General features: G+C 37.3%; 5 protein-coding genes, 2 long non-coding RNA genes, 2 other non-coding genes and 1 pseudogene across 12 annotated transcripts; 6 read left to right on the forward strand and 4 right to left on the reverse strand.

Annotated features, from left to right (window-relative positions):
* The first annotated feature begins 8,651 nt into the window (after positions 1 to 8,651).
* LOC145103627 (small nucleolar RNA R71) lies at positions 8,652 to 8,758 on the forward strand. Its single transcript, XR_013706708.1, has one exon. It is a non-coding gene; the product is annotated as a small nucleolar RNA R71 (small nucleolar RNA).
* A 3,290-nt stretch (positions 8,759 to 12,048) lies between these two features.
* Positions 12,049 to 19,499, forward strand: LOC145101754 (uncharacterized). 2 transcript variants are annotated; one of them, XR_013705803.1, is made up of 4 exons: positions 12,049 to 12,188; positions 12,677 to 12,738; positions 15,991 to 16,459; positions 16,595 to 19,499. It is a non-coding gene; the product is annotated as an uncharacterized LOC145101754 (long non-coding RNA). The 2 variants fall into 2 exon arrangements; XR_013705802.1 differs by having other exon boundaries at positions 12,049 to 12,738.
* On the reverse strand, positions 17,458 to 19,382 carry LOC145101753 (beta-hexosaminidase 2-like). The gene is made up of 2 exons (XM_079039031.1): positions 18,602 to 19,382; positions 17,458 to 18,502 (listed from the first exon to the last, which is right to left on the reverse strand). Exons 1-2 carry the CDS (start codon positions 19,380 to 19,382, stop codon positions 17,559 to 17,561), a joined length of 1,725 nt encoding a protein of 574 aa, XP_078895157.1. The 3' UTR covers positions 17,458 to 17,558.
* An 8,290-nt stretch (positions 19,500 to 27,789) lies between the features above and the next one.
* On the reverse strand, positions 27,790 to 29,859 carry LOC145101755 (beta-hexosaminidase 2-like). The gene is made up of 2 exons (XM_079039032.1): positions 29,011 to 29,859; positions 27,790 to 28,911 (listed from the first exon to the last, which is right to left on the reverse strand). The coding sequence occupies exons 1-2, from the start codon at positions 29,789 to 29,791 to the stop codon at positions 27,962 to 27,964; spliced, it is 1,731 nt and encodes a 576-aa protein (XP_078895158.1). The 5' UTR covers positions 29,792 to 29,859; the 3' UTR covers positions 27,790 to 27,961.
* Positions 29,860 to 35,273: 5,414 nt separating this feature from the next.
* On the forward strand, positions 35,274 to 37,595 carry LOC145101756 (hypothetical protein At1g04090-like). Its single transcript, XM_079039033.1, has 2 exons — positions 35,274 to 35,394; positions 35,600 to 37,595. Exons 1-2 carry the CDS (start codon positions 35,280 to 35,282, stop codon positions 37,153 to 37,155), a joined length of 1,671 nt encoding a protein of 556 aa, XP_078895159.1. The 5' UTR covers positions 35,274 to 35,279; the 3' UTR covers positions 37,156 to 37,595.
* Positions 37,315 to 37,386, reverse strand: TRNAD-GUC (transfer RNA aspartic acid (anticodon GUC)). The gene has a single exon. It is a non-coding gene; the product is annotated as a tRNA-Asp (tRNA).
* Positions 37,596 to 38,615: 1,020 nt separating the features above from the next.
* On the forward strand, positions 38,616 to 40,825 carry LOC145100171 (uncharacterized). 3 transcript variants are annotated; one of them, XR_013704857.1, is made up of 4 exons: positions 38,616 to 38,741; positions 38,850 to 39,898; positions 40,275 to 40,515; positions 40,630 to 40,825. It is a non-coding gene; the product is annotated as an uncharacterized LOC145100171 (long non-coding RNA). The 3 variants fall into 3 exon arrangements; XR_013704856.1 differs by having other exon boundaries at positions 38,850 to 40,515; XR_013704858.1 differs by having other exon boundaries at positions 38,620 to 38,741; positions 39,283 to 40,515.
* A 10,800-nt stretch (positions 40,826 to 51,625) lies between these two features.
* LOC145098459 (hypothetical protein At1g04090 pseudogene) lies at positions 51,626 to 53,655 on the forward strand (annotated as a pseudogene).
* A 44,639-nt stretch (positions 53,656 to 98,294) lies between these two features.
* LOC145101757 (hypothetical protein At1g04090-like) lies at positions 98,295 to 100,492 on the forward strand. Its single transcript, XM_079039034.1, has 2 exons — positions 98,295 to 98,687; positions 98,808 to 100,492. Exons 1-2 carry the CDS (start codon positions 98,504 to 98,506, stop codon positions 100,379 to 100,381), a joined length of 1,758 nt encoding a protein of 585 aa, XP_078895160.1. The 5' UTR covers positions 98,295 to 98,503; the 3' UTR covers positions 100,382 to 100,492.
* A 13,291-nt stretch (positions 100,493 to 113,783) lies between these two features.
* Positions 113,784 to 116,750, reverse strand: LOC145101758 (serine/threonine-protein phosphatase PP2A-2 catalytic subunit-like). Its single transcript, XM_079039035.1, has 11 exons — positions 116,525 to 116,750; positions 115,499 to 115,555; positions 115,316 to 115,399; positions 115,162 to 115,233; positions 115,001 to 115,072; positions 114,890 to 114,930; positions 114,747 to 114,813; positions 114,458 to 114,649; positions 114,297 to 114,386; positions 114,098 to 114,205; positions 113,784 to 114,009 (listed from the first exon to the last, which is right to left on the reverse strand). The coding sequence occupies exons 1-11, from the start codon at positions 116,612 to 116,614 to the stop codon at positions 113,944 to 113,946; spliced, it is 939 nt and encodes a 312-aa protein (XP_078895161.1). The 5' UTR covers positions 116,615 to 116,750; the 3' UTR covers positions 113,784 to 113,943.
* Between the last annotated feature and the right edge of the window lie 27,429 nt (positions 116,751 to 144,179).

Here is a 144,179-nt window from a genome sequence, read left to right on the forward strand (position 1 = left end):
TTTTATAGATGCGACCCGACTTGCCGAGTCCATGACTGACTCGCCGAGTCCATCCCTTGATTCCCGTACACAGTAAGTCACAGAGTCTTTATCTTCTCGAATCTTCGATCAGACTCACCGAGTAGTCGACCCTACTCGCCGAGTAGGTGTTGTTTTTGGTGTTTTTCTTCTTTGTTCAACTCTCGAGCTCCCAACGGCTTCTCCTGCTTCCTTTTGCTTCCGAGCTTCACTTTTGGACTGAAAACACAATTTAAACACTTTTAAGTATCTTTTATCCATGATATGCAATTAATTAGCTAACAAATAATAAAAATCTATACTTAAAATAAGGCTAAATATGCAAATATCAAAATAACTCACACTTGACTTTTGCTTGCCCCCAAGCAAAACTGAATTTTAGCACATTAGAATCACATAGGACAACTCCAATCTAACCCATCCATTACGCCAAAACCGCAACGCGTACATTTGTTTCTAAATTTTCCTAAAAATCCCCCAATGTTCCAAATACTTACAATCCTTATAAACATTCACCCACTTATCCCGAACACTGCTCATTTTATGCATCCCTCCGAATCCATCCGCAGAAAACCTCCTATCCTCAAGGTATTTTTGGTTGAGCAACCCAAGCATACATAATCTAGAATTACAAATTATGATACCACTATAAAGCTCTTCGGAATTCATCACTTCTTTGATATTTGATCTTTAATTTCTTTGAATTCACCACCTTGTTTGTTTGATCTTTGGTATCTTCAACTTTTTGAATCTTCGGAATTTTGATTTTTTGATCTTCACTTTGAAAGATCCAAAATTCTTCAAACTTTTCTTGTAACTATATCTTTTTTTAAACATGTATCTCACTTTTTTTCACTCAAAACCCTACATGCTTAAGCAAGTGCGCTCAACTTCAACCTTTATTGGCTAAAATAATAATTTTTCTGGATACATCTCTGGTACACGATGCTAAACATATTGCATCCCTCGGGCTGAGCAAGGTCGTGTTTTTGTCCCATGATTTCAGTGGAATAGGGAAGCCACAAATTCACTAGAACGTATATAGGTCCAACTAAATCTTTGGGTCTTCATACAGTCATCAACATAATTCCAACATGGAATCCTAGTTACTTTTACCAAAATTTTCTAAATTAAGTCCTAGCAATTTTATTTATGCAAATTTTTTTTCAAAATTAAGCGTAAAATTAGGATTCTAATTAACTAACATAACCAACCCCTACCCCACACTTAATTCATGCAATGTCCCCATTGCATGCTATGCATGAAAAAAAACATGAAATGTAAAGGGAATTGGAACAAACTCCCCTGGGGTAGCAGTCGCTAGGCTGATCCTCTTCCATTAAGCTCCTACTTCAATCAACTTTAGACATGGGAACATCTCATCCATGTCTTGGGCATCAAATCGCATGTAGGTAGCTCCAAATGTGCAGGAAAAATATTGTAAAACCCTCAGGAATTTATTGCAAAGATAAAGTAGTCAAGTGATATGTCCAACAGCATCGAATCAGCAGTCTTCACGGTGTAAAAATAAATGACTCGCCGAGTCATATAAACGACTCGTCGAGTATAGTCGCGGAAAGTCTCGAAAGTGTGAAAATATATTGCGACTCGTCGAGTTTGCTTAGTGCACTCGGCGAGTCTGTGCTGGGTGGAAAAAATAAAAATTCTGCACTTGTTCCAGCTTGTGACAAACCTTAAGAACTTCCCATAACTTCTAGAATTATTCACTCATGTCCCTTAGGACCGGACTCGACACCTTAACTCTAAACTTCGCCCTTTCTTGACTCTTTTCTACTCTTCTTTCTTTCTCTCAAACTCTAAACCCTTTATGCAAGCATTCCTAATCCAAAATCTGAAAGACACCATGGCAAATCACACATCAAGCATATAAATTAAAGTCTTAACTAAGAATTCAAAACACACCAAACAAAATAAAAACAAAAATAAATTGTTCAACAAAGCATAAATAAAAAGAAAAACTAATCATCATCCTCCTCCTCATCATTGCCATATGCAGCCTCGCTCCCACCAGCTCCACTCCGCCTTTCATTAATGATCTCGTCCCAAGATGGTATGTAGGGGAAGTTACCCCCATCAATGTGCGGAATATGAAAGTGGTCAAAAAGCCAAATGTGGGACTCGTTGCTAAAATTAATACCTCTCGCCATTTGGTCTTGTAGCCGTCTCATCTCGACATTGTACCAATCCATTGGTACTTCATCATTGTCCCCCAGAATCACCGGCGGTTCCTCTTCCACTTCCCGTGCACGTCTCGATCTAACCCTCCGTCCCGGTGCCTTGGGGCCGATCACCGGATCGTCATTGGGAATAGCATAATGTCCACCTCCATGGTCTTCAATAATTCTTGCCCTCCGAAAAAAGAATAGAATTAAAGGGAGGGACAGGAATCATTGTCATCAAGTTCCATGTACCGCGGGTCATCAACCCATAGGAGTTGGCTAACCGGGTCACGAACATTCTACCGTTAATCTTGGAGGTTTTTCGGTCCTTGACCGCGCCCTCCGCCAAGTAAGAGGCTAAACACCAAGGAAGGTTGTAGAAGGTGTCAGGCGTGATGATAATCCAAAGATAAAATACGTCAAGGTTGGAAACCTTGTCATCTTCCTTTCTTTGATTGATTGTAGTGGAGATAAGGCGGTGGATGAGGCGGTGTGTGGGCGACCTAATGCTCCCTTCTTGAGCCGATTTCGGAATATATAATTTGTTGGCGATTGTGTTCCACCACCCAGTACTTGTAACACCATCGGGGAACACCTTATGAGATTGTTCCAAGAAGGCGCGGAAGACAGCAGTAGTGACCAATGGTTGGTCATAAATCCCCAGTCGGCATGCAAGTTCAATGACAGAACATTGATGGTATTCACCCCCAAGACAAAAACTAAAGCTCCCAGGGTGGTAGCAATCATCTACTTCTCGGAAAGATACTGTGGAGAAAAATTCCCAGTAGAGTTCTCGAAACACCGGCTTGAATTCTGAAAACTCAGCTCCATTCATCACATGTAATTGACACCCCATCGTAAGTAAATTCCTTAAAAAGTGTAACACCCAAAGTTTTGGAGGCCAAGAAAGGAAAGAAAACCCTAATTTTTAGGGGCGACTCGGCGAGTCCAAGGAGGGACTCGGCGAGTCCGAGCGGGATCCGGGTCGAGGAGTAAGTGACCGACTCGGCGAGTCGGCCAAGGTGACTCGGCGAGTCTGGTCTGTGTGTGGAAAACCCTAAATTCTGGACTTGGAGCCTATATAAACGTCTTAATCTTCTTCCTGGGGTTCCTTACTGCCTCTTTAGCCCTGGATACCAAACCCTGTCATATCCTTTGATCGAGCCATTTGTTTCCTTGGAAGGTGCATTAAAGCTTGGAGAAGGAAGAAGGGACTTGGAGGAGCAAGAAGGGACTATAGATCTGGGATTGTGAGTTCATTCTGAACATTTGGAGGTAATAAACTAGTTCCTGGACCCTTTTTGCACCTAGATCTATGTGTGGTTGTTGGGGCTTTTTAGCCATAATGTTATTATTTTGAGTTAGAAGCCAGATCTGAAGTTGCTACTTCAGATGTAAGCATATTATGGTCTTGAGAAGCATAAAGTAGCAGCCCTTGAGTTGATTATGGAGCCTCCTTGCCTTAAACCCTAGTTTATGGTGTATTTTGCTTAGATCTCCTTCTCTACACGTAAAGTTTGCAACTTTACGTGAGGAATATGCTTGGGAAGGGTAGATCTACAGATTTGAGTCCCTGCATGACTCAAAAGTCCTCTGCATGTATGAAGGACCGGATGGACTCGGCGAGTCCTTTGAGTGGACTCGGCGAGTAGCTTGAAGATGAGGAGGAACTCGACGAGTGGGATGAACAGATCGTCGAGTCTGATGAAGTTGGGCATGAACTCGGCGAGTTGGAAGAACAACTCGGCGAGTTGGATGAAGATTGTCTTGGACTCGGCGAGTCAGGTCGCGGAACCCCAAACCCTTCGAGTTGAGACTCGAATCAGTGAGCCGAATGGAGACTCGGTGAGTTGGACAGGTCAAGACTCGGTAATCGGTAGACTCGGCGAGTCATGGACTGACTCGGCGAGTCGAGGCGCTAAGAGAAGGACTCTGAACATATGAACTCGGCGAGTCAATAGGGTGACTCGGTGAGTAGGGTTGACCTGGAAGGTTGACTTTGACCAGAACTTTGATTTTGACCAGAGTTGACTTGGTTGTCTTTCGGGGGTCAGTTAGACTCAGTGTTGCTTTGACATTGGTAGCTCGGGGAGCGAGTGGAGCAGGAGCTCAGAGAGTTGTCGGTCAGCAGCCAGAGGATTATCAACAGAGTTCAGCAGTGCGAGGTGAGTCTCCTCACTGTTTGTATGGGTCTAAGGCACCAATGCCGGCCCATTTAGAATATGCATGAAAGACCAGGGGGTGGCTCCTGGCACACTGTATGTTATTATGGATGATAGGAAGACCCGGGGGTTAGCCCTATGCAATATGCATGAAAGACCAGGGGGTGGCTCCTGGCACACAGTATGTTATTATGGATGACAGGAAGACCTGGGGGTTAGCCCTAGGCAATATGTATGAAAGACCAGGAGGTGGCTCTTGGCGCATTGTATGCTATTATATATGAAAGACCAGGAGGTGGCTTCTGGCACACTGTATGTTGTTTAACTAAGTAGAGTAGTATGTACGGTTGTCTTTGTGATACTTGCATAAAAGACCAGGGGGGTGCCCCTTGGCACATGTCTGTAAGACCAGGGGGTGGCCCTTGGCACTTGTTTGTAAGACCCAAGGAGTGGCCCAGGCTTGACCAGGAAGACCACGCACGGCCCGTGGCATAATGACAAGACTATGTTTGGCACATAACACCTTACTTGATTATGGATAAGTCGGTTACGTATGGTACTTGGCTATGAATGGTTTGTATGGTATGTGGTATCTGGGGAACTCACTAAGCTTCGTGCTTACGGTTTTCAGTTTTGGTTTCAGGTGCTTCCGGTAGCGGATGATGGAGCTCGGGATGATCGCATGGCACACACCATAGATTAGTCAGCCTGGGAATGTTTTACTCTGATAATGAACATGTGTTTTGAAAACTAATACTCTGTTTATGTTTTGAAATGATGATTTTACTTTAAGTAATATTTTATTAAAAGAAATTTTTAGTCTTGAATTTTGGGGCGTTACAAAAAGGTAAGGCGCCAACTATTCCTCATATTGGACATTCTTTAACCAATCCCAGTCAATCCTATTAGGTACATAAACCTCCTTCTTCCTGATCTCAGCCAACTTCTTCCTCCACCTTGTCATCGTGGAAGCAGATTCAATCTGAGGGAAATTCAACCAAGGAAAATCTCCTTGGTTTCTACTTGAGCTTTGACCTCTTGAAAACATATTTCTGCAAAACATAAAACACCAATAATCCAGTAACACAAGAATACAGTAAACAGATATATCTGGGTCCACGACTCGACTCGGCGAGTCCATGAACGACTCGGCGAGTCCGACGAACTACACGAGTCAGTCGACGGGTCAGTCCAATTTTACCCATAACACTTAAAATTTCCTACTGGGGTTTGTCTCGCGATGTTCATACAGTATAATAGTGCAAGAAATTTCATGTAAAACATCCTAATTGAGTGAAAATCGAAACCCTAAACATGCTAGATTTTCAAAAACGGGTTTTCCACAAAATTAACACTTTAAAACTCTAAAAATTGAAAGTTTAACAGTAAAATAGAAGAGATTACATACCTTGATTGCTAGATTTCAAAACTTGGAAGACAATTGGAGAAAATGGGAAGAAAAATAAAAATTTGAGTGAAAGAGAGATGCACCCGTCGAGTGTGTCGGCTGTGTGTGTTTGAAATTAGGGTTAAAACCCTATTTACCCAATGTAAAATATTTATTATATTTTTTTCAGTAAATAACGTCGACTCGTCGAGTCGGGGTCTGACTCGCCGAGTCGTGTCGCGATTTTAAATCTCTGAGTTTTGAATGGACTCGTCGAGTAAGTCACCCCACTCGCCGAGTCACTGATTTTTTCAAAAACTAATAATAAATTTTATAAAACTTTATTTCCTCTTAAAAATTAACTTCAGCCCACCCCACACTCAAACCATGCAGGCCCTCAAGCAATCATTTTGAACAATGAAGAAGATGAAGATTTAAAAATCCTAAAAACGAAAAAATAAACTAAAAAAAATAAAAGAAATCAAACTCTAATGACGGGTTGCCTCCCGCTAAGCGCTTCTTTTTAAGAAGTCGTTAGCTGGACTCCTTCCCGCTCTACGTTTCTTCTTTGTGCTGCATCGGGAACTCACGCATTATCTTTTGTGGTTTATACTTTGTCTTATAAGCGTGCACCTTCCTGTTGTATGCCCGTCACAATTCTTCTCTCTTTTTTCGTGTGGCATCTTCTTTAATTGTATGTTTGATCCGTTTTCCAGCCTTCTTTTTCTCCACCCCACTCTTCGGACCCATCCTTTGAACTTCCTTTTCTTCAAACTTAATGACCTCATATGTAGAAAACACTCGGGCTCGAGGTTTGGTTAGCTTGATCACTCTATTTGTGGATGAGTTATTAGTATTACCCTTCCACACCTTTGCATTCTCCTTTTCTCCCAAGCTTGCCTCCTCGTCAAGTTGAGTTCCCTCGTCTTCTTGCATAATTGAATTAAGGTAAGCTATTTGAACATTTTGGAAGTCATAATGTTTTTCAAAAACTTCGCCATCTGCTGTTGGACCTTCCAAAGTATTAGGACAGATCTTCATGTCAAGAACATGCAAGGAGCTGGTAACAAGCAAGTCAAGGCTGTCTTCTTTTCTGCACTTTTCGACGAGACTCGTCGAGTCTGTCAAATCGACTCGGCGAGTCGGAGCGTATTCCATAAAATCCTTTGTTTCTTCTGGATCAACTCCCCTAAGCAACCTCTCCATCTCTTCTAAGTCTTTATCAGCATCAAAGTTTTCTTCAGATGATAGCAAAAACTTACTTGGATCTTCTTCTTGCAAGAGTGCAAGTTCTTTTTGTAGTATTTCATCATCCAAATCAATAGAGGAAACTTCTTCCTTTCTTGTGTCTTCTTGCTTAGTCTGTGGTAGAGCTCTAAAGACTACTGACTCATCTCCTACCCTCAATGTTAGCATGGAATCGCATACATCTATCAATGCGCATGTGGTATTCAAAAATGGTCTCCCAAAAATAATTGGAATTTTGGGGTCTTCTTCCATGCCAAGCACTATGAAGTCCACAGGGAATACAAATTTGTCCACCTTAATGAGAAGATCTTCACAAACACTTCTTGGACGAATAATCGTGTTATCCGCCAAATGGATCTTCATATTAACAGGCCTTGGCTCCGGTAAATTCAGCTTCTTAAAGAAAGAAAAAGGCATTAGGTTAATACTTGCACCCGAATCGGTCAATGCTTGAGTAGCAAGTATATTTCCAAAATGACAAGGAACTGTGATGCTTCCCGGATTGCCCTTCTTTTCTGGTAGCTCACTCAATACTATCTTCGCGACTTCTGCCAAATCTTTTCTAGCAGCAAAGAGACCCTTTAGCAAGTTTAAATATTTGGGTGTTTGAAGCATCGTTTCACCAAATGGGATGTTGACTTGAAGGGATTCAACATGTTCCATGAAAGCTCTGTATGCTTTAACCTTTTCATCGGGTATGGATCTGATTGGGAATGACAAAGGAGGGTTGTAAGGCTTTAAGGAAACAACAGATTTGTCATAAGGGCATGGACTCGTCGAGTCCATTAGAGGGACTCGGCGAGTCTGGTCGGGTTTAGCTGAACTCGACTCTTCTGTCTTTTCTGCATGCACCTTAGTTGAGACCTTCTGTGCAGGGGTCATAGGAGTGAAAATTTTCCCATAACTAGATGTTATAGCATTCACATTCTCCATTCTCGGATTATTCTCGGTTTTACTTGGAAGTTCACCCGGCCTCCTCTCGTTCACTTGATGTGCAAGTTGTCCTAGCTGTTTCTCAATGTTAAGAATAGATGCTTGCTGATTCCTAAGTATATTTCTGGTCTCTTGTATTGCAACATCATGATCATTGTGCCTTTTCTCGGACGCGGCTATAAATCTCGTGAACATTTCTTCTAAATCGGCTCTTCTTTCCACAGTCGGTTCTTCCTTTTGATAGAAACCCCTCTGTTTTTGCTTGTATTTCTCTTCCTTTGCCTTTTTATATTCTTCGTACGGGAGCCATTCCTTCTTGGGTTTCCGCCAATTCTCGTCGTATTTGTCCCCGCTTGAGTAGAACACTTGCGCCTTCTTGTTTCCATTTTCATCCAAGTCACAATCCTTCGTGAGATGAGGTCCTCTACAGTTCTCGCATCCAACTCGAATAGCATGGATTGTTTGATCCATTTTTGTCATCCTTTTATCTAAACTATCGAGCTCAGCCATCATCGTCGCCATTCCATCATTGACCGAGTTCACTACCCCCGACTTACTTCATTTCTTGGGTTGTGGTATTCTCTAGAATGTTTAGAGAATTCTTCAATTAATTCCTTGATTACCGAGGGTGCCTTCTTTGTGAGCGGGCCTTGCGAGTCGAGCAATTGCCTTGTGGTAACATTGACTCCATCATAGAAGATGGAGACTTCTTGTTGGCTATTAAGGTCATGGTGTGGGCAATTTCTGAGAAGACCTTTGTACCTCTCCCACGCCTCATAAAGGGACTCTCCGGGTTGTTGCTCGAAGTTGGCGATAGCTTTCTTTAACTTGGCTATTTTAGAAGGCGGGCAAAAGTGGTCTATGAATTCCTCTTTCATCTTAGCCCATGTGGTGATGGATCCGGGCGGAAGTGACTTGAGCCAATCTTTTGCAGCACCCTTGAATGTCACTGGAAGCATACGAAATAGCTGGGTCTCGCGAGGCACATTCAGAACGTTAAAGTAATCAGCCACATCATTGACTTCATCCAAATGCTTATATGCATCTTCATGATCTTTTCCATGGAAATGGATTTCCTTTAGGTGAGCGAGTATGTGGCCCTTCAATTTGAAAGTAGCAGTAGCGGGAATTGCGGGTTGTACAAGTCTCGGGCCGGTGTCGTCACGCATCTTCTTCTTCCATTCCCCCATGGGGACTTCATCGATGTTCTCCATGGAAATTGCTAATTCATCTTCAAAGTCGGATTCGTGCCCAAAAGTGGGATCTTCGTCTTCTCCTTCGGATTCGTACTCGGTGTCCTTTTTAATCGGATCGTCGATGGCTAATGAGGCGTTGGATGCTCCTAGTTTGCTGCCTTTCTTCTTGCTGAAAACGGACTTTAAATTCTTCAATAGTGAGCTCTTCGAAGAAGCGGTTTCTCCAACAGCTTTTCCTTTGTTCTTCTTTAGTGCGGATTCCGGGTCTTCGAGTGGAGGGACCAAAGGTGTATCAGATCCTCGGGTCATGAAATAACTGCAAACAAAACAAAAACAAAACGCGTAAAAAGAACAAAAATAAAATAAAAATTAAAACTGTGAACGGCGATGGACTCGCCGAGTCGACACGAGTGCACTTGGCGAGTTCAAGGCAAAAACAGAAAAACTTCTAATTAACTTTTTTTTAAAACACAAAACTATCAAAAACTATACTAATTACTAAGTCAACTAAAAATTAACTTTGTGTAATATAAATCCCACACAAAGGATCGATAAAACTAGAAATTAGTGTTAATTTAGAACCGTTCCCCGGCAACGGCGCCAAAAACTTGATGTGTGTGAAACCAACTAGTTTTAATCCTACTTTAAATTATAATTTTTAACAGACAAATGCAGTGGACCTATCAATTGTGGTAAAGCTAAATAAGTAGGGTATCGAACACAGGGAACGGTAAATTAAAACTAAAAACTAATAATATCTAAAAATTAATTAATAAAGGGGGTTTTCTCTAGTTTTGCAAGACTAGAAACTTAAACAATTAATACTTGAACTAATTAACTAAAAACTAGAAAAACTAAGATTCAACTAAATTCAATAAAGAAAGAGACTTCTGTTTAGTTCAACGCAATTGATCCTATGGTTGATATTATGGTAATAGTGCAATGGATTAATTCTTCTACTGGCTACCGATTCAAGTGATTAGATTCACGTTCGCTGCACTAATCCTTAGAGAACAAACTACGTTAAACAGTGGCCAGTTGTCTAACTTAATTCAATTCACTAGGTTATTTATTCGGGGTTAATTTAGACTTGTAATAGTTAACTAATTTGGTCTTTTTAGTTAACCTCTTGTTGATGGTCATCACACAAGCTCACACATGAATTTACCTATTTTTCTTATTAATTCTAGTTTCATGTTCATTAATCCTAGACATATGATGAAGTGGTCACATAAACATATGAGGTTGACAATTAAAAGATGTTCATACTATATAATTATCTTCCTATTAACATAAAAATAGTTATCATTCACACACAAGGTTCTTTAACAAGCTAAAATCAACAAAATCACCAATATTGAATTAATCCTACCATAAATCAAACCATAGTTTCAATATTGTATCCCCAAACAGAAGTTTAAGAGTTTTAGCTCATGATTGAGGTAATTAACAACAATAAAACGAATTCTGATTGTCTAACCATAATTGAAAACAATAGATTAAGTAGAATGATGAGAATTTGCCTCAAATCTCCTTCGAAATTGGATTCTAGGTTGTATCTTCGATCTCTAGGGTTCTTCTGACTCTCCAATCGCAACTCTTCTCTCCAAAAAGGTTCCAGAAGTTCTTGTGTCGATCTGAGAAGTTATTTTTATAGATGCGACCCGACTCGCCGAGTCCATGACCGATTCGCCGAGTCCATCCCTTGATTCCCGTACACGGTAAGTCACAGAGTCTTTATCTTCTCGAATCTTCGATCAGACTCGCTGAGTAGTCGACCCTACTCGCCGAGTAGGTGTTGTTTTTGGTGTTTTTCTTCTTTGTTCAACTCCCGAGCTCCCAATCGCTTCTCCTGCTTCCTTTTGCTTTCGAGCTTCACTTTTGGACTAAAAACACAATTCAAACACTTTTAAGTATCTTTTGTCCATGATATGCAATTAATTAGCTAACAAATAATAAAAATCTATACTTAAAATAAGGCTAAATATGCAAATGTCACATCTCATACACAATCATATCCTTTTGAAGAGAGGTGTTGACAGCTAATCACAGTAAGCATAACATAGACCATGTTTTAACGAAATTACCCCTCTGAAACGCTCTTCATATACGTTATAGCCAAAGAAGGTTGCAGTCTTTGATAATTTTGCAACTTTAATTTCATTTAACTTTTCGGAGAAAATGACTCATGAGGGTAACCAACTGTTGAGTTTGTTCTCATTTGGTCCCTTTCCTTTTTTTTGTACTCAATATACCATCGAACTTGTTGTTTATGTTCACCATAACCCTTTGACCGACTATCACAGGTCAAAAGCCGGTCAAAAGGGTTATGGTGAACACAAATAACAAGTTCTATGGTATATTGAATACAAAAAAGGAAAGAGACCAAATGAGTACAACGCAAAAGTTAATCACCTTGAAAAGTCATTTTCCCTTCTTGATTTAATTGAAGTTTAGGCATTTACCAAATCTCTTGATTTCATTTATAAGGATGTCCAACCTACATATCATTTCATTATTATATACAAAAACCTTTTGTTTTAAGAAAATAACGTGTACTTCACGAATGCAGTTTCGTTTGGCGCGTGAAGACCTTTTATCCCACTCGCACCGTTTGTGTTGCCCAATGCATGCTTTCCACACAATAATACATGCAGCTTCTTCTCCCCTCTTGTCTTCTGGCTTCCACTTCCTCGTTTTCTTCAATGCGTCTCCCCCATGCCATCGCTCAAGACTCGCTCACAGGAACAAAAAGGGGTTGGCTAAAAAGACACCACATTTTACCATTTAGACAACCCTAATTAATTTTTGAAATTTTTTTATTGGTTGAAATTATATTGTTTTCCGAAAAAACTGATTACAAGCAGTTATAGGTTATTTTTTTATAAAAATTGACTACAGAGTGAGTAAAGGATGTAAGCCAACAAAAATTATTCCATCTTCAACCTCCGCTCCTCTATAATCGACACCACCATGCTTTTGTTATGATGTGTGTTTTTTCACTTTCTCCAACGCTAGTCACCCAGTTGGCTCCGCACATCTACTTCACGCCTCCTTTTGATAGGTATTTGCATACCGGATTACCGGGACACTTGCCCTCTATTATCCCTCCACCGTCTCCATTCCTAATACCTTTCCCACACCACCTACTTCTCTCTTTCTTCAATAGACACATCCAACTCTTATATATCGATTTACTATAACTGATTTGAGATTAAAGATGTTTTCTATTCGCTTTTCACATATTGATTTGAGATTGAATTTGTTTGGGTTCGTCAAAATTTCCAACAAAGCGATCATGGACTGTGAATAGATGGGCATCGACATGCATATGATTTGAGATCGAAGATGTTTAGTCTTCCCTTTTCACATATTGATTTGAGATTGAATTTTCTTGGGTTCCTCAAATATAATTTGAAGAATTTATAGGAAAACAATCATCACATGTGACTAGATGAGTATTGACAATGTGACTTAGGTTTCCGAAATCACCTATTTTTCTTGCTTTTTCGTCCTAAATGGAAGTCATATGCGGATTTACTCTTTCTACAGGAACTAAGTCGGATGTTCATTTTATAGATACAGCTCCACCGGTCCTCATATCTTCTCTCCAGGTGATAAAATCGATATTCGTTCATTAGATTTCTACAACTTTTTTGTTTTCGTAATTAAACGCAACCCCAACTTCTATTTGGTGGGTCGACGTCCATAAATTATAATCAATTGCAGACTCTTGATGCGTCTCAAATGTTTGTCTTGTGATATGAAAAAGTAATTTAAGCCCTGTGTGCACTACTGGTTTCTCACCACCTGATCCAAATAGGTAATAACCTTTCAAATCAATCTATATGCATCGCACCCTTTACCAAATGTAGTATTTGAAAATGTAAACTAAGATACCCCTTTCATTTTGATTAACATAAGGTTTATGGTTTTTACTTTTTACAAGTTTCAAGACTATTCATGGATGAGTGTAATATTTCAACCATGAGTATGACCTTCCTGAAAATACTAAAGAACGATGAATAAATTAAGGTTCAATCTTTTCTAAGAAATAGTGGGATCGAAACAGAAATAGGGTCTGAATCACATCATAGGGTAGAGCTGATTGATCTTCATCGTGCTAGAAGTTTACTTGATAGCTAAGTAACACATGTTCACTTATATGGTTAAATGAGCTGGATGTTAAAACGGTTCCAAAGCTTTAACATTGACATAATTATAGGTATCATGCTTCTAAAGAATTAGAAAAAGCTCTCAAGTTTCAGGCTGTAGCCTTGCCCATATTTAGTCAGATTTTATATCAAATTGCATCACATTCTTATGCTAATGGCATTAGATTTTGTTAATAGAGGTCATTGGCTGTAAGTTTGATTGAAGTCACTCCCCATTAGTTACATGTAGTGATTGTGGGAAGAAACTATGGATTTGAACTTTGTAAGCTTATCTCCATGAATTATATTGTTTGGAATCATCAACAACCTGCATTATTTTGAACTATCCTTCACTTCAATCAATTTACTTTTTATTATGATTTTAATACTTTAGATTGCAAAATCTATATCCAAACGGCCCCTGATATCACATTTCTTATGTTTAATTACCTTGAATAGGAGCTTGATCATACATTAATATGAAAATCTAAAATATTTAGGGGGTGGTTGGTTTTGTGCATTTGAGGTGATTATTGTTACCATAAGAATTAGAATTAAGATGTAGTTTGATATATATTAGGAAGAGTATGGTATTTTTGGATTTCCTATGACTACTTATCTCCCGTTTTGATTATTTTGACTTTAATAAAAGTAAGGAGGTGATAAGATATAACATAGGGAGGTGATATTTACACTTTTTAATTTGATGCTTCCACTTAAATTAAAATTGTTTTTACATTTTTACCCTTAATTAAAATTTGCAAAAATAAAATGAGATATAAATGAGGGTTTATACGTTTGCCTCTTATCCATACCAAATTTAAACTTTTCTTACAAAAATTAGTTTGTTTTTTAATTTCCCTTTCTTTTTCCCCCTTATTTACTTACAAATTAATTAATTTTTGTTTTTTCTCCTCGTTTATTCCTTGCAAAAAATAGTTTGTTTTCTTATTTATTTATCAAAGTAACCCGCTAAATGATAAGTGATACTTCATATTAGACCAATCCATTTAAAATTTTAATAATTTATCTCTTTGTTCATCCACTAAATGATATATATTATGTAATGGAAATTATTTTATTTCAAAGTTATGTATATCACAACAATAAAATGTTTAAATTAATACATATTAAATCATAGTAAATTGTTACCAAGGAAAATAGTCAAATCATTATAATGTTAAAAAAAAAGTATGACTATAAAAAAAAATTTCACCTTGCATCAATTATATATTATCATTTATACAGTTGGATATGCATTTAAATCAAATAAGTTGCTCTTAAACATTTTATTATTCTTTTGGAAAGACACGAGTAAATGAAAGATTATGTGTTTATGGTGATTCCACAAACTCAAATCTTGAAGGGTTTCGTACAATAAAATTTATTTTATTTTTCTTTTTTAATTCAGGAGATATATCCGTTGTCTAATGAATCATTGGTTCAAAGAACATATCAGATTTAGTCAAAAGTTTAGTAATATTTCGTTTACTCGTGTCTTCTAAATGAGCTATAAAGTATCTAAAAACAACTTATTTGATTTAAATGCATATTTATTTTTTATAAGTGGTAGTATGTAATTGGAGTACGGAATGTTTTTTTTATCATCAACTTTTTTTTTTTTTCTAAATTATTGTGATTTATAAATTTTGTTAGACGACATTTTAGTGAGTAATATAAATATTTTTATTTGATATGTATTAATTTAAATATTGTGTTGTGATATGCATTGATATGGAATGAATTATTTTTCGTTATATATTATTGTGATATGTATAGATAAATAATAAAGAAAAATTACTTTTTGTTAGATTTTATATTCAAATGGAAAAGTTTAATTGATCGAGTAAGATGGAATCCTTTGGTGGGTTTGTTTGATGAAAAAAATAAGAAAACAAACTAATTTGTTTTGTAAGAGAAAAACATAAATTAATTAATTTGTGTAAGTGATAAATAGGGGACGGGGACGGGTACGTTTAAATTTGTTATGGTAAGAGGCCAATCGTATAAACCCCTCTATATAATTTTGTAGATTTTAAATAAGGGTAAAAATGTAAATGCAAATTTATATTAAGTGGAAGAATCAAATTGATAAGTGGAAATATCATTACCCTATAACATATTGAGTTTGTTTTGTATTTTTTTTTATTTAATTATTAACCATATCATCGTAAACATTGTTTGGTTCATCATTAAACAACCGACGAGATACTTTACAGGTCACTAAAAATGCAGAGTTGTGGTTTTTTCTATATGGGCCATTTATATGGTAACTCATGTTTTAGGCAACATAATTACATTAGACATCCTATAATTCGGTGTAGTTGTAAGTGCACCACCATCTATTAGTTGTTTATTGGATTCAATAGCAGGAAGTACTGACATTTCTACAAGACCAAACCCATTTTGTTACTGGATTTTCTTTGTTGTTTCATGTCATACTTTTGTACGTTATTCATTTATTGTGCTGGTCTTTATAGGTGTAAGTGCAATTAATGTATTTCTGACTGACTTGTTCTATAGTTGGAAGAACACAACAATGTTTACCGACTTAATTGTTACTCAACACTTAAGGAGATACTAATTGATTGATTAGTTATGAGACTTGATATTTTATAACTAATTGTTTTGTAATTGTACTTTTATTAAATTACTCCTGCTATTATTTTTGGATTAATAATTGAATTTTCTAAAGTTTGTATATTGTGGCAGCTTGGCAGAAGGGTCCGGTGACAACTGACATGAGGGAAAAAAGAATTGCTCCTACAACTCAAAAGTTCGAGAAGAAAACATCAGTGGCTCAATATTTTACCATCTTTTTCCAAAATTTTGAATTTTTTGTATAATGAGCTTTCATAAGTTTATTCAAGTGTTGTGTTGAGTTCAAAACTTGTATAAATCCAAATTCAAGAAAAGAAGCTCATACAAACAGGATAAACATGATCTAATTGCTTTAAGATTGACCATAAGGGAATTCCTAACTAAAGAATGGTTTGTCTAGGAAAAACGAATGCTTAATGGAATTTAATCATCGTTCGTTCATTTTGTATGTATGCATGTTTTGAATACTCATGAATAGTTTTAAGAGATTTATAATTTTGCTTATTGCAGCAACAAAAGATTCTTTGAATCTACATGGACACGAGGCAAACATGATTTCGGCAAATGCTATTCCTGAATTGTATGTTGGCTTTTTTTTCTGTTCTTTCTTTAATGTGCTTTACCAGCAATGTTCCATGTGGTTTTGTTAATTTTTGTGTTGCATTTTTTTTTTGCTGTGGCTTTAAACTGGAAGAATTTTGATGAAAATGAACAGTATGTAGGGAAGGCTCAAAAGAAATCTGAAAGGCATGGAACTCGAGTCTTGAACAAGTTCCAAGGTGTTATTCAAGAATATCCATGAAACTATTGATGATGATAAGCTACTGGAGTGTTTGTTGAGTAAGGGTACAGTTACTTTCTGCATGGTTTGCCTCGAATTCAAAGTTGTAGATGCATTAATTGATCCATCAATTAAAGGGTATTTTGGGAATTATCGACATACCTTTTATTTTTTTTAGTTATCAACATATTTACTTTAAAAGGTACAAAAAAGTCTAATTACTCTAAATAGTTAATGCATGATTAAAGTCTGAAATGAATGGAAAACAGAATTCAACAATAATATCATCATGAAGTTCTTAGAGTTTATTTAAAGCTCCATTTACAAATCATGGGTTCTTTGTACTTTGATCTTGGAATGAAAGCTCTTGATTAAGTTACTGGTTCTATTTTCATACGGAAAAATTGCAGAATATAAATACTTCATTTCTTTATACCAATCGATAATTCACTTCATCTTTTACTGCACGTTTACCCATAATAGTAAGGCATCTACAATTTTTTTTTTACTAATTTCGTAGATGAAGATTTATAGAATACACAAAACACCTTTCGTGGTATGACCCTTTGACATTGCTAGTCTTGAAATATTTTATTGGTTGATGGAGTCACCTACAAAATCAAGGCCACTCTTATGGCTCAATGGTGAGTCTGGATGTTCTATATTTTATGGTGTTTGCTCAAGAGGTTGATATAATTATTATTACCATCTAGAAAGAGCGAGAAACTTAAGTAATTTCTATGTTTGGAGTAGGTTCAGGTTGATCTTGTAATTCATAATAAACTTACCTAGTAATGTTAATAAAAAGAGCTTAATCACTCATTTTTTGTTAGATTTTTTCAATCGTATGATACGAAAATACAACTTAAAAGAACATGTTTTTTGCAAAAATAAAAAATCAAGCAGTCATAGCGTTATTACACATGCCAGGATTTCTAATGCACCAAAGCGGTTGAATCGGTTCAGCCTTCACCCCTCTCTTCACCATTCTATTTATCCACTCATTCAACCTATCCGTCGCCTCCCCGGATCTCTTCATCCCCGCCTCATCACGGTTGCCGGACCACAACACCTCCGCCATTGCCGACGACCTTGGCCAAATCCTTGAATCAAGAACCGTCGCATCCGCCTGCTCCGACCACAAAGCCACCTCCCCACCCAAAACCAACTTCGCCTCCGCTTCCGTCAGCCCGTATGTTATATCATAGTTGTATATCAACTGCCATGTCTTGAAAGGCCCACACCAAGATCCGCCGTTTCCCTGTTCAGTACCTGGTGGTTGATCGTATATACTGTTATTCCCGGTGAAATCGCCATGCCCGCAGTCCAAGTAATAGTAATCCGCCGACGACACGATTGTCCGGTAACCCGCCGACACCAACCGTTTCGTGTTGTTGGGGCCGCCGTTCCATGTCTGCATAATGGTGGTTTCCGGTGGGAGAATCGAAGGATTTACCTTGATTTCGCCGTCGAGAATAACGTCCTCCCAGTAGACGGCAGTGCGATTGAGCGACAGAATGTAGGGGTAGGTAGAGTTGATGAAAATTTCGAGGACTTGACTGAGAGTGCCGTTGTTAGCAAGATACTTTTGGATTGTGGAGTCGGTTTTCCAACATCCGGGAACGACCTCATCGGCTCCGCCGTGGAAAAATGTATCTGGAAATAGAGTTGTGAGTTCTGTGAAGATGTTTTTCAGTACGTCGTACGTTTTGGGGATTAAAGGATTCAGGTGGCCGGTTCCTGGCTCTGCTGCCAGCCGGTCTTCCGCTGCCCCCGGCCACCAAAACATGTTAGCACAAGTTACGATCTCCGGATAAGCTTCCGCCCATGACCCTGTGTGCCCTGCCAAACGATAAGAAAAGAAGCCATTGTTTACATCGATCGGTTGTGGTTGTAGAACATGAAAGAACACTGACACATTTATCAAAAACGAGATTTTACCTGGCATATCGATCTCCGGAATCACTCGAACGCCGTGTTCCAACCCGAATTGTACAATCCGCTTTACATCTTCGGTCGAATACTGCATATCCGATCCATACGATCCATTTCCGGCGAGAGCCGGTTCCGATTTCAGAACCAATGGAAACGAATGCGAATCCGTTATGTGCCAATGGAACACGTTCAGTTTATTGGCACTCATACCTCCAATCAACCTCAAAAGATCCTCAACACCATAGTAATTCCTTGATGTATCCAGTAGAATCCCTCTATGTTCGAAGATTGGCCAGTCGGAGATCACCAATCCGGCCGCCACTCGGGCAGGGCTTCCCCACACTAGCTGCGAGAAACTCTCCAGTCCTCTCATAGCTCCCCAAGGCGTCACCGCTGTGAGAGTAGCGGAGGTGCTTTTGGACGGGATAGTGAGGGTGTAGGATTCATTGACGGCATGGGAGAGCGTTGCTTTGAGATCTGATATGGTGATCGTTAAAGTTTGTAACGGCAGGGAGGTGGTGAAGTTGATCGCCGGAGCAAGTAAGGGGTTGTAGTTAGCGGTTTGGATTTGGCTGAGGTAACGGTTAACCGCCGGTGTTAGGTAGGGGTGCGGCGGAGAAGTAATGGCGAAAGATGGGGAGAAAGGGATTGCCTGTGGGGTGGTCCAGATGAAGGATCTTGGTTTGGGCCATATGTTGATCGGGGATCCAACGGCTGAGGTTGAAGGAACCAAAGTGAGAAATAATAATAGTAAGTTTAAAATAGTGGAAAAATTATTGGTACCCATTTTTGGTTATGAAAAGTAAGGTGTGTGATGAGTGATGAATAGAAGAATGGAGAGGAAAAGTTTATATAGTTTTTGAATTATGATATAACAAGTCAATGGAACGACCGATATTTCATTTGTTTTAGCTTTTAAATGTATATATATTTTTTCTGATTGGTTTCTTCCATTTGGCATTTTGTGTTTAGTTCATATAAATAATTGTGTATTGTGTTTAAACGATGATTAATCGGCTATAAAGTGTTATGTATGGTGCATTATAAGGGTAAGTTGGTGTTTGAGATAACTTTTCAAAAAACTTAAAAAACTAGTAAGTTAAAAAAATATTTGTGTATTTAAAAAAAACGTTTTTTAAAATAGTTTATTGGATAGGAAAAAATAAAGCTTTTAAAAAACTAAAAAATCCTAACTTTTTAGCTTTTTAACCATTTTACTCCTGGAAAATCAGTTTTTCTTATCTAAATATTTTTTAAAATCAGTTTTTTTTTTTGAAAAAAAACCATAAGCTAATAAACATTTTTTTTTAATCACTTTTGAGATAAAAAACTAAACCAAACATTCCCTAATTTGTTTAAAAGTACTTGCAAATGTTTTATAATACATCACGTGATGCGTATGGATTGATAAGCCATATGAAATGATCATTACACGTGGAGTATGATTTCATGATGATTTGCTATGTGTTAAGCCATATGATATTTAAATTAATATTTTGCAGGAGATGTTTATTTAAATTAACATATTGTAATAAATGGAGTATGATTTCATGATGATTTAGTATGTGTTAAGCCATATGATATGATCATGATGTTTAAATTAACATTTTGTAATAAATGGAGATGTTTATTTAATGTTGATAGTACGGAATAGTAATAATGATGTTAATTTTTATTCATGTAGATGATAACGATACAAGCTAGCATAAACAAATTTTTTTTTTTTTCCAATCAACATACATTAAATTAATTTTTTAATTCACCTTAAAATTTAAATATCTAATAGTTGTTTAATTTTATTATATAAGAACATGTATTGTTAATCGGCCACTAGTGCCGGCGAGCAGTGGATTGCGTTGGTTTTCTTGAAGTGCTTTCGACTGCCGGATTTCTATTATTTTATTAACTTCTTGGGGGCATATTTTACTGTATTAAAAGATAAAGGAGCCGAATGTAAACTTTGAATATTCCTAGGACCCTTTCTAAACAAACTAAATAATTGATAATCTAATCTTTTGAGGATATAATTTTGTAAGATTCTTAGGAATATGTTTAATCTTGATCTTGGACCCCAGTTGTAATTTTTTATGAATCCGCTTGAAGACATGTTTCTAGTCAGTATATATATGTGAAGCTTTCGGTTGAGGCAGTTGTTGCGTGCATTACGTTGACGTTGACTCGTTGACCCTTTTGACTCAAGGGTGTAAAACTAGTATGCCTTTGTAGCAATCCTAAACTGGGAGCGTAACAATAGAGCTTTGAATATGATCCACGTAATTTCTATTTCTATTTGTATTTGTAAGGGATCACTAGAGTTTCATGTGATGATGGACTATAATTGTCGTAAGTATGCTCTTGGCATCGAGGAAATCATATTTATACTCACATAGTCATAGATATATATGTAAACTATTTATTTTCTCTTGGTATCTCATTATCATTATCAAAAAATATATAGGAAAATTACAATGCATACAGTGGGCCGAGCATGGGCGGATCCACCTTGGAGCCCGGGATCCCCTAAAAAAAAATTTAGTAGTATAAATTTTTTTAGAAAATTTCGTTTATGTTTATGTGGCTGTGACACCCTAGAAAATAATTTAGGCTACCATAATTTTTTTTTTTTAATTTCTATATGGTAAATTCAATTACAAACTAGTCTCATAAGTGCTACAAACTTGTTAAACCCAATTGGCCGGTTCCCAACACAAAATTAATTTAATGACACAAAATTTAGCTTAATACCAATTATGAAAAATCGAAAATTAACAATTCAACAAATCAATCGACTTCTTATGACTTCCCCCAACCCCCCCCCCCCCCCTCATGCGGCAATGCAACTAACGCACGCTGCAGTCGCTACTGTCGTTACTGTCTTCCTTCTTTTTGTCGACGATTTGCCTTTGGTGGTGGGTCATTATTGATCAAAGTGGACAATGAAGCAAGTAAGTACAAAAATTAGTGATTATTGTTAGGTTAACTGAAATTCAATTTTTTTGGCATTGTGTTGAAAAATTAGAAATTACCAATTAAGATTGTCAGATTAGGGACTTAGGGTTAATGAAAATATGCCATGGTTAGTAATTAGTGATTATTTATTGTTGAAACTTGAAATCAAGTTTATCGTTGGTATATTTTGATAATTTGATTGTAGGTTGTATTTGTTGTTGAAACTTGAAATCAAGTTTATAGTTGATATATTTTGATTGTAGGTTGCTATTAACAAAATTTTCAAATGACAACAACAATGGTGAAAAAACTTCAAAAAAATGCTAATAAAAATACACAAGTTCCACAACCTAATCAACCTATTCCAAAAGCTCAAGAACCACAATCTAATGAACATACTCCAAAACCACAAGAACCACAATCCAATTACTCGCTTTCGTAAAATAAAAAAATGAAGGTGTGAACTTTAAAACTTAACTTTGTTATGGAAGTTGAACTTTATCTGTAATGAAATTGTGGTTTTTATTTTTTTTCTTATTGTATATTACATCATTTTTTTGGGATACCCGTTTACTTTTACCCTGGCTCCGCCACTGGGCCAAGAATATAAACATAAATAATACATAAAATAGCATACACTGTCAACCTCATGTAGTCTTAAAAGGAGGATGATTCCAAATGTTGAGACTAAATTCGAAATCAAGAAATCCCGTCAAAAGAAGACCCTTAGTAAAATGCCAGCGTATTGAGACGTAGAGGGTACATGAAGAACTTGAACATGACCCTTGGCGACTTGATCACAAGTGGATATCAATCTTGATGTGCTTTACCTTCTGATGCTGAAGCATGTTGATAAAAAAACCACAACACTAGTGTTATCGTAATAAACAATATTGGTTTTGGTAAGCGGTCAATGCAATTTACATAAAAGATTTTTTAGCCAACATTGTTCAGCGAAAACATTCGCAACGCCATGGTATTCAACATCAGCACTAGATCTAAAAATCGTTCCTTGTCACTTTAAAGATCAAGTCAATAAACTTTGACCCAAAATACATAATAACCTATTGTGGAGTGTCTAGTATTAGGGAAGCCAACCTAATCAACATCATAATAAGTTATAAGGCCATGTGACGAAGAAGCATAAAGTCGTAAACCATAGTCTATAGTTCCCTAATAATAACGAAGAATTCTTTTGAGAATCGAGAAGTGTGACTCCTAAGAATCACACATAAATAAGTCAATATATCGGACAACATAAGTAAGCTCTATACGAGTAAAAGTAAGATATCGTAGTGGACGTACGAGACAGAGATATAGTTTCGGATCTATAACTAAAGGGTTGGTGTCATCGAGTTTCACATGTGTATATGGAGTACGAGCAAACTTATAATTAAGCATGTTAAATTTGTTCAAAATCTCCTAGGCATGCTTATGCTATTATAAAAAAAAACATATTGTCCCGAGACACAAAAATACAAAAAAATGAGATTTTTAAGGCATTTTTCTCTTCATTCGATCTTGCCCCTCTCATCTCTTATGTATTAAGCTGTTGAGTTGCTCTAACTTAAGGTAAATCATTAATATTTGATGTGGTTCTTCTAAAATCTTTGTGGTCGCTTCAGTTTCTTAGTTAGATGAATACCAAGGAAAAAAAATCAAAAGTCTTAAATGTTTATGGAAGGCTTTATAGACATCGTTAAGTAGTTTAGTTTAAATTTCTAATGTTAGAGACCCTTCATGTACACCTGATTACATTTGTGGATACTTTTTCTAGTGTGTCTTGGATGATTATTAAAACCAAGGTTGTCAAGATCATGATCTTGATTGTAAGATCCTATGATCTTACCTGTGAAAACTGTAACACCCGTTTCCCATAATGGATCAGTTAATGATGTAAATGATTACGTGTCTCGGATAGACTCCATAACGTGACATGAAGGGTGTCAAGGCGAGGAGGCTGTTTCAGTCCAAGCCCAGAATTTTTAGGGTTTTCTCTATATTTAACCCCCTAAACTCAAGGTTTAGGGCATCCTCTTCAGCCCCCAACCCTTTCAACGGAATCATATCCCCCATTGTTGATTTCTTGAGCTTTTAGTGGTGTTTTTGGAGTCTTGAAGGAGAAGGAAGTATCATTGGTTGAAAAATGTTTAATTGAGTGGGGGTTAAAAAATATCTTGACTATAAAAGTGGATAATGCTAGCTCTAATGATGTAGCTATTAACCATTTGAAAAGTGTTCTTAACCATTAGGAATATGGTGTTATGAAAGGGGCTTTTTTACATATGAGATGTATGGCTCACATCTTAAACTTGGTGGTCAGAGATGGGCTGTTGGATGTCAGTTTGTCTATTAAAAAAATTCGCACTCTTGTAAAATATGTAAGGTCATCTCCCGCTAAGCTTCAAAAGTTCAAAGCTGTTGTTGAAGAAGAAAAGATAGAAAGCAAGAGTCTTGTTTCTATGGATGTTGAAACACGTTGGAACTTAACATTTCTGATGCTCGAAAGTGTCATGAAGTTTAAAAAAGCTTTCTCGAACTTGCTTCTAAAAGATTCTAATTATGCGAAAGAGCTAAAAAGTGTGAGGGTGGTTTGATTAATGATGAAGATTGGGTTAATGTTAATAGTCTGTTGCCTTTTTTGAAGATCCTTTTTGATGTTGCTAAAAGGTCTTTTGGTTCTTGTTATGTGACTTCAAATGCTTATGTACATGAGATTTTGGGAATTGGTAATGTTATTGATGGGTTTACCATGCACGCTGATCAGTCCATTAAGTCCATGACACTTAAAATGCAAGCAAAATACAAGAAGTATTGGGGGGGGGGGGGACATAGCGAAACTTAATTAGTTTTTGATCATCAGGGTAGTTCTTGACCCAAGACGTAAATGGCAATATATTGCATGGCTTGTGGAAGAAAGCTTTGAAGAAAAGAAAGCACGTACTTTTCTTTTAAATCTATTCCAACATGCGGGTCTTGTTTGATCTCTATAATGCTTCCATGCCTCAAAAAGAAAAGGATGAGGAGGTGTCATCTTCTACTTCTAAAGCTAGTCCTAATTCTATGTGGGGGCATGAGGTAGTCATGGATATTGAGGAACTTATGACTAAACGTTTTGAAATGGCTATGGGGAGTTCTGAAACCATTTTGAAGAAAACAAAATTAGACAAATATCTAGGGGAAGACCATGAAGCTATGGATGCCAACTTTGACATATTAAAATGGTGGAAGATTAAAAAATGTAGATATCATGTTCTTGCAAAGATGGACCGAGATATGCTTGCTATTCTAGTTTCTACGGTTGCCTCTCAGTTGGATTTTAGCATAGGAGGACGGGTGTTTGATTGCTTTCGAACATCTTTAATTCCTAGAATGGTGGAAGCCTTAGTATGCACACAAGATTGGGTGCATGATTCTCATGATGCAATTAATGTTGATGCCATATTGCTTGAAATAGAGAAAATAGAGGATGAAAGTTGGTCTTAAATTCACAAAGTTTTTATTTTTATTTATATTTGTAATGTTTTCTTTTTTATTTTAATTCACAAGTTTGAATGACTTAACTGTGGAGCAACCTACCATCATAATTGATGAAACAGTTGATGAATTACCTGAAAACATTGGAGGTATTATTTTATTAAAGTTTCTATACATTAAAAACAATTTAAAAATGTATCTATTTTTCTACCCCGATTCTGTTGTCAAAAAAATTAAAGCTTAATCTGATTTTTTTTTACTTCCTGCCATTAGATTGGAGGTTTTCAGAATCTGATTAAACTCAATTTCTACCAGATTATACATGAATCAAGGTAATCTTAAGTAATAAGTAGGGGTTGAGGTGTATGATATTACATAATGCATGCGTAATACGTACAATGATACAATCTGTCAGTTTTGTCTTAATTTTAATGTTATTTATTTATTTATTTTTTTTTCTTTTTCAGAAAATGGTGTTGAAGTGCTAGTTGTTCGTTGCATTGCCGGAAGATGGAAATAGTGAATGGATATTTTGAAAAGTTAATTGTGTGTTTTAAACTTTGAATTGTTTTTTGGAATCTTGTTTGTGTGCTTTAAACTTTGGATGTTTTTTAGTTCATGAGGGTAACAAATAAACTAGAATGTTATATGTTGTCATTGTTAACATTTGAATTAGTAATATGTAATGTTATTTTTTTAATATTGCTGACATTTGAAAAAAAAACAAATATGGATGATTGCATTTTTGGATATCCAGATTAATATCCGAAATTTCGGATCTTCGAAATTTCGGATACGGAATCGAATATCAATATCTACTTTTCGAAATTTCCGGATATCCGGTTATAAACACCCCTAATGAAGATATCAAAAATCAAAGAATATGATTTCTCTGTGTGTATCCACGGTCAAGAATAAGACGCTTGAAATGCTAGTTCCTTATTGTATTTTTGAGTATCTTAAGCCTTTAAGTGCTTAACCCAAATAAACACCAAAAAAGACAACTCAAGAAAGCTTTAATTCATCAGTTTACTTCAAAAGTTCCGACTTATTAATTCATACCATATGAAATAATATTTAGTTGTACTCTCTTATAATTATTATTTTCACAAAACAATAATTATTCTTCAATTTAAATACAATAATTGATATTATTTATTAATAGTCATATTAATAATAAATATACAAAAATGTGTTAACTTGATAAATGTGTGACCCTATAAGATCATGTATTATTAGCAATATCAGTCAATTATGATTCTTGGGCATATAGATTCAACATATTCTTTGTACTCTATTAAGAAGTTTCACCGCATCCGACACGAGGAAATTAAACGTATCAAATACAAATGGTATGAACACGTGTTGATTTTCCATGCATGATTTCTCATGTTTGGTGATCTTGTATGTAGCAGTTTTTAAAGCAGTCTGTCTCGCCGTGAAACCCTAACCCATCCAAAAATCAAAACCCCAGTCGGTTTAAGGGTTAACATTCCTTTTACCGGGTCGGTCAAGAAATTCATAGGTGTCTCTTTCTTGGCGGAAACTCCGACACGTTTAAATATGTCAAACAAAACATCCATAACCAAAGAACAAAAGTCATAATTGGTGTAAAAGAGTCAAAATTGGTGTTCCAATAAATTCTGATCCAAAAAAGGAGTTGAAAGTCAAAGATGATATTTGTTGTTGGTTGAATTGTAAGATTTTGATGAACTGGTTTGTGTTTTGATAGCTTCCAATTAGATAAAAATTGGTGCCGATCAAACTTAAATTTGTTTTTCGTTTATTATACATTTGAATGTTAGTTTCGTTGGACTATGGATTAAGAATTGATAAATTACGTGATCAAATTCAGTGGTCAACAAAAAAGTCTAAATTTGACTTTTCGATATTTTAAAATGAATTAGAAGTTGAAATCAAAGATGTTGATACTATCTTTGTAGTGCTTTCGATGTTAATTAGTCGAAAATGCAATGAATGATTTTGTGTTATCGAAGGGCTGAGAAACTTCGATGATCGTTCGATAGTGGCTCTTCAATGACGATTCAAACGGAAAAATAGAATTTTTCGACATTGCATTTTTGAGGGTTAGAGGTCGAACTGGTATTGAAAATCAGTGTTATTTTGACATTGTAAGATTAGAATTATTAAAATTTCGGTATTAAAACCTATTTTAAGTTTATAAAACCGATTTATTTAAATTTCGGTGTATTGTAGCAGTCTACAGATGTTAGAAAACAAACAAAATTCTTATTACATGTTGCAAGCCGTTTGGTCTTAAAAAAAAAAAAAAACAGCTTCTTAATCTCAACCAGTACGACTCGTTGACTCATTTCGTTACAAATAAAACTACTTTAAACTTCAATTTCAACAATTTAAACGTTTGGACTAGACTACGTATCAAGAGATACTCCATAAGTACTCCACTGACTAAATTCCTAGTCTACTCAATTTAAAAACAATATCATCTCTCACCTCTAAAACCCTCTTTGTGAAATCACATGTGCTCATCTAGTAATTTTTATAGAACTTAGTAATCATCAACACACTTTTTAATAAGCGCTAGTGACAAATGTGTCGAGTATAATGATTTAAACCTAATCTTAATCCTCGAAAAAGCCTCCTTTTCCTAAATCGACTAAATAAAAAAACCCTAAAGTAACTAACTAATTAGAATATAGTTTTCTAACAACCTCCAAACTTTTAACTCAAATTAATGAAGTATATGGCTTATTAAAGGGTTTTCATGCATAAAACTTTGGTGGATGTTTAAACAAAACCAAATCTTTTTTCCATTAAATTCTTGATGCAGAACTAAAACGTGGTTACAAGGTAATGTTAATAAAAAGAACTTAATCACTCATTTTTTGTTAGACTTCTTTCAATCGTATGATACGAAAATACAACTTAAAAGAACATGTTTTTTGCAAAAATAAAAAATCAAGCAGTCATAGCGTTATTACACATGCCAGGATTTCTAATGCACCAAAGCGGTTGAATCGGTTCAGCCTTCACCCCTCTCTTCACCATTCTATTTATCCACTCATTCAACCTATCCGTCGCCTCCCCAGATCTCTTCATCCCCGCCTCATCACGGTTGCCGGACCACAACACCTCCGCCATTGCCGACGACCTTGGCCAAATCCTTGAATCAAGAACCGTCGCATCCGCCTGCTCCGACCACAAAGCCACCTCCCCACCCAAAACCAACTTCGCCTCCGCCTCCGTCAGCCCATATGTTATATCATAGTTGTATATCAACTGCCATGTCTTGAAAGGTCCACACCATGATCCACCTTTTCCCTGTTCAGTACCTGGTGGTTGATCGTATATACTGTTATTCCCAGTGAAATCACCATGGCCACAGTCCAAGTAATAGTAATCCGCCGACGACACGATTGTCCGGTAACCAGCCGACACCAACCGTTTCGTGTTGTTGGGGCCGCCGTTCCATGTCTGCATAATGGTGGTTTCCGGTGGGAGAATCGAAGGATTCACCTTTATTTCGCCGTCAAGAATAACGTCCTCCCAGTAGACAGCGGTGCGATTGAGCGACAAAATGTAAGGGTAGGTGGAGTTGATGAAGATTTCGAGGACTTGACTGAGTGTGCCGTTGTTAGCAAGATACTTTTGGATTGTAGGGTCGGCTTTCCAACATCCGGGAACGACCTCATCGGCTCCGCCGTGGAAAAATGTATCTGGAAATAGTGTAGTCAGTTCTGTGAAAACGTTTTTCACGACGTCGTAGGTTTTCGGAATTAAAGGATTTAAGTGGCCGGTTCCTGGCTCTGCTGCCAGCCGGTCTTCCCACGAGGCCCCCGCCGGCATCCAAAACATGTTGGCACAAGCTACAATCTCCGGATAAGCATCCGCCCATGACCCCGTGTGCCCTGCAGAACGATAAGAAAAGGAGCCATTGATAACATCAATCGATCGGGAATTACGAATCGCCGGAAAACGTGCACACAATGATAAAATTGAGAACTTACCAGGCATATCGATCTCCGGAATCACTCGAACGCCGTGTTCCAACCCGAATTGAACAATCCGCTTTACATCTTCGGTCGAATACTGCATATCCGATCCATACGATCCATTTCCGGCAAGCGCTGGTTCCGATTTCAGAACCAATGGAAACGAATGCGAATCTGTTATGTGCCAATGGAACACGTTCAGTTTATTGGCACTCATACCTCCAATCAACCTCAAAAGATCCTCAACACCATAGTAATTCCTTGAAGTATCCAATAGAATCCCTCTGTGTTCGAAGATAGGCCAATCCGAGATCACCAATCCGGCTGCCACTCGAGCAGGGCTTCCCCATACTAGTTGCGAGAAACTCTCCAGTCCTCTCATAGCTCCCCAAGGCGTCGCCGCCGTGAGAGTAGCGGAGGTGCTTTTGGACGGGATGGTGAGAGTGTAGGATTCATTGACGCCATGAGAGAGCGTTGCTTTGAGATCTGATATGATGATGGTTAAAGTTTGTAACGGCAGGGAGGTGGTGAAGTTGATCGCCGGAGCAAGTAAGGGGTTGTAGTTAGCGGTTTGGATTTGGCTGAGGTAACGGTTAACCGCCGGTGTTAAGTAGGGGTGCGGCGGAGAAGTAATGACGAATGATGGGGAGAAAGGGATTGCCTGTGGGGTGGTCCAGACGAAGGATCTTGGTTTGGGCCATATGTTAATCGGAGATCCAACGGCTAAGATTGAAGGAACCAAAGTGAGAAATAATAATAGTAAGTTAAAAATAGTGGAATAATTATTGATATTCATTTTTTGTAGTGGAAAGTAAAGTGTGTGATGAGTGATGAGTGATGAGTGATGAGTGATGAATAGAAGAATGGAGAGGATAAGTTTATATAGTTTTTTGAAAATATAAAAAGTCAATGGAACGAAGGATATTTCATTTGTTTGAACTTTTAGATATCTCTTTTCTCATTTTGTTTCTTCCATTTGGTGTTTTGTGTTTAGTTCATATAATGATATAAATAATCGTGTAATTTTTTAAACCATGATTAGTCGGTAGTAAAGTGCCATGTATGGTATATGATTTCATATGGATTGATAGTATTTTTAAAGTATATTTCTAAATATGGTATGATTTCATGAATGATCATGATGTTTTTTAATATGGTAGTAAAGTGTCGTGTAATTTTTTAAACCATGATTAGTCGGAGATTGTAGCTTGTGCCAACATGTTTAATGTGTTAAGCCGTATGAAATGATCATGATGTTCATGGGGTGTTGAGGGAGATAAAATGGGCTTATAGGGTCTAATTTTTTTTTATTATATATTTTTATTTAAAAATAACAATTTATAATAACGATAAAAACCTTTTTTTATTTGTCCTGGGCCTTTGAGGATATTTAATTCCTCAGGACCGGATGTTTAAATTAACATTTAACATTTTTTAATAATTGAAATAAATAATGTTATACAAATTTAAATCCAATTTAATTTATATTTTCACTATGTATGTTATAGAGTCTCTTGTTGGCTTTTATTTTGAAAATACAAATTAAATTCACTTGGAATATTATTTATATACAAGAAATGAGTCACTAATTTAATAGACAAAGAAATAAATTTGCTTTGGAATTTTCACTGTATCGGTTCATCCCAAAAATATAAAATATAGATGATAATGATAAAAGTTAAAATAAACATTGTTTTTTTCGATCAACAAACATACATTAAATTAACTGTTTACTTCACTTTGAATATGTAATAGCTGTTTAATTTAATTTTATTGAAGTAGAAATAAGTCAAATTTGCATAAAGAACATGTATTAATAGTTAATCGGCGACTAGTGCCGGCGAGCCGTGAATTGCGTCGGCCGGATTTCCATTATTTTATTAACTTTTTGGGGGCATATTTTACTGTATTAAAAGATAAACGAGCCGAATGTAAACTTTGAATATTCCTAGGACCCTTTCTAAACAAGCTAAATAAATAGTAATCTAATATTTTGAGGATATAAATATAATGGCTCCAAAATTCATGAGTGTTGGTGAGATTCTTAGTGACATATTTTACTTGATTGTGACCTTAACCCCAAATTTACATTAAAAAGAAAATAAGGAATATGTTTAATCTTTATCTTGGACCCCAGTAGTAATTTTTTATGAATCCGCTTGAAGACATGTTTCTAGTCCTTATATGTGTTAAGCTTTTTAGCCTTTAGGTCGAGGCATTTGGTGCATGCATCACGTTGAGCCTTTTGTCTCATTTCTCAAGTTATGGTGTGTATAAATCAGTCCAAAAACTAGATGCGTAGAATTTCATTTTAAAGTCATAAACCCAATTTTATAAGAGCTCCGAACAATTATATAGTTAAGTAAATGTACCGAAGCATATATCATAGTATAGCATTGGTGAGACTGAATGTCAAACTAAAGAGGGACAAAGTGAATTAATGTTAGAAAATCAGATAACTAGTTAAATTAAAGACATCAAAACAAAGAGGATGGATTCGTTTAAACTAAAGAATACTAAGAAATAAGCAACTTATCAAATACTAAAAAATAATTAGTAAGCAGGTAACTAAATGTACTTTTTACTTCGAGTCAATTACACCCCTCAAATATTGTTGATTACTAAAAGTGCAATGTATATTAGTTGTTATTTATCGATTCCTAAGTTGATTCGTTCCTTTGGTCTGTTCTCAAATCCTAATGATGATAACGGCAAATAACACAATATTTATGTTTTTAATTAATCCCTAAAATTAGTATTTAGTTCGTATTATGTAAGATTTGATCGATTAGTTGAAATTCAATAGTCATGCCAATCAATTAGGTTCATAGAATGATCATATAATGCAAGCACATACATTAAAGCTCATAACTTTATGAACCTAACCTTATGATTTGGTTCATCACTATGATTCAAGCAAACATAATAAGGTTGGTCCTCTAGACCGCATAAACTCAATAATAGGCAATAAAATCACAATCTTTAACTATATGGATCTTTGATTAAATAAACAAGATATATTAAATATCTTTATAGATCCAAATAACAATAAAAACACAAAATCAAGGTTCATTTACATCTAAGCACAAAGAAAAAGGGTTTTAAGCCCCAAATTAGAAGTAAAACATAAAGAAAACATAAATGAGTCGCTAATGATTCAACCCAAGATCCTTCAGATTCGTGTGTCATATTTTCTAGCCAAATCCATTCCGATTATTCCAATATTTTAGGACTTATTTGTTTGTCGTACAAAAAAACTTTTGAAATTCCCAGTGGAAAGAGATTTCCCTAATGACAAAGCTTTTGATTCGGACCAAATGTGGACTTCCACGGGAATAAAAAAATGGATTTACTTCCTTTTGGTATTTTGGCCAAAAGACTTTCAAACCTGTCCTCTTCGCTTCCCAAGAGATTGGATTTAGGTAAAAGGGCCTTGTCGGCCACTGCTTTTACCTTGGAATCTACGTTTAGACTCTAAAAATGACATCTCTAATATATATTTCATTCCAATATATGACTAGGACAAAGAGAATGACTCTAGATTAATTTTTGTGGAGTATTGAAGGCCATTTGTTGCATTGATTTTGTTAGATATGTTGGGGAATAATATGTAGTTGAGGTGTAAATATATTGTTTTCTTGTTGCGGATGGGAAGATAGGTGATGTAAAATTAGAAGATGGTTGGATGGACGTTTCCATTGTGTAGTTGGATATAGATACAACTTAGTGGACCATTGTTATGATTGAGCCAAGCCCAAGATAGAATTTGAGTTGAAAAAGGATGCATGTAGTGTTGGTTATTGTAGTTTCTACGGTTTTCACAGGTATAACCATTAATTACAGTGTTAAGGATGTTGTTTTCAGAAACCAATATGGCAGGGTTAGTAGCGGAAGGTTATTTGACGGTCATAGGGATAATGAATGTGGTTGTGGTATATAGTGTGGAGCTAGTTTAATTTGTGGTTTGTTTGAGATGACAGGTTTCTTCCAAAATAAGTTTGGAGCGAGCTTTATAAAATAATGACAATGGGTCGAATTGTTGGATAATTGTGGCAACAAAATCACATGCATCAGTAGTAAGGTAGTGATATGTTGGGGGGGGGGGGGGGACAAGGCAATGTTAATATATAATTATTTAAAACTGTTGGATGGATGTATTGGAAAATTGTTTGAGTTTTGTGCGCGATAATTATTGATCCCACGCTTGCTTGGCGATCAAGTCGAGTGAAAGTATAATCTGTAGGAGATTGTGAGAAATAGTACTGTACATGCACCGAAAAATGCTAACATCAAGTCTTACCCAAATTGTTTTTTTTTGGCAAAAATAGCGATGGAAGGTGGTGGTGTTGCCATGATATGATCAATTACTTGATATACACAAAATTAAATTTTAAAGTGCTTGGACAAAGAAGTATATTGGTTCTTTCCATCTTCAAAGTGATGGGAATTATGGATTTGATGTATTAAGTTGTGACGACCGGTGAAACTCTGCATTGTTTGCTATTGATTGTAGAAGAGGCAAAGAGGGTAAGAAAAAACAAGAAAGAAGTTAGGTTGGAGGGTGAGTATGTGTTTCATTGATTAAAAGTAGTGGAAGGGTTTTATTTTGTTCCACGACTAGAGAAAGAAAAAAAGAATTTAAGCTCTCATACTATATAAGTAATATTTAAAGAAAAGACGAATTAAAGCTCTCATACCATTATAAGTAATATTTCTTTGATTTATTTTCAATCTCAATATATAAGGTAACGTGGGGGAAAAGAAAGGAAAGTACACACACCAATAAGATAAATACATGATAATTACTATACGGTTTAGGTTCTTTGGAAGACAAAAAAACCCTAAAAATCATAAAAATCCATAAAAATACCTAGAGATCACAAATCTTTTTTTTTTTTTACTTTATATTCTTAAAAATCGCAACTTTTTTTTATAATTTATCTGAATTTTTTTTGAAAAAAAAACATAAAAAAATAAAACATAAAAAAATCGATTTTTAATTTTTTTTTTCCAGCGAATTTATAAAAAAAAAACTGCGATTTTTAAGAATATAAAGTAAAAAAAAATATTTGTGATCTTTAAGTATTTTTTATGTAATTTTTATGATTTTTTTTTACGGTTTTTTTTTTTTTTTTTTTTTTTTTTTTTTTTTTTTTTAAATTTTATTTTATTTTCCGTATAAACCTTCACTTATGACACCTAATTGAGACCTAATAATTATTTTTAGCAATACCAAATGAAAGGGCTTAGAGATGATGCAATCATTCAAGGCCTTCATTTATAATTTATAAACATCGATACTTTCATGGATCCATGCTATGCTCATTGTCATTGAAGAGAAAGTAGAAAGAGACTAGAGATAAAAGAAATCTACAACTTAAATATATTTTTAACATAATACTATTTTGTAGGAATAAGGTGAGGTCATAAAGTTATGAATAGTTTTACATTTATATACGTAAACTTAACCCAAAACCCAACTCATATTTCAAAGTCGAGTTTCGCTTTGGTTTTCAACATTTTAAGTCTCTCTAGATACCTACTTCTTACCTCAATACCTCCTCCCCCTCTCAAAACCGAATGAAACTCTAAAATTGTAATCTATCATCAAAATCTACCAAACATGAAACATTGCTCATTGTATTTTATTAAAATTACCACCTTAACTTATACGGCATAAATCCAAAAAGAGCAAAAAAGATACCAAGTCCAAGTGGGGTTGGTTAAAAGCCTTGGACGCCTAAATAACCATTTTTCATGGATACCTTGCACGCTATCCACTTCTTCCAACGATTCTTTTTGTCTTTCTTTTATCTTCTTTTATTATTTTCTTTCTGAAATATTATTCTCTATCAAACTTAGACTCATAAAACTTGGGTCAATATCAATATTTGACATCTTTACTAATTCTCATATGCTTATTGAAACCTAAGTTCTTATTCAAAAGATTTAGGTTATTCAATACAATCGAGTTGGACAAGATTAAATACACGATTTTTAATTGCATCTTTATAGAAAATACTGCATTATTTGTATTAAGTTGTCTTTAAAATGTAGTATTTCGTTGCTTATAAACTATCCAATATATTAAACATAAGATAAGATTTAAACTTATAAAATTTCAATTTATCATAACGAAAATACCAAGAAACCTATTTGCTGTTATATTCTCATTCTTATTTATAGAAAACACTTTTTTTGGCGTACGAAACTTACAATACCTTTTCCTATAAATAACACTTGTGTACATAGAGAAGTTGAAGTCTTGAAACGCCCAAATTAAAATGGGACTTCTAGTAAGTTTATTAGCAAATATCTTCATCAAGAAAAAGAAGCCGTTGCCAATTGAAACCATTTTCAAATTAACCTCCGAGCCTGAGCCACCCAATTTTCCTCAAGGTAATACTTTTATTCTTTTACTTTCTTTTAGGTGGTTATAATTATCATAATATAAAGTATCAATTCATACACAGAAGAGTTATGCTTCATACATATTCACATTAAGGATTAAGTTTCCATAGATCATGTCTTTCAAATGTAGTTTATTTGCATATTTAATTGTTTATGTTTTGAAGATAAGAATTTTCTCCTAAACTGATGATAGGAAATGGATTTGCAACCGGTACAATCGATTTAGGAGGATTAAAAGTGTGTCAGGTGACTTCATTCAACAAAATTTGGTCCACCCTCGAGGGTGGACCAGATAATCTGGGTTCAACATTCTATGAACCATCTGCAATACCTGACAGCTACCGTGTTCTTGGTCATTATAGCCAGTGCAACAACAAGCCACTATTTGGTTGGGTTCTAGCCGCCAAGGCCAGTGCAAATGACCCATCATCGCTAGCCATGCCCACCGATTACTCTCTCGTTTGGAGCAGTGAGTCCCAAAAGATAAAACAAGACAAAACTGGATGCATTTGGCTCCCTGTTCCTCCCAATGGCTACAAACCCGTTGGATATGTCGTCACAAACTCGCCAGAAAAGCCATCATTGGAAAAAATCCGATGTGTTCGATCTGATTTTACAGAAATTGTTGAATTTGATAGATGGATTTGGGGGCTAAAGAATGAGATTGATCCCAATGGTTTGAATGTATATGGGTCAAGACCAAAAGATAGAGGGGCCCAAGCCACGGGTGTTTCAATAGGTTCATTTCTAGTCCAAAACGGTTTGGCTGATTTGTCATTACCCTATTGTTTAAAAAATAATACAAATACCCTTTTGGCTATGCCTACTTTTGCTCAAATTGAGGCTTTGATTCAAGCTTATTCACCAATAATTTATTTTCACCCTGATGAAAAGTATCTTCCTTCTACGGTTAATTGGTACTTTGAAAATGGAGCATTGTTGTACCAAAAAGGGTTAGAAAGTAATCCTAGCCCGATTGAACCAAATGGTTCGAATCTTCCTCAAGGTGGTTCGGATGATGATTCATATTGGCTAGACCTTCCCATCGATGATTCGGCTAAAGATAGAGTCAAGAAAGGTGATCTTGACAATGCTAACGCATATTTCCACATAAAGCCCATGTTTGGTGCAACATTTACAGACATAGCCATATGGGTATTTTACCCATTCAACGGGCCCGCAAGGGTGAAATTGGAATTTGTCACGATTTCACTAGGCAAAATAGGGCAACACGTTGGTGATTGGGAGCATTTGACGTTAAGGATCAGTAATTTCGACGGCAGTTTAAAATATGTCTATTTTTCAGAACACAGTGGAGGTACACTGCTTGATGCTTCGCAAATCGAATTTGGAAATGGAAATAAACCGGTTGCATATGCGTCTTTAAACGGGCATGCGTTTTACTCCAAACCGGGGCTTGTTTTACAAGGGAAGGGTGGAAATGGGATACGAAATGATACTGGTAAAGGGAAGGCGGTGATGGATACCGGAGTTAGGGCGGCGGTGGTGGCGGCGGAGTATTTGGCCATGGTTGAGGAACCACCGTGGTTAAATTATAGTAGAAAATGGGGTCCAAAGGTAAGTTATGATATAGTAAAGGAGATAGAGAAAGTGAAGAAGGTTTTGCCGGGGAAACTAAAGGAAGTATTTGAGAAAGTTGTAAGTGGTGTTCCGAATGAGGTGTTAGGGGAAGAAGGTCCTTCTGGTCCTAAAATGAAAAATAATTGGAATGGAGATGAGAAATATTGAATGGCATTATCTACTTTTTATAGATTATTTTACGTTATACCGATTGTTTTTTGTAGATGGGTAAAATAGAGAAACTGGATAAAAAAAAAATAATAATAATAACAGCCAGGTCCACCTAAGTGTCCAATAAGCAAAAAAAATAGGCTTTGAAAAAGAAAACGCCGTTGCCGGGGATCGAACCCGGGTCACCCGCGTGACAGGCGGGAATACTTACCACTATACTACAACGACAACTTGACTCAATCGCTATTTTAAGCAATATAACTCGATATTACGTTTTGTTAAGCAAAGAATTATAAAAGAATCTTCGTAATTGTTAGTGCATTTGAAACGAAGAAAAGAATGTCAACGAGAATAACTTTTCGTTTCAAAATAAAATGTAATATATGAGTTTGTATATATTTTATAACGATTAATGAAGTAATTCAAGTGTCCCTTAATGAAAGCAAAACAAAATGTGTAAAAGTAGCAACTAATTAACAAGTAGTAATAGTTAATATTGATCGGTAGTTAGATAAACGTAAGTTTAAAGAATCTAAGAAAGCAGTCGTGGTGTATTTATCTAGTTGGAATCTGTTTACTAATAATAGTTCTTACAAATCATAGTATTTTAAGAACTAAATATTTCATAGATTTTGCTTGACTAAAATGCAACCTTGGTGATTTTTGCATTAAAGGTATATGTATAAAATATTATTTGAATAAGTGTTGGTAATCAAAGTTGCTATATGCTACCCCGACTGTCATGCATTTTAGATTTATTCCTGTTACGATACACAAAAAAAAAAAAAAAAAAAAATCATAAAAAAATAAACAATATAAATAGGGGTGTAAATAACTATGTTTGATTAAACATGTTGTTTAAAAATACATGGTCATCAACTAAATCTTCATTTATGCAACAAAGAAAGGAAAAAATCTATCTTCTCTAATAAGCGAAATCATTTTTGTCAGGTGTCTATTCTATTCTGCCACTTTGCCACTAGACTAGATTTTCAAAATTTAAAAAATTTTCTATTATTTACTTTGTTATATTTTCAAAACATTCCTTAACTACGTCTCATTTCCTTTTTAAATTGCAAAAAATTATAACGAATTCCAAAAAATCGGGAACAAAGTTAATTTAAATACCCATCTTCCTTTTGAGTTCTGTGTCACAATTTGCAATCAATTTTGTAGTTTTTTTGCTGCAAGCTTTCGTTCTGCTTGATCGTAACATCCTCCCAACCACATTATTTTGTTTACACAACTTTTAACAGCCACCAAATGTTTTCTTTGTATTCGATCACCAAATGTTTACTTCATTAAATCCTCTCCATCGTTTACCCCCGTTTACCCCGACAACCATCCAACCAGTCGTTGTTCGTGTGACGCTGCCAACCAACTACCGCACCATAATTAATGTAGGGGATTAAAGGAAAAAATGATGGTGTTGTTAAGACATGAGATCTGAATTCCGTATGACCTGATCGCAAATTGGTCATTTCTTCTTCTTCTTCTTCTTCTAACCCAACTACAACTCAATAAATAAGTTTACTGTGAAAATTCAATCCTTTCTCCATGGTAGCTGATTTGTTAAACCTCTGGTAAGCGTCCATACCACATGGTCTAATTCCATCATTCTCTTCTCTACTGCTTTACATATTATTTACTGAAATATTTTGACATGCTCAACGTTTTCTTTTAACTTACAGATCTCGGTCTATAAATATCCTTATAGAAATCAGGTTATATCTAATTTTTTTTGGCAGCCTATAAAATGATTGTAGTTTTTTTTTTGTAACTAATATAGTTACTATTTATATATTTTGGAATGCTTATATCGTTTCCATCTCGAATACTACGATAAGTTGGCAGACAATGTTGGATTCCCCACTTGGGAAAGGAAGAGAAAATATCTTTGTATTTTAGCTTTGGTAACTCAGATATACACTTGGAGACTTGTCAGGGTTCTATATGATTAAGCATATAGTGTTTTGGGAATTAAGTCATCTTATTCATGTGATGTTTTTATGTTATTTTTAGAATAGTTATATTTGGTTTCTTCGATTGTGTTCCTACATATCTTTTTTGTCCTTGGTTTACTTCTTTTGATCATATGCCTTTCAACTCCAATCTATTTTCTAGGCATCTGAGTTGCATCAGGAATTTCACAAACACGGTGGATTTGGTCAAACTCCTCTTAAAGTGCTAAGGTTATACATATTTCTTTTGTGTTTTTTCTCTTGATTTAAATGAAAACTCTTAATTTTCAAGAACTTCTAGCTGGCTATTGACTTGAGTTGTAATGGTCAAAGTATGGAACAACAAGATGATATAAGTGATTTTAGATAAAAGGGTTAATGTCATTATAGCCAAACCAATTTTTAAAGTTTATTTTATTTGGTCATTGAAGTTTTTTTTTGTGCATTCTAAGTCACCAAAGTTTCAAATTTAGTGTTTTCAAGGGGAATATCACCAAGATGAAGGGGTCACCCGGTCATATAGGTGAGTTGGTGGCTATGTGACATTTTGGTCAACTGAACTCTTCCATGTGACATTTTGGTCGACCACATTAATCATCTTTTTATAGAGAAATAAATCTCTCATTTATGAGTATGATTCAAAATCTATTATCTTTCGTTTGTTATCTATCGTCTTTCTCTCGTAAATATGGTTTGTATGTGTGTATCTTCGAGTTACAGGTTTTTGGGCTTCTCGTTGCTGCAAATAGACATGGATTTCTTATTGCTAGGAAGTTCAAGTAAGGTCTTTTAAACCGTAAAGCTTCAAAAAACATCAGAAACAAATCCTGGTTTGTAATAAATGTATAACATAAACAAATTTTTCACTAAAATATCTTATTCACACGTTTTTTTTCTCAATTCCATATAGGGATAATGACTTAAAAGGGGAATATATTTTTTGATCTGTACACATTTAGTCACTGTGTTTTTTTTCGTCCACATTTACCTATTCAACTTGTTAAACTGTACATATTTAGTACTTAGCCGGTAAAAATGACTTAATAGGGTAATATATTTCTCACTTTGTACACATTTAGTCCTTAATATTTTTTTGTTGCAAAATAAATCCTTTTTGTTTTTGTATTAATTCAGTACTTATGAATGATTTTTTAGGTTTTTTCTCACGACATCTTATGTGGAATGGTCATATGGTGATGAGATAGGTTAAGATGGTCCTGCTATATGTTTTAGGACAAGATACCTAGTGCGGGTCAGCTATAAGCTATAGGCACGGAGACTCGAGAAGAGCGATTGGGTTAAGGCGGCATGCCAACAAACCTTGGGTATTCCAGTCTGATGATTGATTAGACCTGTTGCATGTTGACATTCCAGTCTGATGACTGATTGGGCCAAGGTATTCCAATCTGATGAGTGTGGATCCATTATGCATGATAATACGTTTGTTGTATTGCGTATTTTGGGGGAAACTTACTAAACTTTGTGTTTACCTAGTTGTTTATGTTTTCAGGTTCTATCATTGGTCGTGGAAAGGAGAATGCATGACTGTACACACACATCAACAATATTGAGGACTCCACATTTCTTATATTACTTCAATTTTCGATAAATGTATTTTGGAATAGACATTTTTTCTTAATAATGACTTTATAATTAGAGAGTTTTGCCTTATTTAAAAAAGAAAATTTTTTGTTGTGAAAACGAGACATTACACATAAATATACACAGCCCCATACACTTCATCAATGATTGTCCCATGTAAGGTGTTGTGAGAAAAACCTAAAGAAAACATTTATAAGTACTGAATGTGTACAAAAATAAAAATGACTTATTTTGAAACAAAAAAAATATTAAGGACTAAATGTGTACAAAAATATTAAGGACTAAATGTGTACAAAATGATAAATATATTACCCTATTAAGTCATTTTCCCGACTAACCTGGAGTAACCAGTCATAAGGACTGAATGTGTACAGTTTAACAAGTTGAAGGGGTAAATGTGGACGAAAAAAACTCAGTGACCAAATGTATACAAATCGAATAATATATTACCCTTTTAAGTCATTATCCCTTCCATATATCAACAAAATCCCTAGTGCAACAACTAACACTGTTGATTTCAAGGATTTAATCATTTAAGACATAACTTCGAGTCTTCAAGAACATGCTCCCAGTCAAAACATACATTTATTCCACCACCATCACAATCGATTTCCCAATGAAAACTAAATCAATGCAACAAAAGTCAAACCTAGTGAAAACAAAATAAAACCCAACAAAAACTAGAGATTAAAATTGGACCTGGAACACAATTTTGGAACAAATCTAGAGCATATTTGGAGCTTGACTATAAAGAAAGGAATTTCTGGAAGGGAGAAAGAGTTCAACGATGGTGGTGGTGTCGATCACGAGTTCATCCATGTTTGAACCCACATCAACGATATTAAGAGTTCATCAATGTTTGAACTTTGAACCCAACAATGTTTGAACCCAAAAAATTGAAATTAAGTGTTGATCGTCTGAGACCTAATGACGACATGACGGTTAGTAGCGAAGTTCATTAGTGAGGAGGAGTTTTCACATCATAATTTTGCCGTTGGAGGATTCATTACGGTAGAGAGAAATCGACTGTGTGTGTATTTGTGTTTGTTGATTGAAGACTTGTCTCTCTTATCGGCAACGATTTAGTGGTGTGAAGTTGTATTCAAGAAAGGGATGAACACAGGAGATTTGGGGAAAGAGAGAAATAGATGATGTTAAAGAGGATTCTAATTTAGTTTCATTTTTATTTACTAAAAAACCCACATAAGATTGGCAACCGACTACTACAAGTGAAGGATACTTTTGACAGTTAAAAATAAAGTTTATGCGTCTAAAGTGCAAAAAAAAAAAACATTAAGGACTTTTTAAAACAAACTGTAAAAGTTTGTAGGGCTAAAATGACATTTACCCTAGATAAAAATGGTTAAAGAGGTAGTGGGTGCTGAGAATACATGGTGGGAGCTCATTTTAGTGTAAATCCAAACCAAAAGACATTTCTTACAATTGATACTCTTTCTTGTAGTCTAATTTGCTCTTAGTTTCATTATTTGTTTCATATTCATCAATCAACCATGATAACATATATATTGAAGATATAATGTTTTCATTTGTCATAGTTGCTTTTCTGTAGAATAGGATTTTCAAAAAAAAAAAAAAAACTAGGAATTGGTTATGGTGGGAAATAATCCCAATTTTGAGTATGGGATGGATAAAATGTTACAAAATGGAAGATGAATATTGTTTATAGTTTCTATGGGATACTATGTTTGACTAACACATTATTTTTTATGTTCTTAGGTTGCAAAGAACAAGTATAGAGGAGGAAAATGACTCAATTGATGTTTGAATTTTTAGATTGCCATGGGAGATTACTATATGCATATCTTAAACTTGAATATTTTAAACTCGGTTCTTTCGGTAGAACTCTTTTACATAGCTTCCTGAATAAGACAGTAAGTTTTTAGATAATTTTTTTTTACTGGCTTTAGACTTTTGGTTTTGATCTTCATGTGTTATTGTTGATAGTGCAAATCATAATTTCAAGTTTAAAATGTCAAATATAAGATTATGTACTTTAGTGTTAAGAATGTTGTTGTGTAAAGTAGTTCTCATTTTCTAAGTGAGTATTTAACTACTTATTAATTTATCTTTTTGTGTATAAAATATATAAATTAAGAGTTATCTCATGTAAGGCCAGATTGTTTTGAATTAGAAGCTTAATTAAAACCAAAGTACAATGCTTACTTAAACTAACTTATATAGAATGATGCTTTGAACCAATTTTATTAGCAAAATGTATTGATGTTATGGCGTACTTCATAAGTGCATAAGCAGAGGAATCTAAGGCTATCATTCTTAATGAAAACCATGCTAAATCATGTAAAGAATACGATATCTGTCCAAAATGGTTTGGAGCCAACTCAATCATTTCTATAGAAAAAAAAACAGTGACTGAAATATGAAAAAGGTGAATGGTGAGCCGTAATATGAAAAGGGTGGCAGTGGCAAAGACGTGAATGGTGAGGCACAATATGAAAATGGTGAGGTCCGGACTTATTAGAAAATCAAAGATTGAGAGTTTTTAAAATTTTGATAATTTGAAATTGAACGGTGAAAAACAAAGTAATAGTAATTTTCTGCAATATGTTGCAATGAGAGTGAAATTTTAGGAATGGTTAACTCAGCAATGGGTTGTCTTATCGTATCATTATTAATTAATCTTTATTATTAAACTAGGTTAAAACCCGTGGAAACCACGGGTAAAAAAGAAAAACACTGTTGATAATTTAAAACGATAACAAAGTCAAAAATTTATAAAAATTATTAAATTACAAAGAGAGAAGTTTTGTCTGTAATTTTATAATGATTAGTTAAAATTAATATATATATATATATATATATATATATATATATATATATATATATACAATGTTGTGAATACCGATATATGTTTTGTATGTATAGACATTTGATAAAATTATGATTTTATACAATACAATATAAATTTAAATAGAGTAAAAAAACACAATAAATAATGATAATGATATTGTTATATGGTAATTTTCTTTTTATCTAAATATAATTTCCTTAATTTTCTTATTTCTCTATTTTGAGCGTAGTAGGTGTTCTTATTTGTATTGACATAAACAGAAATATTGTATATTGTTTCAAATAGTATAAGAGTCCAGTTCTTATTTGTATCGGCATAAACAAAAATATTGTATATTGTTCCAAATAGTATAAGAGTCCATGTTCGTGGTGGATACAAATGTATAGCCCCCGATGACTAAATTTTTTACATATAAGGCCCTTTAAATTTTTGGAAAAAAAAATCAAAAATTCCCTTTATGTTTTTGAAAAAATTCAAACATGCCCGTTCAAATGAGAAAAATATTAGAATCGCCACTGCCCATGTTAATGTTTCAAACTGAAAAGTAAAAAGTACTTGGTTTATAAAAGCTTGTGAGTAGCATTTCAAACATTACGTAAATTTAAGGAAATTGAAATACTAAACTTGAAATGGATGCAAATATGAATAGAATTGAAATAAAAAATTGAAACATATGTCAATTTAAATAGAATTAGACAACATCATCGGATATATGAATAGTAAATTAAGTTGATAAATCTTATTAAATATGTTTTGAATATATAAACAAAGTTCGTTTTTGTTGATTAATGATAAAATTGTGATGTGGTAACTTAATAAAGTTCAAAACATATGGACGATCAATAATGGATACTTAAATGTATAATTTTTCTATTATCCAAATAAAGAAATCATGTGTATACAACTTAGGATGCAATAGTTCATTTAATAAAAATAAATAAATAATATATAATTAAGTAATTTGAAGTAATTGCAGGGGCAACACCATCAAAAGAGTGAATTTCAACAAAACTGCACTAAGGGCAAAATGGTAAAGACGTGGACCAAAAAAGTATAAGGTTTTCATACATCAATCCACTAATAGAATGTTAGAGGAATCTTTTAAAAACCAACAAAAACATCATAGAAACAACATCAACAACCAAATAACCCAAAAACTCATTGATAGGGTACCAGGACAAAAGGGTCAAGACTTGAAAAGTTGCAATAAATTTAAACTTCAATTTAACTAAAATGATAGGTACCAGCCATACACACATAGCCATCATTTATTTGCATACAAAGTTTGAGGTGTTGATCTTAACTTTATCATCATCATTTTAATTTGATATTGTATCATTGACATTTAATTTTATATTATCATGTCGTAGAATCAAATTGAATACTAAAAAAAGATTGAAAAAAAACCATATAATACAAATGTTGACTACTCAAAATATTAAAAGAAAATGTAAGTTACTTGGTATAAAGGAATAAACAAAAAAAAAACTCATATATATATTTTTTTATGAAATCAAAAAAATTTAGATTATAAACTAAAATTTTAATGAGAGACCCAACTCTCAGACATTGAAATGAAAGTAACATCATTTGTTCTAGACAAAACTTCAAAAATGGTCCCTATGGTTTTCAAAAATATCAAGTTTAGTCCCTAAGTTCAAAAAACCTCACAGATGGTCCCTGTGGTTTCAAAACTTTTAACAAATGGTCCTTCTGCCTAACTCCGTCAGCTTTCTACCGTTAAGTGAGGGGCATTTTCGTCATTTCAATACACAGGGACCATTTATGAGGTTTTTTATTACTTTTTTTTAAAATAAATAAATAAATAAATAGAATTTAATATGCAAGGGGTCCCACCTCTCTCTCTCTCTCTCTCTCTCTCTCTCGTTGGAGAAGGAAAATACCACAGATCTGCACAAACCCACACGTTAATGTCTTGTGACCTCCCAAAACCCAGAACCCCAAATTTAAGAACCCCAAGAAAAGTAGAAAAAGTCGATCGAAGTTTCACTCGTTGCAAAGAATCGAGTTCCCCTCATCTTCAAGCTCAAGTTTGTTATCGAAATGGAGGATTGTGGACTTGGTGTCGGTGATGCTCTTTGTTCTTCTAACTCCGATTAGGGTTTCGTCACTGCAACACCAACGAACAACAGATCTTGGGGGAAGGTTGTCTCGGTGATGATGGTGTGTCCGGATTGAACAGGTGGTGATGCAAAGGATGGAACAGAGGATGGTGGCGTATGTAGGTGGTGTAGCGGCGACGATGACACATAGATCGAAGCTAGGGTTGTTAGCGACGACTTTGTCAATCTCTTTTTCCGATGACGGCTTCGTTTCCAGTTAGTGATTTCGTCTTCCAGATCTAACGAGCATCAAGGGTGACGACGAGAAAACATGTGTTGATCAAATTTTGTGTGAGTGTGCTCATCTGATTTCGTTCTTCAGTTAGGGTTTTCATCAAATTCCGTATGTGTGTGTTCATTTGACTTTGTGTGTGTATATCTTATATGATTTTATGTGTGTATGAGTTTATGTTCATCGAATCTGATTTCGAGTGTGTGTGTATTCATTAGATAGGGGTGAACTCGAGAATAAACCCATATTTTGTGTATTGTTTTTGTTTATGGATGATTTTTTGGCCGATGGTGGAGGTGGCAGACCGTCATGGTTGCAGACTGTGGTGGTGGTAGAAGGTGTTCGAATGGTGGTGGTGGCGGAATATGTTCTTGACTGCTCTTGAATATATGAATATGTTCTTGCTGTTTATCAAACACAAACACACACACACACACAGGTGGGACCCCTTGCATATTAAAGTTTATTTATTTATTTTAAAAAAAAGTAATACAAAACCTCATAAATGGTCCCTGTGTATTGAAATGACGAAAATACCCCTCACTTAACGGTAGAAAGCTGACGGAGTTAGGCGGAAGGACCATTTGTTAAAAGTTTTGAAACCATAGGGACCATCTGTGAGGTTTTTTGAACTTAGGGACTAAACTTGATATTTTTGGAAACCACAGGGACCATTTTTGAAGTTTTGTCTTTGTTCTATAAAAATGAAAGGAACAATGTATAAAAGTAAAATAATTTATTAGACATCACGTTATTAAAATACTATTACTTAATGGTTTTTTGTTCTCCTACACAACCAATCTACTATTCTAATAGTAAAAATTGCTTTATTTAATTAAAAATCAAAGTAAGATGTTATATTAGATAACAAAATGAAAGTACATTGCTATTTTTTGCATTTAGCTCTAAGAAAAAACAATATTCTTTCATTTTGTTGTGTAATATAGCATCTTACTTTTATCCCGTACTCCTAATTTAATGATTTTTAATTTCAAATAATGTCTAATATAGCAATGTATTGTGCTAGAATTAGTTACGTTGCTATTAACTGACTGTACTTTGAAAGTAAAATGTTAGAATTAGCTAAACTTTGCAAAGTATAAAACATTATTTTCAACATTATGCATTTTATTTCACTATTAGTGATAATAAATATTGTATGTGCTTTAGATTTAGTCGAAAGGGAAATGGTACTTTTAAAAAGTTGACGACTAAGTAGTTAAATCTAATAAGTGAAATCCCATCAAGCATGCCACATAGAAGCTCTACTAACAAATATAATTAGTTTATTTGATATTAATGTAAGAAAAAGGCTAATGTCACTTTACACGCATACTCTTATTTAGATGGTTCTTCCTAATCATTTTCGTCAAGATAAGCTTCAAGTGGCTAACTTGTCAAGTTTTCCCTTCTATTGGCAATGCACCCAATAACATTAAACTTAATTTTTTTGTAACATAATCCCTTTCATTTTTTTCTTAACAGCCTCATCAATTCCACCGGTTATCATAAATCCAATTAACTACTACAACTTCAACTACCTAAAAAAGTTGAAAAAAGTTCATCAAAGCATTCAGCTCCCAAAAAACCATATTAAAACTCAATCATAACTATATGAGAATGTCGGAAACGACTACGTGGAATTCACTGCACCAGCAATAAACATGGGGTTGGATCATTAAAACTGTTCTTTATTATTTAGTCCAATACTTTACTACTTCAAAAAGAATCCGTATTTTTAAGTAGAATGCTATAAAACATCAATCAAATGAAAGTACGTTGTTATTGCAACAATAGAAACTTACTTTTATTTATTGGTGTTTTAACATATTTGCAAATTTATGCTATTTGTTTCTATTCCATCAGATGTAACAAAAATCATATTTACTTGAAATATATAAAATGTTACCTTGACTTTGTACATGGCCACATTTCTTCTTCCTATCATTCCCCACCAAGGCTTTCTATACCTATCAGATCCAAACCAACTGAAGTTGCAATCACATTGATTATTAGCTACAAAGTCTTAAAGTATAATTGTTTCCAAGGGTTACTTCAAAACCCCCTATTAACAAAACAATGGGCCTACTCATCTTTAGAAAATAAATCAAGTAAAGATCGTCTAAAAATCATTGTTAGTATTTATTTTAAAAAAAATACTTATAAAAGTTCAAATGAGATGATATCTATGTGTAAGACATATTGTTTCTTATCTTTTCTTTTACATTAAGTCCTGGATGGTAAACTCAAAACCATAAAAAAAACATTAATAGATGAAAAAAAGTATACATGTTCAGCCCTTAAAAGACATCCATTGAAAAAACATTACTATAATGTAAAAAATATGCATATCAAAATAGTTTACAGAAACAATTTCATTTACAAAAACATTACTATAATGTAAAAAATAATCGATGTAGTGGTTAGGTATATTTCTATAATTTTGAGGAGCAACGACACATTTAAAATAAACAAACAATTTGAAAGTATGTTTTTTATAAAATTACCGATTGGATTGAACTCTTTGATTGAACAGAAAATTTTCGACTGTGATGATTTGATCCTTGGAAACACGATGCTGTAAAGCATCACGTGGACTGTGATGATGCAAATCGTTGGAAAGACGATCTTGTAAAGGAACGATTCATATCATATAATTGAAGTGTATATTTAGCATAATATGATCAAATTGAGGTAATAAAGAAAATTAAATGCAATTGATATCATTCCTTAAATACGAATACGAAATCGGATACCACAATAAGATGGTATTAATCGGGTATGTAATGAATTTTGAGTTAATATGTACATCTCACCGAGTAAAAATTGAAACAAAAACAGAGCGTTCTTTTTATCATTATCAAAATAGATGTGTAGGTGAAAGAAAGAAGGGGTATTATTGGTATTTAACTTTTGGCATAATTCAGTCGTTTAGAATGGACACGTGGATTTTTGGTTTTGTTTATTAGATAGGTAAGATTAAATTATCTTTTATTTTTATGCCTACAATTATTATTTTAACTACTGAACAATAAAAATAATATCTTAAACCTTATAAAACAAACTTATGGTAGTGTCAATATCAAAAATTTAATAAATTTTGACTGTTACACATCCAATCAATTCTATGTTATTTTAATTTGCACCAAAAATTGAAGCTGTTAAAGAAATAAACGATCGTCTAATTTCAATGTTTCCTAGAGAAGGAAAAAAAATATCTTAGTTCAGATAGCATCTGTCAGACAGTTTATTCACAATTAGTTTGATGAGAGTTTATATTCACCTAATGTTCTAAATGGACTTAAAATCTCCGGTTTGGCGCCAAACCATAAGTTGATTTTAAAGGTTGGTGTTCCGGTTATGTTACTAAGAAATATCAACAATAAAAATGAGTTATGTAATGGAACTAGACTTCAGATGGTATCATTGGGTAATCGCATCATAGAAATAGTAGTCTTAACTGGAAGTAACATTGGATTTCGAGTTTTTATTTCAAGGTTGTCTTTAACACCTTCAGAAAACAAAATTTCATACAAGTTCAAAAGGAGACAATTTCCCCTAGTGGTTTGTTTTGCTATGACCATAAATAAAAGTCGTGGCCAATCGTTGAAAAAGGTTGGGTTGTTTTTGCGAGTCCCGGTTTTCTCACACGATCAGTTATATGTTGCTTTATTTAGAGTAAAGAGCAAAGAATGATTGAAGTTATTGATTTTAGATAAGAATGATAATTTGACTAATAAAACTTCCAATGTTGTGTTCAAAGAAGTATTTCAAAATTTATGTTAAACTCTTATGTTTATTTTACTTATCAAATAAAGTTGTACTTACTTACCATCCAAAATCAAATGTTTTTTACGGTTATTAATTTTTTGGTCTATAATTTTTTTTTAACTTACCTTCTGTAGTTTCCACGAGTTATAACCTACTAAATAAATAAATAAATAAATAAATAAATAAATAAAACACAATCATCCAACTATTTTTCTGTGCAGTTATTTAGTCAATTGTTTTTGGAGGCCCAAAGTTATTTGATTTCAAAATTGTACCATTATACTATGTGATCTGATTAGGCCTGACAATCGTGTCGTGTTCGGGTTGGCGTGTCGCGGGTTGGCGGGTCAAAATATGCCAACCCAAACACGACCAATTTAAATATACAAGTCACGGGTTGGCGAGTTTGGAACATAAACTCATATATGACCCATCAACCCATTTATTTATACGGGTTCACAAGTTGGCGGGGTTCGTGAGTCAGATTTGGGTTTATGGGTCCGAATTTTAGATATTTAAGTCTTAAACATCCAAATGAAAATTAAAAACATTCATAGAAACATGTTACAGACTTAGCCGTATAGGTTACGAATTATGACATTAGACCATCCACCACGAATCATAATGTCAAAACAGTCAAATGGTCTATGAATAAATGGTATATATTATGTAATATTTATTAAATATTAATACTTGATACAAAAATACATTTAAAAATAAAATATTTTTTTTATTAAGAATATAAACGGGTTGGTGGATCAACCCGTTTATTTTTTGAGAAACTCATATATGACCCGTTTAATAAACGGGTTGGCGGGTTAGCGGGTTGGTGAGTTGAAAAACTCAACCCAAACCCATTTATTTCATGTCGTGTCGCGGGTCGTGTCGAGAATTGTCAGCCCTAGATCTGATATCGGTGGTTATCTAAGTTCCCAAGTTCACTTAATTTATCATGAATTTGATCCCAAGTTTTTTACTTTATTTATTTATTTTAATATTTACTTTGTATTTTTTTTAATAAATTTGCCCTATTTTCTGAATAAAATTTTGTTCCGATTTACTATATATTACAATTTTCTTTTTACATTTTTTTAATTAGAATTTAACTGTATATATATACATGCTTTTTAATATGGGTATCATACCAGAATTATTAAATATTGTATATAATTTATATTTAAGCAGTGAGAGTAATATTTAATTTTTTAAAAATACAATTTACAAATCACATCCAACCAACTTATTACACGAAGAATCATACATATATACTTAAACCCAACAGGCTAACAATGTATTGTTCACTCTATAAAACGACAGTTTAGCATGTAGAGTAAATAAAACAGAACGTCAAAATCATAAACATTTACATCCGACGAAAACAATGTTCAAACTACTGTTGTTCACTTGTTTGTGGAGAAACGTGCCAACTCATTTGATAATAACAACTTTTCTGTTTTTAATTATAAATAAACCATTCCCATAAACAAAATATTATGATAACATGCCCATATATGTTATACGAAAAACACGTTGCATGCATAGTAGTTTAAAACCAAATAAATTAATATTAGAGATTGAAGGATAATAAATATCCATACTCCACTGATCCACTCCTGAAATTTTACCCAACAAAAATAAATTAACGTGTCATTCTACCAAAGTTAGGCAACTTCCCATCTATTTGTCTCTATGTTATCGGCAATTTCCCATTCACATACACAGCCATAACACCACACACAAATTAACCTTTGATGATACCCAGAATGACATATACACACATACAAACACAAAACCAACTAAGTTAGGAGCAACCCCTAGAATTATACATAGAAGAAAGCATCTTTTGTTGTTGTTATCCTAAGTTGGGTCCATCTCCTTCAAGATGCATTCTTTGGTCTGTGTATTCTTCACTGTTGTTATAACCTTCTTGTTCTTCAATGGTGCAACAATGGTGGAATCATCAAATCGATCATTAGTTTATGATCAGAAAGATGTTTCGCCTAGGAGAGAGCTTGTGGGGATCAAAACCAGCTTCAAACTTCCTTCTCCTTTGCCCAAATGGCCTCCTGGTTTGTATCTTTCTTTTCATTCCAATGCACACATGTTAGCCGAACTAAACCACAGTCATTAGAGTTAGTTATTACTAAATGGTAGTTTAGTTAATAGTTATTACCAAATCGTAGTATCTTTCTTCTTGTTGTACATGTACATATATGTATTTTGGTAGCTTGTTTATATTCAATACACAGAAAAAAGTCTTTTTCTTCCTATTGTTAATTATAGATTACAACAAGCCACATTTATATTTCTCTTCGTTAACACAAAAAACCACATAACAAAACTCGATGATATTGACTTGTAATCACAATGGTGATTTATATTTTTTTATATTTATTTTTAGGTGGAGGGTTTGGTGGTGGAACCATGGATTTAGGAGGATTACAAGTGAGTCAAGTATCAACATTGAACAAAATTTGGGCAGCCAACGATGGAGGACCTGGTAATGTTGGTGCAACATTTTATGAACCAGTTTCCATACCTCAAGGATTTGCAATTTTAGGGTTTTACAGCCAACCCAACAACATGCCTTTATTTGGGCATGTTCTTGTGGGAAAAGATGTTACAGATGACCCTTTAAACCCTACTCTCAAACCACCAACTGATTACACTCTTGTATGGAGTAGTGTCTCTGTAAATATCAAGAAAGATGGTGATGGCTACATATGGTACCCAAACCCACCAGATGGCTACATGGCTGTTGGCTATATCGTTACTACTTCATCAGAAAAACCCGCTCTTGAAAGAGTTCGATGTGTTAAGTTTGACTTGACGGATACTTTAGAGAGCGACGTATGGATATGGGGTTCAAGCAAGAGTTTAAATGTAAATGGGTTTAATGTCTATAGTTCTAGGCCGATGAATAGAGGTGTTGAAGCCATGAGTGCACCAATAGGAGGTTTTGTGGTTGAAAATGGGATAGGGGGCAACACATTGTCAATATCTTGTTTGAAGAATTTGAAGGGTAGTTTGGTAAATTCAATGCCAAATTTGGACCAAATTAAAACCCTAATTCAGACATATTCTCCTATGGTTTATTTTCATCCTAATGAACGCTACCTTCCTTGCTCAGTTGATTGGTTATTTCAGAATGGTGCATTGGTTTACCACAAAGGGGACGAGTCAAACCCTATCCTTGTTGACCAAAATGGTTCAAATCTCCCTCAAGGTGGTTCGAATGATGGTACCTATTGGTTGGACCTTCCAAAAGATGGTTCAAGTAAAGAAAGGATCAAGCAAGGTAACCTACAAAATGCAAGTTCTTATTTCCATATCAAACCAATGTACGGAGGGTTATTTACAGACATTGCCATTTGGCTTTTTTACCCTTTTAATGGGGCATCAAGAGCCAAAGTTGAGTTCATCAATATTTCATTAGAAAAAGTAGGAGAACATGTTAGTGATTGGGAACATATCACATTAAGAGTTAGTAATTTCAATGGTGGATTAAAAAGTGTATTCTTTGCACAACATAGTTCGGGGACATGGGTGAGTGCTTCGGTTCTTGAGTATGCAATTGGCAATAAACCAGTAGTATACTCATCACTAAACGGTCATGCATCCTACCCCAAACCTGGACTAGTCTTGCTTGGCCCCCATGGAGTCGATATTGGACTCAGAGATGATATGGAAAAAAGTGATAAGGTGATGGACACTGGAGACCGGGCAACCGTGGTTGCAGCGGAGTACCTAGGCTCAATAGTAGTTGAACCACCATGGTTAAACTATTTTAGAAAATGGGGTCCAAAAATTCAGTATGATCTTGACAAAGAACTTAACAAAGTGGAGAAAGTTATGATATGGAAGTTGAAAAAGGCTTTTTACAAGTTTAGGAAAAGTGTTCCTAGAGAGGTTTTAGGTGAGGACGGGCCACTTGGACCCAAAGCTAAACACGAGTGGAGTGGAGATGAGATGGGATGAACATTTGTTTTATAGATTTTCATTTATAATTTATAAAATGTTTTATTTATCACATTATTTGCTTATGAGATGATCAAAAAACTTATATATATATATATATATATATATATATATATATATATATATATATATATATATATATATATATATATATATATCAAACAGTATTACATAGCATGAAGTTGCATATTTTTCCGGTTTGTTTAATAAATTGTTATATTTAATGATCTACATCCACATGTCACCCCCACCTTTTATCAACATCATGTGCGAACAAAAGAGCTTATAATCAAACTAACTTCTACAAGTGAGTGTGTAGAAAATAATTAGCATAAACCATATATAACAATGACCTCACACATGACTCAAAAATATTCATTTCCTATGTTCTAAACTTTAATACTTTGGTGAAAGTTATGACAATTTGAAGTGGAGATAAAAGTATGTTGCTATTATGAGAAAGTCAAAAAAAGTCAAAGTCAAATGGTAAATGGCCATCTGACACAGCACGACCTTGTTCTCACAGTGGCATGGAGGCGAAGTAAGTCGACGGGACATGTGACGATCATACATGACACATGGCAACGACTACGACATGCGACGTGGATGCGGTGCGGCCACCTAATTACTTCGACACCATTTCAGTATAGTATATATATGAGTGTTTTGTGCCATTCGAAGAGTCATACTAGCATACGGGATACGAGGGTTGAGTTACGGGATTAGTTGATGTATCTTTTACCCTATTATTACATAATTACGCTTATGTAATACTTTGTGGTGGGTTGTTAGACCCGAGTATGTGTTACAGGAATCCGTGTTATTATGCTATTATGAATCCTATGGTAAGATTAAAAGATAAATCTTACAGTTAAATACATAGTCTAGATAGTAAGGGTTATAAACCCTAATTTATAGGAGTTACCAAATGTGTGAAATTTAGCTAACGCTTACAGGTTTAAGCCAATAGCAGTATTATTATGAGGTTTAATTAGTTTGGTGACAAATGGTCACCGAGTTTAGCTCATAGTAAGTGGTGACAAGTTTTTAGGAACTTGTTAAGTTATTGATCATGTGTTGGTATGTGACAAGTTAAAAGGTGGCGGAGGCCAGGGACCAACGCTTGTAACATCTCGATATTGAGGTATTTTCATTTTAAACCCTATTTATGAGAATTTATTTCATTTTAGACCTTGGATGTGAATTGATTGCAAAATTGGGTCGAAATGGCATTCTCATAATTTTGGGAGTTGGGTACGTACATCGGGCGTAGGTGGCCAGAGTGCAAACCTGATGTGGTTGATATATATATATATATATATATATATATATATATATATATATATATATATATATATATATATCATATCTTAATATTTTAGCCTTTATTATTCTTATTTAGGACTAAAATGTACTTATAATGCTTTGAATTATAATTTACAGCTACTAGTTGTTGATAGAGCGGAAAAGAAAGGATTGGAACGAAATTCGGGCTTAGAAGCAAAAAGAAAGAAAATTACTAAACGCAGCCATTACGCCCAACGTAATATCATTTAAGCCAAGTGTACTGCTGAGATGAAGAGTACGCCCCACGTAGTTAGTGAGTACGCCCAACGTACTGGGCTTGGGTCCGAAGAATGGATCGAGATGGTTTTCTTAGTACGCCCATCGTACGTAAGTCGGTTTCAATGTTTATAAATAGCAAATTTCGGCCAACCAGAAGGGAGATTTCGACTACCATCGATCCTTAGTCGACAAGTAACACATATATGGCGGTTTTGAGGGTATAGAAGGCGGCCGGAGCGCCGTTAAGCTGGCAGGAGTGAAGATCTGAAGGATTAGATAGCGGATTCGTGTCAGTAATCATGTGGTTTGTTAATATGACCATGTTTAGCATTCCATTGTGATGCCACTATGTTTTTACTTTCTGATTTTGGTAATAAAACCATTTGCTTTGTGTTTATGATTAGATGAAACCTTGAATTTGTGGATTAATTGCTATATTGGATTGTTTTATTCGTGTTTAATTTATCTTGCCGAGCTTGTTAAAGATCTTTATGTGTTGATGATAATTATTTTCTGTTAAATATCAAGTTATTGAGTTGCATGAACATCTTCTTAATTGCTTGAATCATATAGTTTTTTGAACATAAGATTATATGCCTAGGAATAGTGAATATGAAACTAGGGTTAACTAGAAAATAAGTAAATCAATGTATGAGCATGTGTGATGAACAACCACATAAAAGTTGATTGAATTGATATATTTAGTTAACTAATATTACAAGTCTTGCTTGATACGAACTGAACACTAGGAAACATGTTAGTTTAATCAACTGATCACTATTTGAATTGACTTGTTTGCTAAAGGATTAGTAATAGTGAACATTAACCTAATCATTTTAGAAATCGGTGAGCATGAATAAACAAATCTGTGTGTGCAATTATCTATGATTTTAAGATGTAATATGTTTAAACCAAGGTACCTGAAGAGATTTGTTTTCTGTCAGTTTATCGATATTTACTATTTAGTTGTTTGGTTGAGATTTAATTTAATAAAGCTTTTCTTATTACTTTTGTGTGTTTTTGTATAACCTGTAATCAAACGTTCTAATATTAATTCACTACCGTTCCTCTTATGTTCGACACCCTTGCTTATCAAAGCTATACTATACTCGATCGGGTTCACTGCCTATAAGGTAGGGTTTAGATGCGATAAATTAGGAATTATAAATAAAAAACTAGTGCATTATATATTCACATCAAGTTTTTGGCATCGTTTCCGGGGGACGACTTTCAATTAATTTAGTTTATTTGATTATTCGTTATTTGTTTTTATTTTATTTTTGTTGATATCATTTCACTTGTTGGGAAGGTTTTTGTTGTTATTTGCAGGAATTTGTGATCATACGCATTGTTTGGCTTTACCTTTTGCACGGGTTTCGAGATTGCAAGCGATTAGGGAATTCTTGACTTGTTTAGTCTACTATTTTGGTGATTTGTCCAACTCAATCCATGAGGCGTAATATAGAAAAGTGTATCATGGTGGTCAAGTAGAAGACCGAGCTCTTGCTATTCTTGACTATTTGGGTCAACTCTTGTTCTACTTTTAGTTAATGGTGCAAAGAAAACAAATGAAATAGCCTAACGGGTCCTGAAAGTTGTTGTTTCCACAAACCACTTCTTGCGTGCAAGGGATTTAATCAACAATTGTTGTTTGATTTCGACGAAGACGAGTGATCATGATATCCTATTTACTTTTAGTTATTTTATTTATTTTTATCATAACGTGTCACTTGTCGGAAAGTTGTGGCTGCTGTTTGCAGAAATTAAATATTTTGAAGTCCCCATGTAACACTCTAAAAATTCCAACCAATTTAAACGTTTCAAAAACATCCCAATTTCATAAAGTTATTACAAAAAGGTTTTCAATACATTTATTATCAGAGTATTTCCCAGAAACCACATCGTAAATACATAAAACCTGAGGAGCGGTACGATCATGCCTTTGCCTTGCTACGATCTCCTGAAGTACCTGAAACATTTAAACCACAACTGTAAGCCCGAAAGCATAGTGAGATACCCCCAAAATACCAACGCCATACAAACATAACCATAACATATAACCGATACAGAACAGCCATGCACTTCGGGTCTACTGGGTGACTGGTCCGCCGCACCGACCTACAGTCCACCTGGTCCACCCTCTGAGTCTAGCCATATACATCGAGTCTACAGTGTGATTGGTCCGCCCGCACCGGGCCTTCAATCCACCTGGTCCACTCTCTGAGTCTATAGTATGACTAGTCCGCCCGCACCGGGCCTTCAGTCGGCCTGTTCCACTCTCCGAGCCTCGGCACGTCTGGTCCGCCCTCGTGGGGCCTATAGCCTATCTAGACCGCTCGCTGGGCCTTTGGGATAACCGGTCCGCCCTGGGTATGTTGGCCTACAACACAAAGCAGGACCCGCCTCAACCCAACCCCAGTCTAACAACCATGTGCACATAAACATATAATCATATAACAATCCACATCCAATCAAACCGATCTAGCAGATCACATAACATAACCTCATCCCAACACGGATAACGACCTAACCGGTCACTAGCATAGCATCATCCTATATACCAGGATACCGACCTTAACCAGGTCTCTAACATATACCATCCTAACTACCAGGATGCAAACATAGCAAAGCAATAACATAACAACAATACTTGGATTACAATCCGATAAAGGGCTGGCCTTGGTGCCTTAGACCCTGTTGATATAGTGCAGATAACTCACCTCGCAATTGCTGACTGAAAGGATAAGATCACACTGCTCCAACCTCCGACACGAACTCCACCACTAATCAATACCAAAAGACCGAACTCAGTAAATACCCATAGTTACCAAAATACCCCTGGAAGTCAACTGGTCAACTCTTGGTCAAAGTCAAAGTCCTCAGTCAAATTCAACCCTCCTGACTGACTCTACTCGCCGAGTCAATCCGCTGACTCGTCGAGTCCCCCTGCTCTAAAACTCCCATAACACGACTCAACTCGCCGAGTCGCCTCGAGACTCATCGAGTCCCACATCTCTGAGTTTAACCAAACTCAACTCACTGAGTCATCCCTTGACTCACCGATTCACAGCTTAACCAGAAAAGGTTTGGACCTCACGACCAGACTCGCCGAGTCCAAGAACAGACTTGCCAAGTCCAAGGCTATCTTCAACCAACTCGCCGAGTTGTTCTTCCAACTCGTCGAGTTGCTGCCTATCTTCATGCAACTCGCTGAGTGCCACTAGCTCTTAACTCATACAGAGGCTTTCCAAGCCATGCATGGTCTTAAATCCATAGATCTACTCTTATACAAGCCATCCATTACGTAAAGTGGCAAACTTTACGTGAATCCAAGGAGATCTAAGCATAAAACACTCTTGGCTAAGGTTTGGGACTAAAAGGCTTCATCAATCAGCTCTTGAACAGGGACTTTATGCTCTTTTGGATCATCACTACTCTAGATCTGAGGTAGCAACCTTAGATCCAACCTCTAAACTCAAGATAGCACTAGATATACTCCCAAAAATCCCACAAATGATGGATCTAGCTGGATAACAGCCCAAGCAACGAATCCTTACCTCCAACAGAAGGCTCCAACAGAAGAATAAGCCAAAACCTTGCAAAGCCCCTTGCTCCAAGCCTCTTAATCTTCAAAGATTTCTTCAACCAACACTCCTTCAAGACCCAAATGCTCTCTAATTCTCTCTCACACGAAAATTAGGGTTTCTGGACTTCAAGGGGGAGCAAAGAGGCTGGGGAGAGGGTATTATGTTCTTTATATAGGGCTCAATCCCTGGGATTAGGGTTTTCTCCACACAGCACCAACTCGCCGAGTCCAGCCACCAACTCGCCGAGTTGGCCACTTAACACATGACCATAATCACGAACCTACTCGCCGAGTCCACCCATGGACTCGCCGAGTTGACCATTCACATTTTCACTTTGAACCCTGAACTTGCACTCCTGAACTCGGGATGTTACACCCCAATTGAATTTGTTGGAAAAAGAAAATTTAAATAGGCAAAAGGAATTAAATTCATTATATTTACGCCCAGTGTAAATCGAATTACGCCAAGCGTACGCAACAAATGATCGCGACTAAGTAATTCACGAAATTGTAAGTACGCCCTGCGTATTTTGAAGGTAGGCCTAGCGTAACTCAGCGATAGGTAATGTCTTTATCCCTTAGACTTTTTGTTCCTCTTTCATATCTTATTCCAACCTTACGCTGTGACGGTTGAGTTCTTCACAAAAATTTTGATTTTTCTTCTTTTCTTGTAGAAATCGACACAAAGGTATCATATTCGGTTACCCTTTGGCTTAAATTTATGTTTAATTTCTAAAAATTGGTTAGATTAAGCTTTATAAAAATCTAGGGTTTATTGCACTTCTTGAATTAGGGTCGATTCCATGTGAATTTATGTTTGATTACGCTCAAATAGATTGATTCAGGCCAATAGACTAAACCATTGGACTTAATTTAGCCTCTAACTCATGTACAAACCAACGATTTGGTCTTCGGATGTATGCCCATCGTTCGCTAGACGTACACCCAGTGTAGAACCCTCGATTTTTGACTGCCCTGCGTATTTCCCATGCATAATTTTATTGAATAATGATCATGGCTAAACCGAGGATGAACAGAGACCTGATTCGCGCTCCTGGAAGTACGCCCAGTGTAAAGGCCTTGCTCAACACATTTTTTCCATCTAATTTTATGTTGTGGGTATTTTTTGTTGGTTTTGTTTTGTTCTTATTGTTGCAGATTATGGCTCGAAGAATTCAAAGACGGAACCCACCCGAGGACGTAATCGATCACCGCTTCTTGCAATTCCCACGAAGCTTGAATGATGAAACTCGTGGCAAATATTTGAACAATTTAAGTTTACTGCTCACCAAAGAGATTGACATCGCACCTTCATTCAACTAGGGTTTGGCGTCCCAGAGTGGACTGGACGAATTGATCCGAAATTTTTTGCAATACACCTACTCGGACACGAGTGGTGTGTCATTGTTTGTATGTCAAGGTTGGGACAGACTGTTCAGGATTGTGGACCATGTTTATCGGGAATTTTTGTTAGAGTTCTATTCTACAGTTTCCTATGACCCTAGGAAGACACTCAATGACAGGACAACTTTTTCTTTTAGACTTGGTGGTGTGTGTCGGGAGTGCAGCGCGATTGAGCTTACCACCAAAGTTTAGGAATGGCAACGGGGCGGGTTCAGGGCGGGGCATGGTTTCTCAAACTCGCCCCGATATTTTTCGGGTATCTTATCGGAGCGCCCCATTGGGTTTCAGGTTTTCCCGTTGGGTTTTGAGTATCTTATCGTGTTTATAACAATTCATAACAAAATCTTTATTCCGTTTTAAGGTACCCCGATGTCTTATAAAAAAATACATGTTCTAGCCTCTCTTTTAAATTAAAAATATGATGCATCACTTTAATAAAATAAAATGGACATTATATTAAAAATTATTTGATTTAAGTTTAGTATAGTATGTCAAAACATAAATAATTGTTAATAACTAAAAGGATTATTTGATTTAAGTTTAGTGTAATATGTCAAAACATAAAAAATGATCATTCACACCATATTTTTAAAAACTAAAAAGATTGTCTACAGTAAATATTTTATCTTTGAATGCATGCAATTAACATCAAAAGGATTCGTATGTGTGTGTGTGTGTATATATATATATATATATATATATATATATATATATATATATATCATCGGGGCGGGACGGTTCGGGGCGAGGAGAACCCACTCCCTGCCCCGAACCTGATAAAAAACCCGATAATGACCCGTTACCTGACCCGAAATGATAGGGTTTCGGGTTTCCCCGTCGGGTTCGGACTTTTTTTCCATCCCTACCAGAGTTGGGATTTGACTGCAGACGAGACGAGGAGTGTCCACTTTCCGACATTCCTTGTTGATTGTGTTATGAAACGGTCGAATGATTACAACGAAAATACTTTTTGGGCTGAGATTACTAGGGGAGTTTACATACCATCCACTGCTCGGGAGAAGATGATTCGATCCACCACTTATAGATTATTGCATCGTTTGATTTCTATGTATCTCACACATCATAAGAATAATGAGAGAGTGCCTTCTATATATTTGTATTTCCTGTGGACTCTTGTTACTCCAAGGAGGCACCTGAACCTCCTGGTTGCTTTAGCTGCCAGGGGGATTCGTGAGGATAGTCCGATTTGTGGTGGGCACTTCATCACACGCTTAGCTCGATCATATCAGTTGTTGATGAGGGAGATCACTAGATCTATGGTGTTCTATGATACGAGGCCAATGAGTTTACAGTTGATGGATTCGATGCAAGTACTTCAGCCATGTGAGGATGGTATTATCTGGATATGACCAGATAACGTGGCCAACGAGGAGGGGGCAGATGAGCCAGTGCCTGAGAGACGGGGGAGGCGTAGACTAGCTCCTCGAGGAGCACAACAGGGACCTGATCCTGAAATAGATTTACATTACTTGGCTCAGCATATGGACGAGGGATTTCAGCGCATAGACGAGAGATTCCAACACCTAGATGTGCGTTGTGCGCACATGAAGAGTAGACAATAGTGGTATGGGGATGTGATGACCGCATTCTTTGCCCATCAGAGTTTTCATTACTCAATTCCTTTTCCTCCACCATACCAGTCGCGACATGATGGAGCAGGCACATCAGGGACACAACAACATGACGACAGGGATGATGAGCGACCTAGTTATCCTTTTATGTTATTTTATTTTATTTTGTTTGAAAAACCCCAAAATTCAAGACCAAAAATTTCATTTTTAATTAGGTTATTACATAAAATCAGAGTGTGAATAATAAAAATATAATATTATGAAACCATATCAGAGTATAATCCCAAGGATCTCGTGTGCAGAAAACATAGTGTGATGCGTTGCGACCAAGCCGACTCCTTTCCTTTGAAACAATGTACCTGAAACCAAAACTGTAAACCATAAGCACGAAGCTTAGTGAGTTCCCCCATCATAACACATACCACCTAATACCATCAGTATCTTTCAACCGGTAACTGTCATCGGTATCTTTCAACTAGTAATCGGGGACTATTTCACCCCTACCGCTATCACATAATAATATGTCATAAACATACTGATCACGTACTAACATCATAAACATGCTGATCACATACTAACATATCATAAACATACTGATCACATACTAACATATCATAAACATACAGATAAGCATTGCATGGGTTCTGTATACCCCTTCGGTATCTTTCAACCGGTAACTTCCATCGGTATCTTTCAACCGGTATCCGCCATCGGTATCTTTCAACCAGTAACCGGGGACTATTTCACCCCCTAACACTATCATATAATATCATGATATAATCATACAATCAGACATTTCTGGGGTACTGACCTACCCTTCGATCCTAACGACCGAGTCAGGGAAAATTTATTCCCTGCTACTACCACTACCACACATAGCATATCGCATAAGCATATCACATAAACATATCTCATAAGCACATCACATAAGCATATCTCAAGAGCATATCACATAAACATACCAAGATAATTATCACAAAGACAATTATCTACCAACTACCCCTGTTGGTGGGCCGACATTGTGGCCTTAGACCCACCCCTACTGGAAGGTAACTCACCTCACACTGCTGAAGTCCCGTAGACACAATCCCACACTGCTGAAGTCCCGCAGACTCAACCCCAGCTGCTGGATGACAGATTCCCAAACTGTCAATACCAAAATAACACCTAATTAATAATCGGGTTCCACTACATAACCATAACACATACTTGGATAATTACTACATTACCCCAAGCTTGGCGTATTCAAGCCCAAGGCCCAATCCATAGGTGCAAAGTCAACTAGGAATCAAAGCCCAACATATGGCCCAATTTTCCAAATTGGGCCCAGGCCTATACATGGTCTTATTCTAAGGCCCAATATCATATAATCATTAAGGCTCAACTATGGCCTAATTTTCCAAATTGGGCCCAACCCCTTACATGGGCCTTGCCCTAGGCCCATTAAATTATTTCAGTCCACATGATTATTCTTGGATGACCCATTAATAATCCAATCATCAAGGCCCAAAAGAAAGGCTCAACAATAAACCCAAGTGAAGTTAGGGTTTCTCATAAAATGCCGATTAGGGTTAAGTTTCCTACTTAACCCATTAGGGACTTAATTCACTAAGGACTTAATCCATTAAGTCCAATATTGCTTAGATTAGTTTTTGCCAATGGTTATTATTTAATATCTCCAGTTATTAAATAATTCTTGTGCGTGTCCCGATTAATTCTCAAAATTAAGGTTTTATCGTCATTAGGGTTTCCAACCCAAATACTAGTCCATTTATTAATTTGTTGGACTTTTAGGTTATTTAGGGCTTTATTGGGCCTATCAAGCCCACTAGAAAGTCATCAAGCCCATTAGGGTTTTATTGGGTCAATTAGAGTCCATTAGACTCATTAGGGCTTTCACTAAGCCCATTTGGCTTCATTGGGCCCATTAGGGTTTCAAGCATCCCCAATCGATTCAACTCACAAGATAAGCACACCGCCACCCGACACGGCGGCCGGTGGCGGCAGCCACCACCTCACGGTGGTGGTTTTCAGTTTTCCTTTCATTATTCAATTTGTAATTTACACTTTACAATGAAGATACCAAAATAAACACACACACTACGCTAAATAAACACACACATGCAACCACCCTTGCGGTGGTCGGCGGTGGCATATGGCGGCAGCCACCACCCTATGGTGGCGGTGATGCCTTTTCCGAGAATTACAGCCATACACACATCCACTCACCAATTGCAACACACCCACCTTCACGTTTTTTGCTCGGAAATGGAAGCCAACCACCCGCCTGGCAGCGTATGGTGGCGGCAGCAACAACTCTTGCGATAACAGCCACCACCTCACGGTGGTGGCGGCGGTTCTGTTGATTCTCAGCCAAGAAACACACGCCCATAGCACCAAAACTCGCACATCCATCTTTGAACACGCACTAGCACCCGCCACCCCTGCGGTGGCGTGAAGCAAACGAGCAGAAAACGACAGAATATTCATCGGGATCCCAAAGCATCGCAAAACCGGGCAGAAGCGGAGAATGAGAGGAATAATACAGCAGGGAGGTGGTCGTCCGACATCCAAACAGCAGCAACGACTAGGCTATCTTGGACCTCCACCGCTTGTAACTAGACATCGACTTCACAGCTTACCCTTCGCCGTTCACGGCGCAGAAACCTGGCCCCGGTGGTTACGGTCATTCACGGTGTCATTGCCAGCAGTGGTCTCGACGGTCTTTGGTTGATCGGAACAAGAAGAGACGAAGGGAGTGGCGGCTATGCACAAAACGTGGCAGCTGGAGGATTAGGGCGCTTAGGGTTAGGGTTATGAGATCAATAACACAGTTAAATACCCTGTGTTTGAAACTCACGACCATATTGACAGGAATGGTCCCTCTGTCTCCCCTTTCTTTCAAAACAAACCCACAAATTAGCATTTGGACCCTGCCTCTTTAATTCCTTTACAATTTAAGTCCAAATTTTACTAAACAACCCCTCTCTCAACAAATCCTTTTCAAAATCAATCCATAATTTATCTTTTTAACCCCTAATTCTCAGTTATGACATAATCAGCCCTTCCACCTCATTTCCTTTTAAATTAAATTCAAATAATTACCACAGAGCCCCTATCTTCATAAATAATTATAAACTGAGTCCGAAAATTATACTTTTAACCCTCGACTTCTAAAATGGTGACAATTAGCTCTTCGAGACTATCCTTTTATACATAATTATTTATTTTAGGGCTACGAGTCCTTTATTTCTTTATTTATTTAATAAATAAACGGGTGTTACAACTCTCCCCCACTTAAATTAGATTTCGTCCTCAAAATCATTCCTTACCATTCCTTGCTCGCCCAACCACTCTAGTAGCATGGTCACTAACCTGGCCACGCCCTAGCCTTCCCAGGGTAGCCATGACCAATCCTTGTAAAGCCCTAAAATCTGCAGGTGAACGAATTCCTCACAACAAGTTCACATCTACTTCGTCTGAATCTATTATCTCGAGGTGGTCTGATTCCCTGACAGACCACTAATATTGATTCATCATCGATGAATCCAGTCCGTTTATCCCTCGACCAACTACTCAACTTTCAATAACTCGAGGCTCCCACTATAAAACAGGTTCATAGACCTAATTACCCCTGCAAATCACTTATTCTTGGTTGAGGCTCAGCTAATCCCGCTGGGAGTGACTAGTCACTTCCCCGTCAACCGGCTATTTCGTCCGTACTTGCAACCTGAAACACAAATGCCAAGACTGCCCAAACACTGAAACTGCCCGAACACTGAACTGCCTGAAGCAGTATGTTCCCACATGGCTGCTTTCCAAAATCTAACGAGACCTGCCTGGTCTTAATTTATTCACCAACCATCTGAAATACCGGGTTTCGGCCCGACAGTGGAGCCAAGGGACTCCCACTTAGTCGCCTCACACGAATTTCGAACGAAATCCTTCTCCAGAACTAGTTGCCACTAGTTATCATGCCATTGAGGCTCTAACAACTTTCTGATCTAACCGATCGAGTCCATGCGTCGAATCCTATCATCATCAAATCCAAGGCTAACAGTGATTGCCAACTAACCGATGGTAGCCTTAAATCACAATGAATCTCATACAGTCCATTGCTTTCCTGATCCCATAACTGTAGCGACGCCCCTATAGTCTCATTACTGGCTTAACCAGATCTAATCCATTTGAGTAAATCCGAAATCCAATCTGTGGATTTCCATATCCTCACTGTTGCACCCGAACTGGTGGGTACTATTGCTCCTTCCGCATCCTAACAACACACTCATGCTCTCTACCAACCTAGAGAATGCCACAGCTACATCCGCAGACTTACAACACTCCCCAAACTAACTGACCACTAGTGAATGCTATGGCTACCCCCGTAGTCTTACAACACTTTCCATACTAACTGACCACTAGTGAATGCTACGGCTACCCCCGTATTCTTACATCACCTTCCAAACTATCTGACCACTAGTGAATGCTACGGCTACCCCGGTAGTCTTACGATACTTTCCGTACCCGGGTCGAGCACGCACTCGACCTAACCCTCAACTCGAGTCATAACCAGAAATCTAACCTGGTTCCCGAAACCTGCTATCACATGTGTTGGATAAGGTGTCTAAGTCTATAACTTATTTGGTATATACTTGACCCGACCGGCATGGTCCATTTGGGTTGCATCTCATCCAAACTATTTATGGATAATTTTATGAGAGTTATACACATATGTTTATTAATATATTATAAGTTATAATATATTAATATGAAGTTATGTTATTTAATTAGTATTAGTCTTAAATTAATTATGAATTAATTTAGAGATTAAAAGGAAGACTAATTAGATTATGGGCTATTGGTTTTATATGGTGTGGGCTAACACTCATTTGTTAATGGGCTAAGCTTTGATGGAAGTCCATGGATGATCCATGGAGCTTTTAACCCATGGATCCTTGGAAAAGGAAAGGTCATGGGTTATTAGGGTTTCACCCTAACCATGTACATTATATAAGCATGCTTATGGTGCATGAAATGGCAACTAGTGAACTAGTGTGTGTGTGTGCTTGTGTGTGGCCGAAAATATACAAATGTGTATACTCTCTCAAAGTTTTCCAAGAGTTTGTGGTGTTTTGTGATTCCATTTGAGGCAATCACACTATTGGTGCTTGGCCCTCAAACTCCTCAAGAACCAAACTCATCAAAAAGGTATGTAATCTCTTCTAACTTTTATGTTGAAATGTTCCCCATGCCATGTTAGATAGGTTATAAACCTTGGAAAATTATTATTTTGCATGTATTTAGACAAACATAGATCCAAGGTTTATTAGGGTTGCATGCACACTTAGGAAGTGTTAGATTGCTCAAAACCCAACAACATGACCCCACTGTTACAGTACCGCGCCCATGCCCATGATCATAGCGTCACAGTAACCCACGAAATCATCTACACCATCTGACATGGTGAGAATAAGTGTCTCGCAGAACCGTTGTCTGAGAGTCTCTAAGGCTGCCTGCTGCTCAGGCCCCCAACGAAAGGCCACCGACTTCTTGGTCAGTCGGGCCAAAGAAACCACAATCTCCGAGAAGACCCGCATAAATCTCCAGTAATAACCTGCTAGACCCAGGGAATTCCGAATCCCAGATGGAGTGTAACACCGTAAATTTCAAAACAATTTTTCACATTTTATAAAAACATAATTCATTTAATACTCATAAAAACATCAATGTTTGAAACTCAATCCATGACATATAAAAATCCCAAGATCTCATAACATAAAAATCCCGTGTGTGTACTGATCAAGTCGGCGCCTTCCCACGGTCATCACTAGTACCTGAAACAAATAACACCAAACACTGTAAGCACAAAGCTTAGTGAGTTCCCCAAAATACCACACATAGCAGATATTAGCCACTCAAGGCTATAACTCTGTGGGTCCGTGGACCCTACTCTGTGAACCCTCTGGTTCTAACTCTGTGAACCTTCCGGTTCCAACTCTATAAGCATGCACAACATAAGTCACATAGAAATAATGCAGTACAACACATAACATACATATAGCATACAAATACTCTGTCTCATAACTCTGATTACCTACTCAAGGTAAAGTATAGTGAGAAGACTCACCTCGCGTATTTCGATAACTCGCAAATCCCTGAAATCACTAGCACTCGATCTCCCGAGCTATAGTCCTCCTATAACACAATATATCTCTAATTAACACTTTCACAGCTAAGGTTGACTAACCCTATCAAGTCAACACTGGTCAAATCTGGTCAATGGTCAACGGTCAACTTTGACCGGACTCGGCGAGTGCACTAGAGCGACTCGGCGAGTCTATACGTGTTCACTGACTCCCTCGGATCCTCTCTTGACACGTCGAGTACTTCCCTAACTCGACGAGTTCCACCTGGCATGAATCGCGGGGCCACCACGACTCAACTCGCCGAGTCTCAAGAACAACTCGGCGAGTTCCGGCTTGACTCATCCCCCCTTTGACTCTCCCTGACTCACTGGGTCATCCCCCAACCCGGCGAGTCTACTCGCTGAACAATTTACGTGAAACCCAAACCCTACTCGTCGAGTCTCAAGAATAATTCGGCGAGTTCATGTCATGCACAAACTCTATTGACCTCCTGAGGTCAGATCTGTTTCCCCAAACCATAGATCTGGCCTTCCCAAGCATGAATGTCATGTAAAGTTCGAAACTTGATGCTTGTATAACCACAACAAGGCATCAAAAGGAGATTTGGTCCCAAAAATGACAACCTAAGTCCAATAACTCCATACTAACCCAAGAAGCTCCAAGGGTTAAGGTCTCTGGACCTCTTTGAGTCTAGATCCATGGCACAAACTCAAAGAGGGACCATTTGCTTCACATAATCACTCTCCAAAGGGGTTAGAAAACCCTAACTCTAAAGATCAACCCTAAAACTGAAGGAGGTTCGAACTATTACCTCAAAATGAAGCCTCTGGACTCTAGATCTGCTTGAATCTCACCTCCTCCTTGCTCTTGTCACCCTCTTCTTGCTAAAAAAAGGATACAAAGATCCAAAAGTGACTTCTTCTCTCTTAAAGCGATTTAGCTCTCTTAGGGTTCTCTCAAGGGACTAGTAGCCGCAATGGGAGGCTATAAGTGCCCTTAAATAGGCTCCAAACCCGGGGAATTAGGGTTTCATTAAACAGCGTGGACTCGCTGAGTCCACTTTTGGACTCGCCGAGTCCAAACGCGAACCCGCACCCATAACCGCGATCATACTCGGCGAGTTTGGGCTCCAACTCGCCGAGTCTCCTCACAAATCACCAAAAAATTCAATAATATATAATACCTGGGAATTCGGGATGTTACATGGAGATCTCGGAATCTCCCACTGCATCACGGCCTCTATCTTGGCCGAATCAACTAGAATACCCTTCTGGTTGATAAGGTGGCCAAGAGATTGCACCTTGCGCAACCAGAACTCACAGTTGGAGAACTTTATAAAAAAAATATCTCCCCCACTTAGATTTGACTAAGTCTTCACATTACATGAGAATTGAAGGATTCCAAGACCCGAGATTAGCATGAGGAGCACCTTCGGGAGTTATTGGGAGTTTTGAGACGGGAAAGACTTTATGCCATGTTCTCAAAGTGCAAGTTTTGGTTACACGAGGTTCAATTCCTTGGAAACCTCGTTAACCAGGAGGGGATTTTGGTCGATCCGGCCAAAATCGAGGCGATTATGTAGTGGGAGGTTCTGAAATCTCCTTTGGACATCTGGAGATTTCTTAGATTGGCAGGGTACTACCAGAGATTCATACATGATTTCTCCAAGATTACAGTACCCCTCACTCGTCTGAGGAGGAAGGGGGTGGATTTCTGGTGGGGCCCCGAGTAGCAGAGGACATTTGAGACCCTCCGACAGCGTTTATGCGAGGCTCTAGTATTAACTCTTCCGGAGGGAATCGAGGATTTTGTGGTGTTCTGTGATGCATCCATCACGGGACTGGGAGTGGTCCTCATGCAGAGAGGACGGGTGATAGCCTACGCATCTCGGCAGCTGAAGCCGCACGAGACGAGATACTTACTCATGATTTGGAGCTGGGAGCGGTGGTATTCTCTCTCAAGATTTGTAGACATTACCTCTATGGGGTCCATTGTACCATTTACATGGACCAAAAGAGCCTGAGACACATCATGGATCAGTCGAACCTAAACATGAGACAGCGCAGGTGGCTAGATGTAGTCAAGCACTACGACTGTGAGATCCTTTACCACCCAGGTAAAGCGAACGTGGTGGTGGACGCTATGAGCCGCAAGTCAGTTGGATCTTCCACTCGGGCAATATGTATGAGGATATCAGTGGATTCTCCGATTGTGGGTTTGATTAGAGAAGCTCAAGTTGAGGGTATGCGTCAGGAGAATTGGAAGCTTGAGAAGATGAGGGGTGAGAACAACCAGTTTGTGCAGGATAGCTGGGGGCTATTGACTCGCTACGGTTGGGTCTGGGTTCCGATGTCTGGTGGGGTCAGATAGACTGTATTGGAGGAAGCTCATAAGTCTCGCTTCTCTATTCACCCGGGGGCCACCAAGATGAACCGGGATTTGCGATTGAGTTACTGGTGGCCAGGTATGAAGAACGAGATTCCATGGTATGTCGAGAGGTGTTTGACCTGCCGGATGGTCAAGACCAAGCATTAGAGGCCGCACGGTCAGCTACAGCCCTTGGAGATTCCCATGTAGAAGTGGGAACATATCATGATGGATTTTATCACCAAGCTGCCGAGGACGGCGAAGGGCTTCGACGCTACTTGGGTCATCGTGCATCGATTAACCAAGAGCGCCCACTTTTTAGCGATATAGGAGAGTTCATCGGCCGAGAAGCTGGCCGACATATATATTTGCGAGATCATTTCCCGCCATGGGGTACCGGTCTCTATTGTTTCAGACCGTGATGTTCAGTTCACCTCCCGTTTCTGGCAGAAGTTCCACGAGGAACTGGGCACTCAACTGCACTTCAGTACTAGGGATGAAAGTGGGTCCAAACCCGGACCGGATGGACCCGAACCCAGAAAACCCGAAACCGGTTAATGGGATTTTGAAGAACCAGAAATTGGACTGCTATGTAGGAATCGGTTCCGGTTCGGTTCCGGGTACGGTACCGGGTAAAGTGGCTCTAGAACCGGAAACCCGGAAACATCAAAGTGGGTAGGTTGGAACTGGATAAAGTGGGTTTAGAACCGGAAAAATCGGAAAAACCGGAATTTTTTGGTATTACTTACTACTTAGTGGGTTGAACTTTGAAAATTTTCATATTGATATCCCGATTTTGGGGGACTGTAACTCACTGAATATGAAACCAAAATTAACAAAATTATAGTCTAAAATCATGTCCAAACTCTAAAATATACTTTAGAAAAAACCACATGTCAATCCGACTTTAAACGAATGAGATATGCATGTGTTAACATTTTCACAGAATACAAAGTACAAAAACAAATAGCTAAAAATTTGAAAATTTTTAGTTTTGATATCCCAGCTTCAGAGGACTGTAAATCATTAAATATCAAACCAAAAATGACAAAATTATAGTCTAAACTCATGTACAAACTATAAAATACAAGTTGGAAAAAACCACATGTCAATCCGACTTCAAACGAATTAGATATGCATGTTTTAAAACTTTCACCGAATACAAAAAACTAAAAAACTAAAAACTTCCAGCTTTGATATCTCGACTTTGGGGGACTGTAAGTCAATGAATATAAAACTCAAAAAGGCAAATTTATAGTCTAAAATCATGTACAAACTCTAAAATACATGTTGGAAAAAACCGCATGTCAATCGGAGTTGAAACGAATGACATATGCATCTTTTAAACGTTTCACAAAAACGGTTCCAGCCCTAAAAGTGGTTCCGATTCCAAACATCGGTTCCGTTTTTTAGACCCGGTTTATGTCACACCCCGAAACCAAAGGCGGAAATGTTTCTGGGGTGAACTCCATGTTGAGTATCAAATCCAATGTACATAGTAAGCATAGTAAACACAAAGCATTACATTACATAGAATTATTACATTTGTTTGAAATCAAAGTGTTACAAGTGTCATACATATATATCATATGAACAAAAGTACAGACGTGTCTTCTACGCACTCCGTCTTCGCCAAATGGATCGCTGGGTACCTGTCTAACGTGGACCTGAGAATACAAGCAGTTTGAAAATCAGCATAAAGCTGGTGAGTTCATAAGAGGTTTGTTTTTCTGAAAATGTACAAGTTTCCTTTGGTTTTTCCGAAAAGTTTGTTATCCAAGAAAATCCTATATTTTCTTATAAGTATAATTTAGTTATCTGATTATTATACCATCCGGTTATGTACAGTTTGTTGTCCCAGGAAAAACCCTTATTTTCCTAAAAGTAAAGTTTAGTTAAATACCACAGTGTATAGTTTAATACATAAAACTATATATTGAAAAACCACTAGGAATTACCATCCAGTATAACAGTAGATATTTTTAATACATAAAAATATTGATTGAAAACCATGGGAATACTATCCCGTACTAGATATAAATTCAAAACCATGAGATTAAGATCCTGCACTAGATATAGATTTCAAAACCATGGGATTAATATCCCGCGCTAGATATAAATTAAAAACCATGGGATTAACATCCTGCACTAGATATAGATTCAAAACCATGGGATTAATATCCCGCACTAGATATAACATTGTTACAATACACAAAAACTATAGATTAAAAGACATGGGACTACCATCCCGTAATAGATATAGATTGAAAACCATGGGACTAACATCCCGCACTAGATATAGATACTATAGATTGAAGATAGATATAAAATCAAATCAAATCCGTGAATAAACTTATATTAATACGTATTGTGATTCGGGTAACCATGCTGATGCGACACCGAGACCTCCTTGACGTTCGTCAGACGTCGGACGATATCCAGAATTTGTCACCCCAGGCGTGCCCGCCTAACTGTAGCTAGCAGTTTAGGTGTGGGGTTGTCAGTACCGAATAGATCTATTCACAAATTCCACGCTCTCCCTCCAGGAGACTCTGGTTACACTTCCGGGGAGGATTTACTGATAACCCAAAGGGTAATGACGAATCTCACAAGCTAGTATTTAATTATTCACGGTGTTCTCAGACGTTATCAAACATACTAATCGTTTAGAAACAATATACAGTGAAAACAGTTAAATACAATGGAATTATCTGGCAAAATACTCTAGATTATACAGAGATAAACTGAATCAGACATAGTTTATCTAAAAGCTTTACATAAATCTGTTGGATTAGTGTCTAAGTCCATAACTATTTTGGTATGTACTTGACCCGATGGTGCATGGTCCTTTTGGGTTGCCTTCACCAAAGCAACTTGATAGGATGAATTATGGAGAAAAAGGATTAAATATGATTTATTATTATATTATGGGAATAATATATTAAAGGAGAAATCATATTGTTTAATTAATATTAGTCAATAATTAATTGGTAATTAGTTTTGTGACTAAAAGAGATTAATTAAACTTAAGGGACTGGAATTGTAATTATAAGATAATTGCAATTTGGGCCATGGATTGCCTTTTATTATAAGGTGGACGAATTCTATGGGGGAAGCCCATATGAAATCGTCCAAGGCCTTAAGGAAAGGGCTCCATGGGTTGCTTAGGGCTTAAGCATCCAAATTAGGGTTTCCTTGTTAGATAACCGTAATTGCCTCCTATATAAAGAGATCCCTTATGACCAAAAACGTGGCTAAGACTTGTTCTAGGGTTTCACACGTTTTTTGGGCAGCCTCTAACCTATCTCCTCTTCACCTCTTGCTTATGGTGTTTGTGAACCATTAGAGGAGTGACACTTGTGACTCTAAGCCTTCCAAAGTCAATACAAGGAGATTTGGGATTGTTATTGCTACATAACAATCAAGGTAATATCTTAAACCCTAATTATATGTTATATTGATTGTCATATGCTAGATCTAGGGTTTATAGTCTTGGATAACTTGCATGTACAATAGAGAAACCTAGATCCAAGCATTAGGGTTTGTATGAGCACATAGGATGTCTTATGACCAAAACCCATCAGTGGTATCAGAGCCTAGATTGGTTTCTATTGTATTGATGATTTGTATATTAAAAAAATTCGATTGTTGTGTTTCTCGGGGCTGAACTCGCCGAGTTTTTTTAGAGGAACTCGCCGAGTTCATGATGAACTCGACGAGTCCATGCCTGACTCGACGATTCGGCTGGTCAGTGAGAGGGAAAACCGGGATTTCTTGTTGTTTTTGCTTAAGGGTAGTTGCCTTATCATATTAGATCAATATAAATCCGATTTTATGATATATTTGACTATATTCTTGATCCAATTGAAGATATTTATCAATTAATAAAATATTTGTTTCCTTATGTGATAATTGATTAATTATTTTGATTAAATTGGTAAATTGTTTTGCAAGAAATCATTAAATAAATCAAATATGGATAATTATGTGATTAAATGTTAATTTAGATTATTTGTTATTTGATCCTTGTGTTTTGAAAAGTTTCATATTTTCCCCTTTAGGTTTTATAGTTTAAATTTGAACCCAAAAGTTTTGTTGTTTTGAAATTTAAATAGTTGAAACCCTAATGTTTTGAAAAAGGTTTCAAAACTTGCCCTCAAGTTTTGGAATATAAATTTAGATTAATTGTTTGATTTTGATGTATATTTAAATTCTAAACCCTAATGTTTTGAAATGTTTCAAAACTTGCCCTCAAGTTTTGGAATTTAAAAATTGATTAAAAGTTTAATTAGGAATGTTAAATTCTAAAACCCTAGTATTGTTTTGAAAAGTTCAAATCACTCCCTTATGGTTTTATTAATTAATTAAGGTGTATAATTAAAAGAGGCTTAATAAATCCATAAAGTTTTGGCTTACAATTTAATTGAATTAAAGGTATAATTGTTAAATTTGACCACCTAATATTTTAAAAGTATAAAATACACCTTATACTATATATAACATTAAAAGTCTAACATTATATATATGTATGAGTAAAAGTCAGTCTTACCGTTAGTAGGCCTCATTCACGAAGCTGGTCTATAAGGGGTGTTTAAGGAAATTGCCTATAAAATGGCGATTGAATGGGTATCCACTCTTACCCACCACACTCTTGACTAGTGGAGGGTCGTTAGCCGAACGGGTAGGATAGGACGAAACCTTCCATTATAAGTATAACAAAGTATAAAAGTAACTAAATGTTTTCATAAAATTCCCAATCTTAGTTACTTAGGCAAAAGTGAATTGATGCAATTCCATGAAATTACACTTTGTGCCCTTGCGAAGACGTTAGTGGAGCGTGTGTGGTTTACCGGCACACTAAATGGTTCTAAGCAAAGGTAGCAAAGGGTAACTCAATGTTTGTCATAGTTCGGTGGAGCGTGTGTGGTTTACCGGCACATCGAATAGGTGACTGTAACATGTGAGGGCACCATGTAATATTATAATGTACAATGAAAACTTTTCAAATAAATTTGAGATATTCAACTATAAATACCCATTTGCATTTTAATATAGGCAACATATACTTCTAAAATCATGAGATTGGTTGCTCAACAATTTAAATATCACATAAAGAATTTCTTTGGTCAATTGTCAAACTTGGTTGAATTTGCAAACATGGTTAGGGTAGCGATCCACAAGCCAGAGCTGGACTTGATGAAGATTATGCTTTTGTTACTTGTGATGACACCTTTGATGTTATTTTGTATTTAAGTGTTTGCGTTGCAAATATTGGTGTCACTGATGATGATAACTGTCATTGTGATGTGGGTTGAAGACATTATGGTGCATCCACTAGTCTTACTTCTGTTGGTAATTGTTAGTGTGATCATGTGTCACATTTTGATGATGTCATCCAATACACAAAAAGTGGAAAAGATGACATATTTCAAAATTAAGATTAATTATACATGAATATAATTTTGAGTGCTTTGTTTCACTCATGATCCATCTATATCAAAGATTATTTCCCTTTTGGTAAAATATATAGAAAAAATCAAATCATTGAAAATATATCAATTCTCTATGTTTATGTCCTTTTGTGGTTGTTAATGTGGTTTACCCAAAGTTGATAGTTTTAATTAGGGTTAATTTTACATAATAGTAACAACTTTTGTTAAGGAAAACAAGTATTTTAAAATAGAATTGTTCTATTGATTTGAACCCTCAATCTCATGGAGGGAGGCGACTCATCGTACCGCTAAAACTATTATACTTTGTGTAAATTCATCGCCCTTGTATAATAATTCGGGTGTCACAAACTTTGTATAGGATAAATCTAGACTAATGACATTTTAAATTTATGCAAAAATGATAAATCCTTCGAACTAGAAATGTGTATGGGGAACTCAAAGTCTAAGAAGAACTAAAAATAGGTATATAATTATTATATATAACAACAATACCAAAAAAAAAGATAACGATATAATGGTTTCTGTAAGTTAAAAACAATTCTTAGTCATCTAAAATCAACAATGTAACTTCATTAAAGGGAACCTCAAGGATGAGCCTGACTTATTAGAAACTTGGTATGAAACATTGTTGGTTCTATTATTATATAATCTATGGATTTATTAAGGATATGTAAAGTATAATTATTTATGGATACTTTTTGATTAATGAGTTGTGTACGAATGTCAAGATTGATGAACATAGCGGATTTGACAGATAAGAAGTAATTTCTTGAAAAAAAATGTCGGTCTGGAAAACTGCTCATAGCCAGGATAGGGGTGTTCGTTTGGAAGTATTGGTTTGATACGATCTTATCAAATGAATCCAAATTGATTTCAGTTTTGAAAACATTGATCTGAATAGTATAAAAATAAATTCAAATCCGATCTGATCCACTTCAATTTTGATCAAAAAATTTGTTTAGGTTTCAAGGTGATGCCTCTTAACCATGTCACTTTTCATGTTTGGGATCAAACTCACCTTATACAAGGGTCAATTATGCACCACCTAACTTGCATTAGATTATAGTTTGAGTCCATTTCAGTACTTGTATAAGTAGTATTAAATCATAATTTGAGTCTCTATTGACAATGACATCCCAAATGTTTTAAAATGAATAAAATACGTTTCTTCGAAAATGTTTTAATAACGTATTTATCGTGTTTTTCTGGGAACAAATTCCGCAACATTTTTATGAAAAGAAGTACTCTGACTTTTATAAAGCATAAACAAAATCAGTATTTTTTGGCCGTGAAAATGGGGATGTCATAGGTAACGAAACAAAACTATTTATGTTAATATCGGAGAGTACTCGATACTCTGAAATTGAGAAATTTAGGATTTGGTACCATCGGCTCCGGTGCACATATCAAAAATGATACATACCAGGTTACCGGTAAAGGTAGTTTGGTTTGGTATTTAGTATCGTTTTTCACCTATTTTGGTACTCGATATTATTGGGTAAGTACTAGTTTTGTACCACGCTCATCCATACTTACAATACCACACTTATCCATACTTACAATACCACACTTATCCATACTTACAGTCAAAATATCTACTTAGGTAACGGGGTTCGTTAACTATGCAATGCATGTTGCCCATTGATCCTTACCATTCGACATGTTCGGAACAAGTTTACACACAGTACCGCATGACTTGTATCTTATTATAGGTCAGATTCCCTTTGAAACTTGTATAAATTTTGATAACGTAAAATGACCTGATGACATTAAAATCACTAACAACGAACATAGTGATATGGTTAACAAGGTGGATTACCTTTTTATATTTTAGGATTACCTTTTTATATTTTAGGATTACCATTTTCCCTAATTATATTATTATCTTTTTAAAAATGACGTGTTTGACTTGAGATACTATTTATTATGAGTATTTATTATCTAACGGTTTATGTGTATCTAATTCAACAACAATTTATTATAGACCGGTAACGGAAAGGATAACAAAGAAATAATGAGGGCCAGATTACAATTACTAATAATAAAAATAATAATAATTTGACATGGTTACTATTATTGATGGGTTTTCTAGGTTATAAAATAAAAATTTACGCAGCGGAATCATAAAACTATTTATAGGCACATGTAACCTAGAGATCTATGACATTTCTCATTATAGTAGCATACTATGAAACTAAAGATCTAATATACTAATTTTGTAAATCAACAAGACTAGAAACATATACCTTAAGCTATAATAAAAAATAACAACCTTGAATCTTCAAATCTTCCTTTGGAAAGCAAGCACCAATAATATGAATGCATCTAATAGATCACACCCAATACACTAGAAACCCTAGGAATGAAATAGGAGAAAGGATGGAGATATGAAATCTGATTTCTGCTTGTGTATGCTTAGGGATCGAATTTTGCTAGGGTTATGGTCCCTATTTATAAATGTTCGGTCTTCGGGATAAACCCTAATTTGAATAATTAAATAATAGAATTTAACCTATTTAAATAGGCTTCTAGAACCCTTTCGGAACCCCTTAAAACCATCCACTATAGGGAGGTTCCAGAATTGTCTCCCTTGCTCAACAATTAAACAATTGCAATTCAACTCTTGCACCTTTAATTAAATTTAATTAATTTCCAATTAATTCTGATTAATTCTAAACTATTTCTAATTAATTTATTAATCATATAATAAATTAACAAATCATTTCTTCACTCTCCTAAAGTCGTTTCTAGCTATTTCTAATTATTAAGGGCAACCCAAAAAGGAATTTACTTTTATTTCATAAAGTTATACCAATTTAGTTATGATCTTACACACCTAATCCAACAGTCACCCACTTGGATAAGTCATTAACTATAATTACAAATATAGACTTTGAATAACCAGCAAAGTGTGCTTTCCAAAGCCATTGCGTAACTCTGAATTAAATCACACATTGGCCCTAAGATAAGTGATTAACTATTGCATCGCTCTAAAAGATATCGTATGAACACAAGAAATGGATACAAACCAATCTCATAGTCCAATATTTTGTTTCCAGATTTCTAATTTATGATGACCCTATTAGACTACAAATCAGGTTAGGCCCATCACTACAATGTTAACATCAAATCATCGAAGAGACCAAAGATATCACTTTCCTTTTAAAGGCAAAAGGAATAAATAAAATTTGATTACATAATTATAAACTTTACTCATAATTCTATACATGGAACTACATTTTATAACATCTAGTTACAGATGAGTTAATGTAATACCAATGCACAATAGAGTTGTAAACTATAACTTATGTATCTCTGCTTGAAGAATAGAAAATATTATCGTCTTATAAATACTCATGATTGAATCAATAAAGTAATCTCTAAGCGCATGTTTAACCAAATCTTAAACCCATGTTTAAGTACTCGTGAGTATAGCAACAATCTCTATACCATATCCAATCACTATAACAAATAATCTAATAATACTCCATGACAGTCTTTAATCAGTACTTTACTCCCAAAATTATGACCGAATATGGCGTTTTGAATAATTTAATACTCGGGAAATAAACATGCAAAACAAAACACAACAACAAATAAATAAATGAAGATAGTAGTACACAAACTCATAAATAAATTTCTATTATTTAATCACCACAAACAATTACAATTTATTTTGTTACATGGTTTCAAACTATCAACTAACTACTAAAACTAGCATCATCTCTTAATCCAATTCTCTTAGTATGCTTGAAGTGCTTTTTCTTGCATAACCCCTTTGTAAAAGGATCAACATGATTATTCATTGATGATACTCGATTCACCACGAGGTCGCCATCTTTAACTCTATGTCGAACGTAATGATATTTTCATAGAATGTGCCTTGACCTCCCTTGGTATGTACTTGACCCGATGGTGCATGGTCCTTTTGGGATGCCTGCACCAAAGCAACTTGATAGGATAAATTATGGAGAGAAAGGATTAAATATGATTTATTAATATATTATGAGAATAATATATTAAAGGAGAAATCATATTGTTTAATTAATATTAGTCAATAATTAATTGGTAATTAGTTTTGTGACTAAAAGAGATTAATTAAACTTAAGGGACTAGAATTGTAATTATAGGATAATTACAATTTGGGCCATGGATTGCCTTGAATCAAGAGGTGGACGAATTCTATGGGGAAACCCATAAGGAAATCGTCCATGGGCTTGATTAAAGGAGTCTATGGGTTGCTTAGGGCTTAAGCAACCAAATTAGGGTTTCCTTGTTAGATAACCCTAATAGCCTTACTATATCTAAGACCCTTATGACCCAAAAACATGGTGAAGCTTCTTGCTAGGGTTTCACACGTTTTTGGGCAGCCTCTAATCTCTCTCCTCTTCATCCTCTTTCTTATGGTGTTTGTAAGCCATTAGAGGAGTGACACTTGTGACTCTAAGCCTTCCAAAGCCAATTCAAGGAGGAATTGGGATTGTTATTGCTACATAACAATCAAGGTAATATCATAAACCTAATTATATGTTAATATTGATTTCCATATGCTAGAATTAGGGTTTATAGTCTTGGATTCAAAGCATGTACAATAGAGAAACCTAGATCCAAGCATTAGGGTTTGTATGAGCACATAGGATGTCTTATGACCAAAACCCATCAGTGGTATCAGAGCCTAGCTTGGTTTCAATTGTATTGATGCATTAGATATCTGGAAAATTCGTTTTTTGGGTTTCTGGAGGCTGGACTCGCCGAGTACATAGCTGAACTCGCCGAGTCCAAGGTGACTCGACGAGTCCAAGCCTGACTCGACGAGTCCAAGCCTGACTCGACGAGTCAACTCGTCAAATGGGGATAATCTCGGGATTTCTTGCTGTTTTTGCATTGGGATAGTTAACTTATCATGTTAGATCAATATTAATCCGATTATATGATATATTTGACTATATTTTTGATCTAATTGAAGATATTTATCAATTAATAAGATAATTGTTTCCTTATAAGATAATTGATTAATTATTTTGACTAAATTGATAAATTGTTTTGCAAGAAATCATTAAATAAATCAAATATGGATAATTATATGATTAAATGTTAATTTGAATTATTTGTTATTTGATCCTTGTTGTTATGAAAAGTTTCATATCTTCCCCTTAGGTTTTATAGTTTAAATTTGAACCCAAAAGTTTTGTTGTTTTGAAATTTAAATAGTTGAAACCTTAATGTTTTGAAAAAGGTTCAAAATTTGCCCTCAAATTTTGGAATTTAAATTTTGATTAATTGTTTAATTTTGATGTATATTTAAATTCTAAACCCTAATGTTTGAAATGTTTTAAAACTTGCCCTCAAGTTTTGGAATTTAAAAGTTGATTAAAAGTTTAATTAGGAATGTTAAATTCTAAAAACTCTAGTATAGTTTTGAAAAAGTTCAAATCTCACCCTTATGGTTTTATTAATTAATTAAGGTGTATAATTAAAAGAGGCTTAATAAATCCATAAAGTTTTGGCTTACAATTTAATTGAATTAAAGGTATAATTGTTAAATTTGACCACCTAATATTTTAAAAGTATAAAATACACCTTATACTATATATAACATTAAAAGTCTAACATTATATATATATGTATGAGTAAAAGTCAGTCTTACCGTTAGTAGGCCTCATTCACGAAGCTGGTCTATAAGGGGTGTTTAAGGAAATTGCCTATAAAATGGCGATTGAATGGGTATCCACTCTTACCCACCACACTCTTGACTAGTGGAGGGTCGTTAGCCGAACGGGTAGGATAGGACGAAACCTTCCATTATAAGTATAACAAAGTATAAAAGTAACTAAATGTTTTCATAAAATTCCCAATCTTAGTTACTTAGGCAAAAGTGAATTGATGCAATTCCATGAAATTACACTTTGTGCCCTTGCGAAGACATTAGTGGAGCGTGTGTGGTTTACCGGCACACTAAATGGTTCTAAGCAAAGGTAGCAAAGGGTGACTCAATGTTTGTCATAGTTCGGTGGAGAGTGTGTGGTTTACCGGCACATCCAATAGGTGACTGTAACATGTGAGGGCACCATGTAAGTTTGCATGGTTATTCACACCCGCTTTGTGATCCTCGGCATCCCAGTCACAAACAAGAGGGGCATATCGAGATTTAAACATGCCGATGAAATGTTCAATGAATCTCATAGGATCTAGGAGTTTTCATAGATTTAAAACTTAAATTTCTTTTTCGTTTTTCATGGTGGAAATTAGTGAATCGTCATTCACTTACCTTCAAATGTTCTGCAATTTGGGTTACGGCATCCCTCTCCCAAGTTGTAGAATATTGTGTTGGGTCCTAGCCTTAGTATCTCATTTAGGTGATTTACTAAGGACTCAATCAATCAACTAACTTGAATTCGTTTTCTCCCGTTTTGTAGATGTCAAAGTTTGACAACTATGGTCTTCTCAAATCCCTTGGAACAAGCATTCCACATGAAGTTGATATTCCACGATTCGATCGAGGAACAAGAGATCATACTTCACTTCCTCCTCCTCCTCCGATTATTCTCCCTAACCCACAAGTTCAAAGGCTTGAAAAGTTCAAGATCACTCAAGCCCTTTTGGCAAGTAAACATAAAGAAGGAAAGTCGGTGTTTGCACACATCCTAGGGATGAAGTCATACATTGACAAGTTAAGAATTTTGGGATCCGTTGTCTGTGAGAAAATGGTTGTTGATTGGGTTCTTCAGTCACTTCCTAACTCATATAGTGAGTTCGTAAGAGAGTACTATATGATGAACCGCGACGTGACCCTTATAGATCTTACCGATATGCTTATTGCTGCTGAATCAGCAATGGTTTGGCGCAATAGAAAAGTAAAGTTGATTGGTGAATCTGCCTTCCAGACCTCTATGGATATAGGAAATGGCAACGAAAGACATGTTATGATCGAAAAGTTTGATCATAAGAGAAAGGCAATGTCTGAAGTAGTTCCATGTCATGTTCCAAAAGAGTAAATTTGCTTTTATTGCCAAGAGAAAGGGCATTGGAGACGAAGCTGCCCCATTTACCTAAGAGATCTAAGAGATGGGAGAGTCGAAACGTATGACTCTAATATAGGTAAAATCCATTAACTAACTCTTTTAAGCTTCTATTCTAGATTCTTAATACATAATGTGATAAGATCACAATTGATGTTTTGTAGGATCGACGAAAAGAAAGGAAGCTTAAGGGAAGAAGTGAGCAGAATCTAACCATGAAGGAATGGATTTCGATCGCATTTCTCAAAGATTAGATTCTTGAGCTACTACTTAGAGTTAGAATTAGATTGCTAAGAAAGATGCATTAGCATAGTTTTCAATGAATTGCATTGTAAGGACAAATTTTTCCGCAATAAAATAAATTTTGATTTTATATTATTTATTTATCCTTGCAATGGCGTATATGAAAAATTGATGTTTGAATGTTTCTATTATTAGCAATAATGGATTTGGTTCTTATTATGTTATGGAAAGTCGAGAGTTTACCAAATAGGGAGAGTTTCTCATCGCCCAAGTTTCAATTGGACAGAAACTTGGAATCATGCAACTTGGTTGCACTATGAATGAGAAATTTCATATTTTGGAAATGAGACTAATTCATTAACAAAGTGTCAAGTGAAGGACTTAAAGATTGAGCACACAAAGTTGCGTGTTGATCAAGTTCACCATAAGAGTAACAAAGATATTCGTCATGATTTACTAAAGCTTTAGTAAATATGATTATACTTATAAGATTAAGGGTAACTCTGAATTGATTGAAAAGGTTTAAATCAATAGCAGAACGAATAAGAAGAATCAAGAAGGCAGAAAGATAAAAGTTTCTCCATTCTAAGAAGAAGGGAGAGTACCTTTTATGCTTTATGATGGGTCTTAATGATTAAGAACCATATCTCAATTGATCCTCTAAGTGAGTCTTAGTACAATTGTATGTCTAAAAAGAGGAATCAAGAATTGAAGAAATGGTTAAATCAAGAAGTCAATCATACTTCGTTCCAAAAACAAGCCTTAGAGTTAAGATTGTGAAATTGAGTGATAAGTATTAAGAAGGTTTATAACATTCATCAAATGTGGAAAGTTGTCATGTCTTGGATAAGACAAAGACCAACTAGGACCAATTTATGAAGTGTTTTGATAAAAAAACTACACTAACTCATAAATAAATTTCTATTATTTAATCACCACAGCAACTTGATAGGATGAATTATGGAGAAAAAGGATTAAATATGATTTATTATTATATTATGGGAATAATATATTAAAGGAGAAATCATATTGTTTAATTAATATTAGTCAATAATTAATTGGTAATTAGTTTTGTGACTAAAAGAGATTAATTAAACTTAAGGGACTGGAATTGTAATTATAAGATAATTGCAATTTAGGCCATGGATTGCCTTTTATTATAAGGTGGACGAATTCTATGGGGAAAGCCCATATGAAATCGTCAAAGGCCTTAAGGAAAGGGCTCCATGGGTTGCTTAGGGCTTAAGCATCCAAATTAGGGTTTCCTTGTTAGATAACCCTAATTGCCTCCTATATAAAGAGATCCCTTATGACCAAAAACGTGGCTAAGACTTGTTCTAGAGTTTCACACGTTTTTTGGGCAGCCTCTAACCTCTCTCCTCTTCATCCTCTTGCTTATGGTGTTTGTGAACCATTAGAGGAGTGACACTTGTGACTCTAAGCCTTCCAAAGTCAATACAAGGAGATTTGGGATTGTTATTGCTACATAACAATCAAGGTAATATCTTAAACCCTAATTATATGTTATATTGATTGTCATATGCTAGATCTAGGGTTTATAGTCTTGGATAACTTGCATGTACAATAGAGAAACCTAGATCCAAGCATTAGGGTTTGTATGAGCACATAGGATGTTCTTATGACCAAAATCCATCAAAATCTGTGCAGGTTAAATAAGAACTAAAGACCCCAAATTATTCCCATAATAATTTGATTGATTTGATTGTTTCCTTTATTGAAATCCATGTAGTTATAATCGATAAAACATCCCTTATGCTCAGCATAATACATAAGGGGTAAAGATATCTAAAAGTTAGCCAGATATTTATAGAAATATATCAGTTTTAGGTTTTGAAAACATTTATAGTTTGCTTGTATTCCCCCCTGAAAACATTGAAAAACACTGAAAAAGGCGTAGGGGTATGAACTCACCAGTCGAAGAACGTGTCGTCTAGGATGCTAAATGTCGGTTCGGGGCTTGATAACGCGCGAGGTTCCTATGAAATATGAAATGAGATACAAATGTATCTAATTAGACTTTAAATCACTAATTAGATATGATTATACATTTTGAGGCGTGAAAACACTTCAATTCAAGTGTTCGGAGTGACCCGGATGACATCTATGGATGTGTAGGACCTAGATATGGAGTTTACTCTTCAAGAGTAAAATCCTTGAGGAGTTCACGATCCATTGACCATATCCCCATGGGTTTACGACCATAAACTCATGGGTGGTGGGTTCTTGGATGCCAAATGGTCATACAATGCACACGGGAAGGTTCTAGGGTTGATTCCATGGCTTAGGAAGTGATTGGGACTCTAAATCACCTTGGATAAGAGTTTACGGTCTATGAAGATGTTCTTCGGGAGTTTACTACCTTAAACACGAGTTTACTACCTTAAAAACGAGTTTACTACCTTAAACTCATGTTTGTCCATGATTCATGAGTTTTAGTGGTTGAAAGTCATGCATACTAAGGTCTAGACCCATTTCTAAACCATACAAGGTGTTAAGGGAACTTTAACACCCATTGGATGAGTTTAAGGTCTAAGGAGATGAGTTTACGGTCTAAGAATGTTCTTGGACCGTAAACTCAAGTTTGTCCCATTTGTCTAAATTTTGGTTCATTTCTTGAAGGATTATAGGGTTCTATACTCTCATGGAAGCTTGTTGGAGGTGTTTAGGGGAAAACTAACACCTTAAATTGAGTTTACTCCCCAAGAATAGGTGTTTATGGTCCAAGCATGTGCTTGGGCCGTAAACTCAAGCTTATGCCCCAAATGATGAGTTAAAGGTGTTCTAAGTCCATGCAAACAAGTCCTTAGGTCATATCTAGGCTCCAAATGAGTTTTGGATGGGTTTTAAGGCTCAAAACCCCTCATTACATGTGTTCACGGCCTAAGGAGGTTCTAGGACCATAAACACATGTTTATGGCTGTATTCCTCATATTTTCACGAATTTGAAGGCCAAAGGTGATATACTAAGAGCTAGGATAGTTACCTTGACGATTTGGAGCTTATTTTGGATGATTTTGGCTTGATTTCGATTTCTAGAGAGAGAAAGTAGAGAGAGAGTATAGAGAGAGTGGAAAAGCTTCAAATAAGGCTCTCTCAACTTTATATATGCTCAAGGTTTAGGACATTGTGGAATTCTACCCGATACTACTGATAAGCGGGGCTTTTGGTCGTACCCGATTTAATTATTTTATAACTTGACGGAATAAAACTAAAATTTTTCTAAATAACATTCGGGATGTTTCCACGAGTTTCTAATGTGTTTTAAACAATTATTAAGTCATAAAAACAAACTCAAAATGACTTAATTTAGAAACGAAACAGAATTAATTTAAGACGACGAATTTTTAACGACGGAATGGGTTACGACAACGGAACGAACTTCAGGTTGTCACAGTTTACCCGGACCCGATGGACCCAAACCCGGATTACTCGGAACCCAGATAAAGCCCATTTTTAAACCCAGAACCGGAACCGGTTTTATATATTCCGTTTCTAATAGTTCCGGTTCCGATCCGATTTCGGTTCCGGTCCGGTTTTCCGATTCTTATCTCATCCCTATTCAGTACAACCTACCATCCGCAGACAGATGGCCAGAGTGAGCGGACCATATAGACTCTCGAAGTTATGCTGATAGCCTGTGTTATTGAATTTGGTGGGAGCTGAAACTCCTACCTACCCCTCGCAGAGTTCTCTTATAACAACAACTTTCATTCCAGTATAGGAGCCCCACTATATGAGTTGTTGTATGGACGGAGATGTCGTACCCCAGTCTGTTAGGGGGAGGTCGATCACAGGGTGATGGGTCGGACCGAGGTGGTCCTACAGACTGCCGAGTGGATTTAGTCTATCAGACAGCGGTTGCAGTCCGCACAGAGCTGGCAGAAGAGTTATACTGACAGACGCCGATCGGAATTGGAGTTCCAGGTCGATGGCATGGTACATCTGAAGGTCTCACCCTAGAAGGGTGTGATCCGCTTTAGGAAGAGGGGGAAATTGGGCCTCCGATACATCGGGCCGTTTAGGACCATTTATAGGGTTGGCAAGGTGGCATATATACTAGAATTACCAGAGGAGCTTAATCAGATCCACAACACTTTCCATGTGTCACAGTTGCGAAAGTGTGTATTAGATGAGGAGGCAGTAGTGTCCTTGGATGACACACAGGTTGACGAGCGCCTGAATTACATAGAGAGGCCAGTAGTCGTACTGGAGAGGAAAGTGAAGGTTCTACGGAACAAGGAGGTACCTTTGGTAAAGGTATAATGGGAGCACCGGAGGGGATCTGAGTGGACGTGGGAGCTGGAGGCTGAGATGCGGGAGCATTATCCGGAGTTGTTCACCGTAGCGGACTTCGAGGACGAAGTCTAATTAAAGTGGGGGAGAATTGTAACACCACGACTATCAGGTATAAACTTTACAGTCTCATATTTTCATTTTGAAAGGTTTACTCGACGAGTTGGATGCCCTGACTCGTTGAGTAGGAACGGATTTGGCCGCGTGTCTTAAGTGACCAACTCGACGAGTCAGAAGACACGATTTGACGAGTTGGAGCTGGAGGATGAAACCCTAATTTATGGGATTTTGCACCCATATTAAAGGGTGTGTTATTAAGCTTGGAAGGAAGATCTTGGTGAGAGGGGCTTGAAGATCAAGAAGCTTGGAGCAAGGAAAAGTTGTGGATCTAAATTCTACTCCTTTCTAGCATCACTTGAAGGTAACAAGTTGTCACCTTGACCTCTTTCTAGCTATATCTTTCTATGTTTGAGATTACGACATTTTAGCATGATTGGCATTAGTTATGTTATATGTCGACATGTTATGTAGGATGGGTTGAGGTTATATTGCTCCGTGCGGTATCCAACAAACTCTAGAGCATTCCAGATACGAGCTGAGGGTCAAGCAGGGCATGCCAAAATCGTACTATGGACTCGGTGGCAAGCTAGATGTGAGAGCTGTGGGCCCGGAAGGCAAGCCAGACTCACACTGTGGGCCTAGGGGTAATCTAGTCTGTAAAGCTGTGGACTCATTACATGTTGTTATTTGTATATGTGTTATTTGTTGTGTATCGGTATTTTGGGTGAACTCGGTAAGCTTTGGGCTTACAGTTTCAGTTTTGGTTTCAGGTACCTCAGATGATCGCGGGAAGGCAAAGGCGTGATCGTACAACTCCTCACATTTTATGACTATGTTTCTGGGATACTCTGATATAGAACTGTTTTGAAAACAATTTTTTAATAACTGTTGGTTTCTAAATGTTTTAAAAAATTTAAATTTGACATGATTTTTATGGATGTTACATAGACAATCTTTAGAATAAAGTAAAAAAGAGGGGTGTCATTTACCAGTGTCTGTGTCATTGTTTTGGCAGCTTTACTTGTAAATAGGAACATAATAATTGTAAAAAAATATAATAGTTGAAAGGAAAAATTAAACCAGTTTTTTAGAAAAATTATATCACTATATCTACACAATTATAATATAAAAGTATATAGTTTTATTCAAATAAAATTAAGATAATAACATAAAAAAATGCTAATTCAGTTATTCTTTTTACTTCCTATTGTAGACAAATGGGGTCTTTGGTTATGTCTTATAAAGATGCAAACATAAACCCGATTGAGTAGCCTCACTTAGAATTCACTTAACCCATTGTTAGGAAATTTGATATTTTAACTTGCATCATCTTTCTCACGTCATAAATCAAATTTTAGAAATAGTCACGAATTTAAAAGTCACTTGGGATATCCAGTGTCGATGACCATAATATCTGGTGAAGTGTTATCTATAGCGACATCGAAGTAATAACGACAACCTACATATATGCTACATAGTGATAGTGATGGAATAGTGACAGTTATTTCATATTTACTGATTGTCTATTAAAATATTAATACTATTTTTACCTTCACCTATTTAGTTATTATAACTAATAAATAAGCTAAAAACCAATACTATTAGCTCAAATAAGTTCTAAAACATGAATAATACATAAGTGATTAACAATGAGCATTCAAATTATAAATAAGAACAGAACTCGTAAGGTGTACAACAAATAAAGAAACTAAACAAAGTGTAAAAATATATGGGGAAAAAATCTTTGAAGCTGATAGGGAGAGAAAGAGTGCAGGGAAACTTTCGTTTATCACATTACTTGGCATCAAACTAACATAAATCTCATAAAACTTTACTTAAAAATAGAACTTCCAACACTTCAAACCAAATTTCAAGGAACTAATACTTTAAATAAGGAAGCATAATAGAAAATTAGAACAAAAGTGGTAACACTGGAATTGTGGTATAGCTAGGCAATTGAAGGAATTGTAGAATATAAGTATATGAATCTAGAATACATGATCAATTGAATCTATTGGAAGTGTTATTCGAAGCATCAAAATCAGAAAAGAAATCGAAGAGGTTGTGAAGCGCAGTTTTTTGTCTGATTGATGGTTTTCTCGCCAATCTCCAAAATCGGCGATCCTAACTCCAAATTGGTGATCCCAAATGCAAAATTGGAGATCCCAATCATGAATTGGACTAATTCTGATCTTTAAAAACATGTTCCAGTAATCAATTTTGTCATTTTATTAAAAAAAAATCAATTTATATTAGTTTAAAAGAAAACCTTTAGATCGTTACATCACTATTACCTCGTTATAAACCCCATAGCGACACACTGTCACCTCGCCTCGCTAATCGCTATAGTAATCACTATGATTGCTATTGACGACACTGCTTCGGTGATTGTATTTGTCACTTTTTATGCCAAAATGCAAGAAAGCACAATAAGGTTACATGGGTTCTAGAATACTTACAAGTGATAACAGGACCTAGGGCCTATTTATACTCTGATGAAGCCACTGCGTCATTACAAAATTAAATGTCAACTAAAATTGCAAACATTTTACTTTAGCTTAAAAAAAGAGAGATGATGGGTTCTTCATAAAATTTAAAACTTTTTTCACAGTTTATCGAATTTGCCATTGGAAACACAAGAAATTTACCCAAATATTTTAGATTAAAGATGCAAAAACATGCAAAGAGAATTGTATTCATCATGAAAGAATCAACTTTCCTTGAAAAAGAAAATCAAGATCGATCATTTTAAGAGACGTACTAACCACATGTTCACATTGATGTATTGAGGCAATCCATCGAACACTTGTTGTGCATTTTGAAAAGAAAAAATATGTTGTTACTTACCTAGTTCCAGCCTACAAACCACATTATTTAAAGCAATTAGGATAAAAAAAATAAAAGAAATATTATGGTATAGTATGTAATTAGATTTAAGAACGGAACTCTTTTACCTCATCATCTTGAGGATTTACATGATTGAATTCACATAGAACCTTCAAGCAACAAAATGCATATAAAAAACATTGATTTCAAAGTCTTTAATAATGATGTTGTATCCCTTATCGTACTTGGCTTTGGCAAGTGAAAAATTCCCTTCTTTGAATAGTCTGTTACCCTGATTAAGAAACATCAAACTAAATTAAATCAAAAATTAAAATGCTCAACACTCTACCTCTAATTTAACTGTAAATGCATATCGTGCTTTTGGTGTTCTCAACATCATTCATAATAGCTCTAAAATCCATACCAGATAACATCATAGAGAAACGGATAATTTTTAAGTTTGAAGTTTGCCAAGAAAGTAATAATCATTTTGGTCTTATTTTTTATATACCCTGGGACAATGTTAGAAACTCCGGTGGATTATGAAATAAGATGGCCTCCTTTTTGTTGTTCTTTATGAATAAGATCGTGTGGCTAAGGGACATTCCCATAGGAGCTTTGGCTTGTTAAAGGTGTCAGAACAAATTTGTAACATACACAAAAGAAAAGCATCAAGTAAATTTAAATTTAATGGATTTGGCAAAACAAAAGAACATAAATATCACTAACACCAAGGGAAAATGAATATAAACAAAGCGCAGTTCATAAACTATAAAAAGCACACACCCCAAAAGAAGGATAAATGAAAGAAGAGAAAAGCACCTGTGAGAAAGCTCAAACGTACTCATTTTGTAGGGGGTCAAAAGACGGATCTTCCCTTCATTGACTTGTTTTTCTCTTTTTTTTGCCATCATTTAAATAAAGACCAATTTAAAAGATTCTTACATCAGATAGGTGTCGAATCTAGTGAAGGTCAGGACTAAGCTTCAATTCACCGTTGTTATTTTCTCCATGTCTCATTCCAAATTTTCCATCATAGAGAAACAGGTAATTTTTAAGTTTGAAGTTTGCCAAGAAAGTAATAATCATTTTGGTCTTATTTTTATATACCCTGGGACAATGTTAGAAACTCCGGTGGATTATGAAATAAGATGGCCTCCTTTTTGTTGTTCTTTGTGAATAAGATCGTGTGGCTAAGGGACATTCCCATAGGAGCTTTGGCTTGTTAGAGGTGTCAGAACAACTTTGTAACATACACAAAAGAAAAGCATCAAGTAAATTTAAATTTAATGGATTTGGCAAAAAAAAAGAACATAAATATCACTAACACCAAGGGAAAATGAATATAAACAAAGCGCAATTCATTAACTATAAAAAGCACACACCCCAAAAGAAGGATAAATGAAAGAAGAGAAAAGCACCTGTGAGAAAGCTCAAACGTACTCATTTTGTAGGGGGTCAAAAGACGGATCTTCCCTTCATTGACTTGTTTTTCTCATTTTTTGCCATCATTTAAATAAAGACCAATTTAAAAGATTCTTACATCAGATAGATGTCGAATCTAGTGAAGTTCAGGACTAAGCTTCAATTCACCGTTGTGATTTTCTCCATATCTCATTCCAAAATTTCCATTTTTCCACCATTTCTCTCTTCAAATTTACACACTTTCCATCCAAATCTTGTTTCAGGTCTAGCATCTGTAAGGTGCACATGTATGTGTAGCTTCTGTTGAAGATAAGAAAGTGATCTCATTTTCTGCACTTAAGAAAACAAACCAACGTCAATTCTGCTAGTTATGTTCACAATTAGCTTCAAAGAAAACTAAAATCATCCCATTTATCTTTTTAAACAACAAAAATGTAGTTAAAATGGTAATGCTTAAGTGAAAAAGGTATCTTTTACTTTCTAATCACAAAATTGCTTATTTCAAAGAGGCATTTTATCAAACACATGGTGTTCTTCGTCACTTACCTAAATTTCTATAATATCGTTCTTACCAATTCAAGGCATAACAAACGAAGAAAGTAAAAACATAAATGGTTTTATTCAGTGACAACTTCCATTAACAAATATACATCATAATTTTTGACTCAGAGCGCAAACCACTTAAAATCAACCGACTAAATAACTAAGTTTACATTGAAGTCGAGGTGAATTTAGAAAGCGGATATATATATATATATATATATATATATATATATATATATATATATATATATAGAGAGAGAGAGAGAGAGAGGGAGAGTGAGAAAGAAAGAAAGAGAGAGAGAGAGAGAGAGAGAGAGAGAGGGAGAGAGAGAGAGATCTGGTTTGACTGGAGATAGATAGAGAAGGTGAAGAAAGTTGATACTTTCTGCTTTGAATTGCAGTAAGAAACCATAGCCAAACGACAGTTTTGAATCGCATACCTTGTATAGGAGCGACGGACAAACCATCAGTAGAGGTCGGTGGAGCAGTCTGGATCGATGGTGAATCATATCATCATCACCATCGAGACCCAAAATTACCATTATTTCCATCGAGGGCACGTTATGTTAGCAAGAAATCCAATTAGGTCTATGGTAAAAAAGGCAACATTTAGAGAAAGAATATTATAGAAATTTCAACTGAACAATAAATTTTTTATTATGTGCTCATATTTCTTGGAACTTTGTAAACAAAGAATATGAGATTTTAGGATTCACAATTTGAAATTGAAGTGATTAGATAAACTGAGTGTGAGTTTTAACGGGGGAATGTTAGAGATAACAACACGTGATTGGGGGAATAAAGAAGGAAAGTCATTTAATTGATTGAAGAGTATCATTTGATCATTTATGAAGCATTAATGTTTAATTTGATTAGTATCTGAAATGTAAATTTATTATCTGTATTGAATAGTAAGCATAAATTGGTTGTACATGATGTAGTAGGAGTTGTATCTCTTAAATTTCAAGAAATGTCTAAAATGTTTTATATAATAGTAAATATATATATATATATATATATATATATATATATATATATATATAATTCAAATAAAAACAGTAAATAGTGTGAGAAGGTAAAAATACTATTTTTATGTTATTATTCTGCAATGAATTTTGTATCCATAACTTTATGTCATTATTCAACAATGAATAAATAAATAGTCATAGGCTAAAACTAAAATTAGAATTTACTACAAAAATACACAAACATAAATTTATAATAGAATAATAACATTAAAATGAATATATGAATAATCAAACGTTAATATTTATATTAGAACTATTTCAACAATACACATATACAACATTTATTACTGAATAATAACATAAACATAGTGTTTTTACATTCTTACACTATTTACTGCTTTTATTTGAACTTACTTTATATATATATATATATATATATATATATATATATATATATATATATATATATATATATATATATATATATATATAGAGAGAGAGAGAGAGAGAGAGCTAGGTTCATGTATTTAAAGAAATTATTGTGTTATTGTATGCATAAATGTGGGTCAATCAAAATTTAAACTAAAAATAAATAATTAAATAAATAAATAAGGGTAAATATGTAATTTGATAATTAGTTTCCACAAATAATATCATATTATTATGGTAACCATTGACTTCAGCTACCTAGGGTTTCTCTATCCATCGGCTTTTTAAAACCACCATTTACCTAGGTCCGCCAAGTGCTAAAGCAAGAAGTGGGAAGGTGTATCAATTGCCTGTCACCGGCGGATCTTGTCGACACCAAAATCATGTCCCTTCTCTTCCAGCTGTCATTAACTCTTCCAACTGTCATTGACTCATTCCCTCCATAATCAATAGCAAGCAACGACCAGCAAGGCAACAACCACCGTTTGGCCCGTCGCATATTCGCAGGTGCAGGTCAAAATTGACGAGAATAAGCACGCCTTCCTTCACCTCTTGCAAAATTGATCGACATGAGCCAAGGAAATAAGAAAAAAATTGCAGCTCTTCTTGTGTACCTTCTTCGGTTCTTCCTGTTCTTGTTTCAACAATCATGTCCCCAAAAATCGATATGGCTCTTGTTCTGTCTCCACCTTTTAGCGACGCCACATACAAAATAATAAATCGCAGGTATCAATATTAAACTCGAAATTGGATCTCTTATCTTCTTTAATCAATCACACCCTTCTTTCTCTTCTTGCTTTCTTGAAATCGATTACAGGTTCCTGTTAATCTAGAGTGAAATAACAAGCCACTAGTTGAATCTTCACCCTTCAAATGCACTGTTAAAAACTAATTTTCTTCTTATCTGATTTCTTATTGATCCATCCCAAACGAAATCCCCAATAAAAATGTACGAAATTAGGAATCTTCTGTTGGATGATTAAAAAAATATAGTCTTGAATAATGACATTGAACGAAACCTATGCAAAATTGCTTACATTTACAAGCTCCAAGGCATAGATTAATGATAATATGATAGAAACGAATGTAAGGTACAATGGTTTTCTGATAGACTCAATGTGTTTAGGTTTATTGGGAATTTGTTCTGATTGTCTAATTTTTACAGGAAATTGTAAGTTGTTTTGATGTACACCAAACGCTCGCTAAAATGCTTCAACTGAATGGTATTTCTTTGTTTATAGTATTCTATCAGAAACGAATGTTTTTTTATGATAATCATGAACATATTCTGTTAAAATGCCCCGAATTAATATAATTATTGGTAAATGAATTCCAATTCTATCATAATGGAATCATGAATTCCAATTATGCTGGAATGGAATATGAATATTTTTTCACTAATTTATTCATTGGATTTGTTTTCACAGAAATTAATGCTTGAAGAACGGACCACGAAATTTGAACGACGTCTCTTACCAACATTACTCTTTTAGAATAAATTACTGTATTTGTTAGATTTTGATGTTTTTTTCCCGAATTGAAAGTTTTTTAGTTTTATTCTTTAACATTAAATGTAATTCTTAACAATTGTTACATGTATTCTATAAGAATTAATATAATTTTTGTTTTAATTTTTCAATTGCTGGTTCGAGAATTTGTTATTCTACAAGAAATATGTTTAAGAATATTTTTATTATTTTATGGTTCTAGAATATTTTTATTTTTGAACATACTCAAACATATTCTGTCAGAATGTCCGAATTAAAAATCTTATAATTTATAAAATCGGATTTATAAAATTAATAGAATCAATGATCCCTTAAAATATGCAAATTTCATTTATTAAATCTATATTAATTGACTAAAATACTCTTCTAGTTAACGTAGACGGTATTTTTCGATTATTTTTAATTCAATAATATGTATTAATCACCTTCTTAAAATAAATAAAATGATTGGTCCATATTTATGCATACAATGACACAATAATTAATTTGAATAGAATACCATAAGCATATATATATATATATATATATATATATATATATATATATATATATATATATATGTGTGGCTTAGGTTATTTTGTTTAGAGTATCTATTGTGTTATTGTATGCATATATTTGGGCCAATCAAATTTACTTATTTTAAGAAAATAATTAATATATATTATTAATTTAAATATAATTGAAAAATATCATCTTAATTAATTGTAAGGGTATTTTAGTCAATTAATATGGATTTAATAAAGGAAATTTGCATTTTTTAAGGAATCATAGATTCTACTAATTTTAAAAATTCGATTTTACAAATTATAATTCTTATAATTCGGACATTCTGACAGAATATGTTTATTTATTTATTTCGGACATTCTTACAGAATTATTTATTTATTTAATTATTTACTCAAAAATAAAAATATTCTTGAATAATAAATAATAAAAATATTCTTGAACCTATTTCTTGATAATGACTTTAAGAACTTGTTGTAGAATAATAAATTCTTGAACCATCAATTGAAGAATAAAAACAAAAATTACATTAATTCTTATAGAATACGGGTAACAATTGTTAAGAATTATATTTATTATTAAAGAATAAAACTAAAAAAACTTTTAAATCGAGAAAAAAAAACATCAAAATCTAACAAAGACACTAATACATTCTAAAAGAATAATAATGTTGCTAAGAGTCACTTTCAATTTCATGGTCCATTCTTCAAGCATCAGCTGCTTCTGTGGAAACAAATCTAATGCATAAGTTAGTGAGAAAATATCCATATTCCATTCCAATATAATTCGAATTCGTGATTCCATTCTAATAGAATTGGAACATGCTGAAAAGTTAATTACCTTAGCAAGTCATTTTCCCCTACTACAATGATGAAGGTCAATGTTAGATATAAATCTTAATATGTGAGGTAACTTACAAAAAAAATGAATTTGTATGAATTATATATAAATTTGAAGTCTAATCTTAAGCAACAAAGCAATGACACTTAGTGAATTAGAGTTCAAGCTTAGAGTTACCAAACTGACTAAATAAAATAGCCATGTCCATACCCTATTGTATTGTAGGCACTGCAATGTCAACAGGGCAATCTCTAGAAAACTCAGCCTTTCCCGATTTTTGAACTTTCTTTATGCACCGCTTGAATTTCTCGTGACATTTCACATTCGTCATTCCTACCATAGACAGATTACTCACTCATGTCAACTATATTTGTTAGGGCTCAAAGCTCACTTCAAACTATCATATTTATATCACCAAATCATCATCAAAACTTAAATTATCAAAGAATGGTAGAGATAGAAGAGATTAGAGGATAAAAGTGCACACCAAACAGGCAATAAATTCTATCGAATTCTCAAACAGTACCTTTTTTCTCGACGTATTCATCATGAATCTGACAACACGCATCAAGATCATCGCACAACCTTTCACCTGGACATCCAGTCCATCCAACGCCATAGTACTTCCCATATCTAATCCCAATCGCTAATCGCAATGTCAATCAACAAACCCCAAACCAAATCAATTAAATCTAATAACTTCTAAAAATGTTGGGGAAAATCAGATAGAGCATTACAGTTACAGTTTTCTGCCACGCATCGCTTGTTGCATCTCACTTGACATTTCATTTATTTTCGATTTTCGCGTAAATCACCACCACGTCGAGCTCTTCTTCTTCGCCTTCAAGATTTAATCTTTGGGTGCGATGGGTCTGCAATCGTCGGACATCCATCGCACCTCGCCACCGAAGATGCCTCTTCCCTCGGTCTATAGCTGCAATGAATAGTGGCTCATCCTTTGGAGAACTGGAACGGTTTAATGAGGGCATCAATTTAGGGTTTTCAGAAATCGGTTTTTATATAAAGTGGGGAACGAGATTTAATAAAAATCAATACTATGATTATAGGAATTATTTTTGGAAGTTATTAAACAAATTACTAAATTACCTTATTTATTTATTTATTTATTTTTTATTGGTCCACATTTATGCATACGATAACACAACATTTAGTTTAAACAAATGAACCTAGCTCTCTCTCTCTCTCTCTCTCTCTCTCTCTCTCTCTCTCTCTATATATATATATATATATATATATATATATATATATATATATATATATATATATATATATGTGTGTGTGTGTGTGTGTTTGGAAAGCATGAGATCTTTTTTTGTGACTAAAATAAAAATTTATAGTAAAAAAAGTCAAACTCAATGTGTTCACGATCAATCCTATCAACCATGATTATACACGTTTCATAATAATGCTCAAGCTAACATATTCTTTGTGTAATCATTTGATCGATCATGTTAGCAAACCAAGTTAACCTGCATACATCTTCACCTAATATTCTCTCCCAAAATAAGTGTCGTGGTAGAAGATATAGAAAAATGAAACAAAGGCCTAAAGTCAAAATGTTAAACATTAGATCCGACAAAACAATGATAAAACTAATGTTGTTTGAGTGTAAACGTACCAATTCATTAGATAACAACTTCTCTTTTCTAATAATAATTTATAACTAACACATTTCCAAAAATAAAATACTACAGTTAATTACATATATATGTTTATAAAACAGAAACGTTACAAACCAATTTAATGCACATTAAGGAAACTATAATATCCATAACTACTATTAAAATAAAGGTACCAATATTTGCCATTCTCCCAAATTTCTGGTAACTTCCCATCTATCTATCTCTATTTAATTAGCATACTGGCCATTCACATGCATATCCATAACACCACACAACAAACAGTCGATGATATCCACGACTACATATACACACAAAACCAGTTCTGAGCAACCCCCAGGAATATTTGTACAATAAAGAAAACATCATTTGTATTTAGTTATCGAAAGTTGTGTCCATCTTCTTCAACTTCAAGATGGATTCATCATTCAGTGTATTCTTCACTGTTGTTATAATCTTCTTGTTCTTCAATGGCACAACAATGGTGGAATCGTTGAACCTGTCATTGCCTTCTTTAGAAGATGGTTCGTCAAGGAGGGAGCTTGCTGGGATCCAAACTAGCTTCAAACTTCCTTCCCCGTTGCCTAATTGGCCTCCAGGTTCGTTTGTATATATATTTCTTTTCATTTTCTTCCTTAAGACATTGAAACCACATTGACATTGACTTGTATATATATTCACAAGGATATTTGATGTGTAGTTTTCAAATTTGGTTTTAGGTGGAGGGTTTGGTGGTGGAACCATGGATTTAGGAGGATTACAAGTGAGTCAAGTATCAACATTCGACAAGATATGGGCAGCCAATGAGGGAGGACCCGGAAATGTCGGTGCAACCTTTTATAACCCGGTTTCCATCCCCCAAGGGTTTTTTACTTTAGGGTTTTATAGCCAACCAAACAACATGCCTTTATTTGGGCATGTTCTTGTAGGTAAAGATGTCACAAATGACTCTTCAAACCCTACTCTCAAACTACCAATTGATTACACTCTTGTTTGGAGTAGTGTCTCTCTCAATATCAAGAAAGATGGGGATGCTTACATCTGGTTTCCAAACCCACCCGATGGCTATAGGGCCATCGGGTATGTCGTTACTAGCACACCAGATAAACCTCCTCTTGAAAGAGTCCGTTGTGTTAGGTCTGACTTAACGGACTCTTTGGAGAGCGACACATGGATATGGGGACCAAATAAGAGTTTAAATGTGAATGGGTTCAATGTGTATAGCACTAGGCCAATAAATAGAGGTGTTGAAGCCATGGGTGCTCCTATGGGAGGTTTTGTGGTTGAAAATGGGATAGGGAGTAACACATTGTCAATATCTTGTTTGAAGAATTTGAAGGGTAGTTTGGTAAATTTGATGCCAAATTTGAACCAAATTGAAACCCTAGTACAAACATATTCTCCACTTGTTTACTTTCATCCTAACGAACTCTACCTTCCTTCTTCCGTTGATTGGTTCTTTCAAAATGGGGCTTTGGTGTACCACAAAGGAGATGAGTCAAACCCTATCCCTATTGCCCAAAATGGTTCAAATCTCCCACAAGGTGGTTCAAATGATGACACATATTGGCTTGATCTCCCAAAAGATGGTTCAAGTAAAGAAAGGGTTAAGAAAGGCGACTTACAAGATTCAAATGCTTATTTCCACATCAAACCCATGTATGGAGGGTTATTTACGGATATTGCCATTTGGCTCTTTTATCCTTTTAATGGGGCATCAAGAGCCAAAGTAGGGTTAATCAACATTTCATTGGGAAAAATAGGGGAACATGTGGGTGATTGGGAGCATGTTACATTAAGGGTCAGCAATTTTAATGGTGAATTAAACAGCGTCTTTTTTGCACAACATAGTTGGGGGACATGGGTGAGTGCTTCGGTTCTTGAGTACGCTAGTGGTAATAAACCAGTGGTGTACTCATCGTTAAATGGTCACGCCTCCTACCCTAAACCAGGGTTAGTGTTGATTGGCCCCCAAGGAGTCGATATTGGAATAAGAGACGATACTGCAAAAAGTGATAAGGTGATGGATACCGGCGTTAGGACGATGGTGGTTGCGGCGGAGTACTTAGGGTCGATAGTGGTTGAGCCACCATGGTTAAACTATTTGAGAAAATGGGGTCCAAAAATTGATTATGACCTTGACAAAGAAATTAATAAATTGGAGAAGGTTATGATAGGGAAGTTGAAATCTGCTTTTGACAAGTTAATCAAGAGTATTCCTAGAGAGGTGTTAGGTGAGGATGGGCCCACGGGACCTAAAGTGAAAAACAGTTGGAGTAGAGATGAAATGTGATGAATTCTTGTTTTATATTAAATTTTGTTACAAATTTCTGATTGGTTTATAAAATGATAAAAAAAAATGTATCGTATAAATGAAAAATCAAGGGTTGTTTGTGATATATAAGATCGTGTGTGTATAAACGGCATATTCCTTCGTTTTGTTTTATACGATTGTACTATTTGACAAAATTATGTTATTTGGTATCTAACGCCGATGATGTCAAAGGTAGTAATATCATTTAGATAAATTTGTAATAAGTAAAACTGTAAAATACAATTAAAAAATCTTAATAGTAATATATTTATGACGAATTAAAATGGACATTTCAGTTTATATAAAATAATATAAATATAAATATGGAGCATCTTGACAAACGTTGTTTCAAGTTTTCATAGGACGAATCAACCAAAGTTTTATTTGTCATGTAGTTTAAATCAATTTATATAATATTGGCTTTTTACAAGAAACTAATTTAACTTGCAACTTAAAAAGTTAGAATTTACATTTACGGATGAGAATTTGGTCTGAAAATCCGAACCGAACCGAAATCCGAACCAAACTAGGCCCCAATAAGCAATTTAATCCAGGTTTCGGGTATTTATATTATGTTTATTCGATTCTCGGGTTATTCAAATAAGAGTTTATTCGGTTTTAAATATCCGACCCGAATAAACATTCTTCGTCCCCTTTCTCTTAACGCCAGAAATCAAAATCATGATTCATACTTTTGTCCTCGTTGTTCCTAACAGGAAAAAAAAAACCATACGCTCGTTCTCGTCGTTTCAAAATCGACCAATCTTCTCAACTATTTCCAAACTCGAAATCACTTTTGTCGATCCTTCTTCTTATTTCAGACTTTCAAAAATCGACCCTTCCTATTGTCTCCAAGGATTTACGAATTCCTACTTTGTCTAATCATAAAAAATTCGGCTTCAACTCAATAAACTCAAGTAAGAAATTAATTCTCATTATGTTAATCTACTATTGTAAATGTTATTCTTTCAATATGTTATTGTGTTATGTAAGTCTTTGAATGTTTTACGTTGATGTAAAAAAGTACATTGATATTCTATTATTCGGGTTATAGAATCCTAATACGGTTTATTCGGTTTTTTCAGTTATATTAGATCCTTAATCATCTTGTATATATTATTCAGGTTATTCGAGTAACAACCGAACCGAACAAATTAATATCTGAACCGAACCGAACCCGTATTATTTAACCGGTTCGGTTTTCGGTATTCGGTTTCCGTGTTATTTGGGTTTGGGTCAGTTCGGTCCGATTCTGACCCGAATAACAACTCTATAATACATTAATCTAATAAATATTATAATTTCTATATTCTAAAATCGAATTTATATGAAGAAAGATATTGGTGTTAGGATAAGAAGCATATTTCAAATGATTTCCAATACGTTACGTTTCTACATATTATGCACAATCATATTTTATCTTTTTGACTTCCATCTAATTTTGAATATCTTCAAGTAAAAATTACTTGGAATCATCATTCTAAATATTAGATTGTTGTTTCTTTTCGGGTTTCTTTTATCTTACTACATGACAACCAATTCTATTATGCTGTTTCTTGCAAGATTTATCTTCCGGCAAAAAAAACTCTCTTAAATTTCATAACGAAATTATATTTTTAAATTGTGGCGTGCAAATATATGTTTGGGTTAAAAAAGAAATGTGGATATTAATATACGATATAAATACTAATAAAAAACATATAAGAATTTTGTCTTTCACACGATTGGGATAGTCATGCTATATACATACACAAACTAAATATGTTTCTATTAAGTTTTACATTTTACAGTTGTGGGATATATACGTACAAAAGAGATATATATGACCTAATATCAAGTACAAAACAGCCCAAGTCCCTTCCAGAATGTTCGAGATCCCTGTGGAGTCTTCTGATAAGGCATACCTCTTTTTAGGCATAATATGAACTTGTGTAGCATTTCATAAATTACTCTCCTCTAACTTATTAGCTTATAAACCAATAACATATAAGTTAATAAAGAATAAGTTTTTTTTTTGTCATTTTCTTCATGTGGCAATGTCCCTTTGACCATGTCGAGCCTATAAGTTAATAAAGAATAAGTTTTTTTTTTGTCAAACCACCCCCTAATTCCAAAATTTTCTTCATGTGACAATGTCCCTTTGACCATGTCGAGTGTATAAGAGATAAAAGATAAGAATATTCATTCAAGATAATTAGTTCCTATATTTTAGGATATTATACTTCTGTTCCACTTTTGTAGCATATGTTATGTACTATATATACCCCTGTATCAATAGAAGATATTTATATTGCTTCTCAATATTCATGTATCAATAGAAGATATTTATATATTCATGTATCTTCTTCATGGTATTAGAGCACGCTTCATCCTAGCCCTAATTCATTTTTTTTCTTCTTGCTTTCTTAAGCACGTCTTCAATGGCTTAAGTCACCATTCCAAATACAGATGATCCCGATACTCCACTGGTAGCTGTTAATCTCACCAACATCCTAAAACTAACAACTACCAACTATTTGTAACACCTCAAATCTTAACCCAAAATTTTCATTTTTAAATTACAAAAATTAAGATTTCACAACCAAGTTATCAAATACATATTATCCCAAAACAACCGGTATCACAAATATCAGAGTTCATAAAACTGTCCCAGTAGTAAATCTTTCAGCGAGTGTGTACAATCAGACATTCGCCTTCCCGCAGTCCTCGGAAATACCTGTTGATGGGTTTCAAGCATAAGAACTTTCTTATTTGCTCATGCAAACCCTAATGCTTGGATCTAGGTTTCTCTATTGTACATGCAATTGAATCCAAGATTTGCAAACCCTAATCTAACATACATATTTTACAAATAATGAATACTACTAGATCTGAAAGTTTACCTCTTGGAAAACCTCTTGAATCTTCTTCTTCTTGAGCTAAAGTCACAAGTATAACTCCTCTAATGGCTTAGAAACACCATAAGCAAGAACCCAATGTTAGAAAGAAGGAAGGAAGCTAATTTCGGCCCTAGGGTTTCTCTTGGGAATCAGGTAACCGAAAATTGCAAGTGGGGCTCTCTATTTATACTATAGGTTGTTAGGGTTTCAGTCTAAACCCTAATAGACAGGTTAGTTACCAAGCAACCCAAGGAACCTTCTGGAATAAGGCCTTGGACGAAAATATGATTATCCTTCATCATAATTTCGTTCCCCCTTAGTCCATTAGGTTTCCCAGCCCAAAACTCAACTATCATACATTTGACAGTTTAAGTCTCTTTATTTAATTAATCTCTTTTAGTCACCAAATTAATTCCTAAATAATTTATGACTAATACTAATTAAATAAATGTGATTTCTCCTTTAATATATTATTCTTATAATATATTAATAAACCATAATATCCTCTCTCTCCTTAAATTACCTTGTCTAGTTGCTTTGGTGAAGGCAACCCAAAAGGACTATGCACAACCGGGTCAAGTACATACCAAATATAGTTACGGGGTTAGACACTAATCCAACAGTCTTCCACTTGGATAAGTCTAGTAACTATATCTCACATACAACTTCAGGATCCGGTTAGCAATCGTAGCTCTTATACGCTTCTGTCAACTCTTATCAAAATCATGTCCTTCAGATAAGGGATCGTATAATCCTATGTTCTAGATATCATGCCAACAATACTCATTGTCCAGCATTTTGTTCCTCGATCTCTGATTTGTTCGACATAGAATTTAGTTGAACACATCAACTTCATCCTGACCGGGCCCGACACATAACTCAAACCAAATCATCGAGTGGCCAAGATATCGCTTTTATCCTCTTAGAATAAAAGGAACATATAAACTTTGACTTATATGCTTTTATTATCCACTAGCTAAGTCACACACAATAATGCGTTTTATAACATCAAGTTACTGATGTGTCTTCGCATTATCAATGCATAATCAACTAGCAAACAATAACCATATCTCTAGGTTTAAAGATTATATGATATTATCGTTTGTGATCACTCGTGATAACTTTCATGAAGTGATACCTGCAAGCGCGGGTTTATTCCAATGCTCAAATCATATTTCATAAGCACTCATGAACTTTACAGCAAACCTTTGCTATGTCTAAAACCATTTAGACAATCTACAAACAAATTCATGACAATCTTCCTTCATATCTACTTCCAACATATGAGCGATTATGGACCGTTCGAATAATCTTATTATTCAGGAAGTCAAAACATGCAAAATAGAAACAATAGATAAATAATCAACACAAGATAGTAACCTTTCTTATAAATAACACACCTTTATTTAATCATCAAATGTTGAATACAAAATTATCTATTACAAGTTTCCTACCTATCTAATCTAAACTAATATCGTCCTTTAGTCCAACGATCCTAGCGTGTTGCAAATGATTGACCCTACTCAGTCCCTTCGTAAGGGGATCTGCTGGGTTATCTTCTAACGATACCATCTTCACAACGAGGAGTCCCTCTTCTACCCGATGTCTAATAAAATGGTATTTTCTGTCGATATGTCGAGATCTGCCATGATCCCTTGGTTCCTTGGTTAAGGCAACCGCTCCTTCATTATCACAGAAAATTTCCATGGGCTCCTTTATGGATAGCACAACTCCAAGGTCTCCAATGACTTTCTTCAACCATATAGCCTCCTTTGACGCTTCGCTTTCCGCAATGTAGTCTGATTCTCACGTTGAATCAGCTACGGTCTCTTGCTTCAAACTTTTCCAAGTCACTGCTCCTCCGTTCAGGGTAAAGACCCAGCCCGACTGTGATGGGTAATTATCCCGATCCGTCTGAAAACTAGCATCACTATACCCTCATACCCTTAAGTCATCACTCCCACCGAGGACTAGAAACCATTCCTTGGTCCTTCGTAGGTCCTTAAGAATATTCTTAACAGCAATCTAATGTCCTCTACCAGGGTTCCCTTGATATATGTTGACCATGCTCAAAGCGAAGGCCACATCAGGGCGAGTACAGGTCATAGCGTACATAATCGAGCCAACTGCGGAAGCGTAAGGTACTCGGCTCATATCAGCTATCTTTGCTTTGTACTCGGGCTCTGAGTCTTACTCAGTTTGGTATTGCATTGAATTGGCAACTCCCTTTTCTTGAAATTCTCCATACTAAAACGCTTTAGTACCTTTTCCAAGTATGTATCCTGACTGAGTCCTATCAGTCTCTTACTTCTATTTCTTACTATCCTTATTCCCAGAATATATGCAGCCTCTCTGAGGCCCTTCATAGCGAAACACTTCCCAAGCCAGGACTTGACCTCCTATAAAGTTGGGACGTCGTTTCCTATGAGTAGTATGTCATCGACATACAATACGATGAAGCTCACTATACTCCCACTGGCCTTGACATACAAACATGACTCATCTTCGCTTTGCAGAAAGCCAAACTCTTTGACCTTCTCGTCCAAACAAAGATTCCATCTGCGAGACGCTTGCTTCAATCCATAAATGGATTTCTCAAACTGGCACACTCTATTGGGATGCCTCGCATCGACAAAACCTTCTAGCTGATTCATGTAAACATCCTCAGCCAACTTCCCATTAAGGAAAGCAGTTATGACGTCCATCTGCCATATTTCATAGTCATGAAACGCAGCTATTGCGAGCATCACCCTAATAGACTTTATCTTGGCAACTGGCGAGAAGGTCTCATCATAGTCAACTCCAAGAGTTTGAGTAAAGCCTTTCGCGACCAATCGCGCTTTATAAGTGTGCACTTTCCCATCCATGTCCGTCTTCTTCTTGAAGATCCACTTGCACCCAACTGTCTTACGACCCGGTAGATTATCAACCAAAGTCCAAACTTGGTTGTCATATATGGACTTAATCTTGCTGTCCATTGCCTCTTTCCATTTAGCAGACTTCGGGCCTGCCATGGCTTCCTTGTAGCTATTAGGTTCATCCAGATTTACTAGTGTACTATCACTAATAAATGTATCCCCTTCAGTAGTGACATGCCCATCTCCTGCCTTCCTCTTCCTGAGGTTCTCTATATCAATCTCCCTCTCCCTCGCCCTCGCGATCATATCATCCAAGGTCGGACATGCCGAGTAGCTGACATGTTTCGGATGTCAGCCCTCAACATGTCATGATAGCGGGTCTTCCACATCTCCTCATCTCATGCATACCGAGGCACCAATAAGGCCCTCTCCTAGAACTTGGCAGTAATCTCCGCCACCGTCTCTATCATCTGCCTCATATCAAGAAACTCCTTGGCCAACTGCTGAAGCTCCACAGCTGGCGCGAACTCGGCCCTGAACCGAGCCATAAAATTTGACCAAGTCATAGCCTCAATGGATGAGGCTCCCAAGGAATCATCCACCAACTCCCACCAATCTTTGGCCGTGTCTCTCAAACATCCAGCTGCATACCTGACCTTCGACCCCTCAGGGCAGAAGCTTGTCAACTGAGCCATTGGGGTCTTTCACCCCGTGGAAGTCCGGCGCACCACATCCCCGGAAATCCTTAAAGGATAGTGTGTGTGTGTGTGTGTACCTGTCTGTCCAGATATTATATCGCTCCTGAATTCCCTGAGGCGATCCTCCACCAACTCTATGACCCTTCCTTGATCGACCCAAAGATAACTGGGGTCGCCTCAAGGATACCTCTCGTGATCTCTGACGCGATGAACTTGCGTAGTCTCTCATCCACTGGCTCGGAACTCGAACCTGAACCTGATCCTGATCCTGATCCTGACCCTGATCCCGATCCTCCTGCTCCGTTTCGCGTAATCATCACCATTCTGAAAACAACATACATAAGTGTCAGGGTCATACATAATCTCGCGAGATCTTACACACTCTACAAGTTCATTGGTTCTATCTCGTCCCTCTTTGACTCGAGTACGAATCCTCTGTTTTCAGTAGTACTGGCCTATACTACCTTCCACATCTATTCGTACTTTCCTCAAGGATTGCTTCGACTTCACCAAGTCCCTTCTAATATTGTTGCACCCTTTGCTAATCTCATCCTAGGGTAACTCTCCAACCCACTCTTCGCCATCAGCTGCATAAGAAGTCCATGTCTTCTCTCCCTAACTAGCTCGCAAATACCATTATATATTACTAAGACCAAATAATTCTTCAAATGAGAGGTCTCTCCCTATAATGGTTAGACTTAAACGGGAGCTACGAGGTAGGGCTAAACCTAACCTTCAGAAATTATTCAGTCATCGTAATATGTAGCTTAACGTATTTGTTTACTGGTTAATTAAAGATAACTGGGACCCCTAATAGCACAAAGTAAGCAGCATCAGGGCATTGAGTAACCCAAACAAAGCATATCCTATTCAGGCTATCATATCACTGTCTAATCAGTACTATCATGCAGCTTAATAAGCACATACAACAGGCATATCAGGCATCTTCCTAGATCCTTAGCCCTATTATAGCATGCAGTTCTCATACACATACAAAAGGCATAAAATGCATACTTCCTAGATCCTTAGCCCTAATCTAGAATGCAGTTCTCATAACCATATCATATCATAAAATGTATGGGCATCTTGAGGAAAACTTACTTGAGCTCAGCTGGTTTCACGTATCACACACCTTGTTCTGTCTCAAAGTTTTTTTTTTACTTTGACTTTTAAAAAACTATTTTCTTGTGAAAATATTTCAAACCCTCAATTTGAGTCTAGACACTCCTGAAGGTGTGTCCGAATCCCTCAAACCAGGGCTCTGATACCAACTTGTAACATCCCAATTTTCAAGACAAAAAAAATTCATTTTTGATATAACAATTTAGAAAACCGTGTATAAGAAAAACATAGTCAAATCACATTATTCATCAAAACCACAATCACATGTCTCAAATCATATCATAAATACAAAATATCATCAGAGCACAATCCCAAGAACATCATAGTGCAGAAATCATGTGTGTGTGATGCGCTGCTACCGTGTCGGCTCCTTCCCCTTCGACGAAGAGGTACCTGAAAACAAAACTGAAAACTATAAGTACAAAGCTTAGTGAGTTCCCCCATCATACCACATACTATACATAACACATAATGCATAACATAACTGGGTACTAACCACCCCTTCGGCCCTGTCGACCGGTACCTTGCCTAGCATATCATGGTTCTGTCCTCCCCTTCGGTCCTATCGACCGGTACCTTTCCTAGCATATCAGGGTGCTGGCCTCCCCTTCGGTCCTTTCGACCGGTATCTGGGGACTATTTCATCCCTACCACTACCACATAATATCATAGCACATATGTCATAACTGTCTAACATAACTGGGTACTAACTACCCCTTCGGTCATTTCGACCGGTAATGGGGTCTAACCTACCCCTCCTATCACGTATCACATAACATCATAGCATACTAGCACATAATCATAACAGGTAGCAACATACCATATAATTATCACAAGGACAATTATCTCTACTATAACTCTTACTAGTAGGCCGGCCTTGGTGCCTTCGACCCACTTCTACTAAAAGTTAACTCACCTCGTAAATTTGAGTGTGGAGTCTGTCCTCGTAGCCGGGATCAACTCCTCTCAAATCCTACACATAATCATCTTCCTTAGTTACCATTTCATGGTCAACTTAGGTCAAAGTCAAAGTCAAAGACAACACCCTGGTCAAAGTCAACTTTCGGTCAACTCGCCGAGTTGGTCCACCAACTTGTCGAGTTCCCTGATACAGAGTAGGGATCCTTTGCAAGTGACTAGGCGAGTTCATTATTTGACTCGCCGAGCCCATCTTCATGCTAGTTGGTACGTTTAGTCCTTGACTCGTCGAGTTCATCTTCATGTAAGGTGATGCTTCTTAGTGTTGGACTCGCCAAGTTCTTACTTGACTCGCTGAGTCCATCTTCATATTCTTGGGACATAGCCTTGAACTCGCCGAGTTAGTTCATACACTCATCGAGTTCCATGATTTCCAGGTCCTTACTGAGCCCAACCGACTAAATGTTCTTCTAACTTAACACGTGGTCCATTATCAAAAGGGATTTGGTGGGAAATGCGACCTGACTCGCCAAGTCACATGAGTGACTCATCGAGTCCCTCTATGTCCAAAACTATACACTCGATTTTAGTGGGTCTTAATGCATCCAAAACATAGATCTGACCTCCTAGGGTCCATAATACACGTAAAGTCCCAAACTTGACGTCCATGCATGCGACTTTTGACCCAAATGGCCCTAAAATGGAGTCTAAAAGATGCATGGGGTGCTTATGGCAATAAAGCTGGCACCTTTATGCCATAAGAACCCTCAATGGTTTCAGATCTGAAGTCATACCCTCTTAGAACCACACAATCTTGTATGTGGCTCTATAAAAGTTTAGAAAATGTAGAAATGAACCCTAACTAGAGATCTAAGAGATAAATGGTCAGGGATGAAGCTTTTTACCTCAAATAAGCTTGAAATGGGATACAACCTCTGGATCTACTAGCTTCTACTTGAACTCTCAATCTCCTTCTTCCTCCTCATGCTTCACAACCACCACAAACACACAATAATGGCTCAAGAACACTCAAACAAGGTTAGGGTTTCGATTTAGGGCTTTCTGGACACATGGAGGCGATGAGGGAGGCCACAAATGGAGTGTTAAGGCGTTTAAATAGGGTGCAAACCCTTAAATTAGGGTTTCATCCAAACTAGCCTACTCGTCGAGTAGGGTCTTCTTCCTGCGTCCAAATTTTTAACCTCTACTCGACGAGTTGGGGCCTCCAACTCGCTGAGTCCCAGAACAAATGTGCAAAAAATTATATTTAATTTACGTACCAGGAATCGGGCGCTACAGCTACTAGATATAGGTGCCTCTCATGTTACCCATGATCTAACAAATCTCTCACTTCATCATCCATATGAAGGCTTGTAAGAAATAATCCTTGGGAATGGCACTGGTGTTCCCATCACTCACACTAGTTCATTCTCCATTCCCACCTCTTCCAAATCTTTATCTTTATTAAATGTTTTATGTGCTCCTACTATGAATCATAACATTATGTACATCTATCAGTTATGTTTTCATAACAATCTTCTAATTGAATTTTCATCAGATGATTTTGTTATAAAGGATCGTCCTACAGGGGTTCATCTTCTCAAGGGACCGGATAAACAAGGCGTTTATGAATGGCCTTTCACAACACCCATTCGAGCATTTTCAAGTGTTAAAGCTTCAACAATAAATCGGTACCATCGTCTAAGATATCCATCTCAATATACTTTCAAGACTTTAGTATCTACCTTTCAGCTTCATATTTCTAGTGATCTTTATTTAAATTGCAACACATCTCAATGTAATAAAAGTCATAAACTTCCTTTTGGTTCTAATATTTTACAGCCTCATGCAACTCTTGATCTTCTTTACATAGATTTATGGACATCTCCAGTTTATTCTCTTGACGGGTACATATACTATGTCTTTTTTTATCATTTTACTAAGTACATTTGGTTTTACCCTCTTAAAAGAAAATCCGATACAAAGTTGATTTTTGTTCGATTCAAAGCTTTAGCTGAAAATTATTTTGGTAAAACCATCAAAAATCTTTACTCTAACAATGTGTGGGGGTGGGGGGGGGATATCAAGCTTTAGAAACTTATTTTACAATCAATAGTATCTCTCATCTCACATTTCCACCCTATACACCTGAGCACAATGGTTATGCTGAAAGACGTCATCATCATATTGTTGAAACAAGACTTTCTATACTTGCTCAATCTAAACTTCCTTTAAGTTTTTGGTCTTATGCCTTCACCGCTGCTACATACCTCATTAATAGACTTCTTACACATAATCTCTCAAATCAATCACCGTTCATCGTCTTTTCGGGTCACCTCCTAATTATCTTAAACATCGCAGCTTTGGATGTCTTTATTATTTGTGGTTAACACCTTAAACACAACACAAAATGGACCTAAAATGTGTTCCCTGTATTTTCATTGGATACTCTAAAACTCAAAGTGCCTATCATTGTTTAGACCCTATCACTCATAAGGTCTACACCTCTCGTCATGTACGATTTGTAGAAACCGAGTTTCCATATGCTTATTTGATAGCTCAAAACAACATACAGCTTCTCCTGATAAGTGGAGTAATATGTCAATTCCTATCCTCTTGACTATAACTCCAACACATGGGCATGGTTCCAACTCATTCTTGCCAACCCACAGAAACCAATCACCACCAACAATAACCCAAAGTACATCACATACTCCTACACCAATTTTAGAGCCCAACCAACAACCCTCAAATAGCTTCACTTCAAGTAACAACTCTCCATCAACTCAAAACAACCCTCCACCTCCCATTACTGATATTTTAACACGTTCCAAAAACAACATTCACAAACCTAATCCCAAATACAATAACCATACCATTCTTTAGTCAAAACACATTGAACCCACCAGTACCTTTCAAACTCTCAAAGACCCTCTTTGGAAAAAAGCTATGGTTGAAGAAATTGAAGCTCTTCACAAACTTGGAACTTGGGATTTAGTGTCACCTGATAAGAAACAAAACTTTATCAAATGTAAATGGGTGCTTCGAATAAAATACAATCCTGATGGTAGCATGCAACGGTACCGAGCTCGATTAGTTGCAAAAGGTTTTCAACGACCTGGAATTGACTACGCCGAAACGTTCAGTCCTGTAGTGAAACCAACTCCTATTGGTACCTTACCCACTCTAGTTGTAATAAACAATTGGCATCTTAGGCAGCTTGACATCAATAATGCATTCCTTAATGGCACGCTTCATGAGGAGGTTTTTATGTCGCAACCATCTGGGTTCACGGATGTGAACTTTCCTACTCACGTGTGCAAACTCCGAAAGGCTATCTATAGGCTAAAACAAGCCCCTAAGGCTTGGTATACAGAACTCACAAAATGTTTTCTTGTCTTTGGTTTCACAAGACCGATTGTTGATGCATCACTATTCATTTATAATCAATCCACCAACCCTCTTTATCTCATTGTGTACGTGGATGATATTATTTTCACCAGTCCAAATGCTACTAATCTTGATGTTTTTATCAAAAGTTTGGCCAATAGGTTTTCATTGAAAGATTTTGGAGCTTTATCTTATTTTCTTGGAGCTGAAGTTACACCTACACCAAAAGGTCTATTTCTTAGTCAAATGAAGTATATTATGGATCTTCTTGAACGTTTCAATATACAATATGAAAAACCAACTTCAACACCTGTGGTTGCTAATCCTCCTTCAACGTTAATGTCGGGAGACCTTCTAGATGATCCAACCGAGTATTGGGCAGCAGTTAGAAGTCTTCAATATCTTACATTAACAATACTTATGTCTTATATGTTGTCAACAAGTTGTCACAGTACATGCACAAGCCACACAATACACATTAGGCAGCGGTTAAACGCCTATTCTGATAGCTTCGTGGTACATCGGAAAAAGGAATTCATATTGTTCGTAATTCACCATTTATTCTACATGCTTTTGCCGATGTCGGTTGGGCAATGAACAAAGATGACTACACTTCAACTACGGGTCACATTGTCTTTCTTGGTAAAAATCCTATCATTTGGAGTTCTAAGAAGCAAAAATTGATAGCTCGGTCTTCTACCGAAGTAGAATATAAAGCTATAGCAGCAACTGTTGAACTAATGTGGGTCCAAAATCTTCTCAGCGAATTTGACTTTGCTGTCTCAACTATTCCGGTTGATAAGTGTGATAATACTGGAGCTACAAACCTTTGTGCAAATCCGATTTTTCACTCGAAAGCATATCACTTCATCCGGGAACAAGTTCAAAATGGCACATCACGGGTTTCACATGTCCATTCAAGTGATCAACTTGCTGATGTTTTAACAAAGCATCTATCCCGTCCTCAACTTGAATCACTAATTTTCAAGATTGGTTTCACAGAAAGATCGCCCATTTTGAGGGGGCATATAAGAGATAAAGATAAGAATACTCATTCAAGATTATTGGTTCCTATATTCTAGGATATTATACTTCCGTTCCAATTTTGTAGCATATGTTATGTATCATATAAACCCCTGTATCAATAGAAGATATTTATCTTGCGTCCCAATATTCCCGTATCCTCTTCATAGGGACCCCATTGCTTGTTCTCATAAGTGACAGGTTTTAGAGCCAATCACACTATGCAACTCAATAATATCACAGATTTTAATGTGTGGTAATAGGAAATAGGAAATACGACATCAGCGTTAAAGAGTTTTGTGCATCTTGCTTTTTTGTTGATATGTTTGCAACCTTAACCAAGGCACATGTTACAAACATATACCAGGATTTCTGATTTGGCTGATTTGATTAATGATATGATATACTGACTTGAAATCAGTTTTCATGATAAAAATTAAACAAACCACATGACCGATAAACCATATTAATACTAAGAAACAAAATAGATGACTTTTCTTCTCAAGGGCAATTGCTTAAATTAATAATACAAATATTTAACTTTATGTAAAGATTCAACTAATCAAACTTTGATCAACCCATGACTAAATAAATCACTCTCACAAAACCCATAAAAAAAAAAAAGCAAATGACCATGAATCAGGTACAGAAGCTCACAGGAAATAATCTGGTGTTCGTCTTGTTACATCTGGTTCTCCTCTCCTTGGAGCAGGATCAAACTGCAACATTATTTAATCAAATTTTAAATTAATATATTTGTAACTTTTAATTGTCACAAAATATTTAAAATTATTTTCAATTTATGACCTGGATAAACGTGTGACCCTTGCAATCATCCACTTCCAAAATAGACGCCATATTCCCACATCGATAGCAATAATTCGGTGCACTAAATATAGTCACAACCTTTTGCTCCTGTCAAACATATTTTTTATTTTTTTTAAAAAAAAGTTCACTACTTAAATTAAAAAAAAAAAAAAACATAAACCAAAAAATAAAATATTACATGTCCCCAGTTGAATCCCTCCATGACCAGCTGATGAGCTCTAGCAATAAGCTTCAAGCCGTTTGCATGATTAAATTGCTCAGAAATATCCTACAAAAACATCATTAGTTTATACACAAAAAAATGTTTAAATAAAAAAGAGATTTATTAATTGATATTACCTGGCCAAAAGTGTATCCGGCTCCACGGGGCGAAATTCCCCACCCGCATCTGTCATCCGGGTCGGACCATAAAAGATCACACATCGGACCTTCATGTGGGACCTCTTGTACACGATCAAAATTTCTTATACTATCAAGTGTTTCAATTGAAGGCGACAAACCACCATGAAGACAGAATATTTCTGATTCAACCTAAATATATTATATATAATAAATTTTTAAATTTGTACATTTATATAGTAACAAATAATAATAAGCATAATAAATATACTATTAGTCTATTACTAACCAATGCTGTTAATGGGAAGTAATCAAACAGATCTGTAAAAGTCTTCCAAACATTAGCACTCCCATACCTATAAATTATTTAAAATTACTCTCAGAGGCTGATGAAAAATAATATTAAAAAAAAAATTAAAAAATTGAACTCACTTTCGAAGGCATTCGTCATAAAACCCATAGACTTGAGTGATCTGTATATGAAAAATTAGTTTAATTTTATTTATTTAAAGACATGAAGAAAAAAAAAAAAAAGTAGAATACCTGACGACTTTCATGGTTTCCTCTTAAAATTGTGATGCGTTGAGGGTAACGTACTTTCAGAGCCACCAACAGCTGAAAACAAAGAGTTGAATTTTACAATTTTTTAAAATTTTTTTTTTATTATTTTATAAAAATAAAAAAATAGTAAGATATGTGCTTACTGTGACAGTTTCGACAGAGTAATATCCTCGATCAACATAATCTCCCATAAACAAGTAATTTGTATCTGGGCACTGCCATTGGAATTGAAAAATTAGAAATATAAATTAATAATATTTTAAAATATAAAAAAAAGAATTTTTTTTTACAAAATACCTTTCCTCCTATGCGAAAAAGTTCAGCAAGATCATGAAACTGCCCGTGAATGTCACCACAGATAGTCACAGGGCTTTTTACTGGCTGCAAAAGGGAAAATCCAAACAATTTAAAATTATAATAAGAAAACGTGAAAATAAATACTTTTTTTTCTATTAAAAATTAGGGGAAAAAAAGTCATACCTGAACATTGCTTTCAGCCATTAGTATCTCTTTCGCCTTCTCACATAAGGTCTTAACCTACATCCATATATAAAATATTTACAATCTTTTTATTAAAATATTTTCTCATCTTTTGTGAGATGCATTGATTAAGGCATGTTTTTTGGCTAAACTGGTTAAGTGATTCTGTCCTGATCAAGTCAAAAAAGAATTATAGTTGTACAGATCAAGTGCATAACACATTAAGATGAGGTCATGGCTAAATATCTATAGAAATACAACCTAAAAAATAAGGGTGTGTAACACCAGCTAACACTCAAAAAATAAATACTATGAAATAATGGAGCTGCAATCTTATATCTCATTATGAGGAGAAAACCATAACTGCTTTGTGTCTAAATCATGTCTGAATCACGGAAGAACAAAAGGAAACAGAATAAAATCATGTCTGAATCACAGATGTATCTTCCAACTAATACTTGAAATTCCTATGGCCATTTATTGGATGATGACATATTTATGTTGTTATGAAATAGAACAAGAAACCACTCAGATAATGTGGTATGAAACGTACCAGTTAACTAATTTCTAGTTTTGTTACAGGTTTCAAATGTAATCTATCTCTTTTGGTTACAAAATTCAGAATGTAATTGTTATTTTAGGAAATGATGAATAAGTTTCACGTATTTAGCAATTAGTTTTCGGAAATTCTAGAAGTGGATAAATACCCCATCAAACATTCAAAAGCCACAATGCAGTTCTTTACTTAGAATGGAGGAAGTAAACGCTAAGCACACCACAAATTACCTATAAAAGGATTTGCAAAAGTAGTCATTTAAGTCGGAGTAATGAACAAGTTAACACAAGTTGAAATTTTGTTAGCGCTTTACTAACATCAAATTTGCAGAACCCTAGTGCCCTCGTAAGATGCAATCCCAGATCCATTAGAAATCACACATAGAATTCAAGAATTATAACAAGATGTAACTTAAAAACAAAGAAATTAACTAAATTTCAAACAGAGAAAGAGAGATGGAGAAAGTTAACCTCAGGCTCGGTTAAGGGCTTGCACTGCATGAGCTGTGATATCTGCTCGTCCAGGTTCCCATGGGTGTTCGAAGCCAGATCCACACTCATCTTCTTATATAAATATTATGTGTGTTTATACATATAATCACATAGGGTTTCGAATTCAATCGATGGTTCTATCGATCAAAATGCTTCCCAATTGAATACACAATCAGAAATAAACATGAACAAGAATGAAACCCTCGTTAATCGGCGAGTTTGTTCTTTTGTTTGGATATATTTCAGATGACCTCCTTTAATGTTATTGGAATATCAAATTCAGTCCTTTATCTTTCATTCATACTAAACTGTTATGCAAATTATACTAACCAACTATAAATCAAAATGGGACTAGTTCACTTAATAGAGATGGAAGCCTTTTAGATTAGAGGTCCGGTTTAAATTTGAGTATAGACGATTTAATTAACTTGGTGAATCTAACTTCTAATCACTAATCAGTTGTTAAAAAAATGATATATTATTTTTGATAATCATATCAAATTTCTACCATGTATAGCAATCATCGTATCATAATTATAATCTATCTATTTCTTATAAAGATCTTTTTAAATGAATATGATTCAAGACAAGTCTTATTTTTGCATTATATTCATTTGAAACCCTTCACCTCTTTAACTTACTCTAATTAATTGAAATAGTTAACCTATATAAAAACATTATTTCACATGCATGGTTATTCATATTTGCATCACTTCTCTTTTCAATTATTTTATATGAAATACATACAAATAGAGAAGAATATTATGGCTATCATATGTTTAAAAGAAAGAGTTAACTGTGAAATATATAATGTGTGATACGATTTTCTTTGGGTATATCAAATATTCAATGGATCAACGTATTTGATTGATTTAAAGCAAAGATATCAAAATTTCAAAGCAAATTGAATGATATGGCTAATTGCCTCAAGGTTTTTTTTCTATATTTTTTTATTCTATACTTTTATTTTGCATGATATTTATATGTTACAAATATTATAATTAGATGCTATAATTGTTTTATTGTGCTATATTGTAGGAATGAAAGATCTTGGAGCAACCAATAATCAACATTGATGTATATCTCATGATGTCGGATCATTCTTCAAATCTAAGAGTATCGTTTCTCAATCAATAAAATAAATGGTTAATTATATTATAATGTTATATTAGTATCAAAAATGTTTAAAAAAGTTAGAGACATCTGTATCATGAATCGATTGGTATCACTTTAACCTTTGTGGATTTTTGAAAACTTATGACTTGATATTTTATATGTATATTCTTTATTAAAACATAAAATTTTGACTTTTACCCTTTGGCCTTTTCTAACATAACATAAATAAATCGTGGAACATTAACATATTGATATGAATATTAAATGTTATTTTAGATACTTAAATAGCCATTTTATTGACATGAATATAAAATGGTTTTTAGGGATTTAAATAACCCTTTTACTAGCCTTTTTTGGATCATTTTTATAAAATGTTATTTTATGTTTTGTTTTGTTTTTGTTTTTTTATGATAAAATTTGAAAATATTCTAAAAAAATCATTAATGACATGTAGAAACACATTAATATTTATATATAGCTTTAAGGAAAGTTTGTTTTTAATAGAAAATTGAGTATATATATATATATATATATATATATATATATATATATATATAAGAGTATGATCAAATGAAAACACCAAAAAGATTGAGAAGGCGAGTACAATTCTTAGTCAACCAATTTATAAGGTAAATTAATAATTTTATATTTAATTTAAGTATTTCCGGTATTTTAAAACATACCAAAAAATATACTAAGGTAATTTTATGAGCTTGTTTGTAGCACCTGGTTCTTGGTGCGCATTTCTTTTTATTTTTTATCTAAGTATTTTGCATTTTTGCCCTTGGACTCGGCGAGTTGAAGGACCAACTCGCCGAGTAGAAGCTGGATGGGACGCAGGATCAAAGCGATGGATTCAACGAGTCGGGTCCCGGACTCGGCGAGTAGATACTGTCTGGACCAAAAACCATAATCCAAGGGTTTGCACCCTATTTAAATAGTGTTATGTCGACCCAAAACGTCCCTTATGCTCCCAAAACACCTCTCATTGAAACCATAGTCGTTATTGAAGCAATCTAAGCCTTATTAGTGGATTTTGGTGCTTGTGGTCTTAAGAAGGAAGGAGAAAAGCTTGAGGAAGCAAGTAGAGACCAAGGGAACCCGAATTTGTGCACTTTCTACAGCTCATTGAAGGTAAAAAGTTGTAACCTTGCTCATTCATTTGTTAGATCCCTCTTTGGGGAGATTTAGGGTTTTTATAAGCCATTTTTGGTGGCCAAACATGTTTGCAAACATGGTTGGGGGTTAAAGCTTCTGAATCACATCATTTGAGGGGTCACTAGGCAGATTTGAGTGGCTTTTGCACCCATGAAAGGCCCCATGCATCTTAAGAGCTTGTTTTATGTATTTTTGAGCTCAAAGTCTCATGCAAGCACGTAAAGTTTGTAACTTTACGTGCTAGACCGATTGTAGAAGCTTGGATCTATCTTTTGATCAAAGGTTGTACATCAGAAATCAAAGATTTAGAGTGTGGACGCGACCGACTCGGCGAGTCTGTTCTTGGACTCGACAAGTCCGAGGCTTTGAGCCCCATATCTGTTGAGGGTCAAGGAAACCAGTTGCGTGTTAGAAGGGTTGTAACCGGACAGGAAGAGTTACCCAATGCATTGGACGTGATTTTAGACCTGGAGTTCATGGGACTCGGCGAGTGCTAGAACAGACTCGGCGAGTCCAAGGCAACCTTCTTAAGGATGAAGATGAACTCGACGAGTTGTTCATCAACTCGGCGAGTCAAGGACAGAACTTGTTCATCAGATGAAGGTGAACTCGATGAGTTGTTCATCAACTCGGCGAGTCGGATGAGTTTCATGCGATGTTCATATGAGAGAGGAACGCGTCAAGTTGGGCCGAGTCGGGTCATGGATGAGGACGAGTAAAGGGTGAGGGACTCAACGAGTTAACGACCCAACTCGGCGAGTCGGGTCAACTTGAAGTTGACTTTGACTAGACTTGGACTGACCCTGTTTAGGGTTGTACTTGTTGTGTGTTGACTTGAAGGTTGTCGTGTAAGGATCGAGGAGTCGAAGGGAGTCGACTTGTGCGCCGAGGATAATTCAAACGCTGCACGACATTGAGGTGAGTTACCTTCCAGTAGGGGTGGGTCTAAGGCCACAATGTCGGCCCACCCAAAAAGGGGTATTTAGAAGATAATGGTCTTTGTGATAATTATCTTGGTCTGGTTATGTGTTGGTTATGAGATTTATCTGGATGATATGTTATGCGTATAGTAGGGATTATTTTCCCTAACATTGGTCCTTAGGACCCAAGGGTAGGTCGATACCCGGATATGCATGGCTGTATGTTTATATCTGCTGATTGTATGCTAGTGGTAGAGGGTGAAATAGTCCCCAGTTACTGGTTGAAAGATACCGATGACGGATACCAGTTGAAAGATACCGATGTGGATTACCGGTTGAAAGATACCGAAGATGGTTACCGGTTGAAAGATACCGATGAAGGTTACCGGTTGAAAGATACCGATGAAGGTTGTCGGTTGAAAGATACTTACGATATTGTATGGTATGTGGTATGATGGGGGAACTTACTAAGCTTTGTGCTTACAGTTTTGATTTTGGTTTCAGGTACCTCTTCGTCGAAGGGGAAGGAGTCGGCGGTGTAGCATCGCATCACACACACACTCATGGTTTCCGCAAGGAGTTTTTGGGACTGTACTCTGATTTTCATTACTTTTGATGTTATGGTTTGGGACACAACAATATGATTTTGTGGCGTGTTGGTTATTTGACAATATTTTGGTAAAAATGTTTATGGAATTGTTAATTCAAAAATGAAATTTTCGGGCTTGAATTTTGGGATGTTACAAGTTAGTATCAGAGCCCTGGTTTGAGGGATTCGGACACACCCTCGGGGGTGTCTGGACTCAAACTAAGGGACTAAAAGATTTTTACAAGGAAAATGGTTTTCTAAAATTTAAATGGAAGGATTTTAAGAAAGACGAAGTGTGTGATGCATGCGACCGGCCGTGCTCAAGTAATTTTTCCGCAAGATACCCATACTTGTTATGTTATGTTATATGGTTTTGATTCAGAAAACTGCATGCTAGAATAGGACTAAGGATCTAGGAGGATGCCTTGTGTGCCTGATATATCATTCTGAGAATTGCATGCTAGTTAGGGCTAAGGATCTAGGAGGATGCCTTATATGCCTGTTGTATAAGCTGTATGCTAGGACTGTTTAGTCAGCAGTAGGATGGCATGTGTAGGTTATGCCTGTTTTTGGTTACCCAATGCACGGATGATGCTTGCTTTGTGTTATGGGGGTTCTGGCCATCTTCAACTAGCTAAGGAACGGATATGTAACAATATTCGCAAGCTAGTTAGGGGGAGGTGGTGGGGACTCCTAGTGCAGCTGATGGCGAAGGGTAGGTCGAAGAGTGCCCTAGGGAAGCCAAGGATGAGGTCAGTGGAAAGGGTATCGGAAAAAGGGACTTGGAAAAGTCAAAGCAATCCTTGAGGAAAGTACGGGTAGATGTGGAATGTAGTATGGGCCCGTACTACTAAAAGCAGAGGACCCATACTCGAATCAAGGAGGGCCTAGATGGAACCTGGAAACTTGGAAAGTGTGTGAGACCTCTAAGAGGTATATGTGATCCTGACAATCGTATGTTTATTTTCAGAATGGTGGTTGTAACGCCCCAAAAATACCGGCTAAAAATTTCATTTTTAAATTAGGTTAATACGTAAAAGCATCATTACAAATCATTCATAATATTACTCCGTGTCTGAAAACCGGTAATATCATAATAATATTTCAGAGTACATCCCAGAAAATCCATAGTGTGGAAAAACAAGAGTGTGTGTGATATGCTGCTACCGTACCGGCTCCTTTCCCTTAGCTGAAGAGGTACCTGAAACCAAAACTGAAAACTGTAAGCACGAAGCTTAGTGAGTTCCCCCACTGTACCACATACCATATGATCACATAACATACATATATTGTCAGGCATATATGGGTGCCTGACCTACCCCTGCGTTCCTCTCGGCCGGACGTTTCCTAGCATACCTGGGTGCTGGCCTCCCCTTCGATCCTCTCGACCGGATACTGCCTAGCATATCTGGGTGCTGGCCTCCCCTTCGGTCCTCTCGACCGGATACTGCCTAGCATATCTGGGTGTTGGCCTCCCCTTCGGTCCTCTCGACCGAATACCGGGGAACTATTTCTCCCCTCTACTACTACCACATAACATGTATCACAATATCAGAATCTATCTAGCATGGTTGGGTATGACTACCCTTCGGCCCTACCGATCGAATATCTTGGGGACTATCTCCCCCTACTGTCACTAGCACATAGCATCATATCATACTAGCACATAAACATAACACAGGTAGCAGTAATCCATAGATGAATATCATAGAGACAATCATCTACATACAACTCCTACTGGTGGGCCGGCATTGTGGCCGTAGACCCACCGCTACTGGAAGGTAACTCACCTCGATGTAGCTGTTGATCTGTGTGGGGATTAACTGTCTACTGCTGCTCCGGAAATCCTCCAGCTATAATTCCCACAAAACGCTCAATCAACCACTGCTAATTGTCCCTTGGGGTAAAATGACCATTTTACCCCTGACCAAGTCATAAGCCAAGGTCAGAGTCAACTTTCAGTTGACCCGACTCGCCGAGTTGGCTCTCCAACTCGCCGAGTCTCTATCTAATCGATTGCCCTGTATCCCGTCCCTACTCGTCGATTTAGGCGTTGACTCGATGAGTTCTCCTTCTAAACTGATGTCCAAGTCCTTCATCCTACTCGCCGAGTTGTATGAACAACTCGCCGAGTTCATCTTCATCCAATGAACAGTTTATGTTGTGACTCGCCGAGTTGTATGAACAACTCGTCGAGTCTGTTCTTGATCTAAGAAGATTGTCTTGAACTCGTCGAGTTAGGGCATTGACTCGCCGAGTTCCTTCATGGATGAGTTCGGCTTCCAACTCACCGAGTCCACTCAGGACTCACTACTCTACTCGACACAAAGAAAAGGGGACAAACTCGGAGACTCGCGACTTGAATCGCCGAGTCAGATGAACGACTCGCCGAGTCGTTACCATGCAATTACTATATGGTCGATTCTGCTTGAATCCAGCTCATGCCATACATAGATCCGTGATCCTGGGGCTTGATTAACATGTAAAGTTTCCAACTTTACATGTAAATAGACAACCATGAGGGTTTTAGGGTCCAAAATGCACCAAAAGGGTATATCTAGGGCTTTCATGCAATATGGTTCCAAAAAGACAGTAGATCTGAGCTCCTGGAGCTCAACCATGCCTAGATCTAAAGGTTAATCAGCTTATTACGAACCCTCAAACATACACAAGCTTGGAAATGGTTCAAGAAGGACTTTAATGGAGCTATAAGGGACAATAAGCATGAAGACAAGGGGGAAATCGAGTCATACCTTAGGGAACACACTGAGATAGCTCCAAGATGCTTGACCTCCTCTTCTTCTTCTTGATCTACTCTCCTTCCCACTCCAAAACTTCAAGAGAACACACCAAATGCTTCAAACTCACAAAGAAACAAAGCTTGAACGAGGTATAGGGCTCTGAGGGTGAATGGGGGCGAGCTTGGGGCGGAATGGGGGTTTAAATAGGGTGCAAACCCCTGAAACTTAGGGTTTCATCCAACAGCGGTGACTCGCCGAGTCCAGAATACGGACTCGCCGAGTCGCCAACTTAAAACGTGTCCCGGGTCCCGTCTCGGCGAGTCGGGCCTACAACTCGTCGAGTACAGGGCTAAAAATGCAAACACTTATACAAATTTCCACATACCAGGAATCAGGTGCTACAAATCTCCCCCACTTATTTTAGACTTCGCCCTCGAAGTCTGTTGCTCGATCCCGAAATAGCTCGGGGTAATGCTCCGTCATTTCTTCCACTGGGATTGTGTTTTGTGGTCTACCGGGATTGTGTTTTGAGGCTATTTGAGGAACGTTACTTGGTGGACTTGGTTCCCATACCTTTGCGGGGGAACAAGGTCATTATTGGTATGGACTGGCTAAGCCCCAATGGGGCAGTGATCGACTGCGCGCAGCAGTCAGTGAGGATTAGGACCCTTAATGGGGGAGAGCTGGTGGTTTAGGGTGAAAGGCCACATCGAGGACCAGCTTTATGTTCAGCAGCGAGGGCTAGGCACTACCTTCAGCAGGGTTGCACATGTTATGTCGCCTATGTTATGGATACCCGGGAGGCGGGCAGGGCGACGGTGGGCAATGTGCCCGTAGTACGGGAGTTTGAGGATGTGTTCCCCGAGGAGTTGCCCGGGGTGCCTCTCGAGAGGCAGGTGGAATTCAGAATCGACCTGGTCCTTGGTGCGGCTCCGATAGCCAAGGAACCGTATCTGTTGTCTCCCCCTGAGATGTAGGAGTTGTCTACACAGCTGTAGGAGCTGTTAGACTAGGGATTCATTAGACCGAGCAGTTCACCCTGGGGAGCCCCGATTTTGTTTGTGAAGAAGAAGGATGGGTCGCATCGGATGTGTATAGATTATCGGGAGCTGAATAAGGTAACGGTGAAGAACCGTTACCCACTCCCTAGGATTGATGACCTCTTTGACCAGCTACAGGGAGCATCTTGGTTCTCCAAGATTGATCTGCACTCAGGATATCATCAGATGAGGGTCAGGGAGGAGGATATACAGAACACGACGTTCTGGACGCACTATGGCCACTATGAGTTTTTGGTGATGCCTTTTAGGCTCACCAATGCTCCCACCGCATTCATGGATCTCATGAACCGCGTGTGCAGACCGATTTTGGATCGGTTCGTGATAGTTTTCATCGATGACATCTTGGTCTATTCCAAGACGCAGGAGGAACATGAGGACCATCTGCGAGAGGTTCTGGAGACTTTGAGAAGGGAGAACTTGTATGCTAAGTTATCCAGTGAGTTCTGGTTGCGCGAGGTGCAGTTTCTTAGGCACCTTGTCAACCAAAGCGGGATTTTGGTAGATCCGGCCAAAGTGGAGGCCATGATGAGATGGGAGGTTCCGAGGTCTCCATTTGAGATTCATAGTTTCCTAGGATTAGCCGGCTACTATCGGAGATTCATCCAGGATTTCTCCAAGATAGTCGTACCCCTGACCAGGCTAACGAGGAAGGTCGTGGTCTTTTGTTGGGGGCCTGAGCAGCAGGCTGCATTCGAGACATTGAGACAGAGATTGTGCGAGGCGTGAATCTTAGCCCTGCCAGAGGGCATGGAGGATTTCTTCGTGTTCTGTGATGCGTCCATCTCGGGTTTGGGCGCAGTATTGATCCAGAGAGGGCATGTCATTGCTTACGCTTCGAGGCAGCTGAAGCCTCACGAGGCGAATTACCCGACGCATGATTTGGAGTTGGGGGCTGTTGTGTTCGCCCTCAATATTTGGCGTCATTACCTTTGTGGGGTTCGTTGTGCGATTTACACGGGCCACAAGAGCTTGAGGTATCTTATGGACCAGCCAAATCTGAATATGAGGCAACGTCAGTGGCTTGATGTGGTAAAGGATTACGATTGCGAGATCCTTTACCATCCAGGAAAGGCCAATGTGGTGGCCGACGCGCTTAGCCGCAATGCAGCGCCGATCAGGGATATCTGTCTGATGATGACAGTGATGACTTTGCTTTTGGAGCGGATTCGGGAGGCCCAACAGGGGGCCATGAAGGAGGAACATCGAAAGAGCGAGCGGATTGTGGGGCAGGTTTCCTCCTTCGACTATGACAGTCGAGGGTTATTAACACTACACCGTAGGATGTGGGTGCCGTACCACGGGGGTGTGCGCCAGGTTCTGATGGAAGAGGCGCACAAATCTCGATTCTCCATTCATCCCGGGGCGACGAAGATGTACAAGGATCTTCGCCTGGACTATTGGTGACCCTGCATTAAACGGGATGTAGCATGGTACGTGGAGCGGTACTTGACCTGCAGGAAGGTTAAGGCCGAGCACTAGAGGCCACACGACAAGATGCAGCCGTTGGACATTCCGTTGTGGAAATGGGAGGACATTACGATGGATTTTATCACAAAGCTTCCCAGGACCGCGCGAGGGGTGGATTCGATTTGGGTAATATTCGATCGATTGACCAAGAGTGCTCATTTTATTCCGATTCAAGAGGGTATCTCGGCCGAGAAGCTGGCCGACATCTATATCAGGGAGGTGGTGGCACGGCACGGGGTGCCAGTGTCGGTGATTTCAGACAGAGACGTGCGGTTCACTTCCAGGTTTTGGAAGAAGTTTAACGATGAGCTGGGTACTCGTTTGCATTTTAGCACCGCCTTTCACCCTCAGACGGATGGTCAGAGCGAGCGTACCATCTAGACTCTGGAGGATATGCTGCGAGCATGTGTGTTAGACTTCGGAGGTAGTTGGGATACCTACCTCCCGTTGGCGGAGTTCTCCTATAATAATAGTTATCACGCGAGTATCGATCGTCCTCCCTTCGAGATGTTGTACGGGAGGAAGTGCAGGACCTCGATATGTTGGGGCGAGGTTGGCCAGAGGGTAATGGGGAGCACCGAAGTAGTGCTCAAGATGACAGAGAGGATTCAGCAGGTGCGGAGCAGGCTTCAGACTGCTCAGGGTCGGCAGAAAATTTATGTCGATAAGCGCCGATCAGACCTAGAATTCCAGGTCAGGGATATGGTTCTCCTGAAGGTGTCGCCATGGAAGGGCGTTATCCGATTCAGGAAACGGGGCAAGTTGGGACCCAGGTACATTGGACCGTTTAGGGTTATAACCCGACTGGGCAAGGTGGCATATAGGCTGGATCTGCCAGCCGAACTCAGTCACATCCACAACACTTTCCACGTTTCCCAGCTGCGAAAGTGCCTGGTGGACGACTCGGCAGTGGTGCCCTTGGAGGACATTCAAGTTGATGGCAGCCTGAACTACGTTAAGTGACCTGTGGCGATCCTCGACCGGAAGTCGAAGGATCTGAGGAACAAGAGAGTGGAACTCGTGAAGGTGCAATGGCAGCACCGGAAGGGCTCGGAATGGACTTGGGAGCCGGTGGACGAGATAATGGAGCACTACCCAGAGCTGTTTCAGGAACGAGCAGCAGACTTCGAGGACGAAGTCTAAAATAAGTGGGAGAGATTTGTAGCACCTGGTTCTTGGTGCGCATTTCTTTTTATTTTTTATCTAAGTATTTTGCATTTTTGGCCTTGGACTCGACGAATTGAAGGACCAACTCGCCGAGTAGAAGCTGGATGGGACGCATGATCTAAGCGATGGACTCAACGAGTCGGGTCCCGGACTCGGCGAGTAGATACTGTCTGGACCAAAAACCATAATCCAAGGGTTTGCACCCTATTTAAATAGTGTTATGTCGACCCAAAACGTTCCTTATGCTCCCAAAACACCTCTCATTGAAACCCTAGCCGTTATTGAAGCAATCTAAGCCTTATTAGTGGATTTTGGTGCTTGTGGTCTTAAGAAGGAAGGAGAAAAGCTTGAGGAAGCAAGTAGATACCAAGGGAACCTGAATTTGTGCACTTTCTATAGCTCATTGAAGGTAAAAAACTGTAACCTTGCTCATTCATTTGTTAGATCCCTCTTTGGGGAGATTTAGGGCTTTTATAAGCCATTTTTGGTGGCCAAACATGTTTGCAAACATGGTTGGGGGTTAAAGCTTCTGAATCACATCATTTGAGGGGTCACTAGGCAGATTTGAGTGGCTTTTGCACCCATGAAAGGCCCCATGCATCTTAAGAGCTTGTTTTATGTCTTTTTGAGCTCAAAGTCCCATGTAAGCACGTAAAGTTTGTAACTTTACGTGATAGACCGATTGTAGAAGCTTGGATGTATCTTTTGATCAAAGGTTGTACATCAGACATCAAAGATTTAGAGTGTGGACGCGACCGACTCGGCGAGTCCGTTCTTGGACTCGACAAGTCCGAGGCTTTGAGCCCCATATCTGTTGAGGGTCAAAGAAACCAGTTGCGTGTTAGAAGGGTTGTAACCGGACAGGAAGAGTTACCCAATGCATTGGACGTGATTTTAGACCTGGAGTTCATGGGACTCGGCGAGTGCTAGAACAGACTCGGCGAGTCCAAGGCAACCTTCTTAAGGATGAAGATGAACTCGGCGAGTCGAGGACAGAACTTGTTCATCAGATGAAGGTGAACTCGATGAGTTGTTCATCAACTCGGCGAGTCGGATGAGTTTCATGCGATGTTCATATGAGAGAGGAACGCGTCGAGTTGATGGCCCAACTCGACGAGTCGAGTCATGGATGAGGACGAGTAAAGGGTGAGGGACTTGGCGAGTTGACGACCCAACTCGGCGAGTCGGGTCAACTTGAAGTTGACTTTGACTAGACTTGGACTGACCTTGTTTAGGCTTGTACCTGCCGTGTGTTGACTTGAAGGTTTTCGTGTAGGGATCGAGGAGTCGACTTGTGCGCCGAGGATAATTCAAACGCTGCACGACTTTGAGGTGAGTTACCTTCCAGTAGGGGTGGGTCTAAGGCCACAATGCCGGCCCACCCAAAAGGGGTATTTATAAGATAATGGTCTTTGTGATAATTATCTTGGTCTGGTTATATGTTGGTTATGAGATTTATCTGGATGATATGTTATGAGTATAGTAGGGATTAGTTTCCTTAATAGTGTTCCTTATGACCCCAGGGTAGGTCAGTACCCGGATATGCTTGACTGTGTGTTTATATCTGTTGATTGTATGCTAGTGGTAGGGGGTGAAATAGTCCCCAGTTACCAGTTGAAAGATACTGATGACGGATACCAGTTGAAAGATACCGATGTGGATTACCGGTTGAAAGATACCGAAGATGGTTACCGGTTGAAAGATACCTAAGATGGTTACCGGTTGAAAGATACCTTTGAAGGTTACCGGTTGAAAGATACCGATGAAGGTTATCGGTTGAAAGATACCGACGATATTATATGGTATGTGGTATGATGGGGGAACTCACTAAGCTTTGTGCTTACAGTTTTGATTTTGGTTCCAGGTACCTCTTCGTCGAAGGGGAAGGAGCCGTCGGTGTTGCATCGCATCACACACACACACTCATGGTTTCCGCAAGGAGTTTTTGGGACTGTACTCTAATTTTCATTACTTTTGATGTTATTGTTTGGGACACAACAATGTGATTTTGTGGCGTGTTGTTTATTTGACAATATTTTGGTAAAAATGTTTATGGAATTGTTAATTCAAAAATGAAATTTTCAGGCTTGAATTTTGGGATGTTACATTGTTCCTATATGTGAAAACCCGAAATTTTCATGTATATAATTTCGACAGTCAAACACTTCAAATAATATTCAAAAACATTTCAGTATATTTTTGGCCGGATTTAAACCCGTTTGGTGCTTTATTTATTTTTCGTCAAATGATTTAATAAAAAGAAGTGACGTAATTAGCGACGTGTGGCAAACCGAACAACCCGACATCTTAGCTAGGTGTTTACGGCCAAACAAGGGTGTTTGGGTCGTAAACACCCTCTTTCCCCAAGACTCATGCATATAGCATGAGTTTACACTTTTAGTCCTCATTTTCCACTCCCCGCCTCAAGAACATAAGGTTTTCTCTCAAGTATCATCACACACTTCTTCCAAATCCGCCAAAAATGTAAGTTTTCTTCCTAGATTCTTACCCACAACACTTGATCTAGTGTTTTTACACCTTCTCATCTATGAATTTCCGATTTTTACATAGATCTTCAAAGAATCTTCAAATCACCAAGAACACTTTTGTGTTTTTGGGTCCTAAAACACCTCTACAAGCTTCCTATAAGTAAGTATACTTCCCCTAACTAGTTATTGGCTTAGTATACAAGGATTAAACCCCCAAAACCCTCAATAACATGTGTTTACGGTTTGGGGATCTCCCAAAACCGTAAACACCCCAAAGAGGTGTTTTAGTGCCCCTAACTCCTTCCTTAGCATGTTTAATGGACTAGAAACTTGTATGAATGAGCCTAGGACCACAAAACACGAAATAATTGATGTGCCCAAGGGTTTACGGCCGTAAACCCTAGTGTTTACGACCGTAAACTCCCAAGGAGTGGTCCAAGGACCGCAAACTCCAAGGGAGTACCCTTTTGAACCCTAATCACTTCTCAAGCCTTTGATTTGATCTTAGAACCCTTCCTAGTGATGCAAGAGGCGTTTAAGCACATAAAACTCACCATTCCCATGAGTTTACGGCCGTAAACTCATGGGGGAAGTGGTCTCTCAACCATAAACTCATATTAGGGTGACCATTTGAAGTGTAAACTCCATAGTGAGGCCATACATTCCTTAGAAGCAACCCCTAGCACTCCTAGCAATTGAAACAAAGTGTTTTCATGCATTAGAGTGTATTTACTTACTTAATTAGTGATTAAATAACTAATTAGATACATTTATGTATCACTAAATGTTACATAGGATCCGTGGGTGTGTTCAAGTCCTCACTTGACACCTAGCATCCTACTCAGCACTTCCATCCACTTCGCTCACTACAGGTGAGTTCACACCCCTTAATTAACCTTTTAAATATTTTTAAATGCTTTTATGGGGGGAATACAAGTTGAATCAAACAAGTTGTAATATCAATGACATGTGATTTATAACTTGCAACCAAAAAGGATTTTCTATGTTTTTAACCGCTTTGCCAACAAAACTGTTTCAAATGTTTATCAAACTCATTTCATATTAAATTGTTATAAAACTATTTCTAAAACTCTTTTAAAATTCTTTTATCTTCAAACCATATCTACACTAATATATTGGTATAAGTAAGACTTGAAGGACTTAGCACTAATAGCTCACCTTACTTCATGTTCTTGTTTGATTGTGGACTTAGGGTATCTTGTTATTAGTCCGACTGTCGTTGAATTCTTAGTTATACATCATATATATTTGTGTTAGATATAAAAGTCTTCATTCCAGCTCAGTGCCTTGTGCATTAAAGGCATGCAACCAACATTACTATTTAACTATAATAGGTATAGTTAAGGAATATACTCATTAGTACTATTGCCATGGTAGTTACTAGAGTCAGTACAATTATGAGTTAATACATGCTAAATACTATACAAAGAGAATACTAAATACTATATAAAGGGAATACCATATACTATGCAAGAGAACACTCTACATACATTATAACTGAAAGATACATTATACATTATACAAGGGAATATACTATGACTAGAAGGTGACATACTATTTCTCGATACGACATGTCACCATGGTATCACTTTGTAACCAGAGTCTTCTGGAGGGAGAGCGGGCATTGTGTGTATAGATCTATACGGGACAGACACTCCCACATCTTGACTGCTAGCTGCAATCCGAGCCGAAAGGCCAAAGGGTGACAAATGTCACATTACTACATATGACTCGGAGGGTCAACTGGATTCGATTGTCAATCAGCATGGTTACATACGAGTTCACATTCACACCTTTAATTAATACATTAAGAATTAAAGGCAAAACAGACTCCCCGAGGTGTATTGTACATTTAATACTACCTGGAGCCTGCACTTCATTACATATAGCCGACAATGATGCTGTTGGGGTAAAACATCATTATTTTTTTCTCCATCACTTTACATGAATAAAGTCTAAAACTATATTTTCACACTAATAGTTACTGGGAAAACTTGTACATTTTCAAAGGAACAAAAAAACAATCGGTTCTTGATAGAAGACTACTTTTTACTGGAAAACATAAGGTTTTCTAGGGTTTATACTATTTTCAAACATCGAACTTCTCCTTTATACTGCATTGTTGTGAACATTTTTATGCAAGCAATGACACTAAATACTTATGAACTCACCAGATTTATGCTGATAAACTCTTTCAAAATAACTTGTATTCTCAGGTCATTAGTAGGCAGGTACAGATGCAGCTTTTGAGAAGATGGAGCACATACAAGACTCATCTTTATTTTGATTATACTTTTGGTGTCTAACAAACTGTACATAGCACACTTGTATTACAATTATTATCTTAATGCAATGGATGTTGTTACTTGTCTTTACTATTATGCATTCTTATGATACTGTACATGACGTCCTCCACCCCAGAACGTATTCCATCGTTCTCGGTTTTAGGGTGTGACAGAGTAGTATCAGAGCATTGTTTATAGTGAATCAAGTATATCAACCCATAAAAGATATACGAACTATAAACACATCGGGATTAAAACACTCTGAACAAGAATATATACTTTTAAATAATAAAATTTTTAACTAAGTATATATATACATCCATTCATACAAAGGGTCAGTATCATACTAGAACAAAACAATAGTATTAAGATTGTTGAATAGCACAATTAGGCTTAGAGACATATAGTCAAATCTGGGCGGATGTAGCCTGATCAACTATGTTTTCCTAGGAGTGACTAGCATGTGCCTAAGAATGGTTGTGGTGTTACAACAAGTCTAAAAACTTACCAACACTACCACAAGAACATCTGAACATGAATACTACAGGAGTATTCTGCATTCTATTAACTTCATATGTGAGAACTAAAAGGGTCGTTACTAGTAGGGCAATAGTTGCTAAGTGGATACTGTTGGATTAGTGTCTAAGTCCATAACTATTTTGGTATGTACTTGACCCGATGGTGCATGGTCCTTTTGGGTTGCCTTCACCAAAGCAACTTGATAGGATGAATTATGGAGAGAAAGGATTAAATATGATTTATTAATATATTATGAGAATAATATATTAAAGAAGAAATCATATTGTTTAATTAATATTAGTCAATAATTAATTGGTAATTAGTTTTGTGACTAAAAGAGATTAATTAAACTTAAGGGACTGGAATTGTAATTATAAGATAATTGCAATTTGGGCCATGAATTGCCTTATATTAAGGTGTGGACGAATTCTATGGGGAAACCCATAAGAAATCGTCCAAGGCCTTAAGGAAAGGGATCCATGGGTTGCTTAGGGCTTAAGCATCCAAATTAGGGTTTCCTTGTTAAATAACCCTAATAGCCTAACTATATATACATCCCTTATGACCCAAAAACGTGGAAAAGACTTCTTCTAGGGTTTCACACGTTTTGGGCAGCCTCTAACCTCTCTCCTCTTCATCCTTTTGCTTATGGTGTTTGTGAACCATTAGAGGAGTGACATTTGTGACTCTAAGCTTTCTAAAGTCAATACAAGGAGGAATTGGATTGTTATTGCTACATAACAATCAAGGTATGATCTAAACCCATATTTATATGTTATATTGATTATCATATGCTAGATCTAGGGTTTATAGTCTTGGATAACTTGCATGTACAATAGAGAAACCTAGATCCAAGCATTAGGGTTTGTATGAGCACATAGGATGTTCTTATGACCAAAACCCATCAGATACACCATGGTTACATGTGAATAAGGTGCTATAGACTTAGAATCTGTGACCTTTGCTTCATTTCTTGTTCTTGTTTGATTGTGGACTTAGAGTTAGGGTCACTTATTCGAAGGTCTATCCTGCTTCGGTTACATGTAATTGGTATGCACTATGCAAGAATTGGGTCGACTAATAACGATCATCTTATAAGTATCTTAGATTGGCACGTCTACTAACCTTTCTTTCCCCATTCTCGCGTACATAGCATGGCTGGCTTCCACCTTCCCGACGATCCGTACTACCCGAACCAAGGCATTGGAGGATGGCTTGATGAAGAGCCAGAAGATGATCACCCGATCCCTTTGGATGATCACCGTGCGGAAGGCTTTTCGGATAGCTCCGACTCCGAACCCGAAGTCAACAACCTACCCCCTGTAGCTCCAAACCCCAACCCCTCTCCGGCATTCCAAGGTCCCACTCCCATGTGGGCAACAACCTTGGATCGATGGAACGATGAACAGGGTTAGCCATCACCTTTCAACGGAGACCGAAGCTTTTACAACATAAGTGAGGGTGGCTCGGCTGATCGAGCCCTACCTGTCATGGTCCGGAGGATTGCTAGAAACGTCGAGCAAAGCCATGCAGCCATCGGCAGTGTTGTGGAAATTGATGCCAACTCTAACCTTAACATTGTATGTATCCGCCAGCTGGAAGAAGCCATGGATAGGACTAGGAGAACAAATGAGGCTCTGTAGCAACAACTAGCTGCATCCAGAGCCGAAGTCAGGGAACTCCAAGCGCGTCAGAGGGAACAGGAATGACATCTTCAAGAAGTTTTATGCCAACTGGCTGATCTTAGGGTTCGCCCAAGGGATACCTGTCACCAGTAGAAGATGCCAACTTATCTTCCCCTTTTTGTTTAAGGAATATCCTTTTCTTTTCTATGCTCGGTAGGGCACTTGTCTGTAAACATTCCTAAAAGTACTCTAATTAGGCTTCGAGACCGCCAACATTTCATTTATGGTTTGATGTAAGACCTACTGTTAGGTCACTTTTCCCGAAACTCATATTGCATCATTAATACCAGTAATATTGGCAGTTACCTACTTCATGGGAAAGTTTATGTTTTCATGTTTTCCCTACTCTGTTGCTATGACTCTCTCTGATATTTGGACTATATCGATTTAGTTCATGAAACGCTCTCATCCTGTTTGCAGTTGATTCTTACTATTGTCATCATCTCTGTAAACTTTCAGTGAAAGATGCCTCCTCGCAAGCGCCCGAATAAAGGCAAACCTGTGACTCAAACTCCACCTCCACCACCACCTCCTACTCCGCAGTTCGATCCAATGATGTTTCAGACAGCTGTAACTGCAGCTATGGCCCAAATGAATTCTGGCGATACAAGTGGAGCCGGAATGGGCACCAACTCTAAACATGGTGAAATCCATGCACGTACACAGGGGTGCACCTATAAGGATTTCATGAGCTGCAAACCAACATTCTTCAATGGAACCGGAGGGATCATTGCACTGTCCCAATGGATCGAAAGAACTGAAGCCGTCTTTGAAATGTGCTCGTGCCCCGAGGAGAGCAAAATAAAGTTCACTACTGCCACCTTTATCGAAAGGGCCTTGACATGGTGGAATGGCCATGTCAAATCACTCTCCTTGGTAACAGCCAATGCCATGGGTTGGGATACGCTAAAAGACCTTCTGACGAGGGAGTATTGCCCTAGGGGTGAAATCCAGAAACTTGAGGAGGAACTCTGGAACCTCAAGATGAAAGGGACCGACGTAGTGGCTTATACAGCCAGGTTCTGCGACCTGGTAACTATGTGTCCTAACATGATCCCCACTGAGGGAAAAAAGATTGAACGATACATCTGGGGTTTAGTACCCCCGTATCGAGGGAACGTTTTAGCATCACACCCTACGACCTTCGACAGCACCAAGGAATTGGCCCAAAGGTTGATTGATCATGAAACTCCCTCCACTCCATCAACAACCCCGACGATTGCCACTGCACCGCCCAAAATAACCGACAACAAGAGGAAGCGTTGGGATCGAAAGAAGGGCAAGTCAACTCAATCCTCTTCCAAAAACCAACAGATTGTAGTTGTCCATGCTGCCACTACTCCCACTGCCCCTGTACCAGCCAAAACATATGCTGGAAATCTACCCAAGTGAAATAAGTGCTCTTTCCATCATAACGGCCCCTACCGTGAGATGCACTGCATTGATTGCGATCGGAAGGGACATACCACCTGGTTTTGCAGAGCACCTCCCAAACCCATCTCCCAGGTCCCTAGTTCAGGAGCAAGCCAGGCCTGCTACGGCTGTGGCGAAGTAGGACATTTCAAAAGAAACGGTCCAAAGGCTGGAAACACGGGAGGAGCAGGTAGACTACTTGCTATTGGCCACAATGAGGCCGTGGCAGACCCCACCGTAGTCACGGGTACATTCCTTCTCAATAACTCTTATGCTTGTATTCTATTCGATAGTGGGGCAGAAAGAGGCTTCGTAAACCAGAACTTTAAACACTTACTCAAACAATCACCACAATCACTGAAAGAAACTTTCGTCGTAGAAATGGCTAATGGCAAGACAGAGAGTTCTAACGAGATCTACATAGGCTGTACCCTCACGCTAGATAATCATTTGTTTCCTATCGACCTCATACCCGTAGCGATCAAGAGATTCGATGCCATTGTAGGCATGGACTGGTTGAGTCTCCATCATGCCGATATCCTGTGTTTCAACAAAGCCATCCGTCTAAACCTATCGAATAACGAAACCTTGATGATCTACAGAGACAAACCAAGTACGAGCCTTCGCATCATCTCAAGTATACAAGCCCAGAAGTACTTGCGTAAGGAATATCGTGCATTCCTTGCACACATCGTCGATACGATTCAGAAAACGAGAGATCTAAAAGAATTCCCCATAGTATCGACTTCCCCGATGTCTTTCCCGAGGAACTACCGGGTTTACCTCCGCAACGTCAAGTCGAGTTTCGAATTGACTTAATTCCAGGAGCGACCCCCATAGCCAAAGCGCCCTACCATTTAGCTCCTGCCGAAATGCAAGGGCTGTCCGGTCAACTCAACGAACTGCTCAGCAAGGGATTTATAAGACCAAGTTTCTCACCTTGGGGAGCACCGGTCTTGTTCATAAAGAAGAAAGACGGATCGTTCCGTATGTGCATCGATTATAGGGAACTCAACAAGCTGACGGTCAAGAATCACTACCCTCTTCCTCGTATAGACGACCTATTCGATCAACTGCAAGGGGCGAGTTACTTTTCCAAGATTGATCTAAGGTCCGGGTATCATCAATTACGAGTGCTCGAGGAGGATGTTCCGAAAACAGCCTTCCGAACTCGTTATGGACATTACGAGTTCGTTGTGATGCCGTTCGGACTGACCAATGCACCCGTAGTCTTCATGGACTTGATGAACAGAGTGTTCCATCCTTACTTGGATCAGTTCGTCATCGTCTTCATTGATGACATACTTATCTACTCTCGAAGTAAGGAGGAGCATAGCGACCATTTACGACAAGTCTTGGAAACCTTACGATCCGAGAAGTTATACGCGAAGTTCTCTAAGTGTGAATTTTGGATCCGAAGAGTCAAATTCTTAGGGCATGTGGTTAGCGAAGAAGGGATCCACGTGGACCCATCCAAGATTAAAGCTATTGAGAACTGGTCAGCACCGAAGACGCCTACAGAAATTCGTCAATTTCTAGGCCTCGCTGGCTATTACCGCAAGTTCATACAGAACTTCTCTCGAATCGCGAAACCCCTTACAACATTGACCCAGAAGGGCGTGGCTTTTGACTGGGGAGAGAAACAAGAGAAGGCATTTCAAACCCTGAAACGAGCCTTATGCACCGCACCGATACTATCCCTCCCTGAAGGGACAGAAGATTTTGTGGTATACTGTGATGCGTCCAATCAGGGGGTCGGTTGTGTCCTGATGCAACGAGGTAAGGTCATCGCCAATGCCTCGAGACAGCTAAAGAGACATGAAGTTAACTACACCACACACGACCTCGAATTAGGAGCGGTGGTGTTTTCTCTAAAGGTTTGGAGACACTACCTGTATGGTACGAAGAGCACGATATACACTGACCACAAAAGCCTCCAACACATACTCAACCAGAAGGAGCTCAATATGAGACAACGACGGTGGGTCGAGCTACTTCATGATTACGAGTGCGAGATTCATTATCACCCAGGAAAAGCCAATGTATTAGCAGACGCCCTAAGTCGGAAGGAATATTCGGGTCGTAGAGTCAATTCATTAACAATGACTATCCATTCGCATCTATCCGCACAGATTAAAGAGGCCCAGCTCGAAGCCTTGAAACCTGAAAATGTAGCGGGAGAATTCCTGCGAGGAATGGATAAGAACCTGGAAGTTAAGGGTGACGAAGCCTTATATCTCATGGACCGAATATGGACACTGTGACACGGTGGTTTCAGAGACTTGGTCATGAAGGAAGCCCACAACACTCGATATTCCGTTCACCCAGGTTCAGATAAGATGTATCTGGATCTTAAAAAGTCATATTGGTGGCCTAACATGAAAGCAAAGATTGTTACCTTCGTGAGTAAATGCCTTACTTGCGCAAAGGTCAAGGTCGAATACCAGAAGCCATCAGGTGTACTATAGCAACCGGAGATACCTGAATGGAAGTGGGAGCGGATCACTATGGATTTCATAACCAAGCTACCCAAGACAACAGGTGGGCTTGATACCATATGGGTCATCGTCGACAGATTGACCAAGTCCGCACACTTGGAGAAACTCACAAGAACGTACATCAAGGAGATCGTACGACTGCATGGTGTTCCTATATTTATTATCTCCGATAGAGATAGCAGATTCACTTCGAGATTTTGGCAATCACTACAAAACGCCTTAGGGACGAGGCTGGATATGAGTACGGCCTACCATCCGCAGACCGACGGAATAAGTGAGAGAACTATCCAAACATTGGAAGATATGCTGTGAGCCTATGTGATCGACCTTGATAAGGCGTGGGATACCCACCTACCCCTTGTCGAGTTTTCCTACAACAACAATTATCACACGAGCATCAAAGCAGCTTCATTCGAAGCCCTCTACGGCTGAAAGTGCAAGTCCCCTCTGTGCTGGGCTGAGGTGGGTGACACTCAGTTAGCTAAAGGTCGAGTTCCAGACAGCGCTCTCATAGGTCTGGAGATTATTCGTAAAACGAACGAGAAGATCATACAGATTCGTGAACGATTAAAAGCCGCTAGAGATCGACAGAAAAGCTACGCAGACAAACAGAGAAAACCCTTGGAGTTCCAGGTGGGAGATCGAGTCCTTTTGAAAGTCTCACCCTGGAAGGGCACGATACGCTTTGGGAAGCGTGCAAAGCTGAATCCAAGATACGTAGGACCTTTCGAGATCATCGCTAGAATCGGTCCCGTAGCTTACAAACTCAATCTACCCCGTGAACTCAGTAACATACATCCTACCTTCCATGTCTCGAACTTGAAAAGTGCCTATCCGAAGAGACTCTCGTAATCCCACTAGACGAGATCGAGATCAACGAGAGCCTCAACGTCGTGGAAGAACCTGTGGAAATTATGGATCAGGAGGTCAAACGAACGAAGCAAAGCCGCATCCCGATTGTGAAGGTTCGCTGGAACGCCAAGCGAGGACCAGAATACACTTGGGAACGCGAAGATCAAATGAAACTCAAATATCCTCACCTCTTTGCTTAGTTGTGTTGTAATAGCTTAGCTACTCGAATTCTAAATTTCGGGACGAAATTCCCTCTAACGGGGGGATGATGCGACAACCCGAAAATTTCATTTATATAATTTCCACAGTCAAACACTTCAAATAATATTCAAAAACATTTCAGTATATTTTTGGCCGGATTTAAACCCGTTTGGTGCTTTATTTATTTTTCGTCAAATGATTTAATAAAAAGAAGTGACGTAATTAGCGACGTGTGGCAAACCAAACAACCCGACATCTTAGCTAGGTGTTTACGGCCAAACAAGGGTGTTGATAGAAGACTACTTTTTACTTGAAAACATAGGGTTTTCTAGGGTTTATACTATTTTCAAACATCGAACTTCTCCTTTATACTGCATTGTTGTGAACATTTTTATACAAGCAATGACACTAAATACTTATGAACTCACCGGCTTTATGCTGATAAACTCTTTCAAAATAACTTGTATTCCCAGGTCATTAGTAGGCAGGTACAGATGCAGCTTTTGAGAAGATGGAGCACATACAAGACTCATCTTTATTTTGATTATACTTTTGGTGTCTAACAAACTGTACAGAACACACTTGTATTACAATTATTATCTTAATGCAATGGATGTTGTTACTTGTCTTTACTATTATGCATTGTTATGATACTGTACATGACGTCCTCCACCTCAGAACGTATTCCGTCGTTCTCGGTTTTGGGGTGTGACACTATAATTACTCATTCTCTCACCTCTTTTCTTTTATCTTACCGTATCTCCCATTTCTCTTTTTATCTTACTGGCCCACCCGAGCCAAAACCCTGAATGAACCAATGTATCTAGGACCTAGCTTGCCTCGCTTCTTGAACCGAATGACACCTTTCCAAGGTGACACCTACAGGAGGACCATGTCGCCCACCTGAAACTCCAAGTCTGAAAGTTGCTCGTCGGCGTAGCTCTTCTGTCGACTTTGAGCAGTCTGGAGCTTGCTCCAGACCTGCTGGATCCGCTTTGTAGTCTTAAGTACTACCTCGGTACTCCCCATGACCCTCTGACTGACCTCGCTCCAACAGATTGGGGTCCTACACTTCCTCCCGTAGAGCATCTCAAAGGGAGGGAGGGCTATGTTGGCGTGGTAACTGTTATTATACGAAAATTCTGCTAACGGAAGATACGTATCCCAACTGCCACCGAAATCCAAGACACATGCGCGTCGCATGTCCTCGAGAGTCTGAATCATCCTCTCGCTTTGTCTGTCCATTTGGGGTGGAAAGCGGTGCTGAAGTGAAGGCGAGTACCCATCTCGTCATGAAACCGCTTCCAAAATTTGGAAGTGAAATGGACATCTCGGTCTGACACCATCGAGACAAGCACTCCATGTCGTGCCACTATCTCATACACGTAAATCTCGGCCAATATGTTCTCCTGGATCAGGATAAAATGAGCACTCTTGGTCAACCAATCCATGATCAGGATAAAATGAGCACTCCGCGTGCGGTCCTCAGAATCTTCGTAATGAAGTCCATGGTGATATCCTCCCATTTCCACACGGGAATTTCTAATGGTTGCATCTTTCTGTGAGGCCTTTGGTGTTCTACCTTGACCTTCTTGCAGATCAAGCATCTCTTAACGTACCAGGCTACATCCCGCTTCATGCAGGGCCACCAGCAATCAGGGCGAAGATCCCGATACATCTTCATAGCCCCGAGATGGATGGAGAGCCTCGACTTATGGGCCTTATCCATCAGAACCTGCCGTACTCCACCCCAGTATGGCACCCAGACCCTCCCATGCAGGGTCAACAACCCGCGACTGTCATAATCAAATGAGGCAACCTGGTCGATGATCCGCTCGCACTTCCGGTGCTCCTCCTTTAGGCCCTCGACCTGCGCCTCCCGAATCTACTCCAGCAATGGAATAATCACTACCATCCTCAGACAGATGCCTCGAATCGGAGTCGCTACCGCCTTACAGCTCAGGGTGTCAGCCACCACATTGGCCTTGCCCGGGTGGTAAAGGATCTCACAGTAATAATCCTTCACCATATCTAACCATCGACACTGCCTCGTGTTCTAGTTCGGCTGATCCATGAGGTACCTCAAACTCTTGTGGTCCATGTAAATGGTACAATGGACCCCATAGAGGTAATATTTCCAAATCTTGAGGGCGAAAACCACAACCCCCAAATCTAGATCATGCGTCGGATAGTTAGCCTCGTGGGGCTTCAACTGCCTCGAAACGTAAGCTATCACGTGACGCCGTTGCATCAATACCGCTCCTATACATGTGATCGAAGCGTAACAGTAAACCGCAAAGTCGCCGACTCCCTCTGGAAAAGTCAGGATCGGTATCTCACATAACTGTTGTCTAAGAGTCTCGAAGGTGCCTGCTGCTCATACCCCCAATGGAAGGTCACCGACTTCTTGATCAGTCGGGTCAAAGGAACTGTGATCTCTGAGAAGTCCTGAATAAATCTCCGGTAATAACCCGCTAGACCCAGGAAGCTCCGAATCTCAGTTGGAGACCTCGGAATCTCCCACTGCATCACGGTCTCTATCTTGGCCGGATCGACCATAATACTTTTCTGGTTGACAAGGTGCCCAAGAAATTGCACCTCGTGCAACCAGAACTCACACTTGGAGAACTTTGTGAAATTTCTCTCCCTTCTCAGTGTCTCCAACACCTCCCTCAGGTGCTCCTCATGCTGCTCCTGATTCTTGGAGTAGACCAAGATATCATCGATGAAGACTATCACAGACTGATCCAGCATCGGTCTGCGCACGTTGTTCTTGAGATCCATGAATGCGGCTGGAGCATTGGTGAGCCCAAAAGGTATCACCACAAACTCATAGTGACCATAGCCTAAAATATGTCTTCTGCACATCCTCGTCCCTGACTCGCATCTGGTGATAACCCGATTGCAGATCAGTATTAGAGAACCAAGATGCGCCATGTAGTTGGTCAAACAAATCATCAATCCTCGGGAGGGGATAACGGTTCTTCACCGTTAACTTATTCAGCTCCTGGTAGTCTATGCACATCCGATGTGACCCGTCTTTCTTCTTTACAAATAGGATCGGGGCTCCCCATGGCGAACTGCTCAGTCTGATAAATCCCTTGTCTAGCAGCTCCTACAACTACGTAGAGAACTCCTGCATCTCAGGAAGAGCCAACCAATATGGTGCCTTGGCTATCGGAGCCGCACCAGGGACTAGGTCAATCCTAAACTCAACATGTCTCTTCGGAGGTACCCCAGGTAAATCCTCCGGGAATACGTCCGGGTACTCTCGCACTACCGGTACGTCATCGACAGTCGCCTTACCCTTATCTCGGGTATCCATGACATATGCGACATAACCCACGCAACCCTGCTAAAGGTAGCGCCTCCCTCTCGCTGTTGAGGATAGAGTCTATCCATCATGCGGCCTTTCACCCTGAATCACCAAACCTCCCCCACTAGGAGTTCGAACCCTCACTAGTTGTTGCTCGCAATCGATCACTGCCCCATTAGGGATCAACCAATCCATGCCATCTATAACCTTATTCCCTCGCAAGGGAATAGGGACTAGATCCATAGAAAACTACTCATCAAATAACTGTAGTGTACATCCTTAGTGAACTCTCGCAACCCTGACGATCCTATCATCTGCTATCTCCGCATCAAGTGGACAATCCAGCTCCCCTGGAGCTCCTACGAATCGCTTGTTGGGCACAAGATACACAAAAGATCGGGTAGCCCCCCAATCAAACAATACCATAGTAGATACATTGCTAACAAGGAATGATCCTATAACAAAAACACATAAACAGAAGTAATAATCAACATAAACAAAGAGATAAAGAGAAGATACATACCTGTAACGACATCAGGAGTTGCACGTGCCTCCTCTACTATCAACTGAAAGGCTCTAATATTTACCACTGGCACATCTATACGGCCCTGTCGGCCATCTGTAATCCTCAATGTAGTAGGAGCGGGTGTCGCCACCTATCCTGCTACTGCCAAGCTCGCACACTGGGATCTCTTGTGGCCCATCTATTTGCATTGGAAGAAAATCGGATCAGATAATGTGGTGGTGGTGGTGGTAGTTGTACAGTCCCTGTTCACATGACCAATTCGGCCACACTTAAAGCAGCCCGAACTACCTGCCCTGCACGTCCCCTCGTGTGACCTACCGCATTTGCCGCAGCGGCCTCGGCCCTGTTGGCCCTTCCCTCGGGAATCTGTCTTGGGCTTCTTGCCCGAGCCCTCCATACCAGATGCCGCATCTGGTTTCCTCTTCATTTCCATCTCTAAATCTCTCTCTTTATCTATCTATCTCTCTCTAGCTCTGGTAATCATATCCCCCAATTTTTTATAGTTGGATTGGCTCACAAACTGCCGAATTTTACTCCTTAACATCTCATGATATCGGGCCTTTTTCATCTCTTCATCCGCCACATACTGCGGAACGAGAAGGGCCCTCTCCCTAAACTTGGCGGTAATCTCCGCCACTGTCTTAGTCGTCTGATGGAGACCCTGGAATTCCCTAGCAAGCTGTTGAAACTCTATCACATGTGCAAACTCGGCTGTGAACCTAGCCGAGATGTTGCTCCAAGTCATAACATTAAGAGTTGCATCATGACCAATGGCTCGTCCGACCTCCTCTCACCAATTACGTGCCCTGTCCTTCAGAAGACAGGATGCAAGTCGAACCTTGTCCCCCTCAAGACATCTGATGGTGCGGAATGTGTTGGCAACATCAGCCAACCATCTAGTGCTCGCAATGGGATCCCGAGCCCCATCGTAATTGGGAGCTGCACAAGCTCTGAAGTACCTGAAAGTCAGTGTGTGCGACCCCATCATGGCCGCCACCTTGGTGCGGAAAGCACTTAATCTCTCATCCATGAGCTCCAAAATACCCTCCTTGATCGTGCCAAAGATCACAGGAGTCTGATCCGGAATACTGCGCATGATCTCAGAGGAGATAAACTCCCTTGTCTGATTGTCTAGCTGCCCGACTCTAGAGTCCGAGCCTGATCCTTCACTGGCGCCTGAACTGCCGACTGGTCTAGTACATAATACCACCATTTTGAAAAATACGTCATAAAAACACCAGAATACTAATAATATCTCGAGGGATCACATATACTGCAAGTTCCCTGGATTCATCCCATCCTTCCTTGATTTGAGTACGGATCCTCTGTTTTTAGTAGTACGGGCCCACACTACCTTCCACATCTATCCATACTTTCCTCAAGAAATGCCTTGACTCCACCAAGTCCCTTCTACTACTGCTTCACACGCTACTCTCATCCTAGTCTTGCCCTAGGGTAATCACCGACCCACTCTCCGCCATCAGCTGCATAAGTCCCTGCTATCTCCCCCTAACTAGCTCGTGAATAGTAGTACATATTACAAAGACTAGATAATTCTTCGAATGAGAGGTCCTACCCCACAACGGTTGGACTCAAACAAGAGCTGTGCA

Source organism: Lactuca serriola, chromosome 4 (genome assembly GCF_051521515.1).
Source record: "Lactuca serriola cultivar US96UC23 chromosome 4, Lser_US96UC23_V15, whole genome shotgun sequence".
Classification (NCBI taxonomy): domain Eukaryota; kingdom Viridiplantae; phylum Streptophyta; class Magnoliopsida; order Asterales; family Asteraceae; genus Lactuca; species Lactuca serriola.

What these genes read in the sequence shown, in the direction of transcription:
- LOC145101758 (XM_079039035.1), bottom strand. Translation starts at nt 116,614, where the DNA reads ATGAGTGTGGATCTGGCTTCGAACACCCATGGGAACCTGGACGAGCAG. An exon ending in TGGCTGAAAGCAATGTTCAG is followed by an intron (nt 115,400 to 115,498) that starts GTATGACTTTTT and finishes TCCCTTTTGCAG; the next exon opens with CCAGTAAAAAGCCCTGTGAC. An exon ending in ACTTCCCATTAACAGCATTG is followed by an intron (nt 114,650 to 114,746) that starts GTTAGTAATAGA and finishes TAATATATTTAG; the next exon opens with GTTGAATCAGAAATATTCTG.
- LOC145101753 (XM_079039031.1), bottom strand. Translation starts at nt 19,382, where the DNA reads ATGGGTACCAATAATTTTTCCACTATTTTAAACTTACTATTATTATTT. An exon ending in TCCGGAGATCGATATGCCAG is followed by an intron (nt 18,503 to 18,601) that starts GTAAAATCTCGT and finishes ATCGTTTGGCAG; the next exon opens with GGCACACAGGGTCATGGGCG.
- LOC145101755 (XM_079039032.1), bottom strand. Translation starts at nt 29,791, where the DNA reads ATGAATATCAATAATTATTCCACTATTTTTAACTTACTATTATTATTT. An exon ending in TCCGGAGATCGATATGCCTG is followed by an intron (nt 28,912 to 29,010) that starts GTAAGTTCTCAA and finishes ATCGTTCTGCAG; the next exon opens with GGCACACGGGGTCATGGGCG.
- LOC145101756 (XM_079039033.1), top strand. Translation starts at nt 35,280, where the DNA reads ATGGGACTTCTAGTAAGTTTATTAGCAAATATCTTCATCAAGAAAAAG. An exon ending in GCCACCCAATTTTCCTCAAG is followed by an intron (nt 35,395 to 35,599) that starts GTAATACTTTTA and finishes AACTGATGATAG; the next exon opens with GAAATGGATTTGCAACCGGT.
- LOC145101757 (XM_079039034.1), top strand. Translation starts at nt 98,504, where the DNA reads ATGGATTCATCATTCAGTGTATTCTTCACTGTTGTTATAATCTTCTTG. An exon ending in GTTGCCTAATTGGCCTCCAG is followed by an intron (nt 98,688 to 98,807) that starts GTTCGTTTGTAT and finishes ATTTGGTTTTAG; the next exon opens with GTGGAGGGTTTGGTGGTGGA.